Genomic DNA, 134,071 nt, shown 5'->3' with positions numbered 1-134,071 from the left:
TGTATGGCTATGCCACATTTCATTTATCTATTCATTAATTGATGGACATTTAGGTTATTTCCACTTTTCGGCTATTGTGTGTAATGCTGCTATGAATATTGGTGTACAAATATCTGTTGAAGTCCCTGCTTTCAGTTCTTTTGGGTAAATACCCAAAAGTAAAATTGCTGGATCATATGGAAATTCTGTTTAATTTTTTGAAGAACCACCATCCTGTCTCCACAGAGACTATGCTGTTTAACTCACCAGCAACACACAAAGGTTCCACTTTTTTCACATTCTTGCCAACACTTGTTATTGTCTATCTTTTTCATTATAGCCATCCTAGTGGGCACAAAGTGGTATCTCGTTGTGGTTTTGATTTGCATTGCCCTAACAACTAATGTTGTTTAGCATCTGTTCATGTACTTCTTGGCTCCTTGTATATCTTCTTTGAAGAAATATCTATCCAAATCCTTTGCTCATTTTCAAATTGGCTTATTTGTCTTTTTTATTGTTGAGTTATCAGACTGCATATTCTGGTTACAAGTCTCTTAACAGATATATGATTTGAAAATACTTTTTCCTATTTCGTGATTGTCTCTTCACTTGACATGTTTGTTCTTCAATGCAAGAATTCTAGTAATAGCCTCCTGATTCATGACTGTGTCAGAATTAGCAACTATTCTGGGATCTTGTTCTAAGAGTCATTCCTGGAAGTTCATTCTAGAGCCCACTCCTCCAGCCCTTCCAACTATTTTTTTTTTTAAACATTTGACTTCTTGTATTATTCCTTTTCCACTTAAAATAGAGTGGTTTCTGTTTCCCATAACTGATCCCTGGCTGAGAAATAGCAAAACCTGAAACCTTCAAGCCCAGATACGTGTCATTTTGCTCGAGCTGATGTGCAGTCAAACTATAATAGTAATACATTCTTGGAAAGCCAGATTTAGAATCACCCTTGAAGATCAACTGGCCCAACCTCTTCATTTGTGAAATGAAGGAAGGAAATTGGGACACAACAAGGAAACTGGGAACAACAACAACGACAACAAAAAACCCATGAAGCTGAGTGCCTGCAACTCCCCCTCAGCCTCGTGGCACAACCAGTGGACCGGAACTGATCTTACTTCATGAAATCGTTGTGATCTAGGTCATGTAAACCCAATGGGGTCAGCCCTGCCAACCTTACTGAAGCTGATTGGACACAGGTCTTGGGCCCAAGCCAAATGCTGCAGTGAACAACCTAGATGTGATGGAGGCAAACTGCCTGTGTGAAACTGTCTGGTACCGGAGACATAAGAGCCAGGAGCATGCCCAGAGCACCTCAGCAGGTCATGTTCCTGGCCTCCTAGGACCTAGCTGGAGATGCCAAGATGGCTTCCCCGATGACCTCATTTCCTCTTTGTCCCTACCGTACCCCGCCCCCCCATTACTGGAAGTCGTCGGAACGTGGCTCTTGCACATCTGAAGAACCTTATAAGCTTACCCAGAGATGGCCACTGATTTCCTGGTGATCACAGCCAGATCAAAAAAGAAGCAGGCCGCACGCTTCCACTCTCACGTGGCTGCTCACATGCAAGTATGAGAGAGAGAGCTTTATGCATGACAATGAGAGAAGACTGCTGGCACTGCGTGGCTGAATTCTGAGGCCTGAGTTGTCATCACAAGGATCCAGCAAGGGCAGGACAACGGCCCCTTCTCTCGACCTGCAGAAGCTGCCCAGCCTGTCTTTGGTGGTTTGCCTTTGTGAACGGCTTGGAATATAGTTCCAGAATTGGGTACTGCTTTGCTGTTCCTTAGACACCTGCCTTTGAGGAAACTCATCCATTGCTCACTATATATGGACAGCTCCTCTGTTCAGGCTCTGTGCTGGGGTACAGAAACTGACACCCAGAGACATACCCAGGCCGTAGAGATGGGAATCACCAGTGAAAAATATGGCACTTGTGAACATAGATGTGAATGAAAGGGGAATTGGCTTTCTCCTCTCATAAACTTCAAACCAATGAGTACAGGGAGAGGAGCAGCCAGAAAAGGGAGACAGAGAACCAGGAATGAACAACATAATGGAAGCCCAGTGAGATAAGAATTTCAGGAAGGAAAGCATGGTTAGCTGACATGTGACAGGTCAAGCTGGCTCAGGGCTGTATTTGTCATGTGGGAAGTAATCAGTAACTTTAGGGAGAGCAATTTCAGAAGACGGCGACAGTAGAAACCAGATTTCATTTAGTTGAGGTGTGAGTGAAAGGGGAAGAGGTAGAGATGGTAGACTACTCTCCCCTAGGAAGGGGAGATTTGTTTTTTTAGTAAAAGAGACTTAAGCCTGTTTGGGGGCTCAGGAGAAAATAGAGTAGACAGCGGGAGAGAGATAATATAAGAGAGAGGCATTTGATGGTGCATTGTCTCTAGGAAGATAAAGGGATGGGCTCAAGGACACGCCAGAGGGGCTGGCTGTGGACACAAGAAGGGGCCCTTCCCCTCTCGGCTTAGAGGCAGGTGGAGATGACCATGCGATTTAGCGTCCTGCTCGAAAGGGGATAATCTTCACCATGAGAAGATATAAATTGCCTGCCACAGAACAGATGGTTGGTAAATATCAGTCCTTTCCTCCCCTTCCCGGCTGTGCAGTTTCAGTCTTCTGAGGCCACATGTGATGTCGCTCTAGGATGTCACAAGGCCAAAGAACAGAGCTAGAGCTGGAGAAATTAAAGCTATTCTAGAATTGCAGAGGAGTAGAGGCTGCTTTCTCCTGAGGTTCCTAAGCTAGGATGTTCCACTACATGGACAGAGACTGCCTGATATTGAAAGCAAGACAGAGGAAGGCAGAGCTAAGAGGTGGAGCGAGGCCGAGAGACAGAGACACTGAACACACCAGATGACATGGATTTATTGCCAGAAGCTAACAGTGCCTGATGCACCTAAACAAATTCTTTCTCCCCTACCCAAGGCCCATTTACATTAGGATTCTGTCACTTGTAACTGAAGAAGTTCTGACAATACAGGACGTTGCTAGTGATGTCCCTAACAAGTGGAATCGGCTGAATCAGGGGCGGGTACAGAAGAGTGAGGATTTCCCCCATCCCAGCCTGGGAAGTCAGTGTTCCCTGCAATGCAGCTACACAGCCAGGGTCTCCTGAAGCCCAAACAGTATACCTAGCATAAGTGGGCCTTGGGGTCTTGGCAGAAATATGTCAGAAGGCTGTGTGTCTTTGCTATTTTCCCAAGCTTTCAGAGTCAGATATATTTTGCAAAGAGAACAAATAATTAAAGCTAACATTTCTGAGACACTATCACGTGCCAGGTTCTAAGTGCTTTACACATATTAATACATTTATTCTTCACAATAACACAAAGAAGTTATTTCCAGTTTACATTTGAGAAACTGAGGCACAGAATAATTTGCCCAAGGTGGCAAAACTAGATAAAGGTAGAGCTATGACTTGAATAAAGCAGCCTGCCCACTGGGCTTGTGCGCCTACAGCCTTGCTGAGAGAGGGTTCCTATAGCCCACAACGCAAGCTTATTTGGTGTCTGATAGTCAAGTGCATGGCAGTTTTGAAAAAGCACATCTCTTTACATCAAAGCTAAACTGAGTAAGAACAAAGGCAGGGAAGCAGCAAACAGCCCTTCCCAAGCCCTTCCTCCTTGTCCCCACTAAGAGGATGGTAACCCTATGTAAACAGGGTTTATACTGGGATGCAGCCTAGTGGTCAGGGCTCTGTTCACAAATGTTCCAAGGCAGAGGGGAAGAACTGGAGGTCCTGTAGCTAACAAAGACTTCCCTTTCCTTGGCACACCAAGATCAAGGTTTAGATTCAAAGACCCTAATTCACAATTCTTCTTAGCCCATGGAGTTATCCAAATGTGAACAATCAGAAAACTTACACATCTGTGAAAGGAGTGGTTTTGCCAGAAGAAAAAAAAAAACAAAAAAAACAGTTCTGGCACATGGAAACCAATTGATCAACCCCTAAGGCAACGACTGTCTTGGCTCTGAATAATACCAACAGGACACCCTCAAAATCGTAAGACGTGACTGCGAAGCTGCAATGGGTAGGGGAGACTCCAAACATGACAGAGCAGCCAGACTGCCCTCACTCAACCAAACCAGGGACTAACTCCTTGCTGATCTTGACTCTCAGGGTGCAATGCACACTTCGGACCATTGGGTGTCGTCCCTCCTCCTCTCCTTTTCCAAATGTGGTTGCTTATTTATAATTATCTTGTTTTCCCTCCACCATGCACCAAAATATTAGGGGCTGATTAATTTTATTATTGATCTATAGCAGTGTTTCCCAAACTTTATGCTCTGAAAACCTGAAGACCTGAAAGAGCTATTGTTTATGTGGGTTACATTGTTGATACTTGTCATATTAGAAATTAAAATTAAGAATTTTTAAAAATATGTATTTAAAAATAACAAACCCATTAATGTTAACATAAATAATACCCTTTTCAATAAAAAATAACCACATATTCTAAATCAAAGTAGTGGAAAAAATGACATTGAGATTTTTGCAAATCTCTTCAATGTCTAGCTTAATAAAAGGCAGCTAGATTCCCATCTGCTTCTTTATTCAATCTGTTGAGATGTTGTTTTGGTTGAAGTGTATGAAGAAAATTCAGCCTCATGCAAATATATAATTGGAAAAAGGAGGAGTATTTTAAAAGCCTTTTCAGATAATCATGGATATTCCTCTTTGATACTATACCAAAACTTGACAAATGATAGCTTTGTAAAATTTAGTTTCAATATGAAACCTTAAACCATATCAATCAACTTTTCATTGAACTAAAATACATTGGTCTAGCTTGCACTTTGAATACGTCTTTTATCCATTCATGATTTTGTATTGGTTGCTCAGAAAATATTGGTTCACTGAGTTACACAGATCTTTCAAATGTTGACACATTTCAATATACAATATAAATAATCTTGTTTATTAATGTCATCATTGTTCTTATCAGAAAGTCTTTAATTATTGGGAAGCTACTAAGCTCACAATGATGGATAGAAATTTTCCAAAAGTCTATGTTCACTCAAAAGCTCAGATTTTATCATTGGCAGCAAATATTTTCAATTTTTTCCTTTGAATTGACAGGCTCACTTCATTTTAGAGAAAATGTCTTCAAAAAAGCCCATATTTGCATAACCATGTCTTTCAATCCGTGGAAATGGTGTTCATGAAAAAAAGCAGCTAGTTCAGCTTGCAACTCAAACAATGGCACAGGTGCTTTTCCTTAAGACAACCATGGTACCTAGGCATGCATCAGAATTATTCCCATTCTGTCAAAACATTTAAAAGAAATATACTCAAGGGTAGAGGTTTAATAAAGTTAATAAATTTTACTGTTTCATCAAGACAGTCTTAAGTAAAACTGACACATTTGTTTCTCTTACTATGCATGCATGACAGTGACAATACAATAACTACAAGTATGGCCTTGAGCCACTGCCTTGCTTTGTGCTACCCTCCCCTGCTTTTCCACCATCAAAAGGCAAGATAATATTTTAGTATTATTATGAAAATAGTTTGGACCTCACAGACCCTCTGAAAAGGTCTTGGGGATGCTCAGGGGTTCACAGACCACACTTTGAGAACCACTGATCTGATGTTTCATTCATCAGTTAACAAATTTGTATCAAGCACCTACCATGCGGCTGATCTAGGTGCTGGCACCGTTTCTAAGGGCTAGCTGAGTATTGAGTGGCGAGCTATATGTGAGATAATTAAAGCCTCTGCTCTCACAGGGCCAACATTCTTACGGAGTGAGAAATTAATAAATAAACGAATAAGATTATTTCATCTAGGGAAAATTATCATGAAGAAAATAGAACTCTGTATACCTTAAACCTTATACAGTGATGTATGTCAATTATTTCTCAACAGAACTGGTGGGGGAGAAAAAAGAAAATCAAGATAATTTAATAGAGAGTGGCTTGGAAGTAATTTACTGTCATGGTTCAAGATGGTATCCCCTAGCCCCCTGTACCTATTTAAATTTAAATTTTAATTACTTAATTCAGTTTCTCAGTCACACTAGCCACATTTCTAACGCTCAATAACCACATGTGGCTAGGGGCTGCCATCCTTGGTCAGTGCGGGTATAGGACATTTCCATGATTACGGAGAGTTCTTTTAGACAGCACTGATTTAGACTGTGTGATAGAGAAAAACTGCCTGGAGATTTGAGGAAAGAGTATTGAAGGAAGAGGGAACCGCAAGAAAAAAGATCTTAAGATAGAAACCACTTCGTTGCGTTGAAAGAAAAAGAGAGAAGAGCAGTGTCGTCGAAGCGTCGTAATCGAGGAGAGTGATGGGATATGATATCGGAGAGGTGGGTGGGAGCCCAGACATGTGGGATCACCGCAGGACTTGGTGAAGCCCTGCATAGCCATTAAAGAGGGGCATTGATATGACTTGATTTGCATTTTTGAAAGATCACTGTGGTAGCTGCGTGGAAATGGATTGTAGAGGTGGAAGTAGAGAGGCCAGTTAGGAAGCTCCTGGATGAAAGGAAATGAAAAAAAGCTGATATATTTTAGATGAAGTGACAGGACTCACAGATGAATAGAATAAGGAGAATGAGAAAGGGGGAGGAATCGGGAATGGTTTTAATGCTTTTGGCTCCAGCAACTAGGTAGATGATGGTGCCATTTACAAAGACCCTTTCCTCTCTTTAATTATTTTGGTACTCCTATCAAAAATCGATTGACAATGTACATATTTTTTTTTTCTGATTTCTTTATTTTTGGACTCTCGGTTCTATTCCATTGATCTCTATGTCTAACCTCATGCCAGCACCACACCGTCTTGATTACTATAGATTTGTAGTAAATTTGAAATTGAGAAGTGTGTTTCTTTTCAAAATTGTTTTGGCTATTCTGGATCTTTTGCATTTCCATATGAATTTTAAGATCAGCCTTTCAATTCCTCAAAAAAAAAAAAAAAAAGAAAAAAAGAAAAGCGGCTTGGATTTTAATAAGGTTTGCATTGAGTTTGTAGACCAGTTTGGGAAGGATTGTCATCCTATCAATTTTGAGCCTTACAATCCATGAACCCGGGATATCTTTCCACATCTTTCTGTCTTTCTTTCTTTGTTTTTTTTTTTGTTTTTTCCTTTATGTTACAGATGTTAGGTTGAAGAGTGACATGATCCGATTTATACTTTAGGAAGATTACTCAGTAGTGTGGAAAAATGATTGGGGAGCAAAGGACGCTACGTGAACAAGGGAGAGAGTAGCAGGGACAGAGGGAGGCGCTTGTTACAGAAATGTTTATAATGTAAATCGGCAGGACTTGGTCACTGACTTGATGTAGAAAGAGAGGGAAGAGTAAAGGATGAGCCCCAGGTTTTGGCTTGGGTACATCATGATGCCACCCATTGAGACAAAAAAAAAAAAATACACCAGAAGCAGATTGGAGGAAAAGATAAAGCAATCGGTTTATATATGTTGAGCTCGAGGTGACTGTGGGACATGCAGGTAGAAAGGTAAGGTCATTGGATATTTGAGTCTGATGTTCAGGGAAGCTGTCTAATCTAGGGGCAGTGATTTGAAAATCATCCTATAAAAGGGGAGCCGTGAGAGTGCATGAACCAACCACTTGGAACAATAAAGGAAGCAGAAAGGAGGCAAAGGAATACAATATTTAAAGGTTGAGCTGATGACAAAAAGCCCACAAAGGAGATTGAGAAGGGACTACCAAGGTGGTAGGAGGAAAACCAGGAAAGAGGTGTGATATCGGAGTACAGGGGGAGTGGCTAATAACAGTGTTATAGACTGAAATGCTTTCACCGAATCCAGCAGAGTTAGAAGTCACAGGGCTCTTGCAGAGGAGGACTGAACCACATTGTTGTGGACTGAGGAGATGGGAGTTGAGAAGATGGAGACAGCATGTAAGGATGATACACTCCAGAAGTTTGGAAGGGAAGGAAAGGAAGTAAAAAAGGAGTAACTAAAAATGTAAAGGGAGCAATGGGAGGGTGTGTTTTTGTAGGATAAAAGAGACTTGGTCATATTTATAGGCCGATGGAAAGGACTTAGCAGAAAGGGGGGGATGAGGGCTTGGTGAGTGAGGTCCATATGGAGCTGGAGGAGAGACTGGAAGGAGTAAGGAGGTGAATGGATTTAGAATTGTGTTTTTAAAATTTTAACATGTATACAAATCACACATCTCAAACCTCCCCTCATCTCCATCTCCATAGCCACCATCCTGGTCCAAGTCCAAGTGCCCTACACTTCTCATCCCTCACCTGGACAACTAAGCTGGCCTTCAGATTCTCAACCTTGTGGCGTAGGCTTGGTGGTGAAGAGGCCAGGAGGGGGCTAACTGAACAACGGAAAACAGAATGGGCCAGTGGCCTCTGCGAAGTCAGAGGATGAGGCAGTGGGCATTAGGAAATGGGGATACTATAGGAGAGGCCTTGGTTGAATGCTTGAGGTTGGGATTTTGAGGGGGGTTGTTCAATGCATGGCCCATGAGAAGATGGCTGAGGTCATGGTGAAGGTCACTGAGGAGGTCAAGGAAGGGTAGTGGAGGGTCGTTCACGTGGACAAGCAAGACATTAGCACAGATTGCCTGACAGAAATCCAGAAACTCAAGTCCTTGATGGATAGAGGGGGGGTGACAGGAGGGAGACAGTTAAGGTGATGAGAAGAGGTGGCAGAGTAGAGCCAGGTGACAAGAGTCTCAAGAAGGATAAAATGATAGATGCACATAGGAAAAACCTTTCAAATGTGAATAGTGGTTGTCTGTGCAGGTAGAGAGGACTATGGGTAGTTCTGATTTATTCTTTATACTTTCCAGTTTTCCCCTCAAGCTTTCTACAATGAGCTTTTTTTCTTAGAAATGTAAAAGATGGAAAAATACAAATACCCCTATTCATACCATCTAAAATTTATCATTATAAATATGCAAAAGTCCCCTTTAACTGCCTCCTCTTCTCAGACAAACACGATCAGTCAGCTTTCAGTTCTGTATGTGTGTATGTACATATACATATTAGAATATGGTACGGTCTGTGCATGATTGTTTTATTTACATGGAGGAACTATTCTTATAATCAGGGGCGAGGGAAGCTTTTTTAATGGGGGCGGGGAGATTGCACAGGGACAGAGCCTGAATCCCCATCACCAGCTGAGCAACCCAGTGGGGAGGCCATGCCCTGGTAAGACCCGGCCTCCAGTTTGGTGCCACACCTAGTTGTTAAATATTCCAGGAAGACGGAGAATTACTATTCGTATTTCTCTAGCTAGGTTTCAACCCACTCTCATATCTTTCAAGTTGGTTATGTCTCAGAAATCTGGGAAGCAGAAAGTCAATCATTATCTCCAGGTGGGGCAGAGGCAAGGGACACCAGGTGGCTCATACTAATGGACTTTGGCTACTTGGCGATAAGGAAGAGAAACAGCAATAACTTCAGGATCCGAAGGCTGGGCCGGGGGGAGACACAAGTAGGCAGTTCTCCCTCCTCAGGGGCCCCAGAAAGCAGCCCCACTCCCTGGGGGCCATAGCTCCCCACTGACCCCCACCACACTCAGAAGTCAGGGGCAGCCTTCACAGTTAGACAGGCCTGATTCAAGTCTCAGCTCTACCACTCATACACCCTGAATGACCTTTGAAGAACCCTTCGCCTTTCTGGCCTCAATTTTCTCATCTGTGAAATGGGGTGATAATCTTCAACTCTCAGCCTCATTCTAAGGATAAAAAGAGAAAATCCTCATTCATGCATCTGAAAGCAGAACCATAAAAAAGGCCTGGTCCTTAATCTGGTTCCAGGTTCAATGTCAAGGGGACTGCCTGACAATGACTGATTAAGAAGCCACATGCATATACACACATGAGATTTGAAATCAGCTTTGAAGTGACCACATGTGCTCTCTAGGGCAGCCCCTGGGAATTAGTCTTTGTCATCATAAAGTTGTTGGAGCAGTGGGGATAGGGTAGTGGTGATGAGGGGGCCTTTTCATAATTTCCTTTTTCCTTCCTCCCTCCCTCCTCCTTTCCTTTCCTCCTTCCTTTCCTCCTTCCTTTCTAACAAAAGCAAGAGATGAATAAATGCTCACTATAAGACTCCAACAATACAGCCATATATAAAACAAAAAACAAAACCTTTCCCCTGGCTCCTCACTCTTGGTTGTCACTTTGATGCTATTGCATGCTATTGGGAACAGCTCAGTCCACAAACATCATTAAACACATGCACTCTTTGGTGTGTAGGGTAAAGACCTAGAAATGGAATCGCTGGGTCACAAATACAAATGTTTGATAATTTACAACATGGATGAGTTCTACCAATTGCCCTACTAAAAGGCTGTCCCCATGGGCATCAACATTCAAATGACAGCCTAGGAAGGCACCAGCCAGATGATTTGAGGAACTGTCTTTATTTGCTTTCTTCAAGTTTTTCTTCCCAGTGCATTGCGCCCCTTCGGACATCAGATAACCGAGAAGCATGTCTGCCGAAGTGTTACCAGACAGGCCTGCCTGACTGTGATGGCCTGCCAACACCGTAGGGGGCTTCCAAACTTGTTCCAGATGGCTCCACTCCCTCTTTTGGTGTTAATTTGCCCATTAACACTCCAGAGCTCTGTGTGTGCCCATCACACAAGGCACACAGAAGGCACTGATACGGGTGTTCAGAGAGGCATGCATTCATTGGGCACCTGGTGTGCCTGGCCCCGACTGAGCACCGTCAAGCCAGCCCCTGCTCTCCAGAGCACTGAACTGTGGGGATGGAGGGTACACACTGTAGACAGGTATTGCCCAGATAACCCATGCCTCCCAGAGGCCCGCTCTGAGGACTGAAAGAGTCCAGGGAGGTGGCCACAACATGGGCACACTGAAGAACATGGGCTTGGAGGCCTGGGTGGGAATGTGGGCTCCCGCCTACTCCGCCACTTCCAGCTGGGCACTCTTGAGCAAGTCCACTTCTAACACTAAGAATGGAACAAGGGAGGTCAAGGTCCACCCTGGCCCTCTAAAGGGGCTCAGTAACCAAGAGCCAGGATCAGGAAAGCTCTTACTATGTGCTCCTGGTACATCTACACACTGTAAAGGCATTCTAGAGCTTTTTCAAAGCATTTTATCTCATTTTATCTCACCACGATCTTCGGGGACAGGAACTATTACCCCTGATATTCCAGTGAGGGAGCAGAGACCCCCAAGACAGAGAGGTAAAGCCCCTTGCTCTGGCCAGGGCAGGGAGGGAGAGATTTGCCTGAGGTCACACAGCAGGTCAAGGACAGGCCCTGGTGCCCCAGGCAGTGCTCTTTCACCATCCACTGCTGCCTCTCCCTATCCTCTAGAAGACCTTTACCCTAGAGTCTTTTCATCCAGGTGCTCACCAGGTCATGATAACCACAGCTGACACCCCTTTCATTCCTTGCCCGAACGATTGCGGCTCCCCTGAGCCTCAGATTCCACGTGTAAAATGGGCATCACTAGAGTGGGAGAGGGATAGGGGTGTGTGTGTTGGGGGAGCGACCCGAAGCCAGCCAGGATCCGAAACAGGCGCGGGAGGGTGGGGCCAGCGCTGTGACTCAGCCAGGCGGGCCAGGAAGGGCGGCCCAGCCGGTCTGACCGGCCCGGGACGCCGAGGAGCCGCCAGGGCCCTCCCGGGGCAGAGCCGCCCGGGGGGTGACGGGAAGGGAGGCCGGCCGGGCGCCGACGAGCCCGGGCTCGGGGCGGGAAGTGGGCGCGGCGCGGCGCGGCTACGGGGCGCGCAGCGGCCGCCGACTAGGATGGGAGCGGGGCCCCCGGGCCGCCCGCAGCCTCCGGAGCCCCGCTGAGCCGGCCGCGGAGACCCCGCGTGAGAGCCAAGATGTGTCTGCGCCTTGGTGAGCCGCTGGGGGACGCCCTGGGAAGCCGGAACCCGCTCAACTCCTCCGGCAGGGCCGGAGCGCTGCGGTGGGAGCTCGGAACCCCAGGGTCCAGGCCGGCTCCTCTGCAGGTCGCTTTCTGCTCTGGGCCTCAGTTTCCCCAGCAGTGAGATGGAGGGAGGAGGGCTGCTGGTATCTTCTCGCTGTGGCGTAGCACCTCCGCCCCTCTCCCACACTTTCCTTCTGGCGGAGGTGAAACCTCCGGGCGAGAAAAGAGACGCGGGAGAGAGCAGAAGGGGGAGCAGAGCCGGGGTTCCAGGGCCCAAGGAGTTCTGAGCCCGAGACTGCATGCCTTACGCTTCCTCAGCTCCGCAAAGGATTCCCACTTCCATACTCTCCACTCCCCCAACCAGGCGGGGAGGGAAATGCCATTGTCAAACAGGATCCGGACAAAGGAGTGGGACGGATGTGCGTCCTCTCATTGCTCCCTGGGCACAGTGATGCTGCTTTGGGGCATGGGACGAACCTGGGGAGTCCCCACTCTCTAGCCTAGAGAACTTGTGAGCCTGTTCCCTCATCTGTACAATGGGAGCCCCCACCCCTCCTGGGATTACTGTGAGGATGAAGTTAGCTCTAAGAATGAAGTGCTTTCCACGGTGCCGCCGCCGACAACATTGCTAAGTGCTCCAAGAATAGTGACTTAGAAACAAAGAAGCCCAGAGTGCCCTCAGGCTCTGTCCAGTGCTCCAGGCACAGACCCGCATCAGCCAGTTCCTTCTGCTTGACCAAAGTATTGGTCCTGGGATACTGCTGTTGTTCAGCCCTGAGCCCAGCCCTGAGCTGGGTGGTGTTTGGGCTACCGGGTAGGTGGGTGGATGGGGTGAGGTGGGTCAGGTGCCTGGGACATAACTTCTGTTCCCCTTCCTGTTTGGCTAGCAGTTAATCTTCCCAATACCATTCCATTTCCACATGCCTGTCCAACCCATGATTTGCCCTCTGATTCCACATCTGGTCCAATTCCAGATTTGGCTTCAGAGGGTCCTGAAGGCTCCAGGGTCTCAGGACAGCTTGACCAAACCCTCCACATTTTACATAGGGGGAATCTGGGCTTCAAGGAGAGGGGCTGGTACAAGGTCACACAGAGTATCTGTAACTGGCCCCATCCCTCCCTGGTCCCTGGGAACTGCCTCTTGGCACAGGGCCGCCAAAAACATTCAATTTATTGAGTTCTTTTTTCTTTTCTTTCTTTTCTTTTCTTTTTCTTTTCTTTCTTTTCTTTTTAGCTGCAAAGTTTCCATATATGAAATATCCACAGATGATGATACTGAGGTCTAGGAAAGGACTCAGTCTGGTCGCACCAGGAATAGCTAAAGGAAGAAGGGACCATTTAATTCTGGGGATCTGGAGAGTCTTCTAGTGTCATGGAGCTGGCTAGAGAGGGAGCTGGTGGGGCTAGGGGATCAGCATGGTGTGTGTCTCCAGGACCTATAGGGGAAATTCCAGAGAGCAAATCTGGAACGGCCTGAGCTGCCCAAGCAGAAGAGTTCCCTGTTCCTGGTAGCGTGCAGATACAGCTGGGCAGCCACTTGTTCCCTCAGAATTTGCATTTAAGTCCCTGATGTTCTTTTGATCCCAGCCCTCCCCCATTTGCACGGTCCCTGCCCAGTGCCCCTGCACCAAGAGCTGTTTTTCCCAGTACCCCCAGGGTATGCCCCACTTTCTCATCCATCTCATGGGACCCTCCTGTCTAACTGGGATACAAGGGTTATTCTTCCATTTTACAGATGAGAAAATGGAGACTCACAGGCTTGAGCTTCTTGCCCTGAGTCACCCACCTCTAGCCAGTTCAGTTCAGTAGTTGTGAGCTGAGTGTCTGCTGTGTGCTAAGCCCTATCCACCAGACTGAATCCTGGGCAGGACCTGATCCCTGCCCAACGACCTAGGGGCTCCTTGAAGCTGGATAGTGATTATCAAGCTCATCGTGGTACCACAGGGCCTGGCACAGAGTGAACATTTGTGTAATAAACACATAAATAAGTAAATCAGTGAATGAGAGTTGAGTAGGATCATGGGTCTAGAGCTAAAGACCTGGGTTCAAATCCTAGACCTGCCTCTCATGATCTGGAGCACTGACAAGGGCTACTACCCATTATTAATACAGTTTATGTGCTTTTCCAACCTCAGAGTTCCAATGACTCTCATTAAAGGCATTGTGAACCCCTTTTCTGGATGAGGAAATGAGGCTCAGAGAAGACAAGTTAATGGCCCAATTTATCTAGAAATATTTAGGACCCAATGTCCATCACTCCTGCCAGGGCCTCAGTTTTCTCCTCTGCCCAGCAGGATAAGCTCCACCCCTGGCCCTGACACAGCTGTCCCCTGCAGGTGGCCTGAGTGTGAGCGACTTCCGGAAGGTGCTTATGAAGACAGGGCTGGTGCTGGTGGTGCTGGGCCATGTGAGCTTCATTGCAGCTGCTCTCCTCCACGGCACTGTGCTGCGCTACGTGATTGCCCCTCACGATGCTGTGGCTGTGCAATACTGCGTGGTCAACATCCTCTCTGTCACTTCTGCCATTGTGGTATGACCAGGCTGAGAGGGTGGCTGGCAGGGGCCGAAGGGGGCTTAAAAGGTCTTCGATGAGTCTCCCCCCTAAGCCTGGGGCGAGCAAGCGGAAAGCCGGAGCACTGACCCCTGCTTGGCCACTTACCAACTGCACAATCCACTCAACCTCTTTGTCTCAGTTTCCTGTCTAGAAACTGTAGATTGTAACAATGTTCACCTCATAGGGTACTGATGGGTATTGAATGAGATCATCCACATAAAGTGCTTGGCAGTGTCTGGCACATGGTTAGTGCTCACTACTGTGAGCTAGGATTACTATTACAATAGTAAAATAGTCGAGGCACAGCTGGACAGAAAGAAGGAACATCAGCTCAGTTTGGGAGGGTTCAGGAAGGTTCAGGAGGGTTCATGGAGGTGGAGGCCCTTGAGCTGGGTATTGATGGATGAGTAGGGGTTCAAAGATAGGCTGCAATTACCATAACCCAGGTATGTGGCATGCCAGGGACCAAGAGATAGTAAAAGAAGCTGGGATAGCATTCCAAGTACAAAGAATGGCAGATGCAAAGGCTCAGAGGTGGGAATGGCTAAGATTTGTTCTGGAGACACTAAAAAAAACAATATGGCAGGAGCTTAGCATTAGGCCTGGTCTATAGTTAAGTACTCAATAGATGGTAGCCATGGTTATGACTGAATGTCAGTACCTGTTTGATGAATACATAAATGAAGGGGCCTGGTAGTCTCAATTTCCTACCTAGTAGCAGAGTTGGCCACAGCTTTTGAGCAACATCCACACGTTGGTGTGTGAGTTCAGTCCCTGCCACCTCTTGGCTAAAGGACTAATTTCTCTAAGCCTGTTCCCTCATCTGCAAAACGAAGCTCAGACAGCCTGCTGGCCCCAAGGCTTGGGTGAAGGAGGATCACAGGCCCCAGCGAGTAGGAAAGCCTCAGTCAGTGGGACAGGGCTGGGCTGCACAGATGTGTGCAGTGTCCGTTGGAGTTACTATTACTATTACCAGCCTGGTGAGAAGGCAGGGAAGGCCATGAACTCAGGGTTAGGAGGTCCACTGGGGATGGACTCCGCTTTACCCTCCTTTCCTCAGTTAACCCTCACTGTTCCCAGCAACAGGGAACCATTATTATCTCCACTTTACAGAGGGGGGTGGACGGAGACTCAGAGAACCACCCAGCCTCCTGCTGATACAAAGAAGCGTAGCTGGATTTGAAATGACTTGTGTCTGACACCAAAGCCGGTGTTCTTTCCATGAGTTCATCCTTCAGAATAGGACTTAGCCCAGAGAGGTTGAGGCACCGACTCATGGCTGCACAGTGAATATTGCCGGGCTCCTGTCATACCACCTGCCTCCCAGGGGTCCAGCCCATGGCCGGTGCAGTGAGGGAGCTCAGGGAGGAAGCCTGGCTGAATGGAGCCCAAAAGATCCAAGGGGCAGCTGGTGGGTTAAACACAAACCTCTTAGGACTGAAGGGGGTTAGGGAAGACCGTAGGTGGAAGAACCCAAGCAAGTGAAGAGTAGCAGGAAGGGTGTTCCCGAGAAGGCAGAGTGTGGGCAGCATCGTGAGCAAGCTGTGTGTGGGTGTCCACATCCAGGGCAATGAAGGAAGGGCCAGGGTGCAGTTGAGAAGCTGATGGGACCAGGGCCAGGTCATCGAGAGCCTGGGATAATTTACTCCTAAGATTTTCAATTCTACTCCACAAAGGGTCCTGATTTGTTTTAAAATAATTTTGTTTTGAGTTCCTTGCCAGCGAGTTACTTAGTTTCTTCCCAAATCTCTTCCACTCCAGGGAGACAAGTCATATATATCATGGGACGTGCAGCCCTGGGATACACAGGCCCCTGTTTGAGATACACAGCTCTAGGCAGTGGGGAGTCATGGAAAGTTATAGCCAGGAAGTGATTGTGTTTTAGAAACATCACTTCAGGACAGGACCATGAGGAGGCAGTGCCTCCCTGCAGATGGAGGTAATGAGGCTAAGCAGGTGGTAGGGGTGGGGAATTTGGTGGGCTTCAGCTGTCATTGGTGGAATTCTTACCTGAGAGTGGCCCTGATCCCCCTGCCTCCTCTCCTCCAGCAGGGGGGTCCAGGGGTCAGGGCTAATCTGAGTCTCCCACAGGTCATCACCTCGGGCATCGCAGCCATCGTGTTGTCACGCTACCTTCCCAGCATCCCCTTGGTATGTCGCACTTTCTGGGATGGGGCTTAGGGACAGAAAGGGCCTGGCCTTCTTGGAGGGGGTGAGGCTTGACCCCATGGGGGCCAGAGCTGCTCATGGGGCCGAGCCTGACATCCATTAACCAGTGGTCTCTCCTATCCAGCGCTGGGCAGCGTTTAGCTTGAGCGTGGCCTGTGCCCTTCTCTCTCTGACCTGTGCTCTCGGCCTCTTGGCCTCGATCGCCATGACCTTTGCCACCCAGGGCCGGGCACTGCTGGCCGCCTGCACTTTTGGGAGCCCCGAACTACTGGCACTGGCGCCCAACTGTCCCTTCGACCCCACACGTATTTATGTGAGTGTTAAGGCCTGGGATGGGATGGGGGTCATCCAGGTGCTCATCAGAGGTGGGAAGGGTTCTTGGAGTCCTGCCTTCTTCCCCCAACTCCAGACAACATATCTGCCCCTTGTTCCCCTACAGAGCTCCAGTCTGTGCCTCTGGGGCATCTCACTTGTGTTCTGCGTGGCAGAGAGTGTGTTCGCTGTGCGATGTGCCCAGCTCATCCATCAGCTGCTGGAACTGAGGCCCTGGTGGGGGAAAAGCAGCCTCCACATGGTAAGGCCTGTAGCCCCCTCCACAGCCCTGACTCCCCATATTTCCTGGGAGCCCTTGCTGGGCAGACCCCATCCCTCTAATGGGTCCCCCACTTGAGAACTGGGATAATAATTTTCTCCCCAGGACCAAAGGCAGAAGTTTAGAGGCTCAAAGATGTCAGATCTCACACCTAAGTCACACAGCTGACACCCAAGGCCCAGGATTTGAGAGAAGGGAAGGGGTATCCAGGCTCAAACTGGGGGTATACCAAGGGTATGGCCTGGCTCTTGTATGGGGGGTAGTGATGCCCCTTCGCCCCAGAGATCTTGCCAGCCCTTCCCTCCTCCCATTCCCTGGGTGTCCGGCGGGAGACCCAGAGGCAGATCCTGCAGCCTGGCAGCTTCTTGTGTCTCCACAGATGCAGGAGAGCCCAGAGCCTGTAGAGGGCCATGACCTGATGAGCTGCCCCAGCTCAGGGCCGCTGACCCTCTGACAGCTGATGCCTCACCTGGGCCCCATGACTTCTGGGGTCCTGTAACCAATTCTGCACTGTGACAAGGCCAGGATTCTTCAAGCCGGACCACAAGGGTTCAATGGCCACTCGGGAACCCGGATGCGGCTTTCAAACCCCTCCCTTGGCTACCCAGCCCACTGCACTGAAACAAGACTTTATTCTGAAGTTATTAAAAAGAACAAAGATGCTCCATGGGGATGCATGCAGCAGGAGAGGGGGCTCGGCCAGGGGGCCTGTGCTTCTTTCCCACATAGGATGCTGTGGGTGCGGCTCTAGGTGTGTCTGCCCTCATGTCTGTGGGCCTGTGTGTGTGTGCGTGCGCGCGTGTGTGTGTGCACATGTGTGTATGTGTGTAAGGGAGGGAAGCAAAATACACAGAGGGGTCTGTAGGTCTGTGTTCATCCAAGTGCTGAAAGGCAGGTGGGGGTTCATGGGTACCACAGCTGGGGAGCTGGAATCAGGAGGTTTTCCTTTTGCATCATGGCCTCTAGGCCAATAAGAGCCAGAGCAGGAAGGGTTGAGGCCCTCTTGCAGGGAAGAATGGCTCAAGGAAGCTTTCTCCTTACACTGCCCCCACCCGCCCCACCTCTGGAATCCTCTCCCCTCCAAATAGAAAGATAGGCTCCTCACCTGGGCGTAGTTCCCCTCCTCCACCCAGGCTGAGATCTACCAAGGGCAGGGGCGGGGGATGGGGGGAGGTTGCCCCGTGATTGGGGGAGGGAAGGCTGGCCTCGTGGCTATGTGTGTTGGTGGAGAGGGGGGATGGTTAAAATTCTGATATCTAGGTAAGGGAGGATTGGCTCCAAGCCAGAGCCTGTGTCTCCCTATCATTGCTGAAGGGAGATATTGCCTCTTAGATTGGAGGGTGCTAACCGCTTGCTTGGGTCTTGGGGAGACTGTAGGGGGTTCCCTTCTCCATAGCCTCCCCAAAGTACGGACCCTGGGGGTGGGGGAGGCCCAGTCTGACCCCCAGCCTGGAGAGACACAAGGGAGAAGAAGCTGAGAGCCGGGAGAGGGCCAGTGAAGGCAGGGAAGAGGGGGAACTTGGCTCCTCTCGCTCAGAACTGGGAAGCGCTGCTGGGGTCGCACTGCAGCAGACGCACGATGGATGGGTCGCTTTTGGCCCCGCGGATGAACTCCTCCAGGGACAGCTTGCCTGCGGGGTGAGGGGAGCAGTGATGGGGAAGAACGCAGCAGTGAAGCGAGGGGAGGCCAGCAGACAGGCCAGAGGGGAAGGGAAGTAGCGCCTGCCCCACCCCCACCCCGCCCCGCCCCCGCCCCTCACCATCGTTGTTCGTATCCATTTGGCGGAAGATTTTCTCAGTCCTCTTTTCTGGGGTCGACTCATCCTCCGGCATCTTCATCACGGAGGAAACCATCTTGTAAATGGCCTGGAGGGGGGGAGAGGAGAAGGCAGGGAGTGAGAAGAGCCTGCCCGAACCCCCACCCCTAACATTCAATGACGCCCCCAGGTACGCTGACGATTGTCGCTGCCGTCAGGGTGAGGTAGAGAGGGGGTCACTGAGGCGTAGGGAACCGGGGTTTTCAGGAAGAAGTATCTGGGAAGGCTTCCCAGAAGAGGGGGCTCTTGGAGTGAGCCCTGACCAAGTTCCCTTAGGCACAAAGTGGGAAAGGAATTGCTGGCAGAGAGATCTGCATGTACCAAGACGACCCAGCAAAAAGCTCTGAGTAGGAGCCGAGAATTTAGGGGTGGCTGAATGAAAGGGGTGAGGAGAGACGTTGGAGGACATCGGGGCCGAATGTTCCAGGGTTAGTATAGGGTTAGCGCTGCTTCTCAGAAACTCAGGGGTTCCAGGTGGCCCGCGCTCAGTGGCCAACAAGGGCCCTTGGCTGAGGGGGATGTGATGCTGTTGTTGGCTGGCAAGGGGGATCAGGGTCGCCCTGAGGGATGTAAGGCCTGAGGCAGCTGGGCCCAGAGGGGGCAGGGAACATTATGCAAATAAACGCAAATGAGCACCTGCGGGTGGGGGGTGGGTACAGCCTGGGATCTGCTGGGCCCAGAGCTGTAGCCGCCATCTGCAGGAGCTCCAGAAGCAAAGTGAAGAAGGGTGTTTGGGCTAAATACACAAAGTGCCTGTAGGGCTTGGCCTGTGGGATAGACTGGGTCTTGGAGTTTAAGAACCAGACCGGTCACCCCAGTCTTCCAACTATTTGATACTGAAACCTCCTCCTAGAAGCCTCCCTTTTCCATACCATAAATTTCTTGTTTGAAATCCAGCTTTAGCCTCCATACTGGTCTCTTCTTGCCTGATTTCCTTGGGTCTGTCTCCCACACCGCCTCTGAAAGCTCTTTACAAACACAGATCTCCCCACCACGTACCCAGCCCAGCAGGCCACCCCCTCTTTCTAGTCACTCACAGGCCTCCCTCTAACCCCACCCCCTGCACTCAGCTCCTTCTGGATGCTGCCCCACGCTCCTTCTGCTGCCTCCCACTCCTCCTTGGGGCTCAGCTTGCATGGTGCTTTCTTCAGGAGGCCTTCTGTGATCCATGGTAGGTCAGGACCCATATTCTGCCCAGACCTTCCTGGGCTTTTCCTTTGGAGACACCTCTGGAAATTATTATGCCTTCGTAGGAGTGTTCCTAGTCCTTAGCATACATACAGATAAGGGGCATGGACATCTAGCTAGTGCACATATCCAGAACTTAGCACAATGCCTGGCATCTGGCAGGAACTTCCCTTTTGAAAGCCCGTAGGTAGCACCTCCCACTGCCCTCTGTAACAAGTCTAAACCATTCAGCCCTTGGCATTCATGGCACTTCACACTCTGGTCTCTGCTGATCTTTCCACCATCAGGCTTCCCCTGGTGGGTGATTGTGCCACAACCAAACACCCCCACACCTTTCAGTTTCCCTGGCACTTACAGCCTCTGCCTGGAACAGTAATACTAGCTACGATTTATCGGGCACCTACTATGTGCTGGGTACTTCACATGCATTCTTTCTAAACCTCACAACAGCCCTGAAAAGCAGGTATCATGATCCCCATTTTCCAGATAAGAAATAGAGGCTAGAAAAGGAATCAATGACAGAAACCAGATTAGAACCTGCTCCCTCTTAGCTGCTGATTAGTCGGTCGCTTGTGAGGTGGTGATGACCAGCAGGGACTTTGAAATAAGGTGGATCTGGAGAGGCATTTTGGTTCCACTAATCACTTGCTGTGTAGCCTTGGACAAGTAGTTAACTTCTGTTAGCCTCAGTTTCCTCATTTGTAAAAATGGGGGTAATCATATCTCCCTCATGAGGATTATCTAGAGTATCAAATGAGACAAGGCGTGCAGAACAGTGACTGGCTCAATTATTATTGTATAATAATCGTTACTTATCTACCACATCCTCAGGTCTTCCCTGACCTGTCACCGAGCTGGCCAGTGTGGCCTGCACACTTGTCCCTTCCATCAGAGTGGAAGCCCCAACCAACCAAGATGCAACCTCTTCCCTTTCAGTGTATTTACCACCTGAGCATTGAACTGGGTCCTGAGAAGGCCTTGAGTGAGCAACTTAGAGAGTGAACACTCCCTTGTGACAACCTTACTCCTGGGCCTCCTAATTAATTGTCTGGAATTGCTGCTCACTCATTGTTTCACTGGAGCTGACTTGTAATTAATCAGTCACTGGTATTTGCAGAGCTCCGTCTACACTGGCTGTCTGGGGCTGACTGATGGGTTGTGGTGAAGGAAACCAGGCCCCATACAGCAGAGGCCAGCCAGGGGCTGCCAAGGATGCCCAAGGAATGGAGCTGGCTTGGCACCTCCAGCAAGGCTGAAATTTCGCAGTATACACCAGTGCAATCACACTACATAGTAAAACATGAACATCCCTCTGCACTGATTGTTATCCAGCTGCTACTCAATCCCAAAGTAATCCTCCACCACCCAGGCTACCCCAACCCTTTCACCAGGACCCCCAGAACTCCCTACTGTCCATCAACTAGAGATTTATGTCTGGCCCATGGGAGTCGTCGCAACCATTAAGGCTTTCTCCTAGTGATAGGCATAGGGAGGGCACCACATCCCAAGGCAGCTCATTCTACTCTAGCTTGAGAGAGCAGACCCAGACCCTAGCAAGAGAGAAGCCAAAGTCAAGGTCCAGTAGAGACTGGATGAATTGGAAGTGAGGAACAGTCAGCACAGCTGAGGGACCAGAAGAGAAAGGATTCAGAGAGGCAGAAGGAAAGGGACCAAGGGCTTGTGCAAAGCTGTGCAGCAGGATTACTCAGGGCACATTCCAAGGTTGTTGAAAAGGCCACTCTGGCTAGAGCAGAGAATGTGCAGAAGAGAAAATAATAACATTTACCAAGTACCAATTATATGCTGGGCCCTCTGCCAGAGTCCCTATCCCACTTTATACCTGCGGTAGCCTTATGGAATAGGGAGTTAACATCCTCCCTTCACAGGTGAATAAACAGAGGCTCAGGGAAAAAGTGGACAAAGAACTGGATAGGTAAGATAGAAACAGAGCCTTGATGGTATTCAATGCTGGGCTGAGAGAATGGGTGCTCTAGGAGGTTTTTGAGATAAAGTTAACCTTAAATTTCTACTAAAACGTCATTCATATCAGGCCCTTAAACCTCCCTGTAAGATCTGCATCACCATCCCCATTTTTCAGATGAGCAATCTAAGAATCGAGGCCAACTCCAGAACTAGAAGCCAGACGTTTTTCAAGAATCAGCTCTTGAGTTGTGGCCAGATTGAGCTCAATTTCACTTACACGCTTTGTGACCTTAGGCAAGTTACTTCATCTCTCTGAGCTTCATGGGGTCATTGTAAAGATGCACTGAGCTCATGGGTATTAGCATCTGACTCAGCACGAGGCTCTTAGCAGGCCCTCAAATAATTAGTTGGAAAGTGGCTGGGTAGATGGTGGACCCCAGTGGCCCACTCACAGGCTGCATGGCCTCAAGCAAATATCTTTACCTCTCTGAGCATCCGTTTCTTCTTGAGTAAATGAGGATCAATGAAACCTAAATGGCTTGTACTTCTGCAGAAATGTCAAATCTTTAAAGACAAAGAAAGGCCAAGATACTGTTATGGACTGAAGGGGACTAAAGAGACATGAAATGAAATGCAGTGTGTGATCCTAGATCAGGGCAAAAAAGAACATTATGAAGACAGTTGGCAAAATTTGAATATGGTCTGTAAGTTAGATAATAGCGTTGTTTCTATATTAAATGTCCTGACTCTGATAATCATATTATGGGTTATGTAAGAGAATTTCCTTGTTCTTAAGAAATATATCCTGATGTATTTAGGGGTAAAAGGTCCTGTTCAGAACAACAAAATATTATACACATGCACACACACACACAAACAATGATGATAAAGCAAATGCAGTCAAATGTTAATTGGTGAATCTGGGTAAAGGATATATGGGTGTTTACTCAATTTTTCTTGAAATTGAAAATTACTTCCTAATAAAGAGGTTTTTAAATGGGTCATAAGAATAGCACCTGTCACTACCTACCCACAAGGACTGTCGAGAGGATAAAAAGGGATGGTGGGTACGAGCTGTCAAGCCCTATGCCTGGCATTCTGAGGGGTCCAGGGGCCCACCTGCACAATCTCGAGCATCTCCTCACGACTGATGTAGCCGTTGCCATCCAGGTCGTACATGCTGAAGGCCCACATGAGCTTTTGCTCCAGGCGGCCGCGTGAGGTCACACTCAGTGCGATGATGAACTCCCGGAAGTCAATGGTGCCATCACTGTTAGTATCAAAGGTGCGGAAGACGTGCTCAGCAAACTTGGAGGCATCCCCGTAGGGGAAGAAGTTGGCGTAGATCTTCTTGAACTCATCCACGTTGAGGATGCCCGTGGGGCAGTCCTTGAGGAAGCCCTTGTACCACTCCTGCAGCTCCAGCTCCGAGAACTCCGTGTTCTCCCGCAGGTCCTGCAGCATCTCGGGCCGCAGCTTGCTATTCTGCTTGCCCATGGCCACAGAGCCAAGTCCACCTGGGTCCCCAAGGGGATCAAAGAGTGGAGAAGAAGAGAGGTCATGACTTACTGATCCTTTCATCACTCCAGGAGGGCCCCCAGATACCTGCCACCTCAGCCTCTCTTTTGACCCAGTGAGAAAGAGGAGCTGGCCCAAGGTCACAGTCTACACCCAGACATCCTGTTTCTGTGATGTGTGATGTGCTCCACACCATTTCTGCAGCCCTTACACCTCCCTAGGGAACAGGCGCGGTAGCAGAGGAAGGAAAGAAGGCTCTCATTTACTGAGGCCCCTCTCAGGGCCAACCTCTAAGCCTTCACAGGTGTATACCATTTCACCCTCACAAAATGAAGCCCAGGGATTAGCCCCATTTTACAGATGAGAAGGCAGGATCAAAGAAGCATGGTGATCTGTTTCAGGTCTCAAGGCCATAGAGTGACAGGGCTGACTCCCAGAGTTGCCCAGGGAGGTGCAGAAAGGCCTCCTGGTCCTCCTTCCAACCTACTGCCCCCTCATTGTCTCACATATGCCTGCTCACCACAAAATACACCTGCAGCCCAGACACTGGCCCGTCCTCCCACACACTTGTGTCTGGCTAGGGGTGGCATAAGATAAGTGTGAGCCTGAGCTCCAGAGCCAGACCACCTGGGTTTAAATACCAGCTCTGCCTCTTACCAGCTATGTGATCAGGCAAGTTCCTTAAACTCCTTGCCTCATCCGTAAGGTGGGGGTGACAGTACCTACCTCATTATTCTTATGGAGATAAGTTAGTTAATATACGTGAAGCACACAGAATGATGCCTGCACATATACGTGCTATATAAGTGTTAATAAAAATGATACACATGTACCAAATGCCACAAAACTCATGCACAATAATACACAAATAAATAATAACACATATGCTAGACAGCTCACTAAATCCATACACTGGGTCCCATGCCGCTCACATACCAGTCCACACCCACCCACCGTGCCTCCACGTATAAACATTCTCTCTGCTCCACGACTCACATGTACCGACACACGGCACCACACATGCACAACTCCCATACTCTGCATCAAGACACACCAGCCCACGACCCCACATCTCACATGTGCCATCACAAGCCAACTCCCATGCCAACACCTCTCACATGGCCAGCTGCACGTGGGGCCCTCAGACACCCTTGCCATCTTTCTCTTCCCAGGGGTGCTTTCATGTCCCAGGAGAGGAAGCTCCAGCTCTTCTCTGACATATGAGGGGCCCTTCTTCCAGAGAGATCCAGAGGGGAGACCTGTAGCCAGCCAACCCTCCCCCAACTCTTCCCTTTCGTCTAGTCCAGCAAGATCCTCTCCGAGCAGGAGCTTAAGAGTGTGGAGGGTTGAGAGGATGGCAATGGAGAGGAGACAGCCAGGCAGTTCTGGGCAAGGATGTGCGAGTGTGTGCAGGTGAATCTCCCCCAGCTTGGGGCTGTAAGACAGAGTGAGGGGCGTTCCTTGTGTATGCATTTGCATGAAGCTCTGCGCGCGTGTGGGTGAGCATGTGTTCGTGTATGCCCTGATTTCTGCATTGCATTGGTGTTCCCGTGTGTTTCAATTCATATCTGTGCGTGTGCATATCTGTGCATGTGACTAGGTATGCACCCATCACAGCGTGAAGGGGATAAGCCTGTGTGGCCATTTGGGGGACTTGTGTGTGTCCTCAGCAGTGTGTCACATGCATGTTTCTGTAAGTTGGTCACCTTCCTTTCTAAATCAGCCTCTTCTGCCCCAGGCTTAGGACCCAATGAACAAGTGTGTGGGAGGGAACTGAGGAAATGCATGGGGCTAGGGTGGAAGAGTGTGTCTCTTAGTCCCCTTCTCAAGGTCCAAGGAACTGGGTCATCGGGTCGAGAGATATGCTGGGCAGGAGAGATCTTCCAGTGCCCCTCTTCTCTGCCACCCTGAGTTGCCCCTCCCAATTGGAAGACTTGGAAACGAGGACGGTAGAAGATTCAGTAGTCTCGAAAAGACCCCCAATCTCCAAAATGGGAAGGGCCCATGGCTCAACCTGAGTAACCCGCCCCGGAGACCCTCTCTGAACCTCTGTCCGCAGCTCTCGCCCTGAGCCCCCGCCTCAGCCCTCCCAGCACTGGGAGAGCACCGGGCGCGTGGCCCCTCCTGGAGGGGGCGCTCCGAGGCGGCCGAAACGAGATTCTTCCCGGCTGGCCACTCAGCGGTCAGGACCCTGGAGAGCTCCTCACGTTTTCCCGGGGGAGCCCCCACTCCCTGAGCACCCGAAAGGAGGATTCCCGAGAGGCGCGGGAGCGGTGGGGTTGGAGATCCCTGGACGTGGCTCCTTCCCTTTGGGATGCCCCCTCCCTGCATCCCCCAGCCCCGGCCAGAGCGGCCCCCACTCACCCAGCGACGCGGAGACACCGACTGCGCAGGAAAGGCGGCGCTGCTGCGGCGTGCGGCGGCAGAGGCGGCCGGAGGGGCGGGCGGGGGGCGGGGGGAGGGACTGCGAGGGAGACGCCCCGCGGCGTTCGCCCGGAGCCCCTCCCCTGGGGGGTCCCCGTTTCTCCCTCTCCTCTCCAGCCCCGGGGGCGGAGGGAGCGATGATCTAGGCTCCACCCCCGCCCCTGCTCGGGAGAGGGAAAGGGACGCCCTCACTTCCCGGACCCCTCACGAGGGAGCACCTGCCGCGCGAGAAGGCCTGAGGTCCCCATTTCCTCAGCGTCTCGACTCAGGTAGTCTGAATGGGGTGGCGGGGGTCAGTGCCGAGAGACCTCTTTCATAAGCCGGGGCAACTCCCGGACACTCCACCGCCTTCCTCCCCCACCCCTACCTGGACGCGGAATCGCACGTCGGCCCGATGGCGGGATCCGGATCCTGGCGGTTCAATTGTGCTTTCCCTGCCCCCGCCCCTCAACTTCGGAACTAACTGACCTGGGCGCTTTTCTGGGAGGGGGCAGAGCCCACTCGTCCCATCCAAGAGGTCCTCCGGGGCCAGGCACGCCCCCTACCCCGCCTCTGCCTTAGAGAGCCCACCCCATCTCCTGATGGCCACTCCGCATCTCATTCCCCCGCCCCTCTCAGAGTGAATCTCACCTCCCAACATTGATCTAAACTGCTCCTCCTATCCCCTCCCCTAATCAAGGAACAGCCCCTCCCTCCCCAGCCTCTGCCTGTGAGGGCTGGGGAGCATCTATCTCCCTCCCGGGCGGCTCCGAGGTGCATAGGCCCCCTGCCTGCTGACTGGACAGCCCCTCTCCAGAGTCACCGACCCCCATCACAGCTCCTCTTGCCAGGGTGGGGGCTGCAGCCCCCTTCCCCCAGTGTCAGCAACAATCCCCACATCCTGGGCTTGAATTTTGTCCTTTATCTCTAAGAGATGATCCTTATTGTCCCCACTTCACGGATAAGAAAACTGAGATTCAGAGGAATTAAATGGTTTTTCCAATGTCTCACAGCTAGTGAGTGGAAGGCTTGGATTTGAATTCATGTGCCCTCCTCCGTTCACCGCACATGTATTTATCGAGCACTAGTTTTGTGCCCAGCACTGCTCTGGCAGTTCACTGGAGTGGACAGTGGATAATGGACATAACATACAGGTCAATTCTAGAGTGTATTAGATAAGTGTTTTGGGGGGAAATTGAGGTCAGTTTGCAGAGATTGGGATGGTGGCAATGCTTAGGACCATGCCATGGACTTTATTTTTATTCCAGGAGCTCCTGGGGCTTGAAGCAGAGTGAGAGGGTCTGACTTGCAAGTCAAGCTCACTCAGGCCTCTGTCAAGAACAGACTTGGAGGAGCAGGGGACCAAGTCAGGGTTAGAGATGACCAGGAGGCAGAGATGGGTCTGGTTTCCGGAGCTACTTTGAAGGCGAGCGGACAGCATTTGTCTTCTGACTGGACCGCTCCTCTCAGTTCCATGGCAGCAGCTGGGACCCTCCTGGCTTCCCAGGTTCCCCAGACCAAGCTAGGGAACTAGGCTGTGGGGACTGGGAGGGCAGCTGGGCCCTCCAGAACACTAGTTCCTCTATGTGCCTTGGCTCTGGCATTGGGACCCCCTAGTGGAGGCGTGAGAGACGCCAGACATGCGTGGGTGGTTCCCAGCTGCCTCCTGCTGAGGACCTGGGGGTGGGGAGAGACTTGCTGCTCAGCCCCCACCCCAGCCCCCTTGAGTGACAAGCTCTCTCCCCTCTCCCCCTGGAGGGCCTGCTGTGCTTGGGGAGGAAGAGGGGCCTGCCTTGCAGTCACTGCCTCAGGCCCTCCTTCCCTTGCTCCTCCTGCTCCTACTCTTTCCTCTCCCACCTGCCTGAAACCAAATCTCAGTTTACCTTCACAGGGGCCGTTCAGCCACTTACTCTGCTTCTTCTCACTTCCCCTGCTCACTGTCACCTTCTCCAGGCTGACTCCTTGGCTCAGCCTCTCAGGAGCCTACTTTTCCTAGCCCCACTGTTTGTCTTCTCTGTGAGGGTAACTCTGATGCCCACAAGACCCCCAGTCTGCATCCCGTCTCCCCAGTAGATGAGGCTTCTGAATGCAGGACCATCTTTCAAGAGTTATAAACTTTTCACTCACAGCTTTGTAAAACAAAACAAACAAAAAAACTACTAAATAATTCAAGATATGTGAAAGAAAGGGGAGATTCCTCTTATCTTTGGCCAAAAAATTCTTCTCAAACTCTCCTTAGTGATCTTGGAATAATTGAACTAATTCTCTTTTCTGCGGACTTTCCCTGTACCTCGAGCAAGTAGGATGGATCTGGAGGTAGAGTTTGAGCCCATCAGCCACCTTTCCTCTGCGAGGGGCCCCAGCAGCACTGGGAGGTCCCTCTGAGCAAAAGGGGAAGGCTTGGGATTCCCAACATGACACACCAAGGCCCTTGGCCCAAGACCTCGTGCTCTGAAATATGGCCCAGAATGGGGGGCAGAGGAGCAGCTGTCAGGAGGCCTGGGTCCCTCAGTTTTAGATGACTTGAAGCAAATCTCTTCCTCTTTCTAAGCAGAAAGTTTAAACAGGTGACCTGGATACCCTGACACCTCCCAGGATCAGGGTACTGACATGACGGGCCTCACTCATTTACTGCCTCACTGGCGCCCTCAGGCCTGAAATTCTGGACATGAGCATGCACAGACGAGGCTCCAGGGGCCCTGGAACCCTGCCGATATGCTTTATATGAAATCCTTTTTTGGGGTGGAGTGGGGGTGTCCTCACTGATGTCCTTACTCAGCCCCTTCCAACTTTAGACTGAGGCACCTGGGAGGGAGAAGAGGCATGTCTTCGAGTAGACGTAGAGAGTGATTATTGAAGGAATTGAGCAGTGGGCAGGTTCATGGGAGTTGGAAAAGAGGGCAAGTCCCAGGAGAAGGGATGATTCAGCATCTGAAGAGTGAGGTGAGGGGCGGCTACCCTCCTCTAGCACTAAAGAGGGACGGACCAGCTCCCAGGATGCTGGAGAGAGAAGCAGGTGGGGGATGAGTGAAGAGGGAACCACGCGGCTTTCGAGCACCTACTCCATGCAGAGTGCTGTGCATGCGTCACTTCATTTGATCCACACTGATCCTGAGGAGTCAATAATGTTACTGCCATTTTGCAGATGTGGAGACTGAGGCTTCAGGGAAGCGAAGTCACCTGCCTACGGTAATACAGCAAGAAAGGGACAGTGTCAGAATTGAAACACAGTCCTATCCGACTCAGGAACCCAGGCCCCTCCCTAGAAGCCTCTCAGTGAGTTGGGTGGAGGTAGCCCTTCCCCAGCCCCCTCGGAGGCCCAGCCCCCACCCTCCCCTTTTTGGTCCCAAATGGTTTGGAAAATCCTGATGGAAGCAGATGGTGGGGACAGATGGAGGAAAAAGCATCTCAGGGCTGAATTACACAAACAAACACTGATAAAGTGATTAAAACCTCAAGCCACCCCTTTGCAAAGGGCCCTGCCTACCCCATTCTGGAGCACAGTGGACCCTGAGGTGGAGGCCTGGGGGTTCTCTGGATGCCCAGCATCTTAGCCCAACCCATCCCAGCTTCTGCCTGCCTGCCTTCCTCACCGCCGGGGACCACCCCCGGACCAGAGCCCAGGGTGGCAGAGCTGCCAGGAGCACAGCCTGGGCCTGGCTGTTCCCAAAGAAGCTGGGCCAAGAGGAACATAATAGGGGCGGGGGCTGACGGTGTCAGGAAAGTCCTGGGAGCCAGGCGTGCAGACCTGAAATCGGGGGTTAGAGGAGGGTTGTGGTGGGGCTGGGGTCCCTTGCGTGGATCTTACTTTATAGATGGGGCTCAGAGGTCTGTGCACCTGCCCAGGTCACACGGCAGCCTTGCAGCTCCCACCGAGAGGAAAGAACCCTGACCTACCACCCATGCCCATGGCGGGGAGGGGCAAGGCCCTGGAAGCTTCAGTTGGTTCTTTCAACTGCAAAATGAAAAGAATAATAGTGTCCCCCAAGGGTCATTGTGAAGATTAAGTGAGAGAAAACCTGTAAAGTGTGGCTACTGGGCCTGCACAGTCTCCACCCAATAAATGTGGGTTCCTAGTGGCTAATGGGGAATCCCTGGTGTTGGGAAATCGGGAAGGCCAGCACTGGTGAGAAGATCCCAATACAGTGCAGGAGTTTGGACTGAAAGACGCTGTTTGCAGAGCCCCAGGGGCTGACAGGCTCTGCCGCAGAGGGGTAGCTGCAATGCCCCGAAGAAGAGCACTGATCCCCAAGAAAGCAGTTGATCTCTCTGCCAAGCCCAGAATCTGGGATCCTTCTAGAGGGAGAGACAGAGAGGGGGGCTGCATCCTTGATGGTCCCTCGATATGAGAGTACAGACTTTACAGGGCAACGGACCCATGTTGAGATGCTGGGGTGGCCCCTCCCCAGCTGTGGGAACGTTGGCAAAAACAACCCCTCTGACCTTCTAGTTCCATCTCAGTAAAGCCTGCATTTCCAGCTGCTTCCTGGGCTTGCTCCCAGAAGCCCACAGACACCTTGGACTCAAGCCAGCCAATATCCGACTCATTGCCTTCCATCCCAGCCTGCCCTGTGCCTGGATCCCCCTCCATCCACCAAACAAGCCTGAGGCTCCACCCCATCTGGGACCCCCTCCATACTCTATACCCCCAAACCTTCTTTCTTCCTAAGTCAGCCCTTTTACCAGAGGATGTCTTTCAGGCCTGCTCTTTCCTCCCCTTACCATCTCCCCTGCCTCCTCTCCCCTCCTCCCCCCCACACCTCATCATACGGCCCTGTATTATAGATCTGGTCCTCTTACAGCTCTCCCCACCTTCAGTTTCGCTAAATCAAGTCCCCTTTCTCTGTTTAATAACCTTTCGTGACTCCCCGCTGCCTACCAGAATAAGTGGACAGTCAAGGCCAAGGCTCTCCATGACATGCCCCTCCCCTCACTTCCACTTCAGCTCTTACCCTTCACCTTCCCTTAAACTCCCCAACAGTCTAGCACCTCCTCGACCAGATGGCCAGGATCTCCCCTACACTGAAAAAGGGGATCTGGGGTCAAGGCTGGAGAGAGGGGGCTCTCTGGTCCCCATATCCCCTCCTGCGTATGGATGGGTTTTAAACTGGAGAGGGGTAGTGAAGTGACGCGGCCTCTGGGGTCTCATGCCAGCCAACCTCTGCCTGCACGATAATCCCTCTTCCCTCTGCTAGTGGAAGCAACTCAGTGGGGAGAGCCTCAGGCTCAGCCAGAGATGGATAGCGACTTGCCTGAGGTCGCCCAGCCAGGTCCACCCCCGCCCCCCCCCCCCCAAATCAGAAGTGACCCTTCACAGCTCTTCTGACAGATAGCATGTGGATCTTTCTTTCACATTTCCATATTTCAGGAGTTCAGTCCTGCTGCATCTCCTGGTCTGTCTCTGACTGTTTGAACATTGTTCCTAGGTTCACAGCAAATAGAATGGTCACTCGTGGAAGTGGAACCAAGGGCAGGAGGCTGGGTGTTCACTTGGAACTTTATATACAATTCTATATGAATGTATTACAGCCTGCATGCAGGAGGACATTGGAGACTTGAGTCAAAATCTAAAGAGTTAAGACTTAAAAAAGAAAGTTCTTCCTAAACTGGGCTCTGCCTCTCAGAAGCCTTGTGGCAGCCTGGCTCTCCCCTGGGGGTTTGCCCAGGCTGAAAGCAGCACCCAGAGCCAATGGCCCCAGGGCGACTCCTCCTGGCCTGCTCCTCAAAACCCAGAATAGAGATTGGAATCCAGTCACCTCGTGCGCGGTGTGGCTGCGTGAGGGACTGCACGTGCAGCGCAGGGCTGGGCCCGGGTGGGGCGGGGGGGACCGCAGCCCTGACCCCCACTGGCCAGCCGTGTCCCTCTGCAGCTTCAGTTCTTCTGTGAAATGCTTCCTTCCCAGGGCTGCTGTGAGGAGCCCTGAAAGACACTGGGGGACAGTGCACATGAAAGAGGCTGCTCTGCGACACTTCAGGACTCAGGGGTGACACTCATTCAGCCTTGAAAGCAAATGCCCTAAGGGAGAGGAAAGGTAACATGCCGGCACCCGCTATTATTCCCTTTTTACAAAACGGCAAACAGGCACAGAGAAATCAAGCCTCCCCCGCCCCCCAAAACTATGCATGTCGGGTTAGAGGCAGAACCAAGATGAGACCCAGCTGTCTCTTCCCAGTGGGCCAGGATGTCTTGGAGGAGTTAGTTCTTCCTAGCGAGTTCAGAGGGACCCAGCGTCCAAGAACCCAAACCCCTAGGGGCCAAGATTGCCGTATCCCAGGGGCCTCATGCTCCTGATCTATCTCCCTTGCTGGGAAGACTGGGTCAGCTTCTCATGTCTGGCACCTTAGGTTCTCCCTGAAGCTGGGGATTGCCTCTTTGTTTCCATAGTAACAGTGAGCAGAGGGGCCTCCTGAATCAGTGCAGGAATACTGCATGGATTCCTGCAGGCACACGTGTGCCCAGGGAATCCCTGGATGGGCAGCCTTGGGTACACGCCTGCCTACACATGCACACTCGCACATGCCTTTGCACACGTGTGTATGCCCACACCCCCTTGTGAACACACATGCACATCCTTACACATGCAAGCACGTGCAGGCGTATGCGCAATGTGCCGCTAACCAAGAAGTAGGTCAGGACATCATCCTGCCTGACATGACCCACTCCCACAGCCACTCTGCACTCAAGTGCCAGAAAGGCCTTGAGGAAATGAGGGACTTCTGCTTCATAACAATACCCACTGCTACATTTATAGATACTCAACTATACGCCTGATACTGCATTTTCCTTTTCACATATAGCATCTGCTAAACTTGCCATAACGCCATGCTAAGATAGGTGCCCAGTGAGGAAACAGGCTCAGAGAGGTAGAGTGATTTGTCTGAGGTCACACAGTAGGTACCAGCCAAGCCAAGATTTGAGCCCAGGACTGTTAGGTGCCTGCCACTCCCCACCAGACCCCCCAGCACCAGCATGAGCACTCACCTGGGACCCACAAACACAGATAGAGAGGCTTGGCAGCAGGTGGGCCCAGAGCTGAGGCCTCTCAACTAGAATTCTGGGATTCCTGGACTTGTCTCTGGGTCATCAGATTCCTTTTCCAGCCCCTGTCGTTTGTCATTTCTGAAACCGAGGAGTGAAGGAAGGACTAGAGGGCACCAAAGGACTTTCCTTCCACCTAGCAGTTAGCAGAAAAGGAATTTTGAACAGCAAGAACAAGACCCACTGGGAATCTCCTGCTGATGAAGCCACATGGGTTCCTTTGTGAGTTCTTCGCCCTTCCTGCAAAGGCAGGCATCCAGCTCCTAGGGTCCTGGCTCCCCAACCTCATGGGCCTCTCAGGTAGATCCTGGGGAAATAAGAGGGCCTGAAGCCAGAGGCTGGGCCAGCCCGGTCACCCTGAGCAGGGAGTTGGGTGGGGGGATTGCTTCCAGGAGGCAGCTTTCAGCAAAAGGGTAATCGGACAGTGAAAACATGCTGCTGGGTAGGTAGTGAACGTCCTGTCACTGGAGGTATCCCAGGTTGGTAGGCGCCAAACTTCCAGGTTAGGAAATTCAAAATAAACAGTGACTGAGTTCTGCATCATTATCATCATTATTGTCGTTGTCACAGCTACTACTGATTAGATGCCCTTCGTGTTAGCACTTTAAGATATAACTGCACCAATGGTAATAAAAAAAAAAGCAGCTCCTATGTATTCAGTCCATATGTGGTTGATCTTCATTGACTCCTTACAGAACCCTGTGAGTAAACACTGTTGTTGGGCCCATTTACAGATGAGGAAACTGAGGCTCCGAGAGGTTCAGTGACTCATGCACAGTGCAGCAGCAGCAAGATTCTGGCTCTGCCTGGCTGCTGAGTCTGTGGTCTGCCCACCTGGGAGCTGGCCTTCTGGGACTGGGGCCAAGGGAGCAAAGCAGGAGGCAGGGCGGTCTCTCAGCTGTCTGTCCCTGGAGCCTTCCAGTTCTGGGCAATGCTGGCTTCACTATGGCCAAGGTGGGCGCCCTCTGCTGGCTGTGCTCTGACTCTGCAGAACAATGTTCCTCAGGCAGAGGAAGATCGTCCTGGACCTGAGATCCCGGAGGTGGGGGACTCTTGATTCTTGGACTCTCACTTCAGACGGTACCCTGGGTCACCCAGCCACCTGAGCTGGGCTGGGCTGAGCTGAGGTTTGAGCTGAACAGCTGTTTGATGTCATCTTGGCCTTCCACCCCTCCGTGTGGGGAAGAGATTTTACTCCAGCTGCCTTGGCTTCCTGGCACAGCGCCCTCCACATCTAAAACAGGCCCTCTGGCCTCAGGGATCTCAGAGACTGTGGTTTGTAGCTGAGAATCTGTCTCTAAGAGCAAAGCTGGGGGCCGGGGTTTGAGACAACTTGAAGCCTGGAGCTGCTGCTGACTGGCTGTGTGACGCTGGGCGAGATTCTCAGCCTCTCTGGATGCTGTCAGGTGGGAGACCTTCATACCTTTGTAGACAGAAAAACCGAAGAGATCTGAGGAGCTCTCCTTTACCCAGTTAGAAGGCCTTTACTCCTCCTCCTTCTCCCTTCTTCTCCCTCTCCTTTTCTTTCTTGCTTCCTCCTCTTTTCCAGCCCCCATCACTACTCCCACCACTCTGTGGTATAGATATTATTATCTTCTCTTTCAAAAGGAAGCATTTGAGACTCACAGAGATAGAGTACCTGGCCCAGTGATACCCAGCCAGGTGTTTCCGGCTCAGAGTCCAGACTTTGGAAAGCTGACTCCTGCCCTGTTCCTACTTTATCTCCTCTCTCCTTACCCACTGCATCTCATCCATCAGCTCCTTCTACAAAAAGTGTCCCAAATCCTCCATCAATTTCTCTCCCTATCCCTTGCCTCCTCCCAGGCCAAGATCCATCATTTCTGGCCAAGCAACTGTACCAGCCTCCTTGCCTCCTCGCAGGACACCTGGCCTTGTTTTCTGCAGTCTGGTCTACACACTGGAGCAGACACAGTAAGCCTTTTATGTTACATGAAACAAAACACATCACGTCTCTCTTTGAAGCTTCCCATTGCCAAAAGAATTAATCTAAACTCTCCTTCACGTACCCTCCCCTACCCCCAGGTTCTGTGCTATCATCTTAGCTGCCTTCATTCCCTCCTTGCTCATGAAGCCCTGGTCTCACTGGCTTCTTGAAGTTTCCTGAACATGTCAAGCTTGTTCCTGTCCCAGGGCCTTTGTACTTGATGTTCCTGTGGCTGGAGCACCCTTCCTGTGATGTGTGTTATGCTTGCCTCCTCTCCTTCTTCTGGTCTTAGTTCAGATGTCCCCTCCTCAGACCACGTTACCTAACATTACCCTAGCCATTTTCTACCACATTACTCCATTCGTTTCATAGCCCCTGTGAGTCTACGAAGACATTTTATTTAGTTGTTATCTCACTTGTGTGTTGCCTGTCTCTTCCACCAGAATGTGAGATCCATGGGCTGGGGACCTTGGTTCACAGTCGTGTCCCCAGGACCTAGCATAGTGCCTGGCATTTGGTAGGTGCTGAGTACGTATCTGTTGAATGAATAAAGCACTCTCTAGCACTGACTTCTCTTGCAAGCTTGGAACAGACTTTCAAATCAGTCCTAGTTTTTCCACTCCCACTGTCACAGCCCAGAGCCTGTAGCAACCCCTGCCACCTTACCCTGCCTCCCCTGCTTCTCCTCCACATAAACACTGTTCTCCCAGGCCTCAGGCCCAATGATCCCTTTTTCCCTCTGCCTCTTTGTCCTCATTTGACTAGTTCCCACCTGACCGTCAGTACTAATTAAGCTCAGGCCTCATCTCCTCCATTAATGCATTTCAAGTTAATGCTTATTCCAGCCGCTGTACAGTCTTGGTGCCTCCTGGTCCAGCAGGCAGGCCCCTCCCTATATTTTAAGAGTGTGTCTCTCCCTCTCCGTTGTGAGAGTTCCTCAAGGGCTAAGACCAATCCGGTTCATCCCTGTCCTCAGCTCTCAACCCCCAGCCTGGCACAGGCACTCAGGAAACACTGAACTGTGCTGGTCTCATTACTGCTGTGATGAGGACTTTGGGGATAAGACAGGCCAGACTAGTGTCTCCCAGCCGTAGGATCCAAGAAAGCCACTTCCTCTCTTTGGGCCTCAGTTTCTTCATCTGTAAAATAGACATAGCAATCCTGATCTCTCAGGGCTGTGAGGATTCAGAAGAAGCTTCTCTCTTGTATGTAATGTGCTGGGGGAAGTAGTGGGTCCCTTCCCAGGCGTCGTCTAGGCCCTGGGTTTAGCAACTACCCCTGTGAGCAGCAAGCTCCCTTAAAGCCCTTCAGGGAAGGAAAATGTATGTCTTCCAGTGAGCCCTAGCCCTGGACCCCTGCCCTGAGAAACCCTCGGATGTGAAGGGAGGTGGTAGGCAGACTGAATCAAGCCCTGAACTTGGAGCCACATAACCAAATTTGAGACACGACTCCATAATTCACTGGCTGTGTGACCCAGGGAAGGTCCCCACACCTCTCTGAGCCTCAGCTTCCGGATCTGGAATGAGAACTAGTAACACTTGTAGCCTAAGACTCAACATTACATGGACAGCCAAGTTCTTAATAGGTGCTTGATCATTACATCCCCAAAGCAATCTCCTGCCCTTCTCCTGATTCTTCCTATGAATTGGGATGTGGTATCTAGGGGGCCCTCTAAACAGGGTCAGGACCATTCTAGGTGGCAAAAAGGAGGCTTCCCATGGTTACCTGGGATCTAGCTTAGGTACGTGCACCCTGGGTTAGGTACTGGGACTCTGGGAAGCTCTAGACACTCAGGAGGATCTCTCCAGGTGTCAATGTGTAACTGACAAGTCAGTCCCCTAGGAGATGTCTGTAGAGTCCTCCAAATGGAGATCAGCGCAGCTTGGGAGGACAGAGGCCCACCCCTTAACCGCTACTCAGATCCTTGTTCATGCATTCATTTATTCTTCTATGTCTGTATTTCCAGGATAGGTGTTTAATAAATATACATGAGAAGAACAAAATTATTCCATATATTCAGCAAACACTTACGAGTGCCTACTGCTCTTAGCCCTGTGCTAAGAGATGGTGTATATAAAGTAAATGGCCTCGACAGCCCCCTCCCAAGATAACCCAGGGTGTTTCTAAATCCTCCCAGCTCTTCCCACTCCCAACCCAGCTTCCACTGGCTGCCAGGCTTCAAGCATCAGGACTTTTCCCAGAACCAAGGTGATGCACCATGGGCCCTGGAAAGGTTGCACCTCCACAGCCACATCTCTTCAAATCCTTCCTGTCTTTCATGACCTCTCCTCCAGCAACCCTTCCCCATCCCTCTCAAACTCTCAGACACAGCCATCTATCTCCCCCTCCCAATGCCCTACATCTACCTAGGGTTATGCCTGTAGAGACCAGCAGGTGGCGCTAAGGCTTTCTTTTCTCCCCGCGCTGGACTAGACTCCAGACCCTACCAAGACCCTGTCCCTCCCTCCTTTTCTCCTCAGCAGGGACAGGAGTGGACTCTGTGACCTTTCAATAACCCCTCTCCTGCTGGCTCCTGCGATGAGGCTTAAGGAGACTCCAGTTTCTCCTGCAGTTCCTGGGTTGTCTTTTCCTGCCTGGCGGGTGAGGAAGAGGGATTTGGTCCCTAGGGGCCAAGCTGCAGCTGGTGGGGCGTAGTCGGGCGGGGCGAAAAGCAGCTGCAGGGGGCGAGGGGGGAGGGTAGAGACAGAGAGACACGGAGAAAGCTGAGAGAGAGAGAGAGAACAGAGAGAGAGGTGCTCTGGTTCCTGGGCTCCTATCCCAAACAGGTGGAGGTCCGAACTGCAGCTCACCCCAGGAAAAGGTATGTGACTAAGGAAACAGATGGGCCGGCCTGGAGGAGTAAAAGCAGAGGAGGCCTGAGGGTAATAAGCGGCTGCCCAGTCAAATTCCGCTGCTGAGCAAGAGCACCTGAGCCCCCTCCCAAGGTGACCAAGTAGATATTTGGGAGGCAATGCTAGGAGTCCCTGGGATGGGCATTAGGAGATGAGGACTCTCGCTGTTCTTGACTCACCCTGGGAACATGCACCAAGCCCTTCCCATCTCTGGGTGTCAGTTTCTTAATCTAAAAGGAGGAGGGGAGGAGATCTTGAAGATGGTTCTGTGGGATAATTTTGCAAAGGTGCCCCATTTCCAAAAAGGTTTAGCCCATTCAGGGGCCTCTGGCAGACCAGAAGGCCTTTAAAACCCTAAGGAATGTCCCCCTAACGGTGGAATTTCAGACAATGGGGAGGAGGGAGCTCATTTGAAGAGATGTCCTCTGCCCCTCCCCCACACCTGGTCAGGTGTTCTGGGACCCTGGTCTATGCCTCTCTCCTCAACCTTGTTTCTCTGGGACTCAGAGTGCAGAGTGTCACAGGGTGGGGGTGGGGAGCCCCTCTAGCTGCCTGGTGTTCCAGAGGTCCTCTCATTTGGGAGAGGCTGGTGGGTGCTGGATGAAGGCATTCTCTGGTCCTCCAAGGCCAGGAAATAAGTAGATTGGGTAGAATGGTGTGTGCAACCGAGGTGGGGACAGTGGTACACATGTGGATGTCCCCAAGGTAATCAGGGAGGGGTCATCGAACCCTTTTATTAACTGTGGCTGCTTGCCACTGCTCCAAAGCCCCCTGCACTTTAGAGTCATTTACTCGTTCACTGTTCACAGCATTCATCACGGCCAGAATGAGGGGTGGGAGGACTGTAGCCGCTCCTCCTTCCCTCTGCTCTTGGGAAGAGATTGTTCCAGATTGTTCTCTGGCCGGGGAGGAGCTGACACAGGCACATTGTAGGATCTCAGGGATCCCAGGGTAGCTGAGTTCACTTTAGGTGGGGAGACAGTCGTGTCAAGCAGGGGTTTGGGAGGCAAATCAGCCTGTGTTCAAATCCTGTCTCTGCGGTGAGCCCTTGGCAAGTCAAGCAACCTTGCCAAGCTGCAGCCTTCTCCTGTGCAAAATGTGAACAGTGGAGCCGGGCCTTGTAGGTGAGAAGTAAGTGACATAATGCAAGTAAAGCCCTTGGCACCTAGTAGATGCTCATTGTTACTCTCCTTATGGAGGTGTTGTGGGGCGCTCAAATCTAAGACCCACGGAGCCAATTGAGGTTAATTATGAGACTTTATTAGCCGACTGGTGACTGACTCTCTACCGCACAGGGTTAGAGGAGATCACCCCCAGGTCTTTGTTTGAGGCAATTTTGTAAAACCTCGGACTACTTCTTAGAACAAAAGGGGTAAGGAAATTACAGAGAACAGATGTTAGCCGTTAATGTCTTTTACAAAGATAAATGTATCTGGGGAGCTACTAAATCACGCCTAGCCTGATAGGGAGTCTTGTTATCTTTATCCTGGAATGTTGCACCTCTTCCTGGGGCTTTGGTGCCTAGAGGAGTCATCTCCTTGTTTCTGATTTACTGGGAAGTCTTTACCCTTACATTCTCAAGAGAGGCAGCTCATAAAGCCTAAAATTACCTCAAACAAGTAAGCTGGTTACAGGAGTAGAAATTGACCATTAACACAATACAAATACATTGTCTTATACCACACTCTGGTTAATAGGTGAACTGATTACAGAAGCAAAAATTGGCCATCTTTATATCCTATACAATACATTTCCTAAACCCACACCCAAGCAAGTAGGACAACTTCTGGTATCTAAAGATATTTCTTCCCTGTAGCTGACTTAGTTAGTCGGCTCACTTTGAAAATTTTCTACCCTTAACAGAGGTAAAAATGGAGGCCCAAAGAAGAGGAAGAACTGGCCAGGGGCCTCAGAGCAAGGCCCTCTAGTGAGTCAGAACACCCTCCTCTGGGCCCCATGGTAAACACTGAGCACCTACTGTATGCACCTAGTTTTGCCCTATATCCCTACTGTGATTACCCTGGTCTGCTCACTCCTGCCCCAGCCAGCAAGACTTAGGTTAGGGTCTGGGGTGGAGTGAGGGGTGGGGACCCCCAGGCTGAGGGAGGAGAGGAGCACGAGGAGCATCTCCGTGGCAGTTGTCCTCCTTCTCCTTTGTCAAAGGACAGAGATGGGGGCCGGGTCAGGGCTTTGCGGGGCGGGGGTGCGGAGAGGGGCTGCGAGGCTGGAGCTGAGCACCGTGGAGCGCAGAGATCATCCCCTTGGGCTCCTGCACTGGCAAGAGGGTGGGGGCGGCCAGTCGGTGAGCGCCGCAGCCCTCGCGGCTGGTCGAGTCGGGAGCGGGGGCGAGAGGGGGCGCCCTCGGCCCTCACCCCGCCCCGCGCCTCTCCCCGCAGCGGGGGCGCCCCGCCCCCCCGGTGCCCGACGTGGACGCGGCCGCCGCCGCCGCCGCGCGGGAGTCGTTGTCGGCGGAGCCGACATGCCGGCGGCGCGGGGCGGCGCGGGGCGGCCGGGCCGGGCGGGCCGCGGGCCCAAGCGCGAGCGCCAGCGGCCGCCGGGCGCCGGAACCGCGTCCCCCTGCGCCGCCCCGGGCCGGCCGGCCGGAGCAGGCGCCATGCACCCTCGGCTGCCCGGCTCCGCGCTCCGCCTGTGGCTGGGCTGCGTCTGCCTCGCGCTGGTGCAGGCGGGTAAGGGGGCCCGGGCGGGGGCTTAGCGCGGGCCGGGCGGCGGGAGTCCTCAGTTCCCTCCCCTGCTCCCTGGAACCCGTCTCTGCCCAGCTCATTGCCCCCTAACCCCACCCCCAGTCTCTTCCCTGCCTTCTTGACCCCCAGACGCGCCCTCAGGCCCCCAGTTCCCTCCCCGCTACCCCAGCCGTTGGTTCTAGGGTCTTGTAATACTCAGTCCCCTCATCCCATTGCCCTGACCCCAGGCTTTTGCCTCAGGTGCCTTAGCTGCCTTCTCTGGCCCGGGGAGCAGCTGAGGACACCAGTACCCCCATCTTGGGCCTCCCTCCCTGTCCCCAAAGCTTCTGCAGGCCAACTCTGCAAAGTCAGAGCAGAATGGGGTCCCAGTGTGCATGAACATGTGTGAGGGGGATGGGGACCGGCACGGGGGTCACAGGGTGGTTGAGGGTGGCCGCCGGAGCCCGGTGCAGGGAGTGTCTGGCCTCATCCTCACCCGCCTCTCCTGAGGCCCTGTCTCTGTTGTTTTCTGGTTGCCGTTGCCTCCTTCATCTCTCCCTGTGCCCATCTCTCTGTGGCTCAGTGCTCTCTCACTGCCTCCACCTCTGTGTCTGTCTCCGATACCCCACTTGTCTGTTCTCTGGAGCTGTGTCTGCCGCCACCTGTCTGTGTCCCTCTATCTTTGGCTCCACGTCTGACTTTGTCTTCTCTTGGGCCTTGCATCCACTCATCTGTGGGGTGAGGGGTGCTACCCCGGCCAGATCATCCCCCTGTCAGCACCTGCCCCTTGGGAGATACGGAGGCCGTGTTACCCCACTGCCCCTCTTCATGGAGGCCTTGGTTTCTTCCTTCCCCCGCTGCATGGCCTTCCCCAGGTTTCCACTTGTCAGACTGGGGGCCTGGGCCTGGCAGTAAGGGCTGCTCAGGCTCAGGTGCCTCCCCACCCCCAGACAGCCCCTCAGCTCCAGTGAACGTCACCGTCAGGCACCTCAAGGCCAACTCCGCGGTGGTGAGCTGGGACGTCCTCGAGGATGAGGTTGTCATCGGATTTGCCATCTCTCAGCAGGTGCGCCTCTGGGAGGGAAGAACACATCAATAGTAGTGGTGGATGGGGGAGGAGAGGCGTGTGGAAAGAGAAAGGAAAAAGAACAAGAAACAAAAGAGATAAGCAGGGAATTGCACATATGGCTTAAAAGGGGGGCCTCAGAGGGAATCAGTCAGTGAGGGAGGGCTCCAGAGCCTGTTTGGAACCTGAGATTTAAGAGCATGATTTTGATCTTAAACAGACCTAAGTTTTGGACCTGGCCCCAGTTCTCACTAGATATGTGGCTTTGGGCAACTTCCCTAACCATTCTGACCTGTCTCCTCATCTGTAAAATGGAGATAATGATACCTGCAGAGATGATGGGATGCATAAGTAAGATTATGTATGCAAAGGGCTTAGTGTGGGAGCCAGGTGAATCCATTATCTCCACTGGAGAGGTGGCAGGGCGGGGTGGTGACTGGGCACTGAAAAGAGTGGGCTGGCTCTTGCCTTGGCAGAAGAAGGACGTTCGGATGCTGCGCTTCATCCAGGAGGTGAACACCACCACCCGCTCGTGCGCCCTCTGGGACCTGGAGGAGGACACGGAGTACATTGTGCACGTGCAGGCCATCTCCATTCAGGGCCAGAGTCCGGCCAGCGAGCCAGTGCTCTTCAAGACTCCGCGAGAGGCTGAGAAGATGGCCTCCAAGAACAAAGGCAGGCCCGGGGCACTGTTAGGAAGGGACACACGGTGGGGGCGAGGGCCGGTCAACACCAGAGAAGTGGTGGTTGAGGAAAGAACTGACTCTGCCCTCTTTCCCTTTGTTCAAGTGACTTAAGACAATGGATATCTGAAGTCTCAATTTTGGATTAAATCTTATCACTGCCATCCCAAGTAGCCATCAGCATGTTCTCAAACCTTATTTTGACAGACGTGTGGGCACCTATAGAAATAAGCACTAATGTCTTGGGCTTGGTCACAGAGGTGTGACCAAGGGGAAGAAAGGAGCCGTGACCTAGTGTCTCTCTCCCCGCAGATGAGGTGACCATGAAGGAGATGGGGCAGAACCAGCAGCTGCGGACGGGCGAGGTGCTGATCATCGTTGTGGTCCTGTTCATGTGGGCCGGTGAGTCTGGCCTCCAAGCCCTTCTTCACTTAACCTCTGGGAAATGGAGGACCCTGACCAGACCCCTTCTCTCACAGAAATGAAGGGTAAGAAGCTTAAAGGTAGCTAAGAGGTCAGAAGTCTCTAAGTCCTGCATGGGACAGCTCTGGGGACCAGATCTGAACCCTTCCTTAACTCAGCCCTCACAAAAAAATAAAATAACATATTGAGAGCTGCTTTGTAGGATTATATGAATACTTGCCCTTCCCCTCCCTCAGCCTCCTGGTGGTGACACATGCAAGGCCCCTTTGCCTCCTGGCCATGGCGCAGCAACCTCTCTTCCCTCTGCTGGGATCTTGTGCCTCCAGGTGCTTCAGGCCTGGGCAGCTCAGGTTTAGGACACGCTTTGAACCTACTCATCCTTCTGGACTGGCTCTGAGATGGCCTCTGTAAAACCTCCCCAATCCATTCATTAGAGTCTCGTCTCTCCTGCCTCGACGCCCCTACAACACCCTCCTTGCCCCTCTCTTTTGCCCTTTTTAGATAAGTTAGTTGGGCTTATTTCTCTCTTTTTCCCACTTGTCTGTCTGTGAGCTCCCTGAGGATAAAGATCAAATTTCATTTTTGTACTCACCAGCATTTTCTGAACAGCCACTTCATTCCAGATAGTGCTACAGCTATCGCTAAGAAGAGCCCTGTGCTTGCAAGGAGTTCAGTCTGGGAGAAGCCAGGCCTGTACTTAACTATAATTCAGTGTGATGAGTGCTATAATAGCATGTATGGGAGCAGAGGAGAGGGAATTAATTCTGGGGCTGGGAGTAGAAATCGGGAAAAACACAAAGAGAAAGTAAACATGGGATTTGAACTTTGAAGGATGAATAGAAGTTAACCAGGTAGCCAAAAAAAAGAAAGGGTGTTATGGATATGGTGTGTTCAAGAAACAAATTGAGCTCAGTTTGGCTCAGTTCAGATGCAAAGATAGAAGAGAAGGTAGAAAGTAGGGGAGTAAAGGATGGCGAGGCTGTAAAGTGGACTAGAGTCTGTTTCGAGGGACTTGAACACCATGCAAAAGTTGTATTAGCATGGTGGTTCAGAGGGCAGGCTCTGCTGTAGAAGCATTTAGAAAAACAATATTCCAAATAGAAAAACAGGCACTTGAAAAAAAATGAACAAGAAAAGGAGGTTTGCTTATGGTATCTTATTAGACTTAGCACATGTACTATTTACATAATTATAACAGTATAAACAGTGAATTAACCCAAAATTGTGATGTAATTCTGTTAGGACGATGGGGAAGGAAGGAGGGGGAAGTTGTTAGATAAAGATCTACCATGGTGGGAAGTCAACAGATAACATCTAAAACAGATATAGCACTATAAAATCAAGTATAGATGTAAAAATGGGAGAAACACCTACAAGATTGGAGGTGGCTGCCTTAATAGTGACTTTCATGTATTATTAGTTTGATAACAATAACATTTAGCAGAGTACAGGCCCTGGAGTGCACATCCCAGCTCCACCCCTGAGTGACCTTGAGTAAGTTATCTAAGGTCTGAGTCAAGGTTCCTCACTCCTAACCTGGGGATGATAGTAATAGGGACCCTCGTAGTGCTATCAGGATTATGTGAGCCAGAATATGTCATGCGCGGGAAGACCAACCCAGCAGCAGTGAAAGGGATGGCTGGTAAGGGGACAGGTTGATGCAAGAGCCAGAGGCCAGAGGCCAGAGGCAGACCGTTGCAGTCGTGCAGGTGAGAGACTGTCTGGAGCTCAGTACCTAACAGCAAGTGCTCATGGGAATGAAGCAGGCCGGCAAGGACTCTGACTGCTCTCCCTTGTTCCCCCAGGCGTCATCGCCCTCTTCTGCCGCCAGTATGACATTATCAAGGACAATGAACCCAATAACAACAAGGAAAAAACCAAGAGTGCGTCAGAAACCAGCACACCAGAGCACCAAGGCGGGGGTCTTCTCCGCAGCAAGGTGAGGGCGAGACTCGGGCCCGAGTGGGTAGCCCCGTGGCTCATGCGCTGGGAGTCCCTGGACTGCAGAAGGGGTCAGCTCAGGGCTTGGCATGGCTACAGCTGGGCAGAGCCAAATTTGGCTGCTGCCTGTGTGACCCAGGGGATGCTGCAAATTGATTTTGGATCCTCTCCTTTTACAGGGTGCCAGGGGCCAGTACGAGTTAAAAAAAAAAAAAAAAAAAAAAAGAGCAGTGGATGGGGAGGGCAGAATTCTTGGTGTGGGACAGGAAGAGAGGGGCTTCTGAGCTCATTTCTGCTCCTGCTGTGCTGTGTGACCTTGGACAGGTGCTTCACCTCTTTGTACCTTCATTTCCTCTCCTGTGAAACAGATATGAAACCTTTCAGTGCTTGCTCTGAGCAGCTCAGAAGAAAGACAGTAGAGAATATGAGGATCTCATGGTTCTGACGATGATTATCCAACAAACATCTGGTCCTCTCTACATTTCTTCCTCCCTTCATCTCCTTATACCCTCTGGCTTACTGTTCTCTCTCTTGGCTTCTCTCTTTCTGGCACATTTTCCTGAAGCCTCTTATTAACCCCATCTCCAGAAGCACCTCAACAGTGCCAGTGGCTGAGGCTGCGCTCAGAGGCAGATCTGCAGGATGTGAGAACCAGCCAGCGGGATGGCTCTGCTGGGGGCGGACTGGGTACCAGGGGCCAGAGGTCCAGGACCCGGTTTTGGCCGTTCAGCTGAGTGAGGCCGAAGGCTGGGTTGAGAAGGCAGAGACAAGACGTCCAGGCAGGGCTACTCCTTTCCTTCCTCACGGGACAAGAGCCTGGCTTTCAGGCTGCAGCCCCCCCTTTTCGTGTCCTCTCGCTATCTCCAACCTTGCAAGAAGTCTATTCAAATAGCCCTGGCCACTTCTCTTATTTTTTCCCCTCCCAGTTTCCAAACAAGCCCTCGGTGAACATCATCGAAGCGTGACTGCCTGTCTGCCGGGAGAAGGATTTCATTTTTCTTCTCTGCTGGTCCCCAGGTCCACGGGCACAGGGAGAGGGAGGACCGCAGTGGAGGGAGAGACACAGCTAGCTGCACATTATCCTCCTCTCCCATGTCCTAGTCAGGTGAAGGAGGCTGAACTACAAACCCAAATTCTGCAAAAAAATAAACAAGCCACAAAACTCAAAGACCTGGCCCCATTCTGGAAAAGGCAAAGCTGCATGAGACACAACCTTCTTTCTGCCTCCTCTTGTCTCCTGGGCTGGCTTCCTCGCTGAGAAAATGCACAAAGCTTCTGGGAGATGACAGGCACCTAGACTGATTCAAGCTGTCTTTCAGACCAAGAATCATCAGGGAAGCCGTGGGGCTGCCTGCCAGGCAGGGTCATGGCTGCCATCAAGCCTTTTCTGGATCCAGCCATCAAGGACTTGTTTGTGGTGTGATGCACAACTTTGTGAGTGTGTGAGATGTTATCTGTTTTGTCTTTTTTTTGGAAAACACAATTGAAGGGCTTCACTCCAGAGGGCAAAGGGATTCCCTGAGCTGGTTGCCTGCATCCTCTGTCTTCTTCGGCCCTTATTTTGACTGTAGGCCATTAGTCTAGGGTCTTAAGAAGACAAAGGAGGAAAGACACCTGGAAGGAATCGGCCCCATTTCTTTAGGAAAAGTCTCTTGGAGTTGTAACAGTGCTGACTTGGACAACTGAAAAGTACATCCACGTGGGACAGACATCCTGGGGGCTGCTCAGTTGCCTACTATGGAGCAGAAGCTGCTGGAAGGCAGGCCTGAGCCATTCACAGTCAGAGTAGTCCTGGCCTCTGGGGTCTCCATATCGTGCCATCTCATCCAGGGTTCTGTGAAAGCTATCCAGGGTCCTCATGTCCTTCCCTAGAGCCTGTGTGGTGTGAAGTGACAGGTCTCTCTCTCCACTGCCCCTTTCTGGTAAAAAAAAAAAAAAAAAAATGGTGCTTGATAAGGGAAGGCAGACTCTTCCCTTGGACTGACAAGTCATGGCCTGCGCGGGAAGAGATGGACCTCCGCATCTTTCAGTGGTGGCTAAAGAAGACAGGAGTATGGGAAGACTTTGCCTAGCACAAGCCTGGCACACAGTAGGTGCTCAGTGAATACCTGTTGAACCGAATAGGAGCAATAGCCCCCAAGCCAGAGAGCCGAAAGCCATCACCCAATGACCGGCCTTCCTTTCGGTCTACAAGAGCTCTCATGGCTGGGTCAACCACCACTTTGCTTTGCCCGAGTGTGGAGCACAGGGAGGAGAGAGAGGGTAAAAAACTGATGTCAGCAGTACTAAGGGCTTCCTCATGGGAGGGCATGAGGCTCCACTCATTGTCTTGTGACTTCCATCCCTGCTGAATGGGGCTGTGAGGCCAAGGCTCCTTAGGGGAGAGGTCCTTACCTCTGATCCAGTTAGAGCAATAACCACTTTTTAAATGTACAATAAAATGATAAATGAAAAGGCACATCCTTGTCTTCTGGTAAATGCCCAAATGTTGCCCTCTTTTTCTGGCAGTTGGCAGCCAGTCAGTTCTCTCTTTTCATTTTGGCCTGAAGCTTCTTAGGGACATGCCTGCCAGCCAAGCTGGAGTTGGAAGGGAAATCTCAAACAGATGGGGGTGCACGTGTAGGAGGAGAAAATAGCTGCTCCATCATCCCATTACTGAGCACTCCCCTACCCCGCCAACCAAACTCGGGCTGCCTCACCATGTAGGTATGCAGGCTGGTGCTGAGTTTTTAAAACAAAGGGTTTCCCTCCCCCTGATGGGGATGGGTGCTTTCCCTTGCCAAAGGAATGCAGTTCTGTTCTCCCAGGAGTGAGGAGGGAAGTGAAGAGGAACTGCAGAAGCTGCTTGCCGGGACTCAGTTCTGGGCTGTTAAAGGAACATCGTTATGATCCCAACAGCAGGCTGAAAGGTGGGGTGATGATGCCATTAACCAATGATCAAAGCAGTAAATGGGGCACCTCGAACACTTCTGTTAGAGAGCCAACAAGAGCATGGAGAGGAAATGTCAGGGGCTTAGGGCGGGCTGTTGTGGAAGGTTCTGAGAGCAGAAGCAGGTCCCAGAGACTGAGTAGGAAAGTGGAAAGTCGATTAGCACACAGGACTCTAAGCCAGACCTCAGAGAGGTGCTTCCCAGGTCCACTGTGACCACGTAATGCCAAATGATGGAGATGTCCCCAAGTCTGCATCAGGTATAAATAGCTGTCAGTGGGGTTCAGGGAGCACTGCTTAATGGGAGTTTCTTGTCTTCCCCTCACCTGTGCCTATAGTAACAGCAGCCGAGGGTATCAGTGTGAGGGGAGAGGAGTGAACAACACTTCTGGCTTAAACTCTATTCCCTTTAATTACCTCCATGCACCCCCAAGTTCTTTGAACTTTTCCTCAATCAACTGTAGTAAACAGAACCCTACAGCTATGACTTGGGATGTGGTCCATTCTTCACCACTCACTTAGATCTGCAGATTCCTCATAGCTTGGAGGGGCTCAGGCCCATTCTTGGAGACTGAAATCTGACTTGCTCCCAAGGTAGGCCTGTGGGAGGAATGCAGGTAGGAGATTCTGCCTTGTAATACACATTAACACCTCAGGCCAGTTACTTGGAGTGAGGTAGAGTGGGGAACTTGGTTTTTTATCTGTCGAAAACAGAGGTAAGAACAGGAGATCCCCATATCCCACCTACTACCCACCTAGACTGGGAGCCAAGAGGCTTCCTCATAGGAATAAGAGGGAAACCCCAGGGTCTGAGGAGGAGGGCCGGGGAGTGTTTCTAATCCTGTCCTCTTCTAATACTGTCCTCTCGCCCGTAGCTTTTCAGTATGAGCCTCCTCTAGAATCCACTTTTAAGGTCTCTTATTAAACCCTTTACAGAAATATGTAACATCTCAGCAAACTGCATGTGATGTTTCAGACTTCTACTTTATTTCTCACCCTCTTTGAACTTATTTTTGGGTTTTGCTTTTAAGAAGTAGCCTCCTAGAACAAATTTACATAAATGGGATATCCTCCCCACCCCACCCCTGACCTGCCCCTGTCCCAGCTCCAGCCTCAGGCCCCATCAGTTCTGTATTCCTAAACCCCCAAATGTTACTTGAAGCTAAATTGAAGACCTTTTTATACAACTAGTTCCTTAATGACACATTTTAAGACTATCACACAGACTGCTTTGAAGATTGTCCAAATGATGACATTCCACTCCCTTCTCAATGAATGGGTGCTGGGGAGGGTCAGATATTCCGTCTATAGCGCGTTCCAGTTGTCATAGGCGGACAGGTGGAGAGGACTGACAAAACAGGAGCTTGTTCATTAAGGAATTCCACCACTGACCAGCTGATACTTCCTGTGACAAGTGGAAATTTTTTTGCAGACAGATGCTCTGGCATATAGAGTAAGCATATCTTAGAATCAGCTTAGGAATAATTATTTTCTCTTAGAAAAGGACGGCAGAAGAGTGGGAAACTCAGAGCAGGAGCTCAGTTTTAGGTGCTTGGGGTTTTTTCTTCCTATAAAAACTCAAAACAGGAGAACGTTTTAGAGAATGGTTAGAGAATGAGCACATTCCTTTTAGAGAAGGTCCCCTTCTCCTCACTTTTCCGTAACAAAACAAACTCAGGGTAAGGGACGCCACCATTTCAGAGCATCCAGCCTAGTCTCTGAAACCTTTGAAGCCTAGAAAGGAAATAAGCAATTACTGAGAAAAGGATTATCTACTTGACAGAAACAAAATAGATACATACAGGTCAGAAGTACCACGGACTCAGACGAATATCGAACAGCTGAGTATTTAGCAAATTTATATTGAAATTTTTGCCTGAACTGTAAAATATATACTAGATAAAATTTATACAAGAGCAGCACAGAGAGCCTGTTCAAACATGTTGCCATTTATTTTCTCAGCAGGAGCTGAGATTTAAAAGCATTGGCTAATATAGGTGAGGAGCTATTATTGCCTTCCCTTTCATTCTTGCTCCTGGGGGGTAAGTCTAAGAAGCTTAGGTTCACAAAAGAGATCTAAGGAACGCTGTGTCTCCCACATCTACCCACACTTATCCAACCTTCACCCCAGATTCTAGGAGCAGTCAATTTCTGGAGAAGAACAAGCATCAATTTTGTACTATCAATTCTGGTTTCACATCCTTTTCAAAGGGATAATGCCCCAGGATAGCTCAGCTTCTTAATCAGTGCTAGCTCTGGAGAGGCAAGAGACACAGGTTAGCCACACAAACATGAGAAGGAATGCAAGACAATCCCTGTCTGATGGGGCCGAGCCATCTTCCCCCTCTGCAAAAACAGCAGCAGTGATATTTCAGGCTCTCCCTATGTCAGGCTCCTGACATGCACTATATGTAGCTGCAAATCCCAATCAATCTCACCATTGCTTAACTGCTGGAACGCCTTCCTCAACACTGTAATTTACCCTCAAAAGAATAGGGAGCATGCACCCTCGCCTTCCCAGTACCACGTTCTACTAACCGCCACTCCCTCCCATATCCCACTACCCTACCTACGCAGAAGAGTAAGGAACCCTCCCTTTCAAAGCCCGCAACAGACGGCCACAGTACATATGCCACTGACAAGAACTTTTATTTCTTTTTAATGACATTAAACACAACTGCTACAGGGACAAAAACATGATAAAGAGGAGGCACCAAACTTCAGTTTCATAATTGATCCTGACGACTCAAGTAAATCAGGGCCTGCATTAGATACAAAACTACAGGTTATTTCAGGCTCTTTACTTACAAGTAAACTATATAAACAGCACATCTTTACTCTGCTTTGTCAAGACCCCTGTGGTGAGAATGTCATCATGGATGAAGAAAGCTAGGAAGGCAGTTAAATGCACTTAATACAGCAAGAATCCCACATGAAATATCAGACTTGGAGGCCAACACCAAATATGATATGCAGCTTTAAGAACAGATTAAAACTCTAGATTTTACCCACTACCATCTTTAAGGTGAGCATGCCCAATAATGAGTTTTCTTTGGCTTTTTTTCTCCTTAAAGAATACCATGTTAATCACTAGAGAACAGTTCTCCTCCCCCAGTCCAACGGATTTAATTAAGCTGTTAAAGCTTTGGAAAAACAGAATTACTTGAGCAAAGAGGAAATGTGATTGTCATATATTATAGTTAACCCGTCACTCATTTGCTTTGGCAAAGGCAATGCCCCCGTTACACATTCAGACTTAAACTGTCCTGTACCAGGAAGGCAGGAACATAAGTTTCAAGATTTTTGCCTAAGCAAAATGCTGCCCCTTCACTCCTTGGGTTATCTATGGGGAACTAGACAGCTGCAATGCTAGTTATTCCAGCTACAACTACTTTTATCTATGCTATGATTTCAAAGGTAAATGTTTGTTTGTTCACTCCAAGTTAAGGAAACCTGAAGAAGTAACTGATGGACTAAATGACAACTGAAATAAAAGATTTGACTCCTGCCCTTAAACAGAACTTGTTAGCATTTTGGTCCCTGAATTAAACTAAATGTCCAAGGAAAAGAGAATCCTTGACTGGATAAAACAGTAAACACTTAGGGACATCCATCTAAATTTATTGGTGGCTTGCATGACCAAGCTTTTCCCAAGTTAGTTTCTAAAGCACGGTAGGATATTTAAGATTGGTTACTCAAAGATGGGGTTGATGAAAAAAACAAAACCAGACAGGCAGCTAGCCCAACACCACACGCTACACTACAGCAACTATGTACAACCTTCACAAAGAATGAATAATAACATGAATGCTGGACTGCAAAATCTCCCAAAAGATGTCTAAAGCTGTCTGCAAAGAAAGAATAACAAAATCCTAAGATATCCATTAAGATGACTGCACACAAAGTCTGTCAACTTGGGTTAGAACACTAAACTTTAAGATCAGGTAATGCATTTGTACACAGGACTGATCACAACTATATTAGACCCACTTTAACAGTTCTGTGAAACTGCATCTGAGGTTTGACCAAATGAGATGGCAACATCCAGGGCTTAAAAGAATAATGGAGACAAAAGAGTGCATTCTCCAAAGTCTCTTCCACAGGATGGAGGCTCAGTGACTAACAACATCGCCTCATAATTGAAGTTGGGGTTCAGCAAATGAAACTGAAGACACCTAAATAGCACTGGCTTTCTGGCCTGTCCTGAAGTCAAGACCCTGGCTGGGCAGCTCTTTAATAAAGAGAGTAGGGAGACTGTTCTTAAGAGGGGTATATCAATGTCTAAGAAAATATAAGAATATATTGGCAGAACCTTACAGAGTACAGTGGTCACTGGGAAAAGAAAGAAGGAAAAAATCCTTGAAGAAAGCCAGAGAAGATAGTCACAAGACCACAAATCAACAGCAGTTAGTCAGCAGTCTTCTTCAGAGTAAAGATGTATAAGATTTGTAAACACTATTGTGCAAAATAAATTTGATGAAGAATGAAATAAAAACCAAAAAATAAAGGCAGCTAGTAGGTAAAAAAAAAGAGGTGAAGATTTACACTTTAAATTTGTCCTTTCAACAGGATCTTTGTCCTGCTCCATCCTACTTCAAATGTCTTAGATTACCAATTTTAAAATACTGATAGGTATTCAGAAATCCAAATAAAGTAAGAGGGGTTGTTAAAAATGACTTGTACCCATTTAAGTCATGAACAATAATTAACACTGGCTTGCAGCCTGATAAGAATTTCTTCCTTACAAGAGATTAAAATATGACTTTTGGGCACCAGTAGACTTCACTCTATATAAAGGTGGGTGTTTTGGCTTAATGCTGGCTTTCAGGGGGTGGCTACCTTCAATTTAAAGAAAACAAAACTATGTCAACACTGCTTAAACACACGCACACATACACACACAAACAGGAAGGACTTTATACAAAAAAATTTCAAGTCAGCAATGGTCATTTCCAAAAGGTGACAAGTTCTTTACATAAAAATCTTGGAAAAATAAAAATTCAAAATCTGCAAAGCACAAAACAGCAGAAAAAGATGAGATGCAGCTCTGGACAGGACCCTGGAACAGGGATCTTCACTGCTGATGGGATGTAACAAATGGACTAAATTGGATATCGGGGAGATGCTGGAACCGTTGGTGGCTTCGCTTGTTCTTGTCAACCCACTGAGTCAGACTGTATCTTTCCAGAGGGTTCTGTCGGAACCGGGCATAGTTTCTATCAGGAGAGGGAGAAAGTAAAAACAGGAAAGACGAGAGATTCAGTTGATATGACTATTTGTTTACAATTTAAAGAATATCATTACTTTAAGAAATAGTATATTAATATTTCAACCCTCACAATTTTATACTATTTTATCTATATGAAAATCATATTATAAATGCTATTTCCAACTTCCAAAGCTACCTAATTTCCATACAAGTATTATGGTGATATGTCCCACATACACAAATGTTCTAAGAAAACCTAACGCATAATGTATAATGATGCTTAAGTAAGAAAAAAATATTTTCTCCCTCTATTTAGAACAGGATCTATATTTTTCATTGCTTGCATCAGACCTGTACCTCCAACAGGACCTCATTGTCTGACACAGTTCAAGGTTGCTCAGGACATAGCAGTTAAAATTAGAATAAAATTCCCAGAGAAGGTAAGTCATCATGTGAGTATCACATTGCAAGCTTAGAGACTTAACAATTAATAGCACAGGCTCAGTTCCTGAAGAGTCTCCTTAGTCACATGGTGGGTTAGAATTCTGAACAGGACCCATTGAGATAATTTTAGCCCATTCTCAACTCCAGCTGTTCCTAATAACCACCTGGAATGCTTTAATGATTTAGATTCTAGCCCCCTACTCAATGATTTAGAATCCCTGGAGTCAGAGCCCTGACATCTGTATTTTTAGACATCTCCACAGGTTATTATGAGGAATATCCAGGGTTGAAAATAATTATAACAGTATCTGACATTTATCTAGCCCTATATGCAAGCACTTGTTGAACAACTCATCTTAAACAACTTTAAACAACTCATCTTATTCAATGTTAAAGACAATCCTATGAGAAAAGCACTCTCATTAACTCCTTGTACACTAAGGAAACTGAGCCTCAGGTTAAATAACGTGCTCAAGGTCATACAGTGCAGTAAGTAGAAGAGCCTGGATTTCATTTCACATCTGACTCCATAATTTACATCATAACCATTATACTACACGACCTTTCTAAGAACTGCTGTCATTTTGGCAACCACAGAGGAAACAATGAGTGTAAAGGCCCTAAGGTAGGAGTGTGCCTGATACATCTGAAAAATAGCAAGGGAGCGAGTGTGACTGGAGCAGAATAAGCACAGAGTAGTAGGAAATGAGGCTGGTGAACTAACCATGATTCTTGTAGGGGGATCATGAAGGTGGGAAGATGTGAGATGGGAAGCCACTGGAAAATTCTGAGCAAAGAAACCCTGATTTATGCTTTAAAAGAATCTCTTTGGCTGCTGAGTTGAGAATGGTAGACAGACAAGGCAGAAGCAAGGAGACTATCTAGATTTGCAATAATCCACGTGAAAATGATGCAAAATGGTCAAGCTTTGGATATATTTTGTATGTAAAGTTTATAAGATTTGCTAATGGACTGAATACAGGGAAAGAGAGAGAGGAGTCAAAGATAACTCCAAGGTTTCTGGATAACTGAATCAAAGTAAATCTGTAAAATCACACTGCATTAAAGATCCAGGTTTCAGAACTAGAAAGCCCCTTTGGCAACAATTAGTCTAACATCTTTATTTTACCGATGCAAGGACCAGAGAAGTGAAGTGACTAAATCAAAATCATACAGCTCGTTAAAATTGCAAAGCTGGTATTAGAACCCAGGTTTCTTAAATTTCAGTCCCATTCTTATCCCATTATACTGTACCGCTTCTTTTTCCATCTCTGGAATTAAACAATTATAACCCCAACTCCCTACCACATTCTTCTCATAGCCAAATTCTACCTTCTTCCTCTTTCTAATCACTCACCGCATGGTGAGGTCCGAAGGATGTGGCCATTTTTGGTTATACATATGATGAACTTGATCCTCCAAGTCACACAGCTCCTTCAAGGCACCTGCGATACAGAGAGATCAGTGGTTAGGAAACAGCTCAGTGAACTACCATGTTAACCTATGGCAAAGCATGTGCTTTCAAAGAAAGAAAACAGGCACTGGTCCCAATACTATTTATTTATGATTATCACAAGCAGCACAAAAACTACAAAAGCCAGAGAAGAGAGCTTGCTCTTGGATGATGATGATGAGAAAGCAATAATGACAGGCCTTCATTCATTCATTAGCTCCTACAATGTGAGAGGAACTTTACTGGTCCCTAGAATATTGCAGTATACAAGACACTGTATCTGCCCTCAATAAAGTTAATGTAGGAGACAGGTGATTCCAAAACTTGTGATATATGCAGTGACAGGAAAAATATAGGCTGCTATGTGAGTACAGAGACTGAGAAGTAGAGATGAGAGAAAGCGCCCTCCCAGGGAAGTAAACTATAAGCAGGATCTAAAGAATATATAGAGTGAGTGAGGTAAAGAGGTATGTCCAAGAGAAATAGCTAATACAAAGGCCTAGAGACACAGACAGCAAAATACATTCAAAAAACAAGAGAAGTTGAGAATAGAAGGGGGTAGGGGCTTTTTGCTAAACAAGAAAAATTGCTGGAGGCAATTTCTCAAACACCTGGGAGCCTGGCAAGGTGATACCAAGTGCTTTATATATTATCTTAATTCTAAAAATATAACTTCTATGGAGATAGATGTTATTAACATCAATTTAGAGATGGACAACTGTAGCTTAGGGAGGTGAACTTGCCTTAAATGCTTATTAAACTGGACTCAAAACTAGTTTTTGTTTGACTCCAGCTTTTGCCACTATTTGATGATGCTAATTTTGCACTTAAGGGTTGAGACACAGGCTGAAACTCACAAAAGCAGAAATAATGGTTAGAGAGAATAATTTCCCTGAACCAGTGGCTCTCAAATGTTAACATGCATCATAATCAGCTGGGCCCCAACCCCAGAATTTCTGATTCTGTAAGTCCAAGTGGGACCTGAGATTTTGCATTTCTAACAAATGCTCAAGTGATCCTGATGCTGCTGGTCTGGGAACCACACTTTGAAAACCACTGCCCTAGACAGTGGAGATCTTTCTTTCAGCTAGTTTATATATTTCTTATTACCTTATCTACGATGCTCTAGGAACCAAGAGCACTCTAACTAGAATACAGACCGTATTTTCAAGTTCTGGAAAAAATATTTACTTAACTCTTAGGATCAATTTAGTTTACTTGAAACTCAAAGAGCTGAGCTTTGTAGAAAAAGTATATACTTTGGCAGACCTGAGTTAAAATACCAAGAGAACCACAAACTTAGCTCTTTGACCCTAGGTAGTAAATCATTTCACTTCTAGTCCCACTTTACTCATCTAGGAAACATGGACAATAATATTTAGCTTCAAGCTGAATTTTAGGAATATAATACATAAAAGACCTAGCATATTGCCTTGGCATATAGCTAGTGTACAGTAAGTGGTGGTTATTATAGCAAGTGTTACAGTCTCAGGGCTATGTTAGTTTGCAGTGAGTCTTCAAATCCTATAACAATCAATCACCTATTCGTGCTTATGAAACGGACTGGTCTACACATAAATTATGACACTCAGTAGCACTTCGCAGAAATTCTCTCTTTAACCATGAGATGATACTTTACAGAAAAAACTTAATAGGTTCATTGCATTAAAAGTTTCTGAGCACTTAAAATAAAAAAGCACAACCAAGGATAAAAGAAGACAACTGACAAAGTGGGTATTTGGCAAAGATAAGTCTCCTCATAAAACACAATAGGTCAAGGACATGAATAGGCATTCATAAAAGTAATACAAGTGATCATTAAACATTATGAAAAGATATTTAATTTCACCAATATGGAAAGAAAACATTAATCTCACTTCTGGATAAGGACATATAAGTCAGAAATGGATTTGCTCTTTTACAGCTTTTGATTAAAAAATCTCTCGCCTGCTAGATTTGTTTGACTAAAATCGAAGGTCTTAATTCAAACTGCCTTTCCTATATCCTACTTTCACATCACTAGCATCCCATTCTGTCTAGCCTCCACAAAAGGACATTTTCAGTGGGAGAAAAAAAAATCAGCTTTGTAAGAATTTCAAGATACAATTTTCCTGCCAAAGCATCATCAAAGGAGGCTGAAGAGATATGGAAATTCTGGTGTCCAATCTCAGAATGAAACAAGACGGTCTACAGACCATGTCCTTCAGCTCACTCATCTCTTAACACCTAGATTCTACAAAATTACCCTGATGACGGACACTAAAGGTATACTATAAACCTCCTACAAAGAAGCCTATTTAAACTAAAAGAAGAAAAACACTGGTCAATTAGGTCCAAGGAGGTGTCAAGTGTTCAACTGCTAGAAATCATTGTCTAGCAGCAGCAACTTACAGCACTTGCCATATTATCAGGCACTGTCCTACGTGCTTTACATATATTAACTCATTTATATTCCTTATAACAATCTCAAGTGGTATTTTCCCCATTTACAGAAGAAGAAACTGAGGCATAGAGAAGTAATTTGTCTAAGGTCACACAGCTAGTGATAGAGCTCTAATTCCAACAACACCATGGTTTGAGTGTCCTTAAAAGTTTTCTGGGACTGACGTTTCATAGTGGGGATTAGAAAGCAAGAAACGTAACACAGTATGTCTCTTGTATACCCAGCTGGTACCTGACACAGGCTCAATAATTAGGTCTCTGCTCATGCACCAAAATTAGCACTGAGACTTTCTGATGGACTATGGTAACCTTTATTATTAAGACAATGATACAGAGATAATGGGAGGTAACATTTATCAAGTATTTATTATGTGCCAGGTACTTTGCTAACTGCTTTGCATGTATCCTATCTTTTAATCCTAATGACCACAAGAAGCAAATACTATAATCTCCATTTTGTTCATGAGTAAATGGAAGCTTATAAAAGATACTCATCTATCAACCAGGATTCAAACTCATGTGGGGCTAATAATCCAAAAGTCTTGTTTCAGCTCATAGTTTCAATTTTTTCTTCCTCCAAACTTAGAGATGTTAACGAGAACGGAAAATTTTTTTGTTTTCAATTTTCTCTTCCTTTCATAGTCACTAACAGATGGGATTTCTTGGACCAACAATCAGTACCACGGGTTTATTTTAAGTTGTGGTAAATGGTGGTGAAGACTGTCCTTTGTTTTTTGGCTAAGAATTAAATTCACCTAAGAATTAAATTAAGAGGAAAAAGCCCTCAGCATTTCAGGAATGAGATCAGCAATTCATCTAAACCTTAATCTATGAATATGAGCTGATTGGTTTAGGGGAGGGGAGGGAAAATCCAGACTAATAACTGTCCTTAATAAGTTAAAAGTAAATTAATTGTTACAAAGGAAGAGGAATAACAATGTTGAGTGCTTGCTATGCCACTGGCCCTTCTGAGGTTTTATATGGCACCATACTTTGTACCACATGAACCAAGAACAGAGAATCTCTCAGCTGGCTAATGACCTAAGAGCTGGCCTGGCACCAACAGATCATTAAGTTAATACTCTCCTTTGGAATGTTTATGTGAGCTTTAGTAATGATACAAGAAAAGAGTACACAGGCAGGGATCTAGAACAGACACCTGAGAATGCAAAAGAGAGCAGGAGAGCACTAAATCAGCAGGGAAACCCTGAGTAAGGAACAAAGGCACCCATTTCTGAGGGGCCTTGGCTCTATGGTTGATTCTCTTTAGTGAGGCCAGGCTATGTTGTTGAGCATTAAATCTTTATTTTCTTCCTGTAAACCCTTAAGCTCAGTTACTTAAAGGCAATCTCTGTGTCTCTATGCCATGCAATCAAAAAAAAAAAAAAAATACTGAATACAGGGACGATAATGAAGGGAGGGAAGAAAAAAATGTGCCCTAAGGGCATAGGCTACTGCTTTTATAGTTTAATTGTAATAAAAAGAAAAAAAATACATTAAATTGAAAGCAAGAATGTAAATGTGTCACGTCTAGGTCAACAAAACTGCGATGATCTAGTATAAATCTTGTCTGATTTTCCTTGCAGACAAGGCAAAAAGCAAAAGAAACATGAATTATTACATAACTCACTTCTGAAGTGGTATACTGTATAGGGATATTGAGTGACAGATGAATATCTTCAACAGTAATGGCAAATACAGAATAAGAATTTATGTAACTATTGCTGCTTCTGATCTTCAATAAAAATCAAAGCAAAGAGATGAATAGGCTCCCATTACAAGCAACTAGAAACTGGGCAAAATATATAAAACAACTATTTAAAGACTACTCAGAACTGTGTGATTCCTGAGGGAAAGGAAACAACTGAGATGAGCCTTGAAACTTCTTTTGAGCCCATGAGTCTATAATTTTTCAAAATAAAGTTTTTTTGAATGAGTGCAAAAGAAGTTAGTAAATAAACAAAAGCAGAGAGACTTTACCACCAAATCTGTATTATAAGAAACTAAAAGGAGTTCATCAAGAAAAGAAAATACCGGACAGAACAGAACCAAGAACACTGGAAATGACAAATATGTGAGTAAATGTAAAAGACTATTTTTCTTATTCAAAAAATGTCTTTAAAAGATAACTGACTGTTTAAAGTAAAAATAATAAGGTTCTGAAAGGATTAAGATAAATATATATGTATAATGGACAAAAACAATAGCACAAAAAACAGAATGGGGATTTGGAAGTATACTGTTGTTAGGGACTTACATTATATGTTAAGTGGTATATTATTTGAAGGTAGACTGATAAGTTAAAGATCCATATTGTAAATTATAGAGCAACAGTACTCAGAGTGTGTCCAGGGATCCCAAAAGTACTCAACACCCCGCTGAGGCTTTGCAAAGTCAAAATTATTTCATAGCAACACTAACATGTTATTTGTCTCAAAAGTATACTCTGCAGTTTTCAAGAGGCAATGTGATATGATATGGAATGCAGAACCACATATGAAATCTAGCAGTCTTCTATTAAGCCAGATATTGAAAGAGATTTATAAAAATGTAAACCAATCGCATTCTTCTCCCCAAATTTTTGGTTTTCTTCTGGCAAATTGTTTTAATAAAAACATTATTTATGTTAACATGCAATGAGTTGTTTTTAAGATATATTAATAAATATTTTTTAACAACTTATCAATTCTAACTTTTCATATGGTTGAACAGATCTAAATCACAATAAAATTTTGAGCCCTTAACTTTTAAGGAGTATGAATAATCTGTATAAGTTCAAATGGGTCCTGAGACCAAAAACTTTGAGAATCACTACCCTAGAACCACTAAAGATAAAGTATAGATAATAAAGTATGACGATTAAAAAGAGACTACTAAAAAATACTCAAAAATAAAAGAAAAAGGAAAAGATGAAAGAAGAAACCAGAAAAAGATAGACAAAAAACAAGTAGCAACATGGTAGATTTAAATCCCACCATATTGATAATTACATTACATGTGGCTGAACTAACACTTGAATTGAAAGACTGAGATTGTGAGACTGGAAAAAAAAAAAGCAAGATTCTGGGTCTGCATATATCCTTGTTAAAGACATCCACTTTAAACAAAGGTATAGGTTAAAAGTAAAAGGTTGAAAAAAATATATCATGCAAACACTAATCAAAAGAAAGCTGGAATAGCTATAGGAATATCAGACAAAGCAGACTCCAAAATAAATATTAAGAGTAAAAAAAGACATCATAACAATAAAGGGATCAATTTATCAAAAGGATATAATATTCTTAAATGTGTATGCAGAGTTTCAAAATACATAAGCCAAAAACCAACAGAACTGAGAGGAGAAACAGAAAAATCCATAATCAGAGCTGGAGATAGGAACACTTCTCTTTTAGTAACAAAATCTGTTAGGCTATAGAATTGAACATGCTATCGACCAATAAAACCTCACTGAAATTTATATAATAGCAACATCAGAATATATATTTTCAAGTACACATGGAATATTCACCAAGATGGACCATATGCTGGGCTATTAAGCAAGTAAGTCTCAGTATGTTTAAAAGGACAGAAGTCACAAAAGAATTAAACTAGAAATTAATAACAGGAAGATAGCTGGAAACTCCCAAATATTTAGAAATTAAGCAACAATACTCCTAAATAACCCACAGGTCATAGAAATAAAATCACAAAGGAAATTAGAAATTGCTTTGAACTAAATGAAAAAGAAAACATATCAAAATTTGTGGGCTGCATTTAAGCGGCACTTAATGGGAAACCTGCAGCTGTAAATGCTTACAGAAAATAGAACTCAAATTAGTGGTTTAAGCTTCTGCATTAAAAGCTAGAGAACAACAGCAAATTAAACCCAAAGTAGAAGAAATAATAAATATAAGTGAAGAAAAACTAATAGCCAAAACCAATTCAGAAATATGAAACTAAAAACTCACTTTAGGGGGGAAATAAATCAATAAACATTTAACTAGACTATTCCAAGAAAAAAAGGACAAATTACCAATATTATAAATGAAACAGTGAACATCACTACAGATCTTACAGTAATTAAAGGAATAAAATATTATGAATGTTATTTTATATCAAATTCATCAATTTAAACTGAACAAATTCCTTATAAGGCACAAATTATCAAAATGGACTCAAAATAAAGAAATTCTAAAAAGCTTTATATCTATTATATCTAGTTAGAAACTGCCAGAAAGAAAACTCTAGGCTCAAATGGCTTCATTGGTAAATTCTATCAAACATTTAAAGGAAGAAATGATACCAATTCTACAAAAATTGAGAAAACACCTCCCAACTGATTTTATGAAGCTAGTATTACCATGATACTTAAAACAGAGGAAGACAATACAAGAAAAACTAAAGATAAATGTTCCTCATGAACAAGAAAGAAAAACCCTTAAAAGTATTAATGTGGACGAGAAACTGTTCAATGATGTAACTGCTGAGTGGCCTGCGAGCTTGACCTGGGCTGTAAGGGAGATTGCTTACTGTAAATCCCTCTTAGAGACTGTCTTGTTGGATCATAACTGATGTTCACTCTGACATAAATCAGCACTGCTCCGACTCCTGCTATGAGCTAGTTCCTGGAACACGCTGTTGTCCTGAACTAGTCAAGCATGCAAAGTAATTTCCTGTACCTGGTAGCATTCACAGACTAGTACCCATGACTATTCCCGACCCCCTTTTTACCCTACACAATTCTTTGCCAAGTAGCTCGAAAAATATCACTTCACCTTGCAGCTGCTCAAGATGCACCTCCTATGTTTTTTCCCTTAATAAACTTTTAGTTGCCAGACTGAAGTGGTCTGCCTTTTTCTTAGGGTCTTTCCCTCCCCTCGCTACAAAGGTAAATTTTCAATCTCAAAGCTTTTTCCTGGTTCTGCACGTACTAATAGTTAGCAAGTTGAATACAGAATAATTCATCAAGACCAAATGAGTTTATTCCAGAAATGCAAGTTGAAGTAAAAAAATAAAAAATAAAAAAATAAACTACACCATATTACAGAATAAGGAGAATCGCCAAATGATCTTCTAAATAAATGTAAAAAATTCATACCTCATCTGTGATTGAAAAAAAAAAAAAAACTCAAACTGACGAGAAGGGGAACTCTTCATCTAATAAAGGACATTTATGATAAAACTATAGCTAATATCACACTTGATGTAATAGAGGTCTTTAGTCAGTGTAGTAAGGCAAGAAATAAAAGGCTTATAGGCTAGATAGTATTTGCAGATAATATTACCACGTTAACACAGAAAATTCTAAGAAACCTACTAAAAAGTTACCAAAAATGTTACTGTTAGGAAAATTGCGCCTGGTTATAGGACATAAGGTCAACATATAAAAATAAATTGTATATCTATCTATATACCAGCAATGACCATTTGAAAACTGAAAATCTTAATTAGCATTTATAATACCATAAAAAGCATAAGATACGTATGAATAAATTTAACAAAATATGTATAAAACCTGTACAATAAAAGGTACAAAACACTGCTAAGAAAAATTAAAGACATCATAAATAGGGAAATGTATCCTGTTCATACGTCAGAAGGTTCAGTATTATGTCAATCCTCCCCAAACTGATCTATACATTCAAAACAAACTCAATGAAATATCCAACAGATGTTTTCAAACAAATGGAAAAACTGAAGATGATTAAAAAAAGAAAAGGAAAAATCAAAGGGCCAAAACAATTTCAAGACTTATTATGAAGTTATAGTAATCAAAACAGTGTAATATTGGTGTAAGAATAGACATATATTTCAATGGAACAGAATAGAAACTTCAGAAATGGATCCATGTAAAGGATACTCTTTTCAATAAATGGTGCTAAAACTACTAGATATCCATATGTCAATAGGAAAAAGAAAAAAAAACTAAACCTCTGCTTTACAAAACTACAAAAAGTAGTGTATCATTTTGGAAAACAATTTGGCATCTCTTGCAAAGTTAAACGAACATATGATTCAGCAATTCCACTCCTAATTATTTACCCCAGAGAAATGAAAACACATATCCACACAAAAAGCTATATATGAATATTCATAGATGCTCTATTATTAATAGTCAAAAACCAGAATCAAATGTCCATCAACAAATGACTAAACTGTGGTATACGAGGAAAAATTCAGCAATAAAAGTATAGAATTACTGATACATACAACATGATGAATATTTAAAAATTTATTGCAAGGAAAAGAAGCCAAACACTAACGAGCACTTACTGCATGATTTCATTTACACGAAACTCTAGAGCTAAAGACAAATCTAATCTATGATGACCAAAAAGAAATTTGAGTCTTAGCCAGGGCTGAAGCAAGGACAGAAACAGATTGACTAGGATGGAGCATAAGAGAAATTTCTGTGGTGGTGGGAATGTTCTATGAATTTGATGGTTGTGATTTCACAGGTATATAAATTTGTCAAAACTCACCAAAGTGTATACTTAAAATGGGTGGATTTTAGTGAACGTAATGTATACCTCAATAAAGTTGATTTAAAAAAAAAAGTCAAGGCATACTTCTAGATAAACTAGGTTGGCTGCATGAGTTTATCTTCTTTGCTAACATCCCTCACTAAATTAGAAAAGAAAGGTCTCAATGATTTCAGCAACCATTTAAAGAAACAAGAATAAATGAAACTCAGGTAAGCAGAAAAAAGGAAATAAATGTTAGAATGGAAATCAATGAAACAGAAAACAGAAAAAAAGAAAAATCAATGAAACAAAAGCTGGGGTTTTTTGTTTGTTTGTTTTAGAAGATTCATAATATTTCTAAAACTTTTAGCCAGACTGATTAGGAGAGCAAACACAGACTACCGATACCAAGAATGGTAGAGGACTATAGATACTATATAAAAGGCTAATAAGGGAATACTAACTTTATGCCAATGCATTTAACAACTTAGATGAAATAAATTCCTTGAAAGACTACCAACTCCCTGAAGGGAGATCAATTCTTCCGTAAACTCTTCCAGAAAACTGGAGAGGTGGGAACAGTTCCCAATTCATTCCATGAGGCCAGCATTTCTTTGATAGTAAGACCAGACAATAATATTACAAGAAAAATACAGACCTATATCCCTTATGAAGATAGATGCAAAAATGTGTCAACTCAATGCTATTATCACAAGAATAAGACCTAGAATGGAATGTATACGACTGGGACTATGATTGGGTTAACACTGAAAAATCATAATTCTAATTAATAGACTTAAAAAACTATATGATTATCTCAGCAGATGCAGAGAAAAGTATTTAACAAAACCCAAAATCTAATAAAAGTAAACTCTCCTGAAACTATATATAGGAGGGAACATCCTCAAGTTGATAAGAGTATTTAAGAGAAACCTATAACATGATAATTAATAATGAAAGACTAATTGTTTTCCTCCTAAGATCAGCAACAAGTTACTTGTATTACCTGTATTCAACACTGAACTAGAGGTTCTAAACAGTGCAATAAGGCAAGAAAAGTAAATAAAAGACATCCAAATTAGAAGGGAGTAAGTAAAAATGTCTTTATTTGCTGATGACATGTAGAAGGTTAAAGAATCCACAAAAAAGGTACCAAAACTAATAAGTAAATTTAGCAAGGCTGTAAAATATAAGATTAATGTACAAAACTTAAGTGAATTTCTATATACGAGCAATGAACAATCCTTGCTAAGAATAGGGGGAACTTGAATTCATGCACTGTTCGTAAGACTATAAAATGATACAACCACATTAGAAGAGTTTGGTAGTTTCTTAAAAGTTAGACATAGATCTACCATATGACAGTCATTTTACTCCTACATATTTGCTCAATAAATGAAAGCATAGCCATATAAAGATTTGTACATAAATGTTCATAATAGTTATATTTATAATAGTCAAAAATCGGAAAGAACCCAAATATCCATTGACAGCTGAGTGGATAAACAAATTGTGGTACAGCTAGATAATGGAATACTACTTAGCAATAAAAAATAAGCCCACCAACAAAATGATAAATTTCAAAATAATTATGATTCGAGAAGACAGGTTCTGAAAGAGTGTATATTACATGATTCCATTTATATAAAACTCTGGAAATTACAAACTAATCTATAGTGACAGCACATCAGTGGTTGCTTGGGGATTGAAGGGAGTAAGGTAAGGCTGGAGGGAGGAATTACAAAGGGGCACAAAGAAACTTTTGAGTGTGGTATGTTATCTTAATTGCAGTGAGTTTCATGGGTGTACATATATCTCAAAATCCAACAGATTGTATACTTAATAAATCTGTGCATTTTGTTGTATTTTAATTATAACTAAAAAAAAAAAAAAAGATCCTGAGAAAGCTAAGAAATCAGTTCATAAAATAAGAACATGTGAAAGAGAACAAAAACAGGAAAGAACTCTTCGAAGTCATATATGTGAATGTAAAAATAAAGAAGTCAATGAAAGAATAGAAACTATCCTAGAAAGTAGAATTAAAAGAAAGAGGCAGAACAAGGAGAGAAAAGATAAGAGACTTAGAAGATCAATTCTTTCAGTAATTATTTGCAGTTCCTTAAAGAAAGAAAAGATTATAGGGGAGAAACAATTATCTAAGAAATTAAAGAAATTCTTAGAACTGAGAGATACATGCCCAGATTAAAAGGCCCAACTGAGTACCTGGCATAAAGAATGGAAAGATAAAAAAGGAAGACCTGCATTAAGGTATCTCAATAATTAGTACAAATTTTCAAAATACAACAGAGACAACTCCATAAACTTCCAGAGAAAAAGACAGATGACACATAAAGGAATAAAAATTAAATTGGTACCAGAGTTCAGAGCAACACCGGATGTATGCCTTCAAAATTCTGAAGAAAAATAATTTTCAATCTAGAATTCTCTACCAAAGTGTCAATCAAGTGTGAAAAATAGAATAAAGACATTTCGGATATGGAGAGGCTTCCAAAATTTATCTTCTATGCACCATTTTTCAGAAATTCTCAGAGGATGTGCACCACTAAAACAAAAGATTAAGAAAAGAAGGAATGGGATCGAGGAGACAGGATTCAACCTCGGAAGGTAGCAAAGATAAATACTAGGATGACAGTTCTGTAGCAAGTCTAGAGAACAGGCAGTGCAGATTGCAGCAATAATACAGACAGCTCTACAAAGAAGGTCTCCAGGAAAAATTTAAAAAGGAATTTATAGATCACTGTGTATGACTGAGCATTTGCGGGAGGGGCAGGTGGGAACACTGATAAGGATTTAAGTTGCATTTGTAAAAAAATTAAGGATAAATTCATTCGTATTTTTAAAAATAAAAATGAATCAGGAAAAAAAGTGAAACCATAGTATACTACTGGCTTTGCGGTGAACAATATTTACTTAAATTGTAATACAATAAATATTGATTTAACAACCATTAGGATAGCTACTATCAGAAAATATAAAATAACAAGTGTTGGCAGAGATGTAAAGAAATTGGAACCCCTAGGCATTGTTGATGGGGCTGTAAAATAGTGCAACCACTATGTTAAACAGTATGGAGTTTCCTCGAAAAATTAAAAGTAGAACTACCATACATGATCCAGCAATCTCACTTCTGGGTACATGTCCAAAAGAACTGAAAGCAAGATCAAGAGTTACCTGCACACCCATATTCATAGCAGCACTATTCACAATAGCCAAGAGGTTACAGAGACCCAAATGTCCAATGAAGGGTAAATAGATAAACAAAATGTGGTATATACATACAGTGATATATTATTCAGTCATAAAAAGGAAAGAAATTCTGGCACACCATGAATGAACCTTGAGGAAATCCAAAAATCCTAAGTGAAATAAGCCAGTCACGAAAAGACAAGTACTAATAAGAGGTATCCAAAGTAGTTGAATTCATAGAAACAAAGTAGAATAGTGGTTACCAGGAGCTTTGGGGAGGGGAAAAACACTAGTTGCTTTTTAATGGGAAGACAGTTTGAGATTGTACAAGATAAAAAATTAGAATCCAGAGATGTTTCATAATGAAGTGAATAAACACTACTGAACTGTATACTTAAAAATGGTTAAGAAGGTAAATTTTATGTTTGTCTCCAACAATTTAAAAAAAAAGATTAATAGGGTTATGTCAGAAGACACAGGAGCCCACTTAAAAGAGTTTGTATTAGTCAAATTTGGGACAAATCAAAAAGAATAGTAACTATAATTGATTATAATACATTGATGTAAAAATATCCATGAATCAAGTTATACTAAAAAAAAATCTTTATAAAGAATGCTAGCTAATAATTGTAGAAGAAATGATATATTTAGAAAATCAATATTTTCTATCCAAGGATCATCGATGAATACTCAAAACATTAGGTGAATTGATGTGGAACGGGATATGTGGATGGTACGAAAGTTATCACCCCACAGATGACTTACTAATTACAAAAGGGAAATGTACCTTACAATGGAGAAATGTGACAGTTAACACTATAACAAAGTGATCAAACTTAGCATCACTATTAGTGGAACAACCTATTATCAGGCAGTACCTCCTAATTTGATAGAGGATGAATAGACAACAGTATCTATGAATTATTCCAGCCAAAAATACTTAATCTAAATCTATTCCCACCTCTAGACCCAACTTCCAGTTTACATGAAATACAGGTGATAGCAGAACAAATTAAATGACACAAGGAAACAAACAATTCAAAATGTGGGACAATCTACAAAACCAGGGACCTAGATTAAGAGAGACTAAGGAGACAATAAACACGTGAACCTTGATTAGATCCTGTTTTAACAATTTACAAGACATTTTTGGGACTGGGGAAACTGGAATATGGTGTGGATATTAGATGATTCTAAGAAATTATGAATATAAACTGGCAATAAATATATGAAAAATGTTTAACCTCACTAATAGAACAAAATATGTTAAAATTTACCTATCAAATTGTGACAATAAAAAATACAATTTGTGGGGGCAGGACAATCTGGTAACATGTAACAAAAGTTTTTAAAATGTTTATATACTTTACCCAGCAATTCCACTTCTAGGCATTCATCCTATAGAAATAAGAGTTGTACATAAACATTTATTGACCAGAATGTTCACTGCTGCATTACCAATGAAAATGGACACAACCTAATTATCCAAGATGGGAATAATAAAATATATACTTTGTAATCATTAAAAATCTGAATCTGAGATATTTAACATGGTAAAGTCTTTAAAATACCTTAAGTAAAAAGAAGAGAGTAGTTACTTTTTGTAATCTTAGGGGGCAGAACTAAGAACTACCACTAGAAATTACAGGGAGGTAGAGTTTGGCTCATAGTAAGGAATAATTTCTAACAACTAGAACTTTGAAAGCAATGAATGACCTTCATGAGGTAATGAGTTTTGCATTATTAGAACTCTAAGCAAAGACTAAATGGTCACTTGGCAAAGATACATGGAATAGATTTATGTGTTAAAAGATTAAAGAGAAGATATTAATGGTCTTTTTTCTACTCTAAGAACTTATAATTTCATATAAAGTTGTCCATTAGCTTGGATGTCAGGAAGTGGTTGGTAGTTCTTTGTAAATGCTAATAAATAACCACATGGCTCCAAACTAAAAAGAGATTACAACTGTATCAGAATAATGGAGTTGAAGGATGATTTATATTATTATATTATGAATCAGTAATATATACATTATTTATAAAATGAAAGAAGATGATTAACCCAATGGAAAGGATTCAAACTGAATTGGCAGGAACTACACTGGACTCTGTTCCCTACTAATTTCTCTACATCTATTAAAGAACTTGAAAAGTTATACTTTGTCAAGTTGAAATAGCACTAAACATGCTCCCTCTTTATATATAAACAGAGAAGAGATGAAGACTATGCTCTCGTCACCACTGCCAAATGGTATACAAAATCTTTAAATTTTGGATACATGAATACTGGGCAGTGGGAAGTGACACATGAACTTAGTATCACACTGGGTTCCTGGAAGACAGAAGCAAGCACTGGAAGCCTGTGGAATTTTTAGAAGTGGTAATGTTGAAAATTCTTAAAATATTCAACTGTCAAAAAAGAGTCTCCTAAAAGATGCACCTTTTAAAAAATAATATTTTATTATGGGAAATTTCAAATACACACAAGTGTATAATAATATAATGAACCCCCACGTACTCATCACTAAGTTTCATTTATCGACATTTTGTTAAAGCTGTTTCTTCTGATTTTCCAGGCTGTTTTTTGTTTTTGTTTTAAGACTTAAAAACAAACACTTGACATCATACTATTTCACCTATAAAATCTTCAATATGAAAAATATGCTTTCTTGCTAATGATACTAAGTAGTCAATAAATATTGTTAGTTATTATGGCTAGGCACTGTTTCATGCATTATACTTGTACTTACATGTATAGTTTTCACATAAGCTAAGCCTCATTATTACCCCTATTTTACAAATGAGAAAACTGAGTTTTTATTGGTTCGAGGTCACAGTCAGTAAGCAATGGTGCTTACATATGAATCCAGAAGTTAACTCTAGACTTTACACGCCCAACTACTACAATATGCTGTCTTTCCTCTATACTAGTTATTCTATCTGTTCCTTATGGGATATAGATTAGATTGCTGTGATAAAATGGGAAAGAGACTGCTGAATAGGATAAGACAATGAAAAAGATGCTATAAATAAGCACCTGCTCATTACTTTTCTTGTGAAAAGTTCTTTTCTAAATGCCCCAAATGAGAAAGAAAAATGTAACTGGATATATCGGTGTCAACTGCCTAGGATATAAAAGAGGGTCACGTCATGGAGGAAAAAGCAATGATCAAGCTTCTTAAAGAGGCAGAATATAGACAAACTTCTTTTAATCTGCCCCTCCAATGACCTGGGCAGTGTGAGAGAGTGGTTGGGGGGGGGGGGGTGGAGTCTTTAGTTCTACCAGACCTGTAAAATAGTTCAAGCAAAAGGATCTCACAAACAGAGGGCTGAGCAATCAGTATGAGTAGTATTTGACTGCTTAATGAAATATCTGGGTAAAAAATAAAAGGACCTGGAATCAAAAGTTCTTCTGACAAATGTTTCAAGAGTTATAAACCTTTCACTCACAGCTTTGTAAAACAAAACAAAACAAAACAAAACAAACTAGTAAATAATTCAAGATATGTGAAAGAAAGGGGAGATTCCTCTTATCTTTGGCCAAAAAATTCTTATAAAACTCTCCCTAGTGATCTTGGAATAACTGAACTAATTATCTTTTCTGTGGAGCCTACCTAGAGCATCCTCTTTCCCCATCTTTTGCTCTCCCCAAACACAAACAGAAGGGCTCTTTCCTACTCCTACTGTACTTCATACAGAATTCTATTAGAGAAGTAAACAATATTGCAGTGTAATTATCTTTTCCTTCTCCGGACTATCAATTCCCAGGGGGCCAAGATCATACTTTACTTCTCTTTACATTTCCAATCCCTAATCTTCAAACCTAGCACTACTGAAAGTACTCAAGAAAGGTTTGCTGAATGAATAGAGAATGAAGCTACAGATGACAGATCTTTGTGAGAAGGAATTCTTTTATCGGTATCTTTCTGTTACCAATGGGGCAATCTGAACTCTGGCATTGCCCCAGTGGCATGGGGTGGTTCTCGGTTCTTCATTGCCGACACAGCAAAGAATTACATATCAGCGAGATGTTTAAAAAGATTACAAGTATATTTTAGAAGGAGACAGGCCACATTATGGAAGGCTGTAGCCCTGTGAAATTTGGGAAGTGAAAAGATAAAAATTGAGTATGCTCCAAGGGAAGAGCAGATTCTCAGCAAAGAAGGCTGTAACAACCCTCTTTGAGAAAGTCTACTATGGCCACAATGGTTGGTTACAAAGGCATTCCTGAATGACTGGCATGTGAGGTCATTTTGATTGACATCTGACTGCTATATAACTCCCTGCTTCATGTGCATGCAGTTACCCAGAATTCAATGTTATAATTAGATTCATGAACTTACAGGCACAGGAATAATATTATAATGATAGCATAATGAGGCTGACGTTGTGGGCAGGTTAGGGTATGACCTTCTGCGCAAGTGTCAGTGGCCGGCCGATTAAACCAGCTATACATTTATGGCCCTCCAGTCCTTTGTCTCTCAGGATGCCCGAGTGATTCTTTAACTACAAATGGGGTGTTCTTTGGGCAGTCTTTGGGTGGTCTCTGGGCTGAGCTTTCATTCTTTTGTTCATGTCACTCATGTCTAACTATCTAACATCTCTAACCAATGCACCTTCGGTACAGCCCACAAGTTTTTTAGTTGTTTTCCCATGAGCCAATAGTTCTGGATGAATAACATGAACTATAGTCTCTTGAGGACTGGAGAAAGAATCTAGCCAGTTTGGTTTGCAATAGGTTTTAATGAACTAGGGATGACTAGGCCTGAAGAATGTCAAGGTAGCCAAAGCCTTTCCAGAGCTTTTATTCAGATGCCAAGATGCGGGAAGGAATTTGAAATGCCTGCTTTTTTACATTTAAATGCTAAAGACAATAGGGAAAATACACAATTCCAAATAAAAATCAATGATTATTAAGCAGTGCCTGGTCATCCCCCTCAACTACTTTTCAGACAAAAAAATCCCTAGCAAAAAATACCGGTCTGGTTATAACCCTCAGCCATGGGAAGGTACTCTTAATATACTGGTATGAGTCTCTTTGGACCCCTAATACTGGTTAGCCCAGCCACTTTGAGGATTATCTGGGTAGGCAATTCCTTAAAGTGAAAATTTGGAAAGAAAGTTATCTTTCTTATCAGTTAAGAAAATTCAAAACAATTTCCCAGTTTAAGCTATATTACACTGGGAAAAAACGTCCCATTACATCCTTACATGCTATTATTTGGTTACCATGTTACCTTGGTTATTAGAGTCCACTGGGCCTTCTATATGAGCAAAGACATTCTTGAGATAAATTTGCTTCTTCTGTTCTAGATCTGATTGTGAAAATGTCGGAACATTAGTCCTTGAACAAAATAAACCAAGAGAAAAAACAGTCCATTAAAATCGTGAGTATAATGCTTTCTTGAGAGAAGTCATATACTGCTAATCAGAACTTCCAGAGGCAAAATACTAAGAACAATTGACAGAAAATAGTGTTAGTCACATAATATGAAGCTAAAATAAAATATGGAGTTGAGAGAAAAAAGAAAATGAGAAATATATACAATCTTCCATTGAGAAGGCATAGGAAAGTGAAGACTACCTAGTACCTCAAGAATTTGAGTAATTCAAGGTTAGTCAGAAAATAGCTAACTTCATAAAGCCACAGAAAAACTGATAAAGACCAAAGAAAAACCCCCAAAACCAAAACCAAACAAAACAAACAACTGAATCTGGCAATTAGAACATTGGTGACCTTGGCAAGAACAATGAAATGCCTAGCCCTTGCTCATACTGACTGCACTATACTGAGGAGTCTGTGGATGAGAATGTTGAGAAAGTCAATTTATTACTGTTCCAAGTAGACTGGCTTGTGTTCTCTGGTATAATTTCCATTGTAAGCAATGTAGTTTCTCTTAAATTATGCAAACAAATAAAAACAAAACAAAATGAGGATTGGGGTGATAGTCAACAGGGATTTTAGCCTTATTTGTAATGTTTTAAATTTTCAAAAGCAGAATAAATATATTATCTGTGTAATCAAAGATTCTTTTTAAAAATCTTATTGTAAGGAAGACAATGTGGCTCAACCTAAAAAACAGCTTTCCTAATTGAAAATCCCCATGTAGATACACTGCCATCTCCTGGAAACAAGAGCATAGATTGAAAAGGTGACCCAAATCTTCAACCTCTATAAAAATTTTCCCCAAGGACAGTTGAATTCAAGTTGGGAGAGATGATTAAATGCTTTTCTAGTTATATTTTAACATTTTTGTTAAAAATTATTCTAACCTCCTACCATATGTGATCAGGCTTTCCCATACATAGGAAAAGAAATCTTTTAATAATGTCTTTTTTGCTCTTCAAAATAATCCTGTGAGGCAGCAGAAAGGCATCATTAGCCTCATTTTATTGAGAAACTGAGGTCAGAGATTATTTGACTTGCCCAAGGTCACACAGCTGGATATTGGTGGTTCTAAACTTCAAGTATGCCTGCTCCTGGTACAGAGTTTTTTGTCCACACTACAAGGAAACTGAAGAGGGAAAGAAAGAAATTCAAGAGAACCAAAAGAAATCAGAATATTTCATTATACTGTTACCTTGTTTTGGCTTGCAGAACAGGAATGACTTTGCCTAGTCTTCTCTCAGGGGCTTTCAGCTTCCCAGAATCCTTGTCAAGAACATCCTGCTTTTTTTTCAGAGCATAAGGAAAGATGATCCTTAGTTATAATAACTGAGCATACTATTTATGAAAATATTCTTAAACTAAAGGACTCAAAACTTATCCTTGACCCCCAACTGTATACCAAGAACAATGGTGGGTGCTTTAACTGAGATTGTAACTGTAATCTTAAGGAAAAAAAGGAACCCTAAGCAGTAGAGGTTATTAATCACATTTGGCAGAAATGGAATCAGGCTCAAAGAGGTTAAGTAAATTGTCCAAGATTTTTCAGCTCTTCCGAGGCTGACTCAGAGCTGGTGCTATATCTCATATAGCAATATAATTAAAGATTGAGACTTAGGCTAAAGCCTAAAGGAAAAATAACAGTAAAATCATCATCTGTAATTATTCAATAAATAATAATTTAATATCACATGCATTACTGTAAGTATATTATTTTAATATTTACTATATCATTAAATATTATTTACTCCAATTTATAGATAAGAAATGTGAAGGAAAAGAGAGGCTAAACAATTTGTTAAGGGTGTCAGTGCTAGACAGGATTCAAACCCCAATTTGTCTATATACAAAGCTCTGCTATTCAGCTGCTATTCTATTCATTTTGAAATAATATACTTACTTTGTTTGACGAGCTGGAAACAACTGGAAACTTCATTTCACAACTTGATTTATGGGATCCATTTCTCCACGATGACGCCATATTAGGAGTCTCTGAATGGTTCAAGATCTGAGAGGATACAGGTTTAAGTTTCTTACTGTCAGGCATACTTTTATCAGAGGCAGTTTGTTGAAAGTTATTGTTTGGAGAAGGCAGAAGAGACCCATCCCAGGCAGAGTTATCAGGGCTGATCTCTTCAGATTCAGTGCAAAGTTTGCTCTTATCTGGGCTAAGACCATCTTCTCTCATTTCTTCTCCAAGGGAGGAGGGTTTTTCAGTATCTTTGGAGGTATCAGTCTTGTCCTTATCAAGTACAGCATCACAAATTGTTGGATCAAATGGTGCAACAACTGTTAATTTTACCGGATTCTTTTCTAGTACAGAGCGTCTGTTTAATGGTTTAGTAGGAGTTGGTCCATTACCAACTGATGTACTTAGTTGAGGTAATTTGAAGAGGCCGGGAGTCTCAGCTACTGGTCCCAAGCTGTACAACAAATTTTTCTCTTGTGGAGTGTCAGGGAGAATTTGACTTCCTCTCTCTCCCTTCTCAACGTGACTGCTGTCATCTTTAAGCAATCCTCCTCTATAAGAAAAGTGCTCATTTGATTGGTCATCATCCTTCAATAGCTCCTGAATCTCTTCCTCTGTGAAACTGAGATGGTCATCATCTTCTTCTCCATCAGACAACTCCAGCAAAGAGTCATCCAATTCATCCTCATCTGAGGAATCCCAAGAAAATGGAGCATTGTCTTTAGGCAAGACAGAGGTACCAGAAGGCTGTTCAGAAGGCATTAGTGAGCACATCATATCTGAAGAAATAAGAGGCAGTTTTGCTGAGGAACAGGAAATAACTTTTACCAACTCTAATCTGCTCTATAGAATGGTGGCGTCCTAATATTTCAAATTCTTTGCACTGTGACCTGTAACATAAAAAATAATGTAAAAATATTTAACCTCACCAGAATCAGGGAAATACATATCAGAATAATCAAATACTTTTTTTCCAATCAATATGCTAACACTTAAGATGACATGATAATCTAGGTAGGTGGGGATGTGAGAAAAAGCCCCCTACACACTATCAGTGAGAATATAAATCAGCACAATATTTTGTGGAGAGTAATTTGGAAGCACCATCGGACCCAGGAATTTCACTTCTGGAAGTTTAACCTACAGAAATACCTATACAAATGCACATGGATATATTTATAAAGATGTCCAAAGCAGCATTATTCAAAATAGCCAAATATTGGAGACAACATAATTGTCCATCACCAAACAGTACAGTAAAATCATGGTACATTCAAGCTACATACTATTTACACCTACAGTAGTCTCCCCTTATCTGCTGTTTCACTTTTCACTGTTTCAGCTACCTGAGGTTTCAGTTACCCGAAGTCAAGCAAGTTTCAAAAATGTTAAATGGAAAATTACAAAAATAAACAATTCTTAAGTTTTAAATCACACCGTTCTGAGCAGCATGACCAATCTCACACCACCCCACTGTCCTGTCCAGAACGTCTAGAATTATCCCTTTGCCCAGTGTATATCCGTGCCGTATACATTACCTTCCCGTTAGTCACTTAGTAGCCACCTCTGTTATCAGATCAACTGTCATGGTATCACAGTGCTTATGCTCAAGTTACCCTTATTTTAATAATGGCCCCAGAGCACAATAATGATGTTGGCAATTCAAGTATTGTAAAGAGAAGCTGTAAAGTGCTTCCTTTACGTGAAAAGGAATGTATATATAGGAAAAAACATAGTATACAGAGGGTTCAGTACTATCTGCAGTTTCAGGCATCCAGTGGGGGTCCTGGAACATATGCCCCATGGATAAGTGAGGACTACAGTATTTAAATACACAATGAAGTAGACCTGTAATATACTGTCATGGAATAATATCCACCACATATAAACAAGACAAATATATATTATGTAAAATGTTTAAATTTTCAGTTGACACTTTTTAGAAAAACAAACATATTACTTGTGAAATTCAAAAAATAATAATAAACTTTAAGAATACAAGAAGAATTGTCTTCCATACTGTGTGGAGCTGCTGGCATGATCTCTGCCTTTGCCACGAGACCAAATGGAAAAAGGTTTCAGCTCCTGCTAGCTGTTCCTTTCAGGAGACTTGTCAAAATGATTGACTCCCACCTTCCTGCAGGCATAAAGAAAATTAGAGGATCTTCTCATCACTTTCAACTCCGCTAATTACAAAGTCAACTGTATTATGCTTTAAGGTGCTCCATGTATTAATTTTGATCTTGATTTTTTTTTTTTAAATACCAGAAAGTTGGATTTTGAGTCAAGAACATCCTTCAGAGGAAAAATTATGCAACCAAGGAACTAGTTTTGCTGCAATAATTTACTTTCTTGAGAGTATCGTTTGCTCTAGTAGGATGAATACTGGCTTGGGAGTCCAAAGACCTGGATTGTAGTCCTGGTTCTGTCAATAACCAGCTATAATAATTTAGGCAAGCCACTTAATCATTTGGCCTTGCTTCCTCACTTATAAAATGGGGAAGGGATGGAAAATGGGGACTAGGCAATGTCTAATTTCACCAAAATCTAAAAGTTAATCATGACCACACATACAAAAGTTTCATTTTCAATACATATATAAATGCAAAGAACAGGTCTGAAAAACATAAAATTGATGAATGCTATCACCTGTGGGGGACTGAGAGCGGTCAAGGGGAGCATTCAGTCAGTATCACTTTACTTTTCTACTTTAATATTTATATATTACTTGTTTAACTAAAACCTAGTTTTTAAACAGCTAATGATTGATCTGTAATTATTTTCTAGATGGGAAAGGTGATAGAAAGCTATCACATGTTAACATGTGAGAAGCTATAAAAAAAACACTTAAACACCAAACTCAATAATTTGGAAAATTTCTTATAGTCCTTTAACTGTGAATTTTCCTCTCTCCAGTTCCCTCCATACCACACCCTGAATTTTAGCTTTAGTTCCTGTTTTCTTTCAGAAAACATTCCTGAGCTATCACACAGCACTAAGCTAGGTAATAGGTTTCTATATGATTTCTAAGAAATAAAGATGTAGTTTCCACCCTCGAGGAATGTATAATCTTGCCAGTGAGACAACATTTAAAGGTATACATCAATATGAGGAAATATAAAATGGTATGGAAATAAGGTACTGGAGAAAAAGAAAGGTAAGAATCATAGAATTTTAAAATTAAAAGAGACCTATGTAATGCACAGCATGGTTACTACAGTTAACAATACTGTATTTTATTCTTAAAAGTTGTTAATAGATCTTAAAAGTTCTCATAAGAAAAAAATGAGAACTATCTTACATATGTTAACTAAACATTGTGGTGATCATATCACAATATCGACATATATCAAACCATTATGTTATACATCTTAAACTAATACAAAACTGAGGAATAAATAAAAGGAAAAAGAAGGAACCTTAGTTAAACTTATTCATCTTAGAAATGAAGTGGGACAGAAAGGGAAGAAATATTAAGCACCTATTATAAAGCAGGCACCATGATATATTTTACAACTTCGATTTAATCCTGCAACTTAATTCTGTAACAGATCTTACCAAAGAAACGAAGGTCCATACATTTGTATTGGTCCAAACATTGCAAATGGACCAAATAAGGTTCATTCATTGCTAATGGCTAATGTGTCTTAAACTTACAGCTGCCGATTTTTATCTCTTATTTTACCAGCAACTGTTGTGAGAGAGTTCCAGGCACTGAAGCAGGTGCCTCTATGGTAAGAAAAGTAATATCTCTACCCAACAACTAAACTTTTTATAGTTATTTCTTTCTGAAGCAGTAAGAAACAAAGTTTACTTTTGGAAAATTTTTTTTTTACCTAAAGTCTGTAGCTGTCAAGCACAAATATCACAGGCACTGGGGTTAAGTAGCAACATTTCTGAGAAGCCCTTTTAGAGCTAATACCCCCACTCTCACTCCAACTCCTTCCAAAAGGTCTAGTCCAAGCACCTGCTTGACCAAATGAAGAGTTCAATAGATTTTTCACCCTTGGGAAACTAAAGTTTGGAGGAATAAAGTAACAACCAACTACACAAAACTAGCAATTGTTGAACAAAGATCCAAACCCAGGTCTAATTCCAAAGGCAATGTTTTTTCTTGTTTTTGTTTTTTTCCTACCACCCTTCCCCAGGGTCAGTCAGCAAATGGCAAAGTCTTCTACATTCACTACATCCTCTAATGCACGTGAAAGATTTTGGTGCCTTGGCAAAAATAATTTAAGCCACCTTATTATTCAAAGCCTTCCCTTGACTTCCCAGCCAGAACGGAAGAACAAGAGAAATACCCCTGAATGTAATCAAACTTCGCTGGAAGAAAAACATCATTACTTTACTGTGCACACAAAGAAACAATCAATTCCTATGCCACACAACATCCAGGGGCACCGGACTGGCTCTTCTGAGTGTCTCTCACAGAATGTTTCAATAGGTCTGGGAGAAAAAGCTTGCAAAATACCATACACATATAATTTTTAACTTGTAAAAATCATTCTCTTCATAATTTTATCTCCTCATTTTTAAATAATTTAATTAAAAACATATATAAAAATAACATAATTGCATAATGAAACCCCCACATACCCACTCTCAGCCCCAACCACTTTCAACCCATAGCTAATATTGCCCCATGCACCTCCCCTCTTTACCGGATTATTTTGAAGCAAATTCCAGGCATCACATCAGTTCATCTGTAAATAACAAGAATTCCTTATCATAAAATATCCAGTTTAGATTTCCAATTATTGTCATACTTTTTTTAAGATTTAAAAAAAATCAGTATCCAAATAAGGCCCATATATGGCAATTGGCTGATAGATCTTGTACTTTAATATATATATTTTCCATTTTTTCCTTGTAATTTGTTAAAGAAATGATACCATAAATTGTATATGGATACATACATATGTCATTAAATTAAAATATGCATAGGAATAAGAAACAACAAATCCAGGATAGTGGTTACCTCTGGTTGTGGGGAGGGAAGAGGAATGACAAGGAAGAATAAGAGCTTCAATTCTATCTGTAATGTTTTATTTCTTAAAAAAAGAAAGAAAAACAAACAAACAAAAAAAACAAGAAATAAAATACCTAAAACAAACATGGCAACAAAAGATAAAGCTGAATGGTGGGTATAATGGTATTCATTATTATCTCACTCCCTATAATTTTTATATGCTTGAAATATTTGATAATAAAAACATTTTAAATTAGATGTTCATGAGGAAAGATACAATGATTACATTCTGGTTTCAAATGTCTTCCCCTATAAAATAAGAACCATCGTAATACCTCATGGAGTTGTTGGAAAAAATGAGATCACGAACCTAAAGTGCTTGGCACACTATACGCACAACGTAAAAGCTAAATAAGTAGTGGCTCTACTTAATTCACCCCACCCTCATCACCTCTTTGACTCCTGAAGAGTCTAAAGAGAAGCATAGGAATGGTAGAAAAAAAAACAGTGCTAAACTGGTAAGGAATTTCCCTAGTCCTTGCTTTTTAAGAAATTATCTGGTATGCTCTAATCTCTTCTAGTTTAACCCAGCATTCAGTCACATTGTCACTAAAGACCAGGCAGTACAGATATCTCAACTATCAGGTAAATTCTGCAAATTAATGGTCATTGAATTATCTTGTAAAGAGAAACTAAACTAAAATTCAGAGACCTCAGAAATTCACATGAAATCTTTGAACCTCAATACAGATGAGAATACTCATCTGAAAAATGGGGAATTATTTGGTTAACTTCAAACACATATTATCATGAGGATCAAATGAGGGTATGTTTGTGAAAGCACGCTAAACCTAAAAGCCCTATACTAATGAAAGTTGATATTTTATGAATTGGGGGTGGGGATCTCTGATAAAACTGAAGTTCTAAAGTGAAGTTCCACAAGACGGTACTTCTCTGCCATTCTACCATCACCTGCCTTTTTTGGCACTTGCTTTGTAACCTCCACCTAAAATATGAAGATCTCTTTATTTTTAAAGGAAGAATTTTTTCCCATCACCCAAGTCTGTCTCTTAATTTTTCTGCTCCCCATCCCTCTGTGACCCTATTCTGTCCTTCCATGTCTCATCTGTCCACCCCCTTCTTCACACTTCAGTTTACCACGCCCCCGCTCTGTTCTCTAACCTCCTGGTTGCAACCTCAGAAACTGGTTCCCTTTCTATTTTTATCATACCTAAGAAACCTATTTGCCTTAGAGCACAAAGCTTTATTCAGGCCACTTAAAATGGCAACAGCAGACAACCCCATATCCCTCTTTCCAGGCTCTAAAACCAAGACCATTAATTACCAAGCTGGATCTGATCGATATGACCAAGGGCAAGGATTATTTCCAAGGGACAGAATTTCCCCACTGGCCTTTGATTTCCAACTTTTCCCAAATGCAATACATGTGAGGCACAGTGCACAAAAGGAACTCAGTAGGCTGTACCACTCCATAAAGGGGGCATAACGTTTAAACAAAATCAAAGTGAACTGAAATTATCTGTAAGACTTGTGCAACTCCCTTTGAGGTAACAGTAAACACTGTAGGACTGTAAGAGTGAAAAATTCTCCAGTAAATTAGTCACTAGGGCAAGACGGGGAGCAGTGATATCTTCAAGCGCCAGCTCCCAAGAAAGAAAAAAAAAAAAAACGAACAACATCATCGCCAGGATGCAGATAACAGAACTGGCTACCAGGCCCTGTTTGCTATAAGATTTAAGAGTCCCCCAGAAACAACATTTTTTCACCAGACGATAACAGCCAACTTCTGCTTCTATAATCTGCTCAATGTATAACTAGGGTGTAGCTCTAGGAGATGTCCTGTGCAAAGATATACTAATGGCTAACTTCTGCAAACCTGCTTGCTTGTTTAATGTAGTTTTAGGCTTCATAAGCTGCCTCCTCTGTAAGCTGGGGGCTGATTCTCTAGTGGGGAGAGTCAGTCGCCAGCCGGCTAATAAAGGCACATAATTAATTTCAATTGGCTCTGTGGGTCTCAGATTTAAATGCACCACAACAGAACAGAAAAATCCAAGGCTGGAAACCTCTGCTTTAAGTAACATTTCATTTTTAATGGCCCCAGGACTACTCCCACATGGGCATAGGAGACCAAATATTACTAAGCTGCAACACTGCGTTTCTTTTTTAAAAATAATTCAGGTTTTCTAAAGCTTAGAGTCTCTAACACGTCCACAAGAAACTGGAGGTCAGGTGTGGGCAGCAGGTGGGCAATTCATTTCTTGGCCTGCTTCAGGGCCCACCCTGCGTGCCAACTACCTTTTCTCCAGCCCAGGGAGGGAACTGGTGGCGCTGCCAGTTCTAGAGAGCCAGGAGAAAGGGTGGCCCAAACCCACCCTTCGGGGGATGCCGCCTGACCTGCACTCCTTTGGAAGTACAACAGCCGTCAGCACAGTATCGCCCCAGAGCAGGGCCCTTGCACTTCCCTCCTCCCTCCTCCGAAAAGACCAAGAATTCCCGCCTCCCCGTGGAAGGCGGGAGAAGCTCGGGCTTGATCCCAACCCCTCCCCCAGCAGGGGCAAAACTGCCCGTCCGCAGTCTAGAGTGGGTGGGTATCTCTCTTTCTGAGGATGGCTGCCCACACCCACACCGCAGCAAGACGAAGGCCCCCGCTCTCCCGAGGGGCGGGTCACCTCCTCCCCACAACATCCAGGCGCGGGGAAAAGACCGCGATCTCCTCCCTAGCTACACCCTTCCCCGAGTGGGGCAGGGGGCAGCGGCATCGTCCACCCACCTACACATCCATTCCCCTCGCCCCTACTGGGCAGGGAGAACCGACGTAGCTCCCAGCCTCTCAGACCGCCAAACAGCCTCCCTTTTCCTCAGCAGGGTGAGGGGCACCTATCACCCGCCGACGTGGGGGTGGGGGCAGGAAAATTCTCCCCCTCCCGCCGCCATCATCTCAGGAACGAAAACGAGCCCTTCTCCCAGCAGGGTGAGGGCCTCCCAAACCCTCAAAGGGGCGGATGGCGTGCGCAACCCCTTGAAGAAGCAACAGGCGCCCCCGTCCCCCTCCCAGCCAGGGAACGCCGACCCCCTCGTCCTTCCCGCTCTTCACCTCCGGAAACCGGGCCGAAACCTAGGCGAAAGACCGCGCCTCACTCCGCCCCCTGCGCCATTTTATCGCCCCCCTCCGCGACCTCCCCCACTCGAAGCTGCCAGGCCAGCGCCAGAGGTAGGGCAAACAAGCAGTGATTGGCAGGAAACCGCCCCGCCTCTCGGGGGGGTGCCCCTACGCAGGCGCTGCAACCCCGCCCTGCGTACCGCCTACCGCGACTCTTGGCTCCACCCCTTCTCGTCTCATCCACCCTCTCGGCTCTCCGTTGCTTTAGACTCCCGACCACTGCCAGGAGGAGAAGGGCCCAGGCCGAGCAAGCCGAGCGACGAGCTCAGCTGATGCAACCTAACTGGACTGGAGATACTACTCCCGGCACGCGGCGGCGGCGACCGAGGAAGGGGCGCAGGTGCTGGACTGAGCTCGGGAGTCAGGGACGAAGGCGCCATGGGGGACACTCCGAGCCCAGAAGAGAAGCTGCACCTTATCACCCGGAACTTGCAGGTCGGGCCTTGGAGTTGGAAATGAGCTGTTCGGTACTGAGGGCCCGAGGTTCAGTGATCCTGAGCCCCCACTACGAGATTCTAAGTGCGTGGGTCCGGGGAATCCGCGCCAAGGAAGCTCAGAGAGCATGGAGGCCTCATTGCTGGTTTGGTTGGTCAGTCAGGCAGGCAGCAATTATCTGGGTACCACAGAAATCAGGTGGGCTCACCTGTGTGCAGTTATCTGCGTTGAGACAGACTTTGAATCCAGGACTCCCACCCCACCCACCCTATTATGTGCTAGGCGCTGGGCTCCCAGAGCTTGTCTTGAGGGAATCAAACGTTGAAAATGACGTGTAATCTAAACGCTGAGCTACAGTCGAAGGAAGTACTGGAAGTTACTATACGTGGAGCTTTGAAAGGAAATTAGGGGAGAGGGCTAGGGGGGAGTGTCAGGGAAGGCTGCGGACATCTAAACTGCGAATCACCTCTTCATATATGTTCTTGCTGTTTCCAGGAACAGCAGGAATATAGGTTAATCAGAGGAAGAATGGGGGGGGGCGGGGAGTAGAGAGGGGGAAATTTCAGGTAGAAGGAACCCAGAGCAAGACCCAAAGGGGAGAAAGAACTCTATATTTCGGAGAGAGCTAATTTGGTTGGAGTAGTTTGAGCAAAGTGCAGATCAAGCACTTAATAAGTATATTATTGCTCATTCCCTTGTCTCCCTCTGGTTTCTGACTATTGTCACATTAATTGGAAGAATTTTCCTGGACCACTTTGTTTACATAACAAATGCCCTACCACCAGAACTGTCTCATCCCTTGTTCTACCTTATTTTGTTGCTTTTCATAGAGTTTATCACCATCTGACATACTATACGTTTTATTCATTTAGGAGGGGTAGCAAAACCAGGTAATGAGGGCCTTATAGGCTATGTTTAAAATTGCGTTTTTACTTTAAGAACAGTGATACATTGGTTGGGCCACAGCTTTTTTCCCCTCTTTTTTTAAAAATACAATGCACATGCCATAAAATTCACCCTTTTAAAGGGTACAATTCAGTGGGGAGGGGGAGGTTCCAGTGGATTTTATCACAGTCACAAGGTTGTGCAACTATCACCATTATGTAATTCCAGAACATTTTCATCATCCGCCCAAAAAATCTATAACCATTAGCAATCACTGCCCACTCCTCCCCAACCCCAGTCCTAGAGAAACACTATTTTCTGTCTCTATGTATTTGACTTTTCTGGACACTTCATATAAATAGAATCATACAAAATGTTGCTGTTTGTGTCTGACATCTTTCACTTACCATAATATTTTCAAGGTTCATCTGGGTTGTACCTATCAAAACATCATTCTTATTTTGGCTGAATAATACTCCATTACATGGATATACCACATTTCGTGTAGCCATTCATCAGTTGATGAACATTTGGGCTATTTCCACTCACAACTTGATCTTAACCAGAGAGTCTTTCGTGCTTCCCCTTAGCCAGATCCTTTGTTTCCTAGCCTCTCTCTGTAAAATAGTGCTGGTTGGGGACAAAGGTAATGGCACTGATTCACTCATATTTTAAAGGGTAAGTGATATGACCTTTCCTTGGGTGGTGAGCTCCCTCCAAGTGTCAGAATAGTCAGGAGCTTAGAGGATGCAGGATCAACCTCCAACCAGTTTGGAAGACAGGATTTTAACAAGTCCTGTTAATAGATAATTCAAACCAACAAAACAATTTTGTTATCATGGGTTCCAGCAGCCTCCCCGACTATCACTTTAAGAAACACTAAAATCTCTTTTTATCTGCAGCATATTGGTCTGTTAGGATTTTTTCAATTGTCTTAGGTCAAAAGGGAATTATTAAAGTATTTAAATAGGTAAATGAGTTCATCAAATCTGGGGTTTTAAAGATCTCTCTGGCTGCCTTTTGGAACATGGATTAGGGAGAGCAAGAGTAGATATGGGAGACCTGTTAGGAGGCTGCTATAGTAATCTGGGTGTAATCTGATGGTGGCCTAGACTAGGATGGTGGTATAGAGGCAGAGAGAAGTAGGAAGGTATAAGAGCTGTTTTGGAGTAATTTATGTAACTTGGTAACTGGAATTAGGAGTGAAACCATAACTAAAAAAGATGGTTGGAGAATGAGGTAGGAAGGTGAGAACATGAGTTTAATTATGAACTGGATTGATAATAGGTAAACAATACTATATATGTGTGTGAGCAGGAGATTTGGGAGTTACTAGCTCAAAAGTAGTAATTGAAGCAACTGAAGGGAATCAGAATGTAGAGTGAGAAGAGAAGAGATAGGGCCGCAAGGATTACTGATATTTAATCATTAGAAAGAAGAACAAATGCAAAGAAATCTGAGACCCAGAGAGGCAGGAGGAAAACTAAGAGAATAAAAAATAAAGGAGACCAAAAGAGGAGAGTGTTTCAGGTAAACAGAACTAAAAAGTATTCATTGAATTTGGCAATGTGGAGACCATCTGTGATCTTAGCAAGATAATTTTCCATTGTGTATGCTGTATGGAATTCAGACTGAACTAGGAGATAAGAAATGGATACCAGAAGAGAGAACTATTTCAAGAAATAGGCTTTGAAAAGAAGAAGCATGAGTTAGAGGTAGTGGAAGGGAAGATACAATTAGGGACATGCTCCACTCCCCTAACAGTGTCATTTCACTGGAGTGGTCCTACCAATAGAACCAACTTAGATTGGCTCTCACTCTGTACTGAGGGCATGGCTAGACCCCCCTGCAGGCTCCAAACCTAGACCCTGAGTGACACATGCCTTTGCTTTCCTTGTCACAGGGTAAAGGATGAGTAAGGTGAGGCACCAGCATTAAACCAGCTCTTCTGCTTCCACAACAGGAGGTTCTGGGGGAAGAGAAGCTGAAGGAGATACTGAAGGAGCGGGAACTTAAAGTTTACTGGGGAACAGCAACCACAGGCAAGCCACATGTTGCTTATTTTGTGCCTATGTCTAAGATCGCGGACTTCCTGAAAGCAGGATGTGAGGTAAGAAGAAATGTTATAAACCAAGCAGCTGCTCTCGGGGAATGGCCAAAAGAGAGACTTAACAACGGCAGGACAAGGTGGGCGGGTTTGGAGGTACTTACACAAATTCACGTTTTGGTGGCCCTTTATCTCTATGTCTAGGTAACAATTCTGTTTGCAGACCTTCACGCATACCTGGATAACATGAAAGCCCCATGGGAACTTCTAGAACTTCGAACCAGCTACTATGAGAATGTGATCAAAGCAGTGCTGGAGAGCATTGGTGTGTCTTTGGAGAAGCTCAGGTTCATCAAAGGCACCGATTACCAGCTCAGCAAGTAAGTGCTTTATCATCCACCCTCCTCTGGCTCTGGTGCTTCTAACTAATTACAGACCTGTGGAATCCAGGTAGTCTTTAAATTTGAATTAGAAGCTGTTTGGCTTTTCATATTATGAACCATTAAAAAACCATTGTCCTTTTAATTCATCTATCAAAAATATACTGACCAGTAAATGCTTAGGTAGTCTCCTGTTTACTGGAGGTATAAATGTAACTATAACAGAGTCCTTGGCCTTGCAGAGCTTACAGCATATGGGAAGGTAATGAGGAACCATTTGGCCTCCCTTTCTCCTTCCAGCCTCAGCAAATAATGATAAAAGAAAAGTGAAGGAAAGAATTTTCACTTGTTTCTTACCTCCCCAACAATTTTTATTGCTTCTTTGTCAGTTTTGTTCATATTTGTAATGTTAGCATTCAGAATTTTGAATCCTAATTTTTTAACTTAACTATTTCCCAAATAATTCCCCCATGCTGCCTCATAGTCTCCACATTTCTTTATTTTTAAAACCTCTGAAATAAGATAAGCCATGTGTCACTCTACTAGTCACTTTTGCATTTAAACCCTTAGAACAACTTTTAAAAGTACGCATTGTTTTATCCTATTTCACAGATGAGGAAATAGATTCAAATATAAGTTCGTATAGCTAGTAAGTAGACGAGCCAGGATGTGATCCCAGATCTCTTGTTTACAACTTAATTTCTCCTTTTACTTCATCTAACATAATTTTCTTTACCATTCCACACTGTTGGACATTAAGAATTTTAAATAAAGGATATATACATCCTCATATAAACAGAGGAGAAGGGGGACAGGAATGTACCAGCCTCAACAGAGTGCCTGAGATTTCATTCATTTTTACATTCATTCTACAGATATTTGGGGAGTACTTTTATTATATGGTGATAGGTGCTACAAAGTAGGCAGGTAGGAGGAAAGAAAGTTCTCAGGAAATAGGAATAGAGTGGTTAGAGAAGACCTCTAGGATAAGATGACAGAGACCTGAGGAAGGTGGGAAAGCAAGTCATGCAAATATTTTATTGAGTTCTTACTATATGCCAGACAATGTTCTAGGTACTGGGATTATAACAGTGAATAAATCAGGCAAAGTTTTTATTCTCCTGGAATAAAGGCAGGATAAATAAAGCTATCTTGCTTTGAAGTTGCTTGCTCTTTTTCTATATACAAAAGCAACTTCAAAGGAAGATGGCTTTGTAAATGCATGCTTTGATGCATTCCCTCTGATCCAAACACAGCAATGATAGATAAAAATACAAAAAAATAAAAATAAAGGACATAGCCAGGTTCAAAAACTTGCTAAACATCTCTATGGTAAGAGAAACAATTGAAGTACAAATTGGTGAGTTGGGCTGAAGTTACAGGTCTGCTGGGTTCCAGTCTGGAAGCGAGCAGGTGGTGGGGACTAACCAGGCGTACTGCTTAAAATCAGAGGGTAAAGTAGGGCGTTTCCCCTTTTCCCATTCCCACCCTTACCCCTCAAGGAAAGTAGTAGAGCTGGGGTGTGGGGGTACTACTGGCCACCTTTAGGGATTTTTATCAAGATTCAGGCCTATGGAGACTTAGAGTATGTGTATACCAAGAATTGAACCAAGCTGCCCACCACTTAGGAGTGTTAAGTATATCCCTGCTATTTCAAAACGACACAGATTCTCAAATGTCAAGGAATTATATCTATTAAAAACAAAGAAAAAATGAAACACGAATATGTAAAACTCAGCCATTAAAGTAAAAACAGTGAAACAAAACACCCACAATAGATGGGATCAACTCTAGACTGAACACAGTTGAAGAGAAAATTAGAGATTTGAAAGGTAACACTAAGAAATTCACCCAGAATATAGTACAAAGGTATGGATAGAAATTATAAGAGTGCTTGAGATATGGATAAGGACTTTTATTTCCAGCAGTCTGGCAGACTTGTTACTCTGACCAATCTTCTTGCTGAAAACAACTAAAAGTACTGGATAAAATATTTTTTTAACTTCCTAAACGCTTCAAATTAATCAATTAACAAATTAGTCAAGAATATGTACTTAGTGGCCAGAAATGAAGTGAAGGTCGAAATGCAAAGAGATATTTCAGTTAATCTAAGTTGTCTTAAAAATACTGCTAATAATTTATAACATGCCATTGTTTAAAAGACATCTAGACTTAAGGGATGTTAAATATTTAAAAATATACATCTTAAGATCTGTAAAATATATTGAATCATTGAATTCATTGAATCACATGCACTCGAACTTTGGTTTCTTGGCCTCACAGACCATGATGGAAAATAAAAAAGAGAAAAAGATAAGAAAACTAGAGTACTAAGCCAGGAGGTCCAATAATTGAATAATCAAAAGGGGTCACTTACAAAATGTCAGGAATCAAAATGGCTTTGCATTGCTCAAAAAGAGCACTAAAAACTAAAAGACAATGAAGCAGAGCCTTTCAAAATCCTAAGGAAAAGAATTTCCAACCTAATTGTCTATACTGAACTAAACTACCATTGAAGTGTAGGGGTAAAATTCTGAAAATATTTATTTTTGTGTTTTTCTTGGCCATTTTTGTTTCCTCTTCTGTCAAGTGTCTATACAAGTGTTTTGGCCCATTTTTCTACATTTTTTTTTAGGAGTTTCTTATGTATTCTGGATACCAAATCCTTGGTCATTTATATAGCATGGGGATCAAGAATTAACCATTGGAACAGAATAGAGTGCAGAAATAGAAATATGGATACTTGATATATACGAGAGTTGGCACTGTGTCAACAAAGAAAGAATAAACTTTTTAAGAAAAACTAGTGCAGAGACAATTGGTTATCCATATGGGGAAAAAATGATCTCTCCATTCCAAGTGGATTAGAGATTTAATTTTAAAGACCAAACTATAAAACATTTAAAAGACAATATGTAGGACCATCTTATGATCTCAGGGCAGGGAAAATTAAACAAGACACACCAAAAGCATCACAGGAAAAGACTGATGAATTCAACTACATTAAAATTAAGACCTTTACTACATTTAAAGTAAAATAAAGTAAAAAGACAAGCTACCAACTAGGAGAAGATATTTATAATATATGGGCAAAGAATTGATAACCCAGTATTATATGTCAAAAAGTATAAAATCAACTGTCAAGAATGTTATTCTAGTAGAAAAAGACCTAAATAGGCATTTCACAGAAGAAACCAGATGACTAATACAGATATGAAAAGATGCTTAACTTCCTTGGTTATTATTCAAAGAAATGTAAATTAAAACTGTAGTGAGAAACCACTCATGCTTTCCAAATTGGCAAAATTTAAAATAATGACAATATTAATAAAATTGATAAAAGCCACTTTGGAAAATAAACAAGTTTGGCGTCATCCATGAAAGTTCAAGGTGCAAATCCCCTGTGATCCAGAAATTCTATTATATATTGGCATATATAAAAGAACTTGCACATGTATACCAGGATACAGATATAAGAATATTTATAATACATCGTTTGGAGAAACAAACATAGTATGAAACCGGAAAAACACAAGTTCAGGACAGTGGTCATTGTGGAGGAGGAGGAGGTGGGATCAGATTGTGGTGGGGTACACAGGAGCTTCAGAAGTAATTAGGTCGTTTTTCTTAAACAGAATGATGGGTACACTATTCTTAAGACATGGAAGAGAGATTGAGAAATTCCGATGTTTATTTAATGGGCATTCCAGAAGAAGAGAATGGAGGGGAATGGCAGAGAAGCAGTATTTCAAGAGATAAGTGAAGAAAAAGATTAATTAGGGCCATCTTTAAAAAGGGGAAAAAAATAAAAATAAAGTAGTATTTTGAGTGAGAAGATGGACCGACCGCTCGCTCACATTTTAGAAGTTATCAGGCAGTGCTCTCTTGGACTGTCTTAAGATTGGGAGACTAAATTAATGTGCTTTAGGATTAAACTGAGGCCTGGGGCAAGTCTTACAGCTGTCCCCTCTTCCTTTCCTCTTCAGAGAGTACACACTAGATGTATACAGACTCTCCTCTGTAGTCACACAGCACGATGCCAAGAAAGCTGGAGCTGAGGTGGTAAAGCAGGTGGAGCACCCTTTGCTAAGTGGTCTGCTGTACCCAGGACTACAGGTACTTGGGAAGAATGGAGTTGCCCAGTGACCTTTTCTGTTCCTTTTCTAACCAGGGGTCAGAACCTCTCTCTCAATCCATGTAAACTGATGCACTTGCTGTTCCTTCATCACGTGCTGCAGGGCTTCCTGTGCCCCTTCTCCTCTCCCCACCCTCACTTCCTGCAACTCTTTTTGACTTTTTCAATTGTAAGTCCTCCCCTACCTATCTGTCCTTCAAAACACTTCATCTCTCACATCTTCTTTTTGTTCATCATAATCTCTTAAATGAAGAAAATTCATTTCAGAGCGATGTGTAAAAATATTCATCTATTTTCCATTAAACAAAACAAGTACATCCTATTTCATGTGTGTGTATGTTTGTATGGGCAAGGAGAAGGATGGTAAAGTACAAGTCAAATTGCTAATACGGGTTACCTCAGGAAGGCAGGATAAAAATATAGACAGACTTAACTTTTTCTTTGTATATTTCTATAAAGTTTGATGTAAGAAAACCAAGCCTTCCCTTGTCACCTCCTAGTGATCTTTCCAAAGGTTAAACCTAGAGACATTCCTGCACTGTCCTCTATGGTAGCTTGTAGTCATAGTCATACATGGCTATTAAAAGTAGTTAAAATTAACACTTTTAGTTCTTCAGTTACATTGGCTATATTTCAAGTGCCCAAGAGCCACACATGGCTAGTGGCTACCATGTTGGGCAGCACAGATAATAGAACATTTAGAACATTCATCATCACAGAAAGTTCTCTTGGACATTTCTGTTCTATATTCTTCCTGCTTGCTCACCTTTCTCTACTTTTCCTTCTTCCTCTTCCCCACCCCCCCCATCCAGTTAGACACTAAATTTTACCAATTCTACTTCCTAAAAATCTCTTAAATTCAGTCTTGCTCTACATCCCCACTGACTTAATTCACCATTATTTCTCACCTGCACTCTCACAGCAGCCTTCCAGTGATTTTCTTTGTCTCGAACTCACAGGCCTCGGCTCCATGCTTGGCCTCTTACTGGTGTGATCTTTCTACAGTGCAGGTCCTGTTTCTCCCCTCAAAGCCATTTAGCAACTAGAATAATGCTAGGCACCCTAGCATGACGTTCAGGGTCCTCACCTACTTTTCTAACATCATCATCACTGACCACTTCCTACATCCTTTGAAGTTTGTCCTTTGGCAGACTGAATCACTCATAATTTCCCTAAACACTTCACACCTCTGTGCTTTCTCACATGCTGTTTCCTCTGCGTGGTGAAAAACATCTGTATGTTCTTCAAAACCAAGTGCAGCCTACAGTCTGATTCTAGGAAGACTTCACTGCCACCTTTTCTACCAGATAGAGATAATCACTTCTTTCCTGTGTTAGCACTGTTCTTTAAATGAGCATCTAGGTTAGCCTTTAACTCACTGTATTGAAATTATCTGTTTACATGTCTTTCTTCAACTGGGCTAATTGGCTTCTTGAAGGCAGAGTCTGGGTATGATTCACCTCTGTATGCACAAGGCTGGCTCTAGGCCTTGCATGCAGTATGTGATTAACTTTTTGTTTACTAGTTTAGCCTTGCCTTTTTTTTTCTTTTTTTTTTTTTTTAGCTCTCTAAGCACCTTCTTCTTTTGCCACTTATTTAACATGTTTCATAGGTCACATTATTCAATGAGTCCCTTTGACATGACTATGGTTCGTTGTGTTCTTCCCTCCCTTCCCCACTGGATGGTGAGCTTTCAGAACAGAGATTATTCTTATTTTTTACCCGTGACATCCATGTGGAGAACTGTTTAGTACAGGCACTTAGCAGATGTTTCTGGAGCTCCTGAGGTCAACAGGGAGGCTGGATACTGCTCAGTTGTTTCCTGGCTCTACCTTCTGAAAAATGTAGTGATTTTCAAAAGTTTCTGATTTCTCAGACCCATAAAGAAGAAATACAGTAAGAATCTATGTTCATGTGTTTCTCTCTACAGGCCTTGGATGAAGAGTATTTGAAAGTAGATGCCCAATTTGGAGGCATTGATCAGAGGAAGATTTTCACCTTTGCAGAGAAGGTTAGTAACTTCTTTCCTATCTTTTTTCTTTTGAGCTTCAGAGGTATGCAATTAAAGTTTATTGAATATGCCAGTCCCACCACTCATAACCTTATTGTAAGGTAAGTATTACTTTTCTTTGTTTTGCAGATGAGAGAACTGAGTGTAGAAAGAGTAAAAGAGTTTTTCCACTACTGCACAGTTAGTGACTAAGCAGGAATTATCACCCAGATCTATCTGACTCAGAAGCCCATGCTCTTGCTGCCACTAGAAAGCTGCTTCCAGACCTGTTGGATTTGCTTCTTTCCTAATAACTTAGTTTCCAGGGAAAGGCATGAGCACTCACAACTACTATTCTTTCTCAGAGCCTTTGGTCTTTTTGCTCTGGATCTTACATAAACCACTCATTTCTAAGATGAGGTTTAGCAGGGTTTAAAGGAGGAAATTAGCATGAGCCCATAACTGTTTTTTCTGGGAAAGAACTTGAGTTAAGTTGAAAAGGTCTATTGAGAAATGGCTGGTATTTTTGAAAGCTTCTCAAAACCTCACATTGGCAAGGGTGAGGAGAAAATACTGTTAGTGGAAATGTAAATTCCTGGAGGGTGATTTGACAGCCCTAAAATGATTCTGCCTTTTGCCCTAATGATCATACAAATTTGTCCTAAGGAAATAATTTTAAAAGTGTACCTTGAGTTATATATAAAGTTTTTATCACATCAGTTTAAAACAAAAATCTAAAAATATATCAAATGACAAGGGATTGGTTAAGTACATTATGCTAAATTCTCATAATGGAATTTTATATATTTTTAAAGTTTTTGGTTATCTTTAATGACTGGGGAAATGTTTACAACAGTGTAAATTTTTTGATTAATCAAATATTCCTTTTTATTCTATTTTATCTCCTCTATTAACTTTTTAGTTGAGCCTTCTTTTATTATTCTAGCAGAGATATGGCCCATGGCTCATTTATATATGACTCAGAAGCTCTGAGAACAGTTTTTATATATAATTTTTTAAGGGTTGTTAAAAAATGACAATATATAATAGGACTATATTTGGCCCACAAAGCCTAAAATATTATCTAACCTTTCACAGAAAACTTTTGGCCACCCCTAGATTACTTGTATCTTTGTAATTTATTATAGTTAAAGTTAGATATTTTTACCACTTCCCAATAATGCAAGAACCTACAACAGTTTTATTTGATTAAATGCTCTCCTGCCCTTTGTGCTATTGTCATATATTTTAAGTCCCAAAGACTTTATTGTAATTGTTTTTTTAAAGTCAATTTTCATGTATACTTGCCGCTGCTTACCCTTTCTGATACTCTTGATTCTTCCTGCAGTTACATCTCTTTGCTTCCATCTTAGATCATTTTCTTTTAGCTCAAAGGGCCCCCCTTAGTATTTTGTGTTTGGTAATGAGTTCTTTCTCCTTTCTTTTATCTGAAAACATCACTTTCACTGGGCATAAAATTCTAGTTTAGCAAAAATTTTTCCTTTAGCACTTTCAAGAGTTGTTTTATTTCCTCGGGCTTCCATAGTTTCCATCAAAAAGTCACCTGTAAGTATTATTGTTTCCCCTTTGTAGATAATATATATTTTCTTTGGCCGCTTTTAAGGTTATCTCTATGTCTCATTTTCGGCAATTTGGCTATGATGTTTTTAGCTATAGTTTTCTTTGTATTTATCCTACTTGGATTTTCTGAGCTTCTTGAGTCTGTTCATTGATGTTTTCATCAGACTTAGAAAATTGTCCCTTATTATTTCCTTAAATATTACTTCTGTCCTATTCTCTCTTTCTCCTCTCCTGTGACCCTAATTATACCTAGGTTAGACCTCTCGATCATGTCCCACAGGTCTCATACTCTGTTCTGTTCTGTTCCTTTCTTTGTTCTCTCCGTGCTTTAGTTTGGATATTCTCTATTGACTTTTATTCAAGTTCACTAATCCTGTCTTCTATCGAATCTATTTAGTATTGCATTGTGCTATTTCAGAACTTCCAGAACTTCATTCTTTGTTCTAGATTATAATTCTCTTTTACAGTTCTCCATCTTTTTTCTATTTTGCTCATATTTTCCTCTGTTTTCTTTAACATAACAGTCATAGTTGTTTTGATGCCCTGATCTGCTTATTCCAACACCTGGATAGTTTCTGGCTCTCCTTTTATTAACTACTTAAACTGTCAGTCACTTTTTTCTGCTTCCCATTTCTAGTACTTTTTTAAAGTATCAAAGACATCATAGATGTGTCGTAGAGGTTTGGAATTATGTTTATAGAGTGCTGTGTTTTCTGTATGCTGTTAAATTGTCTATCACCTCGATCCTCCCAGAGGTTGGTTTTAGGCTTTGTTAGAACAGGTCTATTTTGGTTTTGGCCTTACTTCTGTGATGTGGTTCTTATTCTTAGGATGTGGGCTTTCTTTGGTCTCATACTGAAATTTCAAGTTGTTCACAAAGCTCTCTTGACTTTGCTTGCACCTAAACTTCAACCTCTGTTTCCCCGGCGCTGCACATCTTCTGAAACCTCTGCTTAGGTCTCCAGCCTCCTAGAGCCTGTTCTTCCTGGAGTCTCTTTGTATGCATGTACATCTATGAGTCAATTGATAAATCAGTGGGAATTTTGACTTAGATTTTTGAAAGGGGACTTCCTTCTCTCTAGAACCCTTTCCAAATTCTAGCCTCCTGGCAGCCCCAAACTTTAATCTCTGTCTCTTCTGCTTAGTCAGACTGCTGCTTTCTGCTTGGTCTCTTTTTCTTAGTACCTGGTTTGAAAAAATGCCCTCAAGGAGAGAAAGCTGGGGTAGATATGTGGTCACCCTTTTCTTTCTCTTCTGCCAAGATTTGTAGCCATACACCTGTTGCTGTTCAATGTTTGCAAATGGTTATTCTATATATTTCCAGCTTTTATAATTGTTTATGATAGGAAAGAAAATCCAGTAGCCTCATTATGTAATACTAATAGAAAAGCAACCGGGGAGAAAAACTTTATTTAGAAAATTACATATTCAGTAGGAAAAAAAAAAGATTGAAAGGAATGTACAAAACTACTAAGCTTGCAAGTGAGATGAGATTGGGGTACTGAGGAGGAATTTATATTAATATCTGCTTTGTGTGTTTCTTTCTAACCCCTCAGTACCTCCCTGCACTTGGCTACTCAAAACGGGTCCATCTGATGAATCCTATGGTTCCAGGTTTAACTGGCAGCAAAATGAGTTCTTCAGAAGAGGTAGGTTGCCAGCTCCAACTTGAGTTTAGAAATCTTCAGCAAGAGATGAAGAGATTGAGGACTTATAAGAATAGTAACCTAACTAAAATTCTCAAATATTTGAATTATAAGTAATATTAAGTCATCCAGTTAACTAGGTGATTATTGAGAATTGAAGGACCTAGAAGCAGCCCTTCTGGGATCCAATCATAATTTTCAGAGTTTTACTGCTACTCATAAAAAGCACAAGCAAAAGTAATTTCATTCGTAGAACTGTGATAAAATTTAGCCTTATTAATGAGAAGGCTGTGGGTGCATTTCACCAACTTGCATCTTGATCCTTAGGGTGATGTTCGATAGAACTAATATGATAAATATGCTATTTTCCAACTTTTAAAGTCCTGCTTAAGGAAAGTACACTTTGTCTTGGTCACTAAGGTTATACAATAGAGGACTCAGTGGAACCCAAAGATGTGAAATATTAAATTCAGGATTCCCAAACATAGCTAATCTTCAGAATCATCTAGGGATTTTTTTTTAAAAGTTGGTAAGACCCTGTCTTTAGATTTTGTTAAAGTCATTCTGGGGAACAACTCAGGAATTTGTATTTTCTTTCAAATCTTACAAGGTAATTCTGTTTACAGTCATGTTTTGGCATTCATCTACTTCTTTAAGTCTGAATTCTCGATATTTGATCAGAGACAAGTAAATAATATACATGGACACTGTCATTGTTATTTTTAAAAGAAGGTACTTATTCCTTTTTCTCTTAGGTTAAAATGTACCATGTGTTGATTATTTCTCTGACAAAGTATTATATTACTCATCCTATTCGATGACATTCACTATATCTTAATCTTGGAAATTGGTGCTAGTAACAATTCCCAAACAGAATTACTTGGAGAGCTTTTTAAAAATACAAAAACTGGCCCAGTCCCAAGAGATTTTGATTCATGAGGTTTGGGTGGAGCCCAGTAATTTATATTTTTTAAAAGCACTCCAGGTGATTCACATACAGTCATATGTGAACCAGAATTTGGTAACCACTGAACTCAAATGACCATGAGCTCACGCACTCCAAAATAAGAAACAAATCTTAGTACCCTAAAAAGGAAAAATGGCTCTAGATAATTCAAAATTCCTGGTGTTGGTGATTGCTGATGACAATGTCAATTAATATACACCCCTTTCAGAAAACAGTTTTGGGCCTAGTAGTTTTTGGTAGCTTAAGGAAATAATCCTAGAGAAGGCCAAAAAAAAAACCTCTGCAGAGATGTTCATTGTAGCATATGTAATTTGTGACATTTTGACCACAATCTCAAAGTTTAGAAATTATTAAATAAATTATTTTGTCACTAATAATTGGAAATAAAATACAGCATAAAAATTTTAAGTGACGATTAGTTAGCCACTCAGAAATACTTATGACATAGCCTCAAAAAACACAGACATTTATTCTCTAACTACAAATTTGTCACAATTCCATATACTGTAGACAAGGCCTTGGAAGAACACAGAAAAAATTAAAATAGTTTTATTTATTGAGTGGTAGTATTGAGAGTGGTCTTTCACTCCAATTAATTTTGCTCTTGTTAAAGTTATTTATGTTTAAATTTTTAAAAAAATTAAAATATAGTTGACTCTTAAACAATGCAGAGGTTAGGAAGCTGACCCCCCATACAGTTGGAAATCCACATATAACTTTTGAATCCCCAAAATTTAACTACTGATAGCCTACTATTGACCAGAAACCTTACAGATAAAATAGTTGGTTAACACATATTTTATCTGGTATGTGTATTATATACTGTATTTTGTATAAAGTAAGCTAAAGGGGGAGAAAAACATTAAAAGGCATATGGAAGAGAAAATACATTTTCAGTGCTCTACATATTTATTTTTAAAAATCTGCATATAAGTAGACCTGCTCTATTCAATCCTGTGTTGTACAAGGGTCAACTGTACACAGGTTAGTACAGCATATTCTTGTTTTCAACCACAAGAGGTCCTCTTTCCCTCTATGGCTTCTAGGAATCCAAGATTGATCTCCTTGATCGGAGAGAGGATGTGAAGAAAAAACTGAAGAAGGCCTTCTGTGAGCCAGGAAATATAGAAAACAATGGGGTTCTGTCCTTCATCAAATATGTCCTCTTTCCCCTCAAATCCGGTAAGACACTCCCTGTTTTCATCTCAGAGGCCAGGCCGAAATAGCAAAACTAGTAGTGATTGGACTTATAATCATATACTGTATCACATTTGTGATTAGTCACAGAGTCTTCCTCTAGGGACGGACTTCCCTGACTCTCTGCTCTGAATTCTCATGTATTAATGTATGGTTGGAGTTGAGATCTCATTTAGTTGTCCATGTGTTGTTACCAGGTTGGATTCTAATGGGGTATCATGGTAGGCAGAGGTGGTAGGAATGAGGGTGGGGGCAGGCATGTTGAACTAGAGAAATAAAAAGAAATGTAAGACACAATCCTTCCACTTGAGCTTGGATACTAGCTGGGTATACAACCTGGCCACTAATCCAATTTTTAAAAAATAAAATGCCCAATAATAAAATTTGAAATATATGGCAGAAACAGCAAATACCCAGTTAGCCTAGAAATAATGACTCTGCCATTAGCAGTGAGTTTATTGGTGTGAATCCTTTTTCTTATAGAGTTTGTGGTCCTTCGAGATGAAAAATGGGGTGGAAACAAAACCTACACAGCTTACTTGGACCTGGAAAAGGACTTTGCTGCTGAGGTAATGCCAGAGGAGGCATAATCCCCACTGAACTCATCCTGAATAGCCTCTCCATCTTGTCCTAGCTAGGTTTCTGGTTATGTACCATAGAATCTGAATAGATACTCTCCAAGGCTATATGTTTTGTTAATGGCTTAGATGAGGATTCAAATGGTTCACAGATTAGATGGGCAAATGGCACAAAGCTGATATATTGGTTGGTGCCCTAATCACTCTCCAAAGGACTTAACCTGGAATGAAGGACCAAATCCAACCCAAAATAAAGTATTTCAAGGACAAGTGCAAGATCAGGGTTCAAAGAAGAGATACAACTATAAAAGAATAGAAGAGAGGACACTATTCATTTTAACAAACGGGTTAACAAAAGACTTACTAGGTGGCCGTGTGTTAGGCACCGTGCTAGGGGCTAGCATTACAAAGATTAAATCATCATGAAGCCCAGTCCAGGAGGAGAGGCAGACATAGAAACAAGTATCATTTCCTGTCGTTCTACACAATGAAGATTCATACGTGGTCTAGAAGTAAAATAAGTGGAGGTGATTAACTGGCTCTCTAGTAAAGCTTTGTAGAGGGGCTAGCAACCAAACACTTTCACTTAAGGATTAAGATCATGAGGGAATCTGTGAGGAAATTAATTGTGCAAAGACATGGTAAAACGAAACAGCATGGTACATAAGGAGTCACAAGTAGTTCGGTCTGATTACAGTCTAAAAGGTGAGGTAGAGCATTGTGGGAAAGAGAGGCAGAGCCAAATCATAAAGGGAAGACATAATAATAGTGTATATGGGGAATGAAATGGGGAGTTTTGATCGACTCTGAATTTGAGTTGAGGCGGCAATATGACAGGGCTGCTAGCTTGGCCTAAGTCATCAGAAATGTAGGTCCTGGAACCAGGGAACTGATAGTCCATTCAGTTCTCCATTGTTCTGATTATATTTAGGGCTGTGTGTTCAGCCCTGGACTTCAATTTTATGAGGTTTATTTGGCAATTGGGTGTTGGTGGGGAGAAAAAGGATGTCATAATAGAGAACTCAAAACCATGTCACAAAAGCACAGTTGGAAGAACTGGGCATGTTTAGCTGAGAAACAAGTATAAGTTCAATCATCCTCAAGTACATGAAGGACCCTAACTGGAGAGGGGTTAGTTTTCCTCTTGCAGTGCCGGAGGGCTGAACCAGGACTCCAGGCGGGGACCGCAGCGAGGCGTGCTTAGGTTCAGCTTCAGGAGGAACTTCCTAATGACCTCGATTATGTGGCCATGGACAGGGCCGCCTCACTTGGCCTTGTGTTCCCCATCACTGCAGTGTTTTGGCAGAAGCCAGAGGACCACTGGAGCCAGTGTTGTCTGAGGGTCTGGGCATCAAATGGAGGAAGACTCAGTGACCTCTGAGGTCTGAGGGTCCTCAAGGCCCAGTTTTTGGATATTTGACAGCCGTTGCTCAGCAGCCCTTCTGTTTGCAGTCTGAGGCAGACCAGAGAACCCACATTCTCCTCCTCAACCCTGTGAACTATCCTTTGTGGGAGTAACGAGGAAGAATAGAAATGATTTTGAATAAAGAGCCTGGAGCAGCGTTAACCCTGATAGCACTTTCTGTGATGACAGATGTGATGGTATGGTGTAGCACAGCCGCCACTGGCCACATGAGTCTTTTGAGCCTTACAGTGTGACCAATGCACCTGAGTAACTGAATCTTAATTTACATTTAAATCTCCACATGAGGCTAGTGGCTGCCGTATTGGACGGTGCAGGTCTAAAGCTTTTCTATTATTAAAAATTAAACATTCTGAAGGAAATGAAGAAGTAGCATCAGAAGCAAACTATAGGCATTGTTGTATTGCAGGTATTCCTACCTAAAGGCTATCCATCCCCTCAGAATATCTAGAAGATCCTTTCAGGCCAAATTTAGGATATAAAAGTGAATCCTATCCCAATTAATTGAAATTGAATTACTGAACTCCCATGTGGTGGTACTATTCATCATTTTCAGCCGTTAGGTGATTTAATCCCCATTCTGACTCTGTGAGATAAAGGTTTTGTTATCTTCATTTTTGAAGCGAAGAATCCAAAACTGAGAGGGGTTAGGTGCCTGGTTTGGGGTCACACAACTGCCTGGGACTCTAACCCCAGTCTGCTTAATTCCAGAGCCCTTGTTCCTTCTTACTCCCTCAGCTCCCCCTTGGGCTAGCTTTAGCCCTATGGTTACCTATGTAAATGTTTCTCTGCCTGTAAATGAAACCTGCTTTATGCCCCTACTCTCAGCATAAATGGAGGGAGTAGAAGATTTTGACATTGAGCCTCTAAAAACTCTCAGGTTAGTATCAGACTCAGAGTCAAAGGACCTGGATCCAGACAAGTTAGATAAGCTTTCTGAACCTATTTCTCCTTCTCTGCCCTACCAGCTTCACAAGGTGGTTCTTACTGCTGGGAAAATACCCTGCATCCTATACCACATTATTCATGGTAGATTCAGGTGTCCCGTGCCCTGTTTGAGTGCCTTAGTTCACCAGGCCTCTACACTTTTGCAGGTCGTTCACCCTGGAGACCTAAAAAATTCTGTCGAAGTCGCCCTGAACAAGTTGTTGGATCCCATCCGGGAAAAGTTTAATACCCCTGCCCTCAAGAAACTGTCCAGTGCTGCCTACCCAGATCCCTCGAAACAGAGTAAGGCCAGTGGGGGAGGGAAGGGACTTGAGAAGGGGGATGGCATCATCAGGACAGATAGCCTGTCAATGGGCCTCAGAAAAAAGTCTATTCTAAACCGAGGCCCCAGGGAGCCAGGGGGTCCGAAGTGCAAGAATGCCATTCCAATTGACTCCTGGAATGGAACTGGGTCATCTTGGTTTTGGTTTGATGGATAATGGGAAGTGATTATATTCTCTTGTACCAACACTACTGGGAGTCGCTGGTATGAACATGTACTTTGATCCTTTCACTAAATGATCTTCAGTTAAGGAGAGACCAGCTGGGTTAGACCACAAGGGTGACACAACTGCTCGGGCTTCACAGGGAAGCCCGCACAGCTGCTCAGGAGAGCTCGTCTTTAGATTCTCCCGGTTCCCTTCCATGTGCTTCTGACTGGCTCTTAGTTGGCCATCCACCCCTCCCGGAAAAGACTCAATAAATACGTGTGGAATGCATGAATGGAAACACCTAAAGGTGGCAGAGGTACTACTTTCCCCTCCCCACCTATGAAGTGAAGGGGAAAATAGATGAAAGTTGAGCGTGTCACTTCTCAAAGGTTGCTGATCCTGTTTTAAAGAAGCTATGACTCAGAAGTAGCATTCATGGTAAGGTCACTTTTAACTTGATCAAGAAAAGTCTGGACCGTTGTAAAATAGAGATCAGGACTCCCACGTTCTATAAAACAATAGTAATGGTATTTCCTACTCAGGTCTGCAGTTTGCTACTTCCATAATGAAGTCCTACATGAATATATGATAACTGATTCTGTAAATCTTTCCAGTAAAATTAAGGAAGAAGGATTTGTTAGATAGACAGAGAAAGGAGGATACAATTGGTGGGTAGTTTCTGGGGATTCTGCATGAAATCCTGCTAGCGTCCTCATTTGGTGGGATTAGCAGTTGACCTGTCATGGGGAAGGAAGATCGTTCTGACCCATTGGGGTTCTTCTCATTTCCAGAGCCAGTTGCCAAAGGCCCTGCCAAGAATTCAGAACCGGAGGAGATCATCCCATCCCGACTGGATATCCGTGTGGGGAAAGTCGTTAGTGTGGACAAGGTACTCATCTTTCACCACATCCCAGAGAGGCAGATAGGGGTCAGGTTTGTCTGTTTCCGTCTGGAGGAAACCTGGACTGGGATGGGAAGTAACATCACAGAGGTCATAGTCCAAGTCAGAACCCAGGTGTCTAATTCCAGGCATCAGCCTTCTCCCTTTGTTGCCTCTGGGCCTTATGCAACCAAACACAGCTAGGAACTCAGCTTGGGGGTTGGGGGGCAGGGGGATGTTAGTCAGAGAGAACTTGTTTATCTTTAAAATCCAGTCTGATGGACTCATCTGGTCTCTACCAGCTTGTCTAGACTAGCTGCAGGCCTTATCTTGGATCATTCACTTTGTTTCCCAAACAGACTCTCCCCTCCCTCCCCCAAAGACACACACACACACACACACACACACACACACACACACACACAGAGACAGAGGCAGAGACAGAGAGACAGAGAGACAGAGAATGAGAATGAGAACGGTGAAGGGAGGAGGACTTTTTTCCAGAGACAGAGATTTTGCAACCAGTGGCCTGGGACCATTGTTATGAGATTTTATTCCTCTACGCACTGATTGGCTTTTCATTATATAGACCCAGCCACTAAAACTACTTGGAAATAACCTCCAGTGCTTTCAGATGGTGACACCAGCAGATGTCCTTCTCCCATCTGCCACCCAGGACCGAGTTGTTGCAGCACATGGCCATAATGGCAGCCACCCAGATAGTCCAGGCCACTTAATTTCTCTTAAGAGATTCCTTCCATCTCTTACACAAGTAATTAGGCTTGTTTTATTCACATTCTGTATCTTGGCTGAGAATAGAATGTACCTTCAAGACCTGTTCTCCATTCTTCTGTCTGGGACCTGGAAAGAGAGTTAGCTCTAGAAGGTCCTTCAGGGGCTTCTGTAGGGAGCAGATGCCCCTTTCTGGAGTCAGAGGGTTCACCAGGCCCCATGATGTATTCCATTATGACACTCTCTGGAACTGACCTCTCTCGCTGGCAGCACCCAGATGCTGACAGCCTGTTTGTGGAGAAGATTGATGTGGGAGAAGCTGAGCCACGGACTGTGGTGAGCGGCCTGGTACAGTTTGTGCCCAAGGAGGAACTGCAGGATAGGCTGGTGGTGGTGCTGTGCAATCTGAAACCCCAGAAGATGAGAGGAGTCGAGTCTCAAGGCATGCTTCTGTGTGCTTCTATGTGAGTGAGGACTTGAGGTGGGGTGCAGGACCTGGGGAGGCCAAGAAGAGAGGGGGTTGGCCCACACAGTGCCCCTCTATGTGCCAGGTAGAAGCCCTGAGAACACTGGCCAAAAGACGGTGCATTGTGGAATTATTTATTGCACGAGTACCGTAAATGAAACACTTTACCTAGTTAACTTTTATTAAAACAAATTAAAGGTTCAAAGCAGTGTGTTCATGCCCACCACTAATAAGAGGTGGAGCCAGGATTCAAACCTAGTTGTGATTGGCTGTTAAGACCGTGCTCTCTCTGTCCTACTTTCTCCCCTAAGAGCCCAGATTTCAGAATCTGTCCATTTCAGTTTAGCCCTGGTTAACCCAACCCTGATGATGTCCAGACCTGTGGTGGAGTAGTGAGGGCCTCCAGGGGCTCTGGCAGTGGGATATCTAAATCTCAATAGGGACCCCATGTAAAAGCCCTAATGCTTTGGCCTCTGTGGCAGCTGGAAGCAGTCTGTAGCCTCATGCTTTCCTTATTCTGTGTGTCTTCCCAGAGAAGGGGTAAGCCGCAAGGTTGAGCCCCTGGATCCTCCTGCAGGCTCTGCTCCTGGTGAGCGAGTGTTTGTGAAGGGCTATGAGAAGGGCCAACCAGATGAAGAGCTCAAGCCAAAGAAGAAAGTCTTTGAGAAGTTGCAGGTAAAAGCTGCAGTCGATCCCCTCTTACCTGGTTTGCCTGGACTGTGTCCCCAGACTGCTGTTATTGAATCCAGACTTGCCCTTTTCCCAACTGGGCCTTCCTGCACCTAAGCCTCCTCTTCCTCTTTCCAGACCTTTCTGAATGAAGTATCTATGGAGCATGGGGCCCCTCGCATGTACTGAGCACTGACAGGCCCTCTGAGCCAGTGTATGAGGGATGTCAGACAGTTCATTTGGTCTTCAGCCTGTGATAGATTACCTCCATTTTACTTGGCGGGATACCTGCCAAGGTCACACAGCGTCCTCTGAAGCGATGGCCAGGATCAACTCTCCTCCGGTCCCTTTCACTCATCTTGATCTTGAGCACTCATTCTCTTTTCTTCTGGGGCATTGACTCACATACGGCCCGCCCGTGACTCCCTTCCTTCCTTCCTTCCTTCCTTCCTTCCTTCCTTCCTTCCTTCCTTCCTTCCTTCCTTTCCTTCCTTTCCTTCCTTCCTTCCTTCCTTTCCTTTCCTTCCTTTCCTTCCTTTCCTTCCTTTCCTTCCTTCCTTCATTCATTCAACAAATACTGGGCCCCTAATATATATAATATATATGCCAAGCACTGTTCTAGGTGCTTAGGCTACATCAGTGTGAAACAGCAAAAATTCACTCTCATGGAACTAACACTACATACGTGACTTTTCCTAGTTAATAACTTACTTCCTGTTTCCTCAGAGTGTTTTTGGACAGCATTTCAAGTGGTTTCTACTTGCTCATCCTCCTGTCCATGCCAAATGGCTTTGTCCCCTCCCTCCTTTCCTGATTTTCCAGGATGGTTTTACAAATTAGCTTAGTTTTTTTCTGGCTATAAAATATATTTTCAGTGTAGAAATGTGTAAAATATAGGGGGAAATTAAGAAAAAATACCCATAGTCCTACCACCTAGAGATATTGAAAAATGTCATTAGTAATAATTTCCTTCTGGACTTTTTCTAGACATAAATGTAGTTATAGTTTGAGGCATGCCATGTTTATTCTTTTTTTAGGGGGTGGAGTAACTTTATGCCTGAAAAACATCCCCAGCTTCCTAAATATTGAGGAATGTATATAGTATTGTATCATAATTATCATAATTGAACCGAATCATTTAACCTTGTCAGGCATTGAGGTCGTTCAGTTTTTCACTATTAGAATGCTATGATGGATGTCCTTGTACATAGTTCTTTGCGGGTTATTCATGATTATTTTCTTAAACTAAATCTCCAAAATGAACTTTGTGACATTGTGTTGGCTCCAACTCCTGGTGACCCTATGAATAACATCCAGTGTCGTGTCCTCAACAGCCCTGCTCAGCCTTTGGCTTCTTTTATGGAGTCATGTTTGGGCTTCTTCTTTTTCTGCTGCCTATTTTTTCCCCAGCATTCGTGTCTTTTCTAAGGAATCTTGCCTTCTCGCGATGTGTCTGAAGCAGGCCAGCTTCAGTTTTATCTTTTTGCTTCCAGCAATGGTTGGAAGCTTTTGACAAACTGCTCTCTTAAGAGAAGCTGGATCAGTTTATGCTACCAGTAGTGTAACAGAGTCTTTGTTCTCTTGCAGTCCCACCCACCATCACTATAATCACTTTTTTTGTTTCTTGTCCAGGCTGACTTTAAAATTTCTGAGGAGCGCATTGCACAGTGGAAGGAAACCAACTTCATGACCAAGCTGGGCTGCATCTCCTGTAAATCACTGAAAGGGGGAAACATTAGCTAGCTAACCCAGCATCCTCCTTCTGTTATCTTGCACCATCTGCTGTCTCCTCAGTTTGCTCCATCTATCACCCATTTACTCATCTCCCAGGACACTGAAGCAGGAAATGTGGGACTGTATTAGGTGCAGAACTCAATTAAGAGGCAGCTCAACCTCCTCAGAATCCAGGGTCATCCCAGTTTGGCTGCAGTGAGAGGCTGACCTCCCAGGTAGTAACAAGGGCACAGCAGCAACACGGAGTCCAGCTCTACCTTCTTGCCTTGGCCGCTGACTTGAGAAATCTGGTTTCATTATAACTCACAGAAAAAGTTTATACCACAATCCTAATTGGAAAAATACTAGTTCCTCGGTTTTCCTAGAGTTCCGGCAACTGTGCCTCTGCCTGGTATCTGGTGCCAGAACTGTGCTAATTACAGCTTCTCCCCAACAGGAAATTGTGGGATTTGAAAAGGGAAGGGACGGGAAAACAGAGAACCTAGTGGTCTACCAGGTGGTTGGCAGCTCTTGCCAGTCCCTGCCAGCTGAGGCTTGGCACTGGGGACTGAGCCTACCCCAGGGCTCCGGGAATTTCCCTTGCTCCTGCGAGGTTGGGACATTCCCTAAACCACCTGTGTTGTTTACACCAGAAGTTATGTGGATGATACGACCCGGTTCTTTCTTCATAGAGGGTGGGGTATTTCTCCATAAGGCATCACAATCACTGTCATGAACTCAAATAAAATGTCCAAAAAAGGGTGTCTGAATGGGGCCTGTCTGTGAACTAGACCACCTGAGGAGAGAGGAACACCAGTCTGTAGCAGTTGCTGAGCCCCTCACCCAGCCTGGGGCTGCTTGTATCTGGGGCTTTTGACCCTATAACGGGTGGGATGGGGGAGGGCGGCACAGAAGATGGAGGACGAACACGTGACTTTCCATTTGGCAGTAGTAAGCAGAAGAGACCCACTTTGAAATCCAATGCTTTAAGCTGAACATTTGCCCTTCTAAATGTGTGCCAAGACCACCACCTTGTCCCTCTCCCATTAAGAAGCAACACCTACAGCCAAGTTTTAATCATTTAATTAACACCTTTGAATGAAACAGAACATTTTCATGTGTCTCACTCAGGCTTCAGGGCAGAAGGAATGGATTGTACAGACATATCAAAGACTCAAAAGTTTAAAGAAATATATATATATATTTCTCTAACATTTTTATGGAAATTAAAAATCAGAGGCTTTTGGTGTCTCCTTTTGCACTAGATCAAGCTCATTTACCCCAGAGGACAAAGAATGGTTGCTTCTTCTAGATCCTCCCTTCTTTGTAATATCTCACCCAGTGGAGAAATAAGCTCAGAAGATTCTGAGGAAAAAGGAGCTTGAGTAAATTGAGAGGGGAAGGGAGGGAAAGAGACACAGAAATTAAACTCCCTCCACCTCCAGCAGCTCCAAGGCTGCTGCCAGGACCTAGTTTCATGGAGGCTTTGGCCCGGTCCTCGTTCCTGCGGGTTTGGATCAGGAGCTCTGAGCAGAGCAATGCTTACTGACCATCTTCTTTCCCCAAGTCACTGAGCAGGTGCAGCATGTACCTGCAGTCCTCCATTACCCAAAAGGCAAGAGAAGAACATTGGTTTACAGCTACAGGGGAAAGATGGTAATGAGAACCAGAAAAACCTGGGCTCGTACCACATCCCGTGTTCCCAGCTGTTTTTCTGGGAGGGGATCAATCTCCTTGGTGGAAGAAAAACAGAAGCAAGGTTCCTTGCCAGACTCAAGCCCAAGTCACTGTAAAGCCACAGAGAACAATGGGCAAGCCAGTTTACTTCAGCCAGCAGGCTGAAAGCAAAATGTTAAAATTCCTGGAGGAGAGATCAGTAGAAGAGGCTGATGTCTAGTGGGCAACCAACCAGCCTGCTCCCTCAGAGCACTGGGTGCCTCCTTCACTGACAAGGGAAGAGTCTGGAATAGAATGCACCTTTGGCTTCCCATCCTTGTCATTCAGCATCAGCTCCTCCCAATGGAACCACCTGTGCTGAAAGGCAGCTGCAGAACGGACAGGCACCGAGACAAGAGAAACATCAGAGAAGGAACTCTGCAGGGCCGGATCTGGGCTCACTGCCCAAATAAGCTCTCCCCCTGCCACACCTTCCCCTGTCCACCTTCTCAGTACTCCCTGCCGAGCTGATAGTGATACAGCTTTGCCACAGCCCATGGGCTGCTCCTGCCTCTTAAGCGCTGTGCCTGCCCACCCCAACCTATCAGGTGAATCACGAGGCAGATACTTGGCATTGCCAAGTGTCCCCGAGATGACTCCCTGCACTGTTCTGCTTTCTGAGGACAGAATCTGTGGACTTCCCCTCTGATTCTTTCTTCCCCCACCCATTTGGGTCCTGACAGTCTCCCACTTGTCCCCTGCATGGAGCACCTAGCAGAACTGCAAGGCAGGAGAGTGGTTGGTGGTAAGTTGAGGTACAGGAAGGTTAACCCCCACCGTACCTTTTGTGCTTTGGAACTCCACAGCCTTGCTCCTGCCTCCAGCCTGGAGAAGCTTGTGCGAATACAATGACTTGCCCACCTCCAAAAACTAAGGAGCAAACTGTATGGGGGAGAGGGGATGGTCCCAGCTAAGGGATGGCTACTGGAAACTGATGCTGCTGCCAGGTAAACAGACCCCTGGAATGCAGCGTCATGGACACTGAAGGATGGATGTGCAGCCCCTTTCCAAAAGTGCTTTGATCCTGGACTACAGTATGCATGATTTGGACATGGGAAAAAAAAAAAAAAACTAAACTGAGGTGTTCTGCTCCGAACGCGGGCCTCAGGGCCAGCAGGGGGCGCAACCACCCACTCTCACCGGCTACCTCCTTCAAGATGAGGCTAAGGCCAAGACTGAAGTGGCAGCCTCCAGAGGTGACTCCATTCAGAAAAAGGCATGAGCTGGATGACTTGGAGGACAGGGTCAACACCAGGCTTGCATAAATATCGAAGGCCGTGGAGGTTAAGGCTGCAGGCATCCTCTCTATTAGGTTAAGTGTCTGCCGTATCCTCTCATCCTTGGAGCTGCTCAGGTCCCTGAGATTATATTCCTGGGATGGGTCAGCAGTACCAGTGAGGTGCCTGGTGGTCAGACCAGCTCTTTCTGTGGGTCTGTAGGAAAAAAGCACATTCAGCAAGGGTGGTCCTGGCCAGTGAGAGCCCAAAGAACATCCTCACCTCACCCCCTCAATTTATTGACCATACCAGCAGCACTGAGCTAGACACTTCACAAACATTACCTCTGAAACCATAATACAGGCATCATTGCCCTACATTTGACAGTGAGGAGCCTAAAGCTACAGATATACATTTAAATGGCAAAGTTGTAATTCAAACTCAGTAGTTCTGACACCAAAGCTCCTTCACTGTAGTTCAAGAGTGACCGTTCACCCTTCCCAGGCATCCTGAGGCCAAAAAGTCTTAAAAGACCCAAGAGCAAATCCCTTATGGTGAAACTTAGACACCTATTCCCATCACCAGCAACTGGACCCACCCCCCATCACTGCCCACTGTACCTGAGCCAGGCGGACCCAGCTTCTGCTCCTCTAGGCCCACCAGCTGCATGACACCTCCATTCTCCGATGGCTCCCCCTTAGTCCTGTCCTCAGCATGAGGGAGCCCATTGGTGGGAGGAGCAGTAAGGGGCTCAGCCCGAGAAAAGCTGGGTGAGGTGGAGGGGGGTACTCCCACAGAAGGCTTGCGGGCCACAGGTGGGGGAGCCTTAGGTGGCTTCTTTGGGCCCTGGAGTGGCCGCTGCTCCGAGATGCTCCGAAGTTCAGCTACCAGATTCCGCTGGAGGTCAGCCTGGTTCTCAGGGGACACGGGCCGCTCCAGCTGCAGCTTCTTAGTGCCCTTGGAGAAGATGAAGCTAGCCGTAGAGGCAGGGGACTGGGGAGACCGTGGCTGTGGCTCTGGTTCAGACGGCCCATTAGGCTGGACACTCACAGGGCCCTCGTTGGCAGCCAGACTCGAGGCCTTGAGTCGGACGGCAGCATGAAGCCCTGAGGAAGGGGCAGGTGCTGGGCTCGCCCGCCCTGACAGGGCCCTTCGTAGTGGCTTCTGGGGGGCTGATGGCACCGTTGCTGGGGTTGGAGCCACTGTGGGAGCACCCACAGAACGCAGCCGAACCATCTGCAGGAGTGAGGGCGTAACCAGGGGTGCACTAGCATCCTCCCTGGGAACCCCATTGCCCTTGCTGCAGCTCACTGGTTCCTTCTGAGGGAGCTTGGCCAGAAACCCTGTGACAGAACCAGCAGGTAGGGCTGGTGGAGCTGGAGGGTCTGTGGTATCATGGGGTTGGCTGTGGGGAGAAACAGCTGAGGAGGGGGAAGCAGCCAGGGAGCTGACAGGGGCCGGGAGTTCTGAAGGACCTGCAGGCTCAGGGCCAGTCACAGAGAAAAAGGCCTCCTCTGGTGGGGGGAAGTCAGCCATAGACAGGTCCTGCTCTTCAGGTGCAGGAGGCGGGGGTGGGGGCCAGCTGGGATCTTGGAGGGGCTCCTCAGCAGTCTGTGGGGCAGATGGGGCCTCTTCAACCACCTCTGGCTTCTTAGTGGGTGGTGGGGGTGGATGGTAAGATGGGGGCGGGGATGGTGGGGGTGACCGGTCTTTAGAGGGAATGGGAGACTCCTGTGGTGGGGTCAAGTATGTCTGTGGAGTCGGAGGGGACTTGGGACTGGCATCAGTGGCAGAGATGGGCCCGGGGACCACAGTAGGGGCAGCCGGAGCAGGGGCAGCTTGGTTAGAACTCTTGGGCTTGGAGGGAGGTGGAGAGAAGGGGGCAAGCACCTTGGGGTGAGGAGGTATGACAAACCTGTCACCTGAGGTGGTCGCCATCTGTGAACCAGAACGATCTGAGGGGGCTGGGTCAGAAGAGGAGGAACACAGAGATGTGAGGGAGGAGGAGACAGAGGTCCCAGGAGTTCGGAGGGAGGTGACGCGCTCTGGTTTAGGGGGTTGGACCTTGCCTGGGGAAGCAGGTGCTCCTGCTAGACCCTTGGGAGGGAGAGTAGGGGTACCACTTTGGCTTGAGTATCCACTGGAGGGTGAGAGAGTCCGTTCTGGGGAGCGTGGGGGACGCCGGGAACCACTCGGAGACAAGCCAGGCACCCAGCTGCCTGCTGAGTTGGATGGATAGGGTGCTGCTCCTATCCCTTCTGACCCACCAGTGGTGGGAGGCCGAGGCAGCTGTGGCTGCTGCTTCCGCTCCGGCTTGGGCGGCAACCCCAAGGGCCCATCAGGGGCTGCTGAGCCCCGCTGACGGAGCGAGTAGGTCCGGCAGGGAGGTGGTGGGGGCCGCTTCAGCTTACGTAGGGACACACTCCGGCCGGACAACTGCCCACTGCTTCGAATGCTGACAGTGTCCGAGGCCTCAGCAGTGCTGCCCCCACTGGGAGAGCCCCTCCCGCTGCCGCCCTGAGGAGGGAGTGCCCCACTATTGCTAACCACAGAGCCCTCTGGCCGGCCCTCAGAGCCACCCTTAGAAGAGAGAGTGGAGCCATCAGACACGATGGTGTCGGAGGACTGAGAGTGGCTCCAGGTGTCACTGGAAGAGGAAGGGTGGCGGCTGCGGGGCTGTGGGCTGGAAGCTGAGGAGAAGCGGCCCAGTGAGCGGACGGAGGCCGGGCTGGCTGAGAGCAGGCTGCAGCGGCTCAGTGTGCGTAGGCTGCGGCGGCCCAGGGCCACCACGTCCACTGTGGGCGGCAGCACAGCGTGTGGGATCAGTTTCGACAAGTAGGTGGCCTGGGGTGAGATGGACATAGCTGGGCTCAGGGGCTCTGGAGGCCCTGCCCCTCCTGTTAATCCAGGTACTGCTAGGGACATGGGCCGGGTCGTTGATGGGGCCTGGGCGCCCGTGGACCGGCCAACAAAGGTGTCATCCCGGTAGACGCGATTGATGTGGCGCTGCAGCATGGCCTCTGCTTTGGCCCCAGCCTCTGCCTCTGCCTCCAGCACCTGCAAGGATACCCGGACCCCTGTTCCCGAGGCCAGGCCCGCCGGGCGGCCGTCCACTGTGGGAATTCGTACAGCATCCCGTGGACCAGGAGGCCGAGGAGTACCTGGGGCCTCCCGCTCATTCCGCAGGCCTGGAATGGACAGGGAGGACATGGGCATCAGCAGAGGGGCTAGTCAGCACTACCCACCCACCGCTGCCACCCCCCTAACCCAGGGCTCACCGAGTTCCTTCTGCACGTGCTGAGGCAGTCCAAGCACCGTGCTCCGCCGTTCCCTCCGACGCCGCCCTGACTTTCCAGATGATTTGGGAAATGAGTCATGGGGTCGGAAGGTGGAGCCTAGGGGTCATTCCAGGGGAGAAAACTGTTAGAGCAGGTCTCAGGACATTCTGCAGAGCAATACTTTTGTAAAATATTAATAAGAGCTCTGCAAAAAAAGATTTCCATAGTCAAGTAGGCGTAGACAAAACTAGGTTAAACAAAGCTAAACATTTCTTCTTTAAGACTTCTAGAAGGCTTTACTAGGTCAATAATGATAATTTCCATTCAGTGAACACTTATTATGTGTTAGCATGCTAAACGCTTGGCATGCATTCCAATAATGTAAGTACTCTTGTCCTGATTTTTACAGAACATCAAACAGAAGCTCAGAGAGGTTAAGGGTTGGGCCAAGGTCACACAGCTGATATGTAGCAATACCAGGCTCAAACCCAGGTTTCCTCACTTAATTGTCCTGCTTTGCAGTTACTGTGCATCATGACTCTCCCAGAGGACACAGGGTACTATGTTTCCTGAATTCACTGATTTGCAGAGCCTTGAGAAACACTAGATTAGGAGGAAAGGGGGGAGCTGCAGGTGCTGAGACCCAGATGGTGCCCACCACCCCTCTCCCCTGTCCAAAAATCCTAGCTGGGGAGCAGACACCTTTGCGCTGGATCATCTCCGAGCGGATGGAGAGAGCATCCTCTGCTGTGGAGCTCTCAGTATACGATGTGGTCTGGCTGCAGAAGGAGATGCTATCTTCATCCGGCCCCATCCGAGAGGACTGTTGAGGGAAGAAGGGGATCAGGCCCTGGCCTCAAACCCAGAACCACCTCAGAGGCCTGGGTAGGGCTTACTATTGCCTCTTCGGGGCTTCCCTCTGGAATTTCTTACTCAGACTGCCCCCAGCATCACCTAGCACTGAGCAGGCAACAGCTGGACTAGCCCTTAGGTGTCATCTAGTCCAGCCATTCCGGATACAGGAAGGAAGCTAAGATCCAGAAGAGTTCGGAACATACTTGCCAGGGGTCAAGCAGGGAAGGAAGAGTAGAGTCAGACTGAGCTGAGGACAGGGCTCACCTGGAGGCTCTGGGTGTCTCCATGGTCCCAGCCACCCTTGTTCAGTTTTTGTTTTTCTGGAAGATACCAGAAAGGTGTGTTGGGCTAGGCCTCTCACCTTGGGAGTTAAGAGTAGCACTGGAGGGGAGGGAAAAGTCACCTTGGTGCTGTAGGGAACGGAGCCCCTCCTGGGCCTGCGTGTGCAGCTCTTCCAGGTGAGGCGGTCGCCCACTGGGGAAGAAGACATTGTCCTGGTGCTCATCCACTACAGACCCTGGCCCCTGGCCAGGCCCTACACTTAGACGTTTGTCGCTCTCAACCTTGGCAGAGCCTAGTGGGATGGAAGAGGAAGAGAAGTGAGGCCTGAAGGCATCTTGCCCTGGGGATGCACAGGCACCACAACAAGGGCAGTCACAGTCCCCAGACTGTACACGGCCCCTGCACATACATGTAATGCCCACTCCACCAATCTGTACACACAACCCACAGTTCTGGGGTACACACTCAATACACACAGGGCGCCATGTACACATTCAGACTATACCCAAGCATACAGACCTGAGTACTCACACCACAGAAAGGGCCCCACATAGGGCACCTCGCCCAGGGCACATAGGCCCACCATACGTGCATGCAACATAGGCTTCAGTCTATATACACACCTGCAGATTTCAGTATATATACAAACAATGCACCCAAGTATAAACACATCTGTGTAACCACACTGCACATGGAAGCCCCCATAGAGCATTAACTCCATGTATATACACAACACCCACAGCCCCTAGTCTGCACAAATACAAACATTACCTAAACATACACACAACTGTGTATCCACACATCATTCAGGGCCCCATGTAAGACACGCCAGTATACGCACAGCCCATGGCAAATACACTTCTCTTATCTCTAGACCCTGAGCTTCACTTTACAGAAAACACACACACACCCTTTTTGTATACACCTTGGCCCAGGCAGAGGAGACCATGGGACATTAGGGAGGGGTGGGGGATAGCAGGGGTCATAACTAGATTCCCAGGAAGTCTTAGGGGGCAGGGGAGGACAAACCAGGGACATGGCCTCTTGGGTCCCCTACTCACCCATGGGCTATCCCTTAGTGGAAGGCTAGGCAGGGGATGGGAGAAGAGGGACCAAGGCTCCTCTACCCCCAGACAAGGCAGCTCCAGCCTATCCCAGGAATCCCCTGCTCCTGCTCCCTCATCCCCCAACAGAGCCAGGGATCCATTACAAAGGATCCTGTTACCTGCCCCGCCCATGGGGAAGTTGGTCATCTAATCCTGGGAATAGGGGATGTGTCAGCACTTTGCAGCCCTAGCCCCTTTAAACAGAACCCACGACACAAGCAAAAAAAAAAAAAAAAAGGCACTGGGTGGGTCATGTGACCTTGGCAACACCTTGTGCAGGAGGAGCAGGAAAATGAGCCCTTTAAAGAGCCACGCCCGGGGATCCGGATCTTAAGTTCAGACAGTTGCCCTTTCCTCTCTCCTCAGCCTATTCTTTGACAGCCAGCTCCTGCCCTGGGAATCTGCAGGACTCCCACAAGATCAGGGCTAGGAGGTCTCTCAGTGATCATCTCTCGTAATCCCAATTTTATAAATCAGGAAACATGCTCAAAGAGAAAAGGTCTTGCCTAAGGTCACCAAGCAAATCAAGAGTCAGACTAAACTCCAGGACTAAATTCCAGGGTCTCAGAGGGGACTCCTGGATCACAATCAAACTGGAGACCCTCTGACCCCCAAAAATTCCAATAAACTCTGGCTCCCACATCTTAATCCAGGCTTGAAAGCCCAGTTCTTCGGAGAAGGAAGTTGGTCAGGCCCCTTCTTCCAAAACTTCTCCACCCCCACGCCTCTAAACAGGAATTCGCTGATCATGCTCCACAACTTCCAGAGGCTTTACTTTCCCCTCTAATCTGCTTCCCAGGTCCCTTCCACACACACACCTGGGAGGGGATGTCCTGCCTCTCAGAACTGAGATGTTGGGATGTACCCAGCAAAGTGTGAGTACCCCTGGAGGAAGGCAGTCTCCCCCAAGGACTGCAGGTTTCAAGGTCAGAGACACCTGGATCCATCCTCCCAAACACATGCAGGGCCCAGACAAAGGCAGCGGCAAAGCGGCTGGACAAAGGCACAGCGGCGCACAGAGGAGTCTGGCCCGATTACTGGGCCCCATCCCCCACCCATTACCCTTCCCTGGCCTTGATCCCCCATTCTACCCAAGGGTCTGGCAAATGGAAGTGTTGGGGATCCCTCCTCTCCAAACCTCGCAGCCACACCCACTTACCCTTCTTCTTAAAGAGCCCGAGGAGCGCCGGGAGGTGGCGGCCCAGGAACACCACCATGACTGCGGATGCCACCGTCCCTACCCCGACCTCTCCAAAACGCCAGGCGACGCCTTCACCACAACCCAGCGGTAAGAGATGTGAGCCCACCACCCGCCAGCCAAACTGCAGAGCGTAGGCTCCAAGCAGAGGAGGGGGAGGGGCCGCTCTCCAGGTCCTCCCACCTTCTCCACTGCTGGTCCCGCCTCTCTATCGACCCCGCCCCTCAAGTGGAGCGCAGGGGCATGAACCCTCTGACTCTAAAAGGGAAACTGAGGCCCGGAGTGTGTGGGTGCTCTGCTCTGGTGGACAGTTCGACTAGGAGGGCTGAAGATACTCAATTCCTGGGGCAGACCACTAACCATGTCCCCAAGTCCTTTTCTCAATAGTCAGGAGCCAGAGCTAAGGCAGAGCTCCCAACTGCCACATGGTAGGTAGAAGAGCCACTAGACTAGACTAGACTTGGCATGGTGCCCACCTCAGGCCCTCCTGTCTGGTGCTGGGTAATTCCCTGGGGAAGAAACTCAGAGCATGGGACAGCAAGGCAGAAGACCAGGATGGCCTGTGGGGATGGCAAGGCCATTGGCAGAGGCCCCTGGAGAGGTGGGGGCCAGCCCAGGGAGATGCCCAGAGTGGAATCACAGTGGCTGATGGTAACAACCTCTCATGTGTATGTTCAGCCCCACACTTGCCGAAGGACTTTCTTCCCACTTTGGTAATGTGACATCAGAGAAGCATTGTGAACTAACTCTTCCAAGGTCACATTGCAGAGGCAGAACTTCAACACACACCTCCTGCTCCTCCAGCCCAGGATTCTTCTCACTGGCCTGACTCTGTGACTCAATGACTCTGCTGGATCATCAGGCAGGGAGAAGAGAATTAGCAGAGAAACTGTTCATAGGTGATGTGAGGACAGTTAGGGGAGCAGCACTTGGAAGAAGTCAGGTCCAGGTTCAAATTCAGCTCTGTCGCACACATCATGACCCCATAAAGAAAAAAAGCCAATACTTCTTCTTTTTAAGATTATTCTATTGATTCATTCAATCACCTTATTTACTAAGCTAGTACTGGGGGCTACAGTTAATGTAAAAGGACTTTATCTTGTTCACCAGTACAGGCAAGTGTGAAGACCTTGAGACAGGAGTGGTGGGTTTTCCAGAACATTAGCTAGTGTGGCTGGAATATGGTGAGCATGGAACAGAAAGGCAGGAGATGAGAGGCCAGGAGCCAGGTCAGGTAGAGGGCCCCATAGGCCTTGGCAGAGCCTGGATTTTATTCAGAGCCCCAGGAGGTTGGTCAGTAGTACTGAAGGTAAGCTGAGTTGTAATGGTGTTAGAAGAGATCCCCTGGCAACTCCAAAAAGTGTAGCTGAGACCCTGGTAGAGAAAGTCTGTGAACTATAAAGTGCTGTCCCCCAAAATTGCCCGAGGACATCCCTCTCTAACACCTTTCTCTGAGTCCCTAGGTATCTAAGAATTCACAGTGGGTCCCACGCTGCAAGACCCCTCTTCAGCCCCTTCCTCATTTCCTGCCTCACCTCTCAGAGACCACTCAAGCAGACAGTGGAGCCCTCACTGTCCGGAAAACAAACTTCTATGGAGGTGGATAGTATACATCCACAAATCATTGAAATCTAAACAGTCTTAAGAAGTAGGCACTTTAATCCTCATTTTGCAGATGAGGAAACGAAGGCCAGAGAGGGCAAGCATTATAAAGCTGGTAAATGGCAGGGTAGCTTTTGCCCTCAGGACGATTTGCATTCAAAAGCCATGCTCTGTCCCTTGTATCAGCTACCAACCTGATCGACCCTCTACAGAAGGACTGAGGGACCCTATCATTGCCACAAATTCAAGGTTTCTTGACCACACCCTTCCCTCCCCGCTTCCACTTGGGCCAGACTCACTCATCCACCCCTCTTATTAGTCCCACTCAAAAAGAAAAAGAAGTAGACTAACACTTGCAAAATGATTAAATCATTCATGCCAGGCACCATGCCAGGTGCTAGTGGAAAGCAAACATCTCTGCCCTCATGGATCTTACGACGGCTCTTTAAGGCAGGTACTGGAAGATACTCTCCTGGACTGTGAGGCTCAGGGAGCTAGGTGATTTCCCAAGCTCTGGTTGGCTCCAAAACTGGAGACTTCAACTATGCAGGCCAAAGTAGTCTTCAGCTTCCCCCTAACCAGGTAAACAAGGGCTGAGCTCCTAAGTCAGGAATGGGGCACATCAGCTCCTCGAGGTCCCAGGCCCAGGGCTGAGAGTCAGGGACACAGCTGCAAATTCCCCAGCCAGATCCAGGGCTCTCACTCCTGATAACTGCTTGGTTGCCCCAGCAACACCACTCCCTCCACCCACCCACAGCTTGGCCAGAGCCTGAGGCCTCTCTGGGCCACCAAAGACATACGTCTACACACCTGTGGGAGGGGCTCAGCAACCGGAGTCTCAGGTGGAGGGCAGGTACCTCAGAAAGAAACCCAAGCCCAGAAAATATAAAGACCTTTCCCAAGGGCACATTTAAGAGTCCGTGTCCCAGGACCTTCTGCTCCAGCAGTCCAGAGGGGCAGCCTGAACCTCCCCTCCTCCTCCACCTGCCCAAGGGAGGAGGCTTCCTGGATCTGAGAAGAAACCTTGCTCCTGGCCACGCCTCCAACACTTAGGGCACACCAGGAAGCACACATGCAAGTTCTGTGAGCTCAGATCCAGTCCACTAGCTAGGTAGGTAAGAAACACCTCCAAAATGTCCCATTGGACACTCTCAGTACCAGGTCCACAAAGCACACCCAGGCCACCCTTGTCCATGTCCTCCTCATGCACAGGCTAGACTGCAGATTCACACAGGGCTCTGCCAGGTGGTTGTGTGTACATGAAGGAAGGTACGTGTACCCACCACACTGGGGCTTTCCTAAGCCTGGGGACAGGGAGGAATCAGGGAGGGAACCCCCGCTCTCGCAAGGCCAAGGACGCGTTTGTGCGCATGCGCATGCACTGTCTTGGCAACATCCTCCATGGGGTGAGGCCTCAACCTGCCCCATTCCAGAGCAAGGGGCGGGGGCAGCGACGCGCCCACAGCTGACTCAGGGGAGAGGAATGAGGGGGGAGGGCACAGCTGCCCAGGTGGCCTTGCTCAGAAGCTGGAACCCTCCAGATCTGACCCGCAATCCCCTCCCTGCCCCTCGTTTGACTACCGCTGGCCAGACCAGAAGCTAGGGTTCAGGGTATTCAGAGGCCCTACGTCTCAACCCTTTGGTGTACTGATGGACAAACCAAGACCTAAGGGGGCCAAGGCCTTCCCATGGAAACAGAACCCAGAGCATATGCAGATTTTATTCTCTTAGAGCCAAGACAAAGGGAAGTGAACATAATAAAAGCTTTGAGGTGGAGGCACTTTACAGCTCTCAAAATACTTTTTCTTCTACAGTCTGGTACAACACTAGAGAGGTTGGTGTGACATTTCCTTTTTACAAGAGCACAAGGGCGGGCCAGGGAAAGTGACTTGCTCAAGGTCATCCAACCAGGAAGTGGCCTAGTCCACATTTGAACCTAGGTCTCATTACAAACGCCTTGATACTACTAAATCTGAGTGAATAACGGGGAGCCGCAGGCATCGACCCCTGTCCCAAAATGGGGAGCCCTGCACCATATCTCTGCAGAAGGGTAAACTCCCCCTCTTCCTTCCCTCAGTAGGAAACCCCACCCTCACAGGGTCATAGTTGACAGGCCGGTTCTAAGGTAAATATTGGCGGGTGGGGGGGGGGGTGTTGCATAGGGAAGGGAAGATCCCATCCCACAGGCGCCTGGGGGAACCAGCAGTAGCACAGGGAGAAATTAGCTACAATAATATTAATAATGAGCTTCCGGGTCAGTATCTGCTCCCAATAATGACATAATAATCTCTTTCGGTCGGGGTGCAATTCTGACTTTCCACAGCCCTTTCCTTTGTTCCTTAAGGCATGATTATCCTCATATTACAGATGCTAGAGAGACCTATATTCAGCCATCACAAGCCAGGAAAGGGAAAGGCTGGAAGTGAGAAGGTCTGGATTCCAGACCTTGAACAAGTACATCAGTCTCTCTGGGCCTCAGTCTCCTCATTTGTAAGGTGAGACTAATACCCACTTCACAGAGTGCCTGGCAAAGTTAAAGCCACATAACCGACTGTAAACACAAAGTGTCATTAGAGGGAGCTTCTGTTTCTCAGAGTGTGGGGGTAGGTAAAGGGCCCTCTCAGGCCGTTCTGTCTCTCCAATTACAACACAAAGATAATAAACTAGCATGTGTAGAGTACCAACTGAGATACATGTGGTCTCACTAAATCCCCGCATCACAGAGGTATTTCCCAGAGTCAGTGACTTGCCCAAGGTCACAAAGCTAATAATGGGCAGAGTCAGGATGTGAGCCATCTGACCAGCTGCAAAATCATATTTTTCTCATGCCACCAGAGCCTCCTATCCCACCCACTCATAGTGCTCTCTTCAAATCTCAAGTGGAGTTAAGGACCATTATTAAGATAAGATCTGATAAGGGACACTTAACATAAGCTCCCTATCAGGTCCTCAGTGACTTAGTTAGCTCTATCTGGCAGCCCTGACCTCCATGTTTGGGAAGGAAGGGAATTCTGAGCCCAGACCAGATATACCCCCTGCCCGGAAGTCAAGAGCCCTAGGTTTGAGCTCCCACTGCCCCTCAATTGCAGCATGATCCTGAGCCAGGCACTGCCCTTTTCTGGGCCTTGATTTCTTCATCTGTGAGGTGAGAGGGTTGGAAAAATTATCTCTAAAGAGCCTGGGGCATGTATGCTTTTGCCCCCAGAAGGAGGGCAGTGGTTCCTTACTTTGAGTCAGGGTCTGGGGAAGCAAGGGAGTTCAGCTTATTTCAGATCGCTAGGACCACAGTGGGAAGCCCAGGGCTCCCACAGGTTAAGTCCAGACATATAGTTGATCAGAAGTCTCCACCCAGGAAAGGGGGAGGAGACATAGGAAAGAGCTAGGGGACGGAGATAAGAGGATAAGGCCTTCTACCAGAGACCCTCGGTGCTCTGTGCTACGGGGCCAGAGACAGGGACGAAAAGAATTCCAGGTGTGGTCTCATCCACCAAAGACTTGGTTATTCCCTCAATATTCTCTGCAAGGTGGTAACGATAAACCCTACCTAGAAGAGGGCCATGTATAAACCTGACAGGACAATACACGGGAATGGTGGGGGGCAGCACGTTGATCTCTGGGATCTCAATTCGCATCCTGCACCAATCCCCCAAACTGCCCAGGGCCAAGTGCCCAGAGGCCTGGGGAAGGGAGGGTTGGGTAGGATTCCTGTGAACCAAGGCCAAACAACCCTAGCAGGTTACAATGTCTTTCTAATAGTGGGGAGGACTCTGGAATCCACCCTCACTCTCACTCTTCACCCATGGTCCAAGAGTAAGTGATCCATGGGACCAACCCTTCCTAGATCTCGGTTTCCCCTCCCACTTTCCACCTGCTCCCTCTCAGAGCCCTTGAGGTTTCCATGCTTAATCCTCAACCACCTGCCCCCACAATGCTTCCTCCACTTGTGTACCCCCCAGAGACCAAATCTCTCAAGGCCCCAGGCCTTCTTTGCAGGCTCTTCAATAATAAGAAGAAACCCATCTATCCCTAAAAAGATTAAGGGCACAGGTTTTGGAATGTGACAAGCTTAGATTTGAATCACGCACGGTTCAGCCACCTCCTTGCTGAGTGGCCTTGGACAAGTGGCTTCACTTCTCTGAGCTCCAGCTTCCTCATCTGTAAAATGGGAAAAATAGGTTCTAGCTTGTAAGGCTGTGGAAGGACAAATGAACTAATTGATGTAAAGGATCTAGCATAGGGCCTCATTTTTATCTGTTATCTCTGCTATCATCCCCCAGTTAAGCAGTCTCAAGCACAGAAACTTCACAGCCCTATCTGGCCCTTACTACCAACATCTGATTAATCCCAGGTCCTATCGCTTCTGTTACCTCCTCCACAGTGTCTCTGTAGCTGCCACTCCTCTCCACTCCTACAGCCCCCACCCTGTCCCCAACCCTCACCTCATCACCTCTTCCCTGAATTACTGCAACAGCTTGCTGGCTGTTCTCTGAGCTTCCACTCTCACCACCCCACCTGCCAACCTGTCCTGCCTGCACCTGTCCCCACCCCAGAGACATCTTCTTAAAACACCACTTTCACGGGCTCCTCCCTTGCTCAAACATCTGCACTGGCTCCATATTGCCTATAAACTCCAGCCCTTTCTGCTTGCCTTGACTTTCCCTCATCCTCTCACAGACTAATCAAATGAATAAGTAAGTACTCAAGCCCCAGTCCCATACCTGGGCCTGTGACACTTGCGGTCAGGGAGGTTCTAGAATCCTCAGTAAAAGTAAAACTAAAGGGACTTAAGTTTGCATTCACAACAGAACTTCTCCCAGGCACCAGGAAAGAGCCTCAACTACGTTTTCTCTCCAACCTCCATGCTAAGTCTCAACTCCATGCCTTTGCTCACCATACCTGAGATGAAATGCAACCCTAGCCCTGTTCTCACACTTAATCAACAATTCAGGACTAATTCAATCCTGCAGTTACTTCAAAGACCAAATTAAGACCATCTCCCCAGTTTCCTAAAACTGACCCCAACCTAAAAGCCTTTTGATATATGGCTTAGAATAGTCCCTAGCCCCCACACTTACTTCTGTGTTGCCTTGACACTGCACTGGTTTCATAGGAACACCTTAAAGCCTGGTTGACCCTTGAGTTGCAGCAGGAACTGGAAGAGCACAAGGGCTGCTAAAAGCCCTGGGCCCCTTCTGTCAGGGCCAGTGCGCAGGAGACTGTAAACACAGCCCTCTTAATCTCTCTCTCCCCACCGCAAATGGTCACAAGTCTGGACCCACAGTTGGTTCTCAGGAAACCATCAGATTAGAGTGGCCATGGGAGAGCAGATGAAGAGCCCCAGTCCCAGCCCCACCCACTCAGTGCACATCCCAAGAAGAAAGACAGCTGAGCAGAGCCTGGATTTCAGGATTGCTGGGACCAGGAGTCTTCTGGAAAGTCCTGGAGTCTCTCATCAACCCACCTTTGGAGGAATCCTCAGAACTTAATTAACCCTTTTCCTATTATTATTAGATTATCATGATTTGTCTTCAAACTATAGCAGACAAATGGCCTTGGGCAAGCCCACGTTCTCTAGACCTCGGTCTCTTTATCCACAAAATGGCTAGCCAGACTATAAGGGTCCCAAGATGTCACCTAAGCTAAGCCCCCCTAATTTCACAGACAGCCCCTTCCCCCGGGGAGCCAGGGAGATCCAGAGAAGTGAAAGCAACCTGCTCGAGGTCACTAGAGCCCATACCACAGCCACACTGAGAATGCAGAACCCCCAATTCATAGCCCAAGCTCTTTCTATGTCCCCCTGCATGAAGGGATGAGATCATCAGGCTCAATTCAGAACCTCTAGGAATGTGGGCCATCCTAGGAAGACAGGGGTGGATTCTCCCACTACAGAAGAGAGCCCCCACCCCACCCTCTCCCTGATTCTCACTCCCAACGACAAGCAGGTAACTGCCTGTGTTGGAGACCCCGTATCTTCCTGGGAAAGTGGAGGTGCAGGGGAGGTGAATTCACCGCCCACCCCTACCCCATCTCTGGATTCATCAGGTGAGGGAACCAGGCACCCTCAACAGCCCCTCCTCCAACACCCCTTGGTACTCTGGGGGAATACCCTTAACTGCCGCACTGGCTGAGGGAAACCAGGAATCCCGTCTCCAAGCCCTGCGGTGGGAGGCCTTCCCCATTCTCCCCCACCCTTTGGAGGTTGGAATGTGACCCGCGGAGGGATCCCGCAGCACGCCGGGAAGGCTATGTTCCAGCTCGGTGGCTGCACTGAAAGAGGGGAGATGCGGCAGCGACCACAGGGACCGCGGTGGGGGGAAGGGGACGGAAAGGCAGTGGCGGAGCGGGTGGGGGTGGGGAGGGAGCTCAGAGAACCAGTCCGACTCCCGATCGTGCCAGATGGAGGTGGCCCTGAGCTTCCAGCCCCTGGCTTCCTGCTTCTTCCTTTCACCTTTTTCTCCCCTCCCTTTTGCAAACTTTCAGCCTGTTGGGGGCTAAAGCCTGGGAAACAACTGTAAGAGTGTGTGTGTGTGTGTGTGTGTGTGTGTGTGTGTGTGTGTGTGTGTAAGTGCCTTAGCGTCTGTTTTTCAGCCTAAGTCTGAGTCCGGTTGGTTGTGCAGTTTTGAACTCGTGTGTACATCTGTGTACCTAACACATTGGGGAACTGTACCTACATGGCTGTGTGTGTGCGACTGTGTGTCTGATTCTGCGTGTGTGGTGTAGTTCGAGTGGCTGTGTAAACCATATACATATATATACACGTATGTACCTGTGTCTCAGGATCTGTGCATCCTACAGCAAAGGTGTAAGTGTGAATGTGTATGTGATTTTGTGCCTGCATATCTGTACATCCGAGTGGGTGTTGTGTGACTGTGTAAATTGTGAACATACACATATGCCTCCCGTGGGCATTGGTATGTACGTCTGTCTCTGTGTGAATGTAAGGAGTGGGGTCTGTGCGGGGGATTCCCGGCACTCCACACACACCGGCCAAGTCCCGGGAGGGGGCAGCAGCAGTGGCGGCGGCTGCAGCTGCAGCAGGGAGACCCTCCTCCCCGCCTGCCCCGCCCCCATCCCCAGCCCCTACCTGCCGGCCGCTTCGTGGACCGCCCGAACCGCCAGAAGCTGCGGGCCCGGGGGCAGCTGGGGGCCTTCCTCTTGTGGTGTGAGTTGCCCATGGCGGGCGCAAGAGCTGGCGCGGGAACCCAAGCGCAGCCCAACCAGCCCGGCCGCCGGGCCCGCAGCCCCGGGAGGCAGGCAGAGAGACGCGCGCGGGCGGCCACCGCAGACGCCCCCAGCCCCAGCTAGGCCACGCCCCCGGGCTCTGCGGCCAATGGTCGGGCCAGGGGAGGGCCAGGCGGGGAGGCGGGACCTGACGTCTACCCCGTAGGCTCCGCCCCCCAGAACCTGGGAGACCGACCATCCGAGCCGCCCCGCCCAGAGCGCTCCGGGAAAGGTAGGGCCTATCCAAAGGTGGGGCTGGCGGGTCGGTCACTCTCTTAGCCCAAAGGCCACCTATCTGAGCACTGCCGTAGAACCGGGATAACCAGGAACCAGGCTCCGGACAACCAGGGTCCGGTTCCCTGCTGCTGCTAGAGCCCACATAGACATGTGTCACGTGTCTATGTGTGTATCTCCTGTCTGTGCCTGTGTGTACAAATGTATCGATCTGACTGTATTTCTGTAGTAATGGTGTTCAAAATAATAGTAGCACCCTTTTATATAGTGCGTACTATGTGCCAGGCACTATGATAACGGCTTTCATATATTATTTCATCCACAAAGCAATTATGTAAGGTAGGTACTTTTATCAGCCCCATTTTACAGATGGGAAAATTGAGGTTCCACAAAGTCACGTGACTAGCCCAAAGTCAAACAGCATTAAGCTACAGGGCTAGGACTCAAACCCAGACTGACTGCAATACCCGCTGCTCCATGGTACCACCCCTCCAGTTTATGCCCCTGCATGACCTAGAAGGCAGGCATATAATTGGGCATTCGTAGCTGTGCACTTGAATGGGGCTGTGTAGCTGAGTACCTGTATATATATCTGTGACCCTGAACATATGGGTTCCTCTCTGTATAATCATCTGTGTGTGACTGTGTGCCTATATCCATATCACTGAGTCTGATTTCAAATGTCTAGATGTGTGTTTTTCTGTATCTGCCTACATAATTGTTACTGTCTCTCTCGAAGTGACTGGCTATCACTGGTTTTATGTATTTGAGTGGGTAACAGTCTGCCTGTGTGAATGTAAGTGTAAATATGTTTATCTATAAACTGTGTAATTGCATGTGCTTTTGTGTATCCGTATGACTGCAATTATGTTTATTGAGAGTATGCCCATATCTACATTTGTATGTGTGTGTGCGCGTGCATAAGTTTAAGTAATGGAAAGTATAGTGCGTAAACATATGTAAAACCACCCATGTCTGTGTGCATTTGTAGATCTATATGTCCTTCACGCATCTCCCCTTATAAAAGTCTTTGTTTTTCAAAACCCAGGCCAAACTTCACCTCTTCTGAAAGCCTTCCAAACTGCCAGGCTGCCCCCACAAGCACCCTTGTGCCCAGGGACCTTCCCAGAGCCCCACAGTCTGGGCAATAACTCTCCTTTACCATCATTCTGCCCTGTCTCTCCAACTAGGGGCAGCATGGTGTAGCAGAGAGAGCGCTGGGCTGGGAGTCCAGAGCCCTCAGTTCTAATCCCCATATGGCTCATCCTTTCTGCCACCTGGGCAAGCCCCTCCACTACACCATGCTGCCTCTTATGCCCAGTGGCTCCAGAACACCCTGTTCCTTTCCTACAAAATAGGAGAGTCAGAGCCAATCTCCTCCCCTATAGGCCTATCTCTTGCTAAGAGTCTGAGGCTGACAACAGTGCAGTCTCTGAGGGTCTGTATTTTGTTCATCCATCCAGAAAATACTTGTTGAGCATACATTATATACCAAGCTGTGTGTGCAAGGCTCTCTGCTTTGCACAGAGAAGAGTGTCCTAGTGTCAAATCTGGAAGACCTCAGAGATCTGCTAGCTCAATTTCCTTAATTTACAGATGGAGAAACCAAGGCCCACAAGGAGAAAGATGGTATGGAGGAACAGAGAGAATACTCAAGGATAAAGTTTAAATCCTTCAGGATGAATTGAGTGAGGGCAAGTATGGAAAGGACCTTGAAGGATGTCTGTGTAAGTAGGTGCCTTGGCCATCACAGGAGGCTGTACAGGAGCTGCCCCCACCCACCAGTTCAACCTCATCTCCAACCACACCCATCTCATCCTCAGGGCTCCAGCTACACAAAACTGCTTGTCACTCCCCAGTATACACCTCCAGACTTACACACACTCCTTCCTCTTCTACCTTTACCTGGAATATTCCTTGTTATCCTCAAGGCCCTGCTCCACAGTCTACTCCTCCATGAAGTTTTCCTTGCCCCCATTCCTCCCCTAGCTCAGTTCTCCATACTCCCATGGGCATCAATGCTGCCTGCTAATATAGACCTGTTTACAGCTCAGGGCTCCCAGCAGTTAGTTGTCTCAAGACAAGTTCTTAGTAAGCCTAGGTTCAGCCTAATGTCCGGCACATAGTAGTTGTGCCATATGTGTTGAACAGACACTGATGGAGGTAGAGATGGTGGGGCTTGCATGCTGGTGGAGGTGGAAATAATGGCACTTAAGTACTATTGGAGGTGAAGAAGCATGAGCAGGAGAGTCCAGGGCACTGTTCCAGTCTTACTTTCTTTTACTACAAAGGCTTTGCTTACTCCAGGATCCTGAAGGAAGAGAACTGCCCACAGCCAAGAGCATGTGAGAACCTGGGGTAAGACTGGTGAGAAGAAGTAGGTGGTATTTAAGGCGTATGCACCAGAACTCTTAGGACCACAACACAGGGCTTGAGTGCCTCGTGACCCTCTCAGAGAATGGTGGTGATGGCCTCACCTGGCTAAAGACTTGGAGAAGAGGGTGTCTTAAGCAGACGGGAGGCCCTACTTGGAACAGACCCCACCAGTAGCCTCCTGGGAATCATGTACTTTGCCAGAAGATTTGGGGTTTAAACTCTTTACAAACTGAGCTGTCTGCCTCCCTTCTATGTCAAGCACAGAGCCAGGCACCCTGTGAGTAGAGCTGACAGCCTTTGATGAACTAGCCCCCAAGGACAGTGGACACAAGAGCATAGAGTACAATGAAGTATAATAATTGGGGAAGTAGAGATTTCCCCCTCCTGCCCAAGGAAGCTGCCTCCATCTACTTCCTTCCCCAAGTCAGCCAAGGGGCCAAGAGGTCTGCAGATGGAAGGTGGAGGTGTGTATACCTGCTCTCCCCACCCCACCACATTCACTGTGGCCCACATAATAAACAATGCCTCCTCTCATTAGTTTTCAGCAGCATGTGACAGGCAGGAGCGGCTGAGACAGCTTTCAGGGTTTGGGGAAAGGGGGATTTCCAAGGGGCAGGTGGGTGAGGGGAGGCTCTCCCTTGGCCCTCTGCAGACAACAGAGTGTAGATTTTTCTGGCCACAGGATTTAATCACCCCAGTTCAGCAAACCTTGCTGGCAGTCCTGCTTCAGGGACAGGAGAGGGTGAGATTAGTGGGGGGAGGGTCCCTCCAGCCTGAGGGGATTTCCAGGAGAAGGCTGGGGTGTGTGCCATGGGTGCAGATTCTGGGCCTCCACAAGGAGGGAGAGGGAGAGGCAGCTGGAACTGGCCCTGGAAGGTATCAGAGATAAGGGCGGAGATGGAGGCCTTCTTGGCCTCAGCTTCCTGCTCATCTTATCCCAACCCTACTAGAGATACCTCTCTGGGATGGGATTTTCCATCTGAAATCAAAACAAAGGAGTAGGGAAGCTGAGGTCAGCCTGGCAGGTGTGGGCATCTGTTCTGCCTCAAATGTTGGCTGGGTATATGACCCTAAGCAAGTCACTTCCTCCTCTGGTCCTTAGCTGCCCATCTGCATGTGCTATGAGGGCTTCCTCTGACATCTCAGGCCATCAACTCTGAGTGTCTAGGATCCCAGGGGGGCCCATATCATCTACCACCCAAAGCCACTTAGTGCTGGGCAGGGCAGAAGGGAAAAGACAGTCAGTCAGTCAACTTAGCTCCTACCCTCAGTGTTCAGAACAGTGAGGTATGGCAATTCTTGTGCCCCACAGGGCCCAAACAGCCAGGTGGTCCCAGCCCCCAGCAGGTGCCTTACCTGATTCCAGGGCTGCAAATCCCTCAACACCAACTTCTACAAATCCTTCCATTTTAGTTCACATGTCATCTCCTTAGGGAAGCCATCGCTGATCTCCCTGGGGATCACTGTGCTACCTCCTTTGTCACACTTTTTGACCCTTAATTGCCTCCCTGACCCTGGTTTCTGCCCCCCTCAAATTGTGAAGTTCACGAGGACTGGGACTTTGCCTCTCATTCATCCCCAAGACAGTGTCTGGCACAGAGTAGGTACTTATACCTAATATTAAATACTTAATAAATATTTGTAAAATATACTAGCGAGGCTCCCTCTTCCATCTGGACCCAAGACAGACAATGTCCATCCCTGCACAGGGGCCTGAAGGAGGTGGACCCAGACTCCTCTATAGAGGTCATTCTCCTATTGGATGATACAGGCCCCTTCCTCAGCAGGGAGAGGTAGCATTATTACATTGCACTCTCCTTATCCACCTTCCTGTGACATCCAGGCCACTGGGTCTCAATGTGTTCTCCATGAGCAAAAGTAGGCTCTCCTTTCCTGGACATAGCTCCCACCCCTATACCTCTAACTCCCATCAGCTTGCTCCTTCAGCTCATTCTCAAACCCATAGAATTCTAGAACTAGAAAGTATCTCAGCAGCCATAAAATCCTCTTTGTCAAGATAGGCCATGTCTGGCCTAGAGTGAGGCAGGACTTGGCCCAGGTCATACAGCTGAACAGAACTCAATCTCAGGTGTCTACAACCCCACACCAAGGGCAGATCTCCCTAAGTGACCAGAGTTCACTGGGTTAAATCTGTTGGGCCTGGCAGGGTGGCTCCTGAATTCTAACTATCAGTATAGGAGCCATCCGCACTCCCACCCCCAGCCACTGCCCACTCCCCAAAAGAAAGCTTCACAAGGGCTACAAACTCCTTTCCCCAAAACTATCCCTATCTAAGACAACAGCGGTTACTCCTCTCCAGAGTCAGAAACACATCCAACCTCATATTGTTTTGTTAAAAGTATGGCATCTGGTGGCAGACTGAGTGCTTCTGTCACTACCATGCTGTGAACATCACTTCCATGCAGGTGGGGACCTTGCCTGTCTTGGCCCAGGTATTTGCATCACCGTAAATAGTGTCTGACACTATATAGTAAAGCAGAGGTCCCCAACCTTTTTTGGCACGAGGGACTGGGGCTCCTATGAAAATCTAATGCCTGATAATCTGAGGCGGAGCTGAAGGGGTGATGCTAGTGCTGGGGAGCGGCTGCAAATACAAATGAAGCTTCGGCCATGCTACCTACCACTCACCTCCTCCTCTGCAGCCCATTTCCTAACAGGCCACAGACCAGTACCAGTCCACCACTCCGGGGTTGCGGACCCCTGTAGTAAAGAATGTCTTTTTCAAATGAATGAACCTGAGTGACCCTAATCAACTTATTTTCCCCTGCCAAACCTATTTCCTCACCTGTAAGTGGTAATAACTGCCCACCTCCCAGGTTGTAAGGGCAGGGGAAACACTCATAAAAATGCCTGGCCACGGTCTGGCACATAGCAGCCTTCATGTTACTTCTCTCCTCCTTCAGATTAGCCAGCACCCTGCCTTCCTTCTACACCCTGCTCACCTCTTCCAGAAAGCCTCCCCTGATTATTGGATTCCAATTCTGGCATCTGGCCCAGAAATACTTCCTCTCCACAATGGACTAGAGTCCAGCTGAGACTTCTTGAAATATGGATTTTCGTTTGTTTGTTTACCTTTACTTATGCCTGTGTCCTCCTGTTGGACAAGGGTAAGACTCCATCTTCTGTGGATCTCCCCCCACCCACCCAGTAATCATCACCACAGGTATCAGAGGTGTAACCAAGTGAGTTGTTTTGCAAATATGATCATGATGAACTTAGCTAATGTCAAGTCCTTAGCATCACAAATGCAGAAACTTGCTACTGTCTGGACCATGCTCCATACTTCATGAAGCATGTTCATGTCTGTTATCTAATTTGATCCTTGAAACACCCCTGTAAAGCCCAGATTTATCATCCTTATTTTACAGATAAGGAAATTGAAGTTCGGAGGAGTTAATAACCTGCTGGTGTCTCGTGGCCTAAGAGGAGCAGACCAGGGCAGCAGAGTTGTCCTGTTGGCTTCAGAGCCTCTTCCTTCCAGACTGGGTCCGCAGAATGCTTAAACTTATAAACATAGTAATAGCAATCCCTGCCATTCCTATGGTGTCTTCACTTTTATATAATTTCCACATCCTCCCTTGTGAGAATCTTGGAGAAATAGAAAGGTCACAGACCCATCAAGGTAATGTCCAGCCAGAGGGTCACTCCTGTGAGGTCCCCTCTCTTTTCTGAGACAGTAATGGAATCAGTGAGGAACGGGAAGTTGCTTGCCTAATGTCACGGGGTTTGCTAGCAGCAGAGTGGATCTGAACTCTCATCTGCCTAACTCGGATACTCTTCCCACTCTATTAAGTTCCCTCACTTCTCTCTGGGCCTTTTCTCATCTGTAGAATGAGCTGGATGAGATCTTTAAGCCTTACACACCCACTGGTCTTTGTCCTTAAGAGAGCCGTGACAACTGCACCAATTTGGAGGCAGATAATTTGAGTTCAAACTCCAGTTTGAGCAAATCAATCACTGTTCCTGGGCCTCAATTTTTTCATCTGCAAATGGGCTGAAACGAGCTAATGGATACAAGGCTCCTGGCACATACAGAATAAATAAATAAATATCAGATGTCCTCTCTTTTCTTTCTAAGTCTATGCAGGACAGTAAAGGGAGCAAAGAGGGTCCTGGAAGACATGTGCTTAAAATTCTAATCTAAATTCAGTTTTCCCATGTTAATGTAGGGAAATCAGATTAGCAGAGCCAAGACTTGCAACCCTGGGTCCTTAGTTCAGATGTTGGGATAGAGAAGATAATGACCTTCTCAACAAAGGCCCTTGACCCTCCAGGAATTTTCTGTATATCCCTCCTCCCCATCTCCCTCACTCTCTGTTTGAATATATTCCCCAGAAAGAGTTAAGCCTTCTTTGGGCTTCCCCTTCCTGACCAGTGGTGCCAATGGAGATTAAAGAGATCAGATTTATTTCTCTTAATAAACAGAAAAGAAGTAAAGCCAGGCAAGTGACATGGAAACAATTGGAATAATAGGAGGTTGGAGCAAAAGGGAGCAGGACTTCCTCCAGTCGTACCTGGGGCCACCCCCAGACCTGTGGAAACAACAGCCAGGGGCAGGGGAGGTGTTTTCTGCACGTGGGCTCAAATCAGGCTGACCTACTGCCCAGAAAGCCCAGTGCTACCTGATACCAGAATATAAAGCAAGGAGAGGCCTGGCCACTGACCCAATGACCTCTAATCCAAGCTGTTGGAGCAGGGGCCTACAGATCAGCTTTTCCATCCTCTGCCTGCTTCCAGGCTGGTCTCCCAGGGGAAAAGGGTCCGGTGCCATGAGGTACACCACTAGTCTCCTATCTCCAGTCCTAACAGTCTGACCACAATCCATCCATCCATCCTGCTGCAATTCTGACCCATGCTCTCTTGAGTGAGATAGGGAAACTTCAAACTGAATCCCAGTGGTGCAACTCTGGGACAGACCCCAGGTCCTGTTGGGACTGCAGAGCCCTTGGAAACAGCCCTCACCCAAAGCCTCCACGGGAGGCCTAGCCCAGCCATCCCAGCACCCTACTTCTGTTTGTGGCTGAGCTGCAGGGGAGCAGGGCCCTTATCCAAAAGGAAGATGAGGCCGGATGCAATCACACAAGAGGCTTTTCACCCTCTTCCTGATCCCTAAAGGTTCCTTTAATTCGCCTCCAGAGGAGGCGGGTTAAAAAGGACACTGGGAAGGTAAACACAGGCAGAATGGGATGGGCCCGCACACACCGCCATTTCCTCATTTCAAGCATGGCAGCAGGAGCATAGTAAAGGTGGACTTCTGAGCATGGCAAGCCCCAAGGGAGCCCCACCCTCTTGCAGAGACTCATAACCTCTCCTTCAAATGGGCCGGCGACAAAAACAGAGTGGGAAATGAGGGAAGAACCAAGCAAGTGGTCAAAAGAAAAGAAACCCCAGCACATATGGACCAAGTCAGCCTCCCCTCTGGCTGCCATCCATCAGGCCAGGGGGAGCCCAGAGACAGGGAATTAGCTGTTGTATTTTAAGTACCCACCCCAGCCCAGGTACAGCCCCTCCTTTAACTTGGGCCTCAGTTTCCCCCATCTCTAAGCACACATCCAACACTGGCATGTTTCTAACAGGACTGGGGGAAGGAGTGAAGGGGAGGGGCGGTTGGTTCACACCGGTGAGCGCACCACCCCAAAAGGTGGATGTTTGCAGTTTGGCCCAAGCGAGTGGTGAGAGGGACCAGGTGGGAAAAGCTAACACTTAAGAACTTAAAACAGACTATGCTCCATGTTGGGTCCTTTGTGGAACTCAAAACCCAAATCTATCTAGCCAGCTGAAACACCTTTTGAATGCATTGATCTTTCAGATCCAGAGAGACCCCCCACCAGAGACGCAGAGCCACTTGCCTCTCCCATTGGCCCCAGGCCAGAGTCAATCTCTGACCCCCTGACTCAGCAGAGGGCAAAACCTGGGTGAGCCTGGGGGATGGCGGCTTGCCTCACCGTCCCAAGAGCCAGAATACCAGCACTTCCTGCTTAAGCCAGGAGATTCCAGCCCGAGCCGGGGGTCTCCTCCCCCTAGAGCGGGACAAGGCTCAGGTCTAGGAAATGCTGGAGGGGAGGCGCCCACTGGGTCCACTCAGGGTCTTCGCTGCCCCAGCACCAGCGCCTAGGGGCTCACCCTTCCCCCCGAAACAGCCGCGGACCCCCAGGGGAGCCACTCTAACCGCACCCTGGGCGCCGCCCGGCGCGCAACCCAGGTGCCCCGCACCTTACCTCGGCCTTTACCCTTGGCCCTCTTGGCCTTGTCGTCCGCCTTCTTGGCCCGGAGGGCGGCAGGTTCGGTACCCTCCGCCCCCGCCGCCTTCTTCTTGCGCCGCTTGCCCCGCAGCCAGTTGAAGGCGCGGCGGAGGCCGGACGCGCCGGAGCGGGACTTCTTTCTGCGCGGGGGGCCGCCCGGGCCCCCCGGCTCATCTGCCGCAGGTGCGGCGGGGGGCTCGCGGGCAGCCATGGCGCGGCCCGCGGACCTGGCGGCTGGTCAGGCCCCCTGCGGCGCGGCGCCCATGCGCTAGGCAGGCGGGCGGCCGCCGCGGGAGACGCGCCGGGAGAAAAGTTTGGGCGGCGGAGGCCGAGCGAGCGAGGAGCGGGCGGCGGGAGGGGCGGCGGGCGGCCGGCGGCGGGCGGGGCGCGGGGCCGCTCGGAGGGAAGGAGCCGGGAGAGGGAGCGGCCGCGGGGCGGGAGCGGCGCTGCCGGCTGCCCCTCCCCGCCACCCGCGGTCCCGCTGCTACGGCCTGGGCGCTTCTGGGCTAGGGAGGCCGAAAGCCGGTGGCCCAGGGCCCCCGGAGTCGCGTGGACTGCCCAGGACCGAGAGGGCGGGGTCGCGGGGCGGGTCTGGAGGGGGCGGTCCTGAGGTTCTGTCCCGGCGGAGCCACCAAAGGGTACTCGGTTAACTAGAGGGAGGCCCTGGCAGCTGTTGGAGGAGGAGGGCGCCCAGGGAAAGGGAAGAGAAATGCTGGGGCAGGACCCCAAGAGAGCTGGTACCCTGAGTTTGGTCCAGGAAGAGATGGGGGATTATGGAATTCTTTACTTGGAATAAGGGAATTCTGAGAATTCTTTCCAGGACCGGGACAGTATTGGAGGTTGTGCTCTACAGACAAGGCTGAGCCACGCCTAAGGCCTGTGACCCACAGTGGGGCTTTCCTCTCCCAATCTGGTTGTTAGGAGTCACGTCTTCTTTGCCGCTTTTCCCACCCTCACCACCCCTTCCCCAAACTTCCAACAATCCTAAGTATGCACCTGGCTCCCAGGCCTCCTGGGCTCCTGCTTCACTTTTGGGTAGCTGGGATGAGGAGAGCCCTGCCTCCGTTTTTTGTTTTTTGGTTTTTGCTTCTTTCTTTTTTCTTTTTTGACATACAAGTTTATTATTATTATTTTTTGATTAATTTATTTTTATGGTGATATTGGTTCAAGGAATCCAAAAAGTTTCAGCTGTACACTTTAACAATAAGGCATATATATATGTACACTGTGTGTTCACCTCCCATAGTTAGGTTTCTTTCTCTCACCACATATTTAACTCCCTTTACCCTGTCTACCTCCC

General features: G+C 45.9%; 6 protein-coding genes across 28 annotated transcripts; 3 read left to right on the top strand and 3 right to left on the bottom strand.

The window, feature by feature from the left end:
- The first annotated feature begins 11,572 nt into the window (after nt 1-11,572).
- Nucleotides 11,573-17,857, top strand: TMEM54 (transmembrane protein 54). The gene is made up of 6 exons (XM_016150508.2): nt 11,573-11,824; nt 14,192-14,385; nt 16,501-16,560; nt 16,703-16,891; nt 17,018-17,152; nt 17,550-17,857. Exons 1-6 carry the CDS (start codon nt 11,809-11,811, stop codon nt 17,622-17,624), a joined length of 669 nt encoding a protein of 222 aa, XP_016005994.1. The 5' UTR covers nt 11,573-11,808; the 3' UTR covers nt 17,625-17,857.
- A 590-nt stretch (nt 17,858-18,447) lies between these two features.
- On the bottom strand, nt 18,448-26,049 carry HPCA (hippocalcin). The gene is made up of 4 exons (XM_016150510.2): nt 25,981-26,049; nt 23,218-23,615; nt 18,931-19,036; nt 18,448-18,801 (listed from the first exon to the last, which is right to left on the bottom strand). The coding sequence occupies exons 2-4, from the start codon at nt 23,593-23,595 to the stop codon at nt 18,704-18,706; spliced, it is 582 nt and encodes a 193-aa protein (XP_016005996.1). The 5' UTR covers nt 23,596-23,615; nt 25,981-26,049; the 3' UTR covers nt 18,448-18,703.
- Nucleotides 26,050-40,349: 14,300 nt separating this feature from the next.
- FNDC5 (fibronectin type III domain containing 5) lies at nt 40,350-47,107 on the top strand. Of its 5 annotated transcripts, none has more exons than XM_016150505.2 (6): nt 40,350-40,542; nt 41,487-41,602; nt 42,079-42,277; nt 42,598-42,687; nt 44,514-44,647; nt 45,215-47,107. In XM_016150505.2, exons 1-6 carry the CDS (start codon nt 40,470-40,472, stop codon nt 45,539-45,541), a joined length of 939 nt encoding a protein of 312 aa, XP_016005991.2. In that variant the 5' UTR covers nt 40,350-40,469; the 3' UTR covers nt 45,542-47,107. The 5 variants fall into 5 exon arrangements, with proteins under 5 accessions (XP_016005991.2, XP_036083701.1, XP_036083587.1 ...); XM_036227694.1 differs by having other exon boundaries at nt 40,359-40,542; nt 45,667-47,107; XM_016150507.2 differs by having other exon boundaries at nt 40,359-40,542; nt 45,018-45,332.
- Nucleotides 47,108-50,206: 3,099 nt separating this feature from the next.
- LOC107513606 (S100P binding protein) lies at nt 50,207-91,189 on the bottom strand. Of its 17 annotated transcripts, none has more exons than XM_016150492.2 (8): nt 91,072-91,170; nt 78,793-78,834; nt 76,152-76,268; nt 74,063-74,910; nt 73,358-73,446; nt 72,014-72,120; nt 54,589-54,676; nt 50,207-52,794 (listed from the first exon to the last, which is right to left on the bottom strand). In XM_016150492.2, the coding sequence occupies exons 3-8, from the start codon at nt 76,168-76,170 to the stop codon at nt 52,653-52,655; spliced, it is 1,293 nt and encodes a 430-aa protein (XP_016005978.2). In that variant the 5' UTR covers nt 76,171-76,268; nt 78,793-78,834; nt 91,072-91,170; the 3' UTR covers nt 50,207-52,652. The 17 variants fall into 17 exon arrangements, with proteins under 17 accessions (XP_016005978.2, XP_036079841.1, XP_016005979.2 ...); XM_036223948.1 differs by lacking the exon at nt 91,072-91,170 and adding an exon at nt 82,216-82,312 and having other exon boundaries at nt 74,063-75,021; XM_016150493.2 differs by lacking the exon at nt 91,072-91,170 and adding an exon at nt 82,216-82,312.
- YARS1 (tyrosyl-tRNA synthetase 1) lies at nt 82,504-106,193 on the top strand. Its single transcript, XM_016150487.2, has 13 exons — nt 82,504-82,716; nt 85,565-85,711; nt 85,853-86,028; nt 90,015-90,144; nt 92,094-92,174; nt 95,291-95,383; nt 97,394-97,529; nt 98,028-98,113; nt 100,640-100,775; nt 101,755-101,852; nt 102,846-103,039; nt 103,575-103,716; nt 105,343-106,193. Exons 1-13 carry the CDS (start codon nt 82,660-82,662, stop codon nt 105,451-105,453), a joined length of 1,587 nt encoding a protein of 528 aa, XP_016005973.2. The 5' UTR covers nt 82,504-82,659; the 3' UTR covers nt 105,454-106,193.
- A 297-nt stretch (nt 106,194-106,490) lies between these two features.
- KIAA1522 (KIAA1522 ortholog) lies at nt 106,491-133,323 on the bottom strand. Of its 3 annotated transcripts, none has more exons than XM_016150483.2 (7): nt 132,748-133,323; nt 112,893-113,063; nt 112,754-112,809; nt 112,337-112,457; nt 111,635-111,751; nt 108,977-111,544; nt 106,491-108,572 (listed from the first exon to the last, which is right to left on the bottom strand). In XM_016150483.2, the coding sequence occupies exons 1-7, from the start codon at nt 132,980-132,982 to the stop codon at nt 108,550-108,552; spliced, it is 3,291 nt and encodes a 1,096-aa protein (XP_016005969.2). In that variant the 5' UTR covers nt 132,983-133,323; the 3' UTR covers nt 106,491-108,549. The 3 variants fall into 3 exon arrangements, with proteins under 3 accessions (XP_016005969.2, XP_016005968.2, XP_016005972.2); XM_016150482.2 differs by lacking the exon at nt 132,748-133,323 and adding an exon at nt 123,762-123,927; XM_016150486.2 differs by lacking the exon at nt 132,748-133,323 and adding an exon at nt 115,037-118,788.
- Nucleotides 133,324-134,071: the final 748 nt, after the last annotated feature.

Source organism: Rousettus aegyptiacus, unplaced genomic scaffold (assembly GCF_014176215.1).
Source record: "Rousettus aegyptiacus isolate mRouAeg1 unplaced genomic scaffold, mRouAeg1.p scaffold_m13_p_1, whole genome shotgun sequence".
Classification (NCBI taxonomy): Eukaryota; Metazoa; Chordata; class Mammalia; order Chiroptera; family Pteropodidae; genus Rousettus; species Rousettus aegyptiacus.
The sequence above is the reverse complement of the archived record's forward strand: the minus strand, read 5'-3'. Positions and strand labels throughout refer to the sequence as shown.

Excerpts from the sequence above, each read along its gene's own strand:
- TMEM54 (XM_016150508.2), top strand. Across the intron at positions 14,386-16,500 it reads CTGTCACTTCTGCCATTGTG|GTCATCACCTCGGGCATCGC; the intron begins GTATGACCAGGC and ends AGTCTCCCACAG. Across the intron at positions 17,153-17,549 it reads GGAAAAGCAGCCTCCACATG|ATGCAGGAGAGCCCAGAGCC; the intron begins GTAAGGCCTGTA and ends GTGTCTCCACAG.
- HPCA (XM_016150510.2), bottom strand. The coding sequence starts at position 23,595 with ATGGGCAAGCAGAATAGCAAGCTGCGGCCCGAGATGCTGCAGGACCTG. Across the intron at positions 19,037-23,217 it reads AGATGCTCGAGATTGTGCAG|GCCATTTACAAGATGGTTTC; the intron begins GTGGGCCCCTGG and ends CCCCCCCTCCAG. Across the intron at positions 18,802-18,930 it reads AATGGATACGAACAACGATG|GCAAGCTGTCCCTGGAGGAG; the intron begins GTGAGGGGCGGG and ends CTCACCCCGCAG.
- FNDC5 (XM_016150505.2), top strand. The coding sequence starts at position 40,470 with ATGCACCCTCGGCTGCCCGGCTCCGCGCTCCGCCTGTGGCTGGGCTGC. Across the intron at positions 41,603-42,078 it reads GATTTGCCATCTCTCAGCAG|AAGAAGGACGTTCGGATGCT; the intron begins GTGCGCCTCTGG and ends TTGCCTTGGCAG. Across the intron at positions 44,648-45,214 it reads GGGGTCTTCTCCGCAGCAAG|CCTCTTATTAACCCCATCTC; the intron begins GTGAGGGCGAGA and ends ATTTTCCTGAAG.
- LOC107513606 (XM_016150492.2), bottom strand. Across the intron at positions 73,447-74,062 it reads TTTCCAGCTCGTCAAACAAA|CAGGATGTTCTTGACAAGGA; the intron begins GTAAGTATATTA and ends CTGAAAAAAAAG. Across the intron at positions 72,121-73,357 it reads GTTCTGCAAGCCAAAACAAG|GACTAATGTTCCGACATTTT; the intron begins GTAACAGTATAA and ends ATTTTGTTCAAG.
- YARS1 (XM_016150487.2), top strand. The coding sequence starts at position 82,660 with ATGGGGGACACTCCGAGCCCAGAAGAGAAGCTGCACCTTATCACCCGG. Across the intron at positions 101,853-102,845 it reads AAGTCGTTAGTGTGGACAAG|CACCCAGATGCTGACAGCCT; the intron begins GTACTCATCTTT and ends TCTCGCTGGCAG. Across the intron at positions 103,717-105,342 it reads AAGTCTTTGAGAAGTTGCAG|GCTGACTTTAAAATTTCTGA; the intron begins GTAAAAGCTGCA and ends TTTCTTGTCCAG.
- KIAA1522 (XM_016150483.2), bottom strand. The coding sequence starts at position 132,982 with ATGGCTGCCCGCGAGCCCCCCGCCGCACCTGCGGCAGATGAGCCGGGG. Across the intron at positions 112,458-112,753 it reads GAGACACCCAGAGCCTCCAG|TCCTCTCGGATGGGGCCGGA; the intron begins GTGAGCCCTGTC and ends TTCCCTCAACAG. Across the intron at positions 108,573-108,976 it reads GCTGGGTCCGCCTGGCTCAG|ACCCACAGAAAGAGCTGGTC; the intron begins GTACAGTGGGCA and ends TTTTTCCTACAG.